We start from the raw sequence: 144,179 nt of genomic DNA on the forward strand, positions 1-144,179 counted from the left end.
AGTTAACAGTTAATGGACAGCACACACAAAAGACAATGTCTTGGTGTGTCCCCCAGTGCATGACAATCAAGCACGACAGACGTAACAAGAGAGAAACAACGTAACAAGATGAAAAATAACATAACAAGTGATGTAAACAGATACAGAGACAAAAAACAAGGTTAAAGATATAACAAGACAAAAAGGTGTAACAAGATGAAAAAAATGTAAAAGACTCAATCAGACAAAAAATACAAACAATATAAAAGAGGCAACAAGATATAAAACTAGACGAAAAAGATGGAACACTAAACACTTCATAAAAGATGTAACAAGACAAAAAACATAAAAAGACAAAGAAATTAACAAGATGAAAAACTACTTATGAGATATAACAAGAAAAATGAAACAACATATGAAAAAAGATGTTAAAAAAACGAAACGAAAGAGATGTAAAAAGATGTAAAGAGATTAAACAAGACAAGAAAGACTTAAGACAAAAATGCCAGATGACAAAAAATGCCTTAAAAGATGTGGTAAGACGAAAAATATGTAACAAAACCCAAAATGATTTAAGATGAAAAACAATGTAAAAGATTCAAGACAAAAAACACAACCTAAAAGATGCGACAACTCGAAAAACTAACTACGTGAAACAGAAGCAACACTAAAAAATACATAAAAGATGTAACAAGACGAAGACAAGATGAAACAGACGTCACAAGATGGAACAGACAAGAAAGTGAGGCTCAGTCAGAGAAAAGGTGAGGTTCAGTTGTCCTTGCACAGAAACAGCTGGTAGAAAACACCTTCAGAGGCTGACTTTTTATAGAATAGTTATTCTAGAGTTTTACACAAATATCTGTACTTCTTCATGAGTACAGAATGTGTCTGCATTTGCCACCTCTGCTAATCACATAAACCACTTTGAATCTGACAGTTTGAGTTTTATTTGCTCAAAGATGTAAGAATCTATGCAGGCAGAAACATTGCATATTCACATACTGATGAGGTCTGACATCGAGTCAGCTGCCAAACAGTTTTCATGTACTTTTACTTGTCAGGAAATCAAATCCAGGAAAACACTGATTCTGTAGAGCCTGCCAAGAAATTTTAAAGTTCCCCTCCACTTAACAGTGCGTTTCTCTTATCTTTATGTCCTCCAGAATGTCTGGCCGACTGTACTGACTTTTATCTGTGCAGATTTTGTCACTATAGAGGTGTTTTCACATTCCTCTTCTGAAGGAGGAGATGTCTGTGCATTTTTATTATGTGGTACATAATAAATCTGAAAGGTAATAGCTGTCAGTCTATAACAAGCTAACCAACAACATAAACAAATAAAATATCTCTGATCTCTGATTTTGGTGCACAATAGACTCTTCTTCTGAGTCTCAGTGTGACTGAGGCTCAAACATCAAATGCTGAATCTCCAATGTTTCCTCTAAAGATTCATTTTTGACCCCTTTATGTGTTTCACCATATTTGGTCCACTGGTAGGGCACTATAAAGGGCGCTTCACCACATTTTGTCCACTAGGGTCCTAGAGGGAACCTTATAACATTCTGTCCACTAGTAGGGCACTACAGAGGGCACTTCACCACAATATGTCCACTGGAAGGGCACTATTGAAGGCACGTCACCATACTTTGTCTACTAGTAGGGCATTTCACCATATTTTGTCCACCACTGGACACCATAGAGGGCAAGGACCAATGCTCAACCTACAACAGGCAGCTGTGGAGGGCAGGACATGAGGACAGACCTCAAATGTCGAAATGACGGGGAAAAAACAGATCTGCTTCCAGCCCCTTTTTCTTTAATTTTTTGTGGGGAAAACCATTTTAAAATAAAACATTAATCATAGCAGAGTGTTTTACATACTTTAAAATGTGTCTGGAGGGTACTTTAAATTCTTTGTGTTATTATTTTTTACGGCTTGTAAATTCCGCCTCCTTGAGCACCACAAGTCTTAACAAGTCAGCTGGTTATTAAATTCAGCATTTCAAGTCTAAAAGGAAAAATACACTTGTCCTCTGTGACATTTACCTTGTTCCTTAAATTTTCTACTAATAAGTGTCAAAAACAAGACAGAGGATGGCTGATTGCTGATTGCTGCTGTCACTTGTATCAAGAAGCCGTTCATATGTGGAATTGTCAAATAGCTCTTGGTTTAAAATTAAACTTAAATCCAGTATAAAAAAAAGATTTAATTGCTGAGTGGCTGTTCTTTTGTGCCAATATGAACATGATATGTGCATGTATTCTGTCGTATTGGATGTATCAGAGACGTATGGCTCCAATAATTTTTTTTTTTTTTTTTTTTCTGTTTGCTTGTGTGGCTCTTTGTCACCTTTCTCATTTGTTTTGCATGTGTGACAAAAGCATTTAGTTTTAGATAAATGAAGTTATCCATCCATAATTTTCTGTTGTAGTCAAATGAGGCCGCTGCACCTGCAAGCTGCTCACCACAAGTGTCTAATTTAAATACCAAGACAGAATAAACCTGACAGTTCTCTATTGAGCTTGTGTTCTGTCCCAACAGTGTTTTATTTCTGTTTATGCAAATAAACATATTTTCTCCTCTTTTGTGCTGCAGTCTGAGCCATTTGGCAGCTGAACGCCACATCGACCACACTGTAAAAACAATCTCTGGTGTCTTCAGGTTTCCACGAACCACACGCTCAAATTCAAAATCCAAAATGTGTTAAACATAATGTGTTAAACAGCTTGATTTTGCCTTTAATTACTCACCCAAGTGTTTGCATAGACTGACACTATTGGCTACACTCCCAGAAATAATAATAATTTTTTTTAAAAGTCTTTCCTTTAAACCTGTCAGTTCCCTCCAAACATTAACTAAGAAATGAACAAAGAGACAAATAATGTGAGGAGAAATATGCCCTTTTAAACTAGGGATGTGCACAAGTAGTAGACTACACAATTAAACACCCTCACTAGTCGGCACTAGAAATACTAGTTGTTTAAACTATTTATCATTTACGCATCTGGAGAACTGGTTCAGAGATGAGAATCTCAATCTTAAATTTTCTTGTATATCCGACTGCCACTAATAAATTGTTGGAGCAGCTTTGTTGGATTCTTTTGTTTAAATCTGTTCTGTAAGGCAAAGCCATCACGGTATGTCTTTTCATTCTGAGATTTAGAAAACTTAAGTTTCCATTTAATTTTAGTCAATTTAATGGACAGAGATTGTTTTCCTAAGCAATCTGTTACATAAGGATTGGGAATATTCAGACTGTTATCAGTCAATTAAAATTAAGTAAGTATTTGTTGACGTCCTTGTGATGATGACATGTCATGGTTTGGGATTCTGGTTGGTTGTTTCCTGTTTTATTTTGATAGTTTCTGTTCTTCCCTCATGTGTTTTGGTTTTACTTCCTGTCTTTGTCTGTGTTCCCTCCCTTTGTGATCTCTGATTGTTTTCACCTGTTCCTGATTGCCCTCACCTGTGTCTTGTTTTCCTTCCCCTTCCTAGTGTATTTAATCCTGTGTCTTGTCCTCTTCCTTTGTCGGTTCATTGTCTATCCCTGTCGCCTCGTCTCTGTGCTTGTTGGTTTCCTAGTGTTCGCCTGTTTGTGGATTTTTGGTTTTTTCCCTTCCTGGATTTTTGACCCTCACCTGCTGAATTTCTGTAGCCTTTTGTTCTTTTATTGTTAATTAAATATCCGTTGACCTGCTCCTCTGTGTGGTCTGCATTTGGGTCCTCCACCTTGTTTAAAACGCAACAATGACATAAATGAAAAAAATATTAACAACAAAAGTTACAAATTTGTTTATTCTGTTCAGACGGACAACCTAACTAGATCACAGTAATTAACCATCTCAAAGCACCAATAAATCTTATCTCCACCAGGGACCTTTCAAATGAAAAGAAAGAAAAGAGGAGAGACAACCTGTCTATATTCAAACCTAAAGTAAGACTTAGTGTATCATTCCCAACTAAGATGCTTTGTGGATAAAAGACGTGCACAAAAGACACCTGAAAACACGCCGTCCCACGGTGTCTGTCAAGATAAATATCAGTTACATGTTTGGATTCGGGGCGCGCTGCCCTGCTCTATTAACTCATTGTTAAATTTAACGGAGCAGAGCTCACAGTAAAACATCTCCTCCTACTAAAAGATAATTTCTTACAGCTCATTAACAGATGGAGAACATTTAACAAAAGTTGGTAGCCTATTAGTTTGAGCTCCATGTAGAGTGAATAAATGATGTTTCCCAGATAATGTTTGTTTGTCTTCAAGGCAAAGAGTTCTACTGTGTGAAACATGATGCCGAATTTAGCATTAGAGCTCACTAAGATAAAAATAAAATGTTTAAAAAGTCAGTTAATACACTTTATCAGTGTCTATTAATAATAATGACTTATGCATTCATTTTTATAGGGTAGGGGAGACCGGGGATGGTAGTAACAATTTTTATTTGAACAATAATTAAGTTGTTCGCACAGGATCTCTCAGACTTTGATACACAGTACCTATATTTGTCTACTACATGAGGTCAAATGATGACCAGTTAATGTCAAATACAAAGAGTTCTGTTGTTACAACTTACCCCATAGCTGGGGTGAGTTATAACACTGTGGACAGATGCAATATGAGACGAAATCTGCTGATTTATGATCCACACTGTCCAATTCATGAAAGAAGTTTATTGAAGAATAAACTGCTTTGAATGATTTAAAGTAACTAAAAAAAGATTACAACTAAATCAATGTTGTCAATGTTAATGTTGTGAATGAGTTCCACTGACTAAATCTTGACAAAACCAAACAAAACAAAAGACTAAAATGTGACTAAACCTCACTAAATGTGACTAAGAATAAAACTAAATTAAGAATTATTGTCAAAATACACTTTCCTGTGTGTTTGCTGCAGGGCACCTCAAGAAAGCCTGCAGAAGAAAGGTGCAAGTGAAATTTCAGAAACCTAAACACTCACCTACCTATGCACTCGCCTAAACTACTAAAGTACTACTGACCTGAGGGAGCTAATTATCAGTATCAACCCCATTCTTCAATCAAAAGCTATTTACCATTAAATCCTCCTCACACGTGCACTCTAGGACTGTGAGGATCGTGGGAGACCTCTCCTGTGAAGCATCAAAGCTCACTGGGGGAATCCAGGTATTGACAAAGAGGTTCTGACGTCTTTGATGAGTTTATTTACAGGTTGCCATGGATCAAACCTCGTAGGAGAGCCACAGAAAAACAGAAACTGGACATACAGCTGCTGCACAGTTTGAGTGAAGATCATTTTCTGCTTTTAAATTTCCCATGAAGCCAAAATCAATGCATCAAATCAAGCGGTGCTATAGGTCACCTATATGGAGTGTTTCTGGTGCTTGGCCTCAATGTTCAAAATTACAACACTGATTTTGGTGAAACGGGATCATATATTTAACTAAGAAAATACTTTTTGGTTTTCCCCCTGATGTCCTGCAGATTCTCAGATTTAACTCTGAGTGAGTTTCCCCGTAGACAGATAGCTTTAGCAGCTTACTTACCGTTACCAACAGTTACATTGCCATTAACAATTTTCTTTATATGTTGTTAAGTGTACAGGGAGCCTCTGACCTTCTGCAGAGGGACTGAAGCTCCCAGCGGTGCTGCTGGCGATGGCCTCTAAAAGCCGACTGATGAAATGCCTGCATTACCCACATATGCCAGTCTGTGGCTGAGAATAGTAGTTCAGTCTGTAAGGACTTGGCTTGGGGACCAGAGGGAAGCCGGTTAAGGTTCAGCTCAGTCCAAAAAAGTACGGAGTGGACTGGTAGCTGGAGAGGTGTCAGTTCACCTTCTGGGGACTGTTGAGATGTCCTCATACGAGGCAATGAACCCTCAGCTGCTTGGGGCACCTGTTTCTGGGCAGCATCCGTCACTCTACCACCTCTCCCACAAAAATCGCATGACGTGTGTATATACAAGCATGTTAAATAATTAACAGCGGAGTGAAAATGAATTTCCCCAAAGTGGGACTACTAAAGGATCTATCAATCCACTTCAATCCACTTTGATTGTTGTGGACTTCTTATGTTCTTATAATCAACTTTCAGTTTCTTGATCTTCTTCCTGCACTGCTTCGCTGTGTGGCAAATGTGTCATGTAACAAGTTGACATTCTGATTTGGTGAGTCAAAGATGTGTTGTGTTTCCTCCATCGCACTCACACTCAGTAATGCCTAGACGATTGGTGAACTTGAAGTAAACAGGTGCACAAATGTTATCCAAAATAGCTCTTGTACTGAGAGAGTACCTACTCTGAAGTGGGAGCTAAACATGTCCCTCAAAACTGTGTTCCAACAACTAAGATCGTTCATATTTCCTGTGGTGCGGAAACAATAAAATAGAGGGCTTCCAGCAGTACTTCGAACCATGGAAAGGTCTGAAAACACCTTATCGAACTGTTCTCCTTCATCAATGGACATGGCTTTATGCATGACACGGGGGCGTAACCCACATTCAGTGCTATTGGCTAGTAGCGCCAATCAAAGTCTGTGACAAGTTTCTCCCTAGCTGCCTGTTTTAGAGGAAACATGTAAGCAGTAAGCACTCCGCTGCCACTTGATGGAAACTTTAAAGGTCATTCCAGACTGTGGTCAGCAACCTGTCTGTGTCTGCGCCATACAGTAGGAGTGAGACTGAGTCATCTGCAATGGTTGCTGATGCATAGAATATGAAGTGCTAAATTTGGTTAAAGTCAATGTCAGTCAAAGTCTTTCAATTTCCCCTCACCCTCACACAAATCTTTCATCCTTGAATGTTGATGAACAGTCATGGATTGCTTCTATTTTTACCTTCAGAGGGCAGTACACTTTTCTTTACACATTTGAAGCTATAGGAGTAAACTTTTGCAACACCACGCGCCCTCAAAATATGACAGCGCTAACGCTCGACATATCACTGTGTCTGATCGCTGCTCTCTCCCGCAGCCAGTGAAGCTGACAGATCATCATCTGAGATGGAGGACGAGGAGGTGGAGGCAGGACGAAGGAGTGCGAAGGAGACAGAGAGACACAGCGGGTGGGGTGGCGGCGGAGGAGAGCGGGAGGGAGAGTGTTTTTTGAGCATTCAGTCAGTGTGTGGGTGTGTATATGCCTAACTTTGAAGCGTGTTCCCGCTGGGGACGGTGGTTTCTCACAGGCCGCTGCCTTGGATCGTGTCACACGCAATGCACAAGCACGGATAAACACAGAAAGTTATACATGCAGATGAAGACACAGACAGACTTATAAATGTGTATCCACACAAACACACACACACACATCTCATGGGATCAACATTCACCTACAGTATACAGCAAACACTGACCCATGCATGGTGTAAAATACAACTATGTCTTGGTGGAATTTTCTGTCATCATGTCATTTCTATACAAGATGCCTGCAGGAAACAACAATAAAATTGACTGTGGCACCATGGAGAGGCGGCGCACTGTGCAGGACTAAACACAGGCATACATGCACTTCTGTAAACTCAAACACATCCACAAAAAGTTCTCACTTTTTGTCTCACAAATGTAGTTCCAATCAGTTGTTGTATATTCATTCAAAAAGGCAACTGTGTTTAAGTACAATTTGCAAAGGTCTCTGGACTCAAAAAATAAAAAGCATGTTATTTGAAAAGTGCTACAAATTAATCAATTTCCCATCATTTTCTGACTTTCTTCACAGCATCCATTTTGACATGAAATAGCAGGGCAAACATACCAATGATACTAATTAAAAGACAAATTTGTAATATATTCACTTGACATGAACTCTACAGCTGCAGTGTCCCCCTTCAAAACTGTTATAAAAGTTTCATATATTCGTTTCACATTAATCAGAGTTCAAATTAATGATGGATTTTTGCTTATTAGTCTTTAAGAAAGACCAGATGTTTATTTAACTTTTAAACTGAGTAATATGTTAATGGAGTATGGCGGGCAGTCACTTAACTCATCATCCAGAGTGTGTATTTTCAGAGTGAGCTTTTGTTTTCAGGATAACAGGCTTAACTTTACATTGACAGACACTTGTAGATAAACAGCTGATCAACTTACAACGGAGGATTTGTCATCACTTGTTATTGCCAATTTATGAGGTTGAACAATCCTGCAGAGCTCCTGCAGAGCTCCTGCAGCCTATGTAATAAACAGTCTATGGTTCCAACTCTATTTGGACTGATGTACTCATTTTTGCAAGCGTACTTTGAGAGTCCAGTCCATTCAGGTCAGGGTGCTGCTATTGTGCACATTGGCTCACTGGAAAGGCTCTGCTACACTAATTGGAATGGGACCTTAATTAGTATGATTAGTTGCACCTGTGTTTACACCATTTCACGTCAACATAGCTGCTGCGAAAAAGCTCTATTCTCAGCAAATTGAACACAGCACAGTTTGACAGTATTCAATTAAGTTTCAGGGCTGAACCATGAAGAGTTAATGTTACATTACTAAGCACCGGTTGGAAAAAAAAAAAAAAAAAAAAAGATTATTTTAACTGAGTACAAAAATTATAAGGTGGTCAACAAAAAACAAATTGTGTTGTGTAAAATGTCTAGGTTGAAAATCACAGACAAAAACTTGTCAGTGTCTGCTAAAATTAACACAGTTTATCAGCTAAAGCTTAGCTAACATTAGCTTACCAGCCAAGTAACTTTGTAAATAAATGACGCTGGAAACTCACTGTTACATTATGACTTGTTTAGTACTGAGAAGTTTGGGTTTATTTTTCACAACTGAAATGACATTTTTGTTGTTACAGAGAGCAAAGTGCAAAAAAAAAGGGTACCGTTGGGTACTAGTGCTGAAATACAGGTACCGGTATGGGTACCATGATGGTTCAAACCATTCTAAAGATTAATACACAAGAACTAAGTCCATTTGTTTTTGAGAAAGTTTCATGAAAACATGTTGTTGTCATAGCATGGGTTGTTTGAAAGCTTGATTCTTTTTTTTTTTTTTTTTTTAGTTAACACTATCTTTCACTGTCTGTGGCCAGTGGAATCATTTTTATATTTATTCTAACACAAAATATTCCTCCATAATTGGCTGTAGAGTAATCAGATTAGAGAGATTAATCATGCAGTCGGTTTCTGGGGACAATTTATGACCCAGTTTTAATCATATTTTAGCTTGTCTGATTTTCCAATTTAAGGCATTGCTTAAAATTATAGAAGTCATAAATCCACCATATTGGTCCCATCTAAGTCCCTAGCTGAAACACTGGAACCTGATTATACACATTCTTGAGAAGTGTGACAAATCATGTTGTACCAAAAAAAGGAACCATTTATAAAATATTTTGGTCTGCTTTCATTTTTTTTTTTTTTTTTCATTTCTAAACTTGCTCTGTGCCAGAAAACACCCTCATCCCAGACAAGAATTCACAACTTCAAGCAATTAAAAAAATGTGTTAAATGTATTTTATGGATATGTTGGCTGTTTAAAATTGTGTCTGAGATTTAGGTCAACTCTGTCAGATTTGTACAAAAACATGATTTAATCAGGGATGAAAAGGGTTAGCTATACCCTAGAGGACCCCTGTCTCACTTCCTGGTTTTAAAAAATGCAGGAATACTGCTCAAGCACTGGTAAACTTTCTATTTTTAGACAAATTAATAAATAAATTAAAATTAGATAAATAAATACTGCTATCAGATGTGTCTCGGCCATAACATGTCAACTCTGTAGCCCTTCTAAATCAACTGGAAATTTGTGTTTGATCAATCATATCTCTGTTGTCACTGCATTGCATTGGAAAGCCTGTTCATTTCCCTTTACAATGATGTTCAGTTTGTAAGGATCCCATATTTTATGATTCTGATTATGTGTATGGGATCCAAATGAAACATGCCAAACTTCATTGCAAATGTCAAACAGGGTATTTTCCTGTTGGTACTGACTCGATTGTTTTGAGTTGTTTGGCTGATCAGTCACAAGGAAACAAACATATTGGTCATTTTTCACTTTATTCGTTGCACAAATAGTGGGGAGCCTCAGCAGGAGGTGGAAGAACCAAACACAGCCACAACAGGCTGGCACCTCCTCCTCCTCCTCCTGCTGGTCACTTGATGCTGTGGGATGGTATTCCATTTCTCAACCGGGATTTCTCGCAGGTTAGCCAGTGTGGTTGCGTTGATCACTGTGGCACGCCCAGCACGCCCAGGCTGATCCTACAGGTGTTTGGCTGGGTTGAGGTCTGGGCGGTTGGTGAGCCGTTCCACTCTCCAGCATTTGAACACTTGTGGGATCACCTTGAGCGTGCTGTATGTGCTAGAGTGACCAACGCAACCACACTGTGTTTGGTTCTTCCACCCACTCTTGAGGCTCCTGAATTTTTGTACAAAGAATGAAGCATAAAATTACCGATATGTCTTGTTTGCTTCTCGTTACCTGTAACCAGCATTTCACCTGAGACCCACAAACATAATCAGCCATGCTGCTCATCCCACATATCCAGGAATCTTACAAATCGGACATTGTTGTAAAGGGAAATTAACAGGCTTTCCAATTATATAAGATATAATGTGAATAATGCAGTGAGAACAGAGATATGATCGACCAAACACAAATTTCCAAACTTTTTTGGGACAAATTTATTTACAATGCAATCAAGAATGAAGGCAAAAAAAATATTTTGATTAAAAGATGTACTTTTTTTTACTTGAAAACATTTATTTGCTCATAAAATCATTAATGTTGCTTGTACAATGAGCTTAAAAAGGAGATGGGAGTGTGTGATATTGATGACATCACCTCAGCTCTTTTTTGACTTTAGTGTTACAAGACACCCAACTCTCCCCTACATTATGAAAGAATTCATGTTTATTCATGCATGAAGTCCTGTATGAATTCATGATAACTGCATCCTTACTATAAAGTGTTAGCATTGTAATTAGTCTGGAAATTTGGACTCAAGTATTCAAGACGTTGACTCATCAGGTTACAGTTGATGCTTTAATAATTCTCTATACACAAATGTATGTTTTTTTCCCATGCACAACTTTTATTCTATTCTATTCTATTCTATTCTATTATATTAGAACAACAGCCTTCACAATAACAGGGGTTAAGGATGAAATAACTGCACCGTGGAATAAGCAGCATGTGTCACAGTCATAGCAGCAACAGAAACAACACATCTGCATAAAGACAACATCTGTTATGGCACTATGTACAGGTGTTTCACATGAGCATGGAGCTGTCCAGGTGTGTCTGTAGGTCCATACAACATGTCGCTACCATTTAACAATCAGACTGCCCTTATAAATGCTTTATGAATGTTTCATAATTAGGTTATTAATTAGATTTTAGAAATCAATTGTAAACAAGTTATAACACAGTTATCATACATTGCTCACCATTTGGCAAGATCCAGGTACTGATTACTACTAATTGATTGTTCTAATGAGTTACTAACATTTATAACTGGCAAAAAGGAGCCTTATTGTCAAGTATACAACCAATCATTGTTTATTAATGACTTACTAATAGTTTTAACTGGCAAAGGCAGCCTCATTATAAAGTGTAAAATGTGCATACTGTAAATATAAAGAAAACTATGGTGGTTAAATGCTGTAACTTATTAACAGATATGTGATGACGCTGACAGGTATAACTGCTGCTGATGGAGAAGACAAAGTAAGCTCAGTAAACAATGAGATCTCACCCTTAGCAGTAGGGGAGACTGGAGCCACTTGTAACAGGGGACAGTTGTAACACACTCAATTACTCTAACCAGAATGATAACACTTACTCTGACATTGAGGTGAAAGTTACTTTTTGGACGTTAAGTATTTTTCTTTTATTGTCTAAAGTTTAGATGACTGATTTAAGCTTCCATCAATTTTAATTCCACATTATTGGTTAAAAAATAAACACAAACACATTCTGTCTGTCTTTTTTTCTGTCTGACTTCCTGCCCGCACAAACTGCTGTGCGCTGATTGATGTGGCGTCCATCAAAAATAGATTCGGCACGTATCTGAAGCACAACAGAGCGGAGAGTCGCTGAGGCACTCCTGGTGACATCACAAGCATTGTGTTGAACAGCAGCGATCAGCTCTGGCTGACGTGGCGCAGCCATAATGCAGCACAGCTGTGGTTGGTGGAATCACGCTGTTAAACATGGTCCAATGTATTCACCAATGTCTTTCTAGAAATACTTGTCTATTGAAAATTAGTATATTTCACTAAATTTAAATGCAAAATTACTTTTAACTCAATTTAAATAATTAAAATCTTGTTGCCACTACAACAGTTATCAAGTCCGCACATGTATGTCACTTTGAATTTAAGTGTCTGCTAAATAAAAATTGCAAATTGCCTTTTGATCTACATGAATTTCAACCACAAACAAAAAAAGTAACTTTATTCTTACAGCAGGAATGTGATTACTTTGAGGTGGGCTCAGTGGTTGTGACTTATTTTGTCAGTTACAATTCCCCCAAACTACAATGACTTTTTGCCTTAACAACATTATAGTATCATCCTTAACAGATTGTATTATTAATTAGTACACGTCTGTTTCTGATATCAAAAGATGACTGTTGTAAAAATGTTACAATTTCCCCCAGTCTCCCCTACAGATAAATGTAGGTTTGGCAAGCAACAGGTCTATGTTGCACTTTTTATTTATTTGTGTGTTCGGACAGCTTATTGAATATTTTTTAAGTCTTAACAACCTAATTAATAACCTAATCATTCATAAGGGTAGTCTTATTGTAAAATGGCACCAAAATCTCACTGTCTTAAGGTCAAGTCTTGCATTTTGAACATTCCCTTATTTAGACACTTGACTTTTAAATTTTGACATTTATTTCAAGAATAAGAATAAGAATAAAGAGTCTGACTGCAGAAAAATGTATGTAAATATGTATGTATGGAAAAGTCTTAACTTCGTCCACAGTCTTAATTCCTGCTTTTTCTGCGCCCTTCTCGGCCAGATTTGAGCTCCATCAGCTCCACTTCGTGCTTGGCCGCAGTCTCCAGCACTTTCTGCTTGTTGTAGAACACCACAAAGTTGTTGATGATGGGGTGGATGGGCAGCGCGATGGCTATGACCCCGCACAGAAAGCTCACGGCTGCGTTGCACTTGCCCAGTGTGGTTTTAGGGTAGATGTCTCCGTAGCCCACCGTGGTCATGGTGATGATGGCCCACCAGAAGGATTGTGGGATGCTCCTGAAGAGGGTCTCTGGGTGGCTTTGCTCCATGGTGTAAGCCAGTGCCGAGAACACAAAGATCCCCACGCCCATGTACATGAGGAGCAGCCCCAGCTCCTTGAGGCTCTTCTTGAGCGCGTAGGTGAGAGTCTGCAGGCCGGAGGAGTGGCGCGCCAGCTTGAAAATACGCGCGATACGCATGATGCGGAGCGCCTGGACGGCCTGCTGTACATTGGCCAGCTCCATCAAGGAGGTGGTGCCGAGGTAGGTGAGGGTCAGGACCACGTAGAATGGCATGATGGCCATGAAGTCTATGATGTTCATGAAGGAGAGCGCGAAGTGCAGCTTGTTCGGAGAGGACGCGAGGCGCAGCGCGTACTCCGCGGTGAACCACAGCATGCAGGTCGTCTCGATCGCCTCCAGGGTCGGGTGCTCCACCAGTTTCCCCTCGGCGTCCGTCACCTGAAGCTCCGGGATGGTCCCCACGCACATCACCACCGCAGAGACCAGGATGGAGAGGAAGGACGCGATGGCGATGACGCGCGCCGGCAGCGAGGACCCCGGCTTCTCCATCAGCTTCCACAGGACCCTCTGGCACCGCTGCGTGCGCGTAATGCACGGATCGACCTCCAGATCGTCCAGGATCACTTTCACTTTGCTCGCAATTTCTTTCAGCTCCTCTTCCTTTTCGCTTAAGTAACTTTTGCAGCATTCATCCAAAACACTTTGGTCTATTTTCCAGAACTCCATCTCCTTGATGAAGCACATCGGGCAGATGCCGCGTTTGATGTGGATTTCATCGAAGTAGTAAACGTCGATGATGCACTTGAAGGCGTCAGGATCTCGATCAAAGTAAAACTCCTTCCTGCCCGGATCGAAGTCATCACAAAGCGACGAGATCACTTCAGAATTCTGATTGGAGCAGTTCAACAACTCGGCCAGTCTGCTCTCCGGGTAGCGGTTCAAAACATCCCCGAAAAGCACCACCCGGACTCCGCCAATGTTCACAGCGATCTCCCCCTCAGCGCACAGACCAGTTCTGTAATTCGGCTTCGGGATTGTCCACATTTTAGGAAACGTTTAAGTGAATTCGATTTTATCCTGTAATGTGAAAGAAAAGCAGAAATACTAACCAGAATACATGTCCATTATTTCGGCGCGTAAATGTTTCCTCTCCAGACTGTCTCAGGCACTGAGTGGCACAGCTTGTGCTTCTCCTCACACTTCCCACCTCTCTCTCTCTCTCTCCCTCACTCTCTCTCTGTCACACACACACACACACACACACACACACACACACACACACACACACACACACACACTTGCAGATCTTTCTTATCATGGTATATCAATACAATATGTGACTCGTTTGGTTGTAAATTCAGTCTAAAATTAAAAGAGTGCCGTTAATCAACACTGCACTCCATAAAACAGTCAAACTCTGCTGTAACTGATTTCCAACAGCTCTTGTAGCCCTAATGACCATTTGAAAAGAAAAGCATCCTTCCAGTGTGAAACATATTAATTAATTAAATATCATTTATGCTGTCAGAGATCAATTCTGTGAAAATTGATCTCTGACAGCAAGGCCTACTTGAAATACATACAATACTAGACATCTTTTGTTACATGAAAAATATGTATGTAGGCCTACAATTGATATATTTTTAATAATAGGAACAGGAATGTTCCAGTTTTTCTTATTTCCTAAAACTAAAGCTCACTTTCTTAAAACTCTAAATACAAAACTGAATTGAGTTAATCATTAATCATCATTTAGTTAATCATCATCATCACAAGTGCCAGAAATATCTTGCAAAATGAAACACTGCCCTCAGCTGTCTCCTGTCAAATCGGATTATTTCCACCAAAATGATACACAGAGCTATCATATCAATATCTCACTTGGCATCAATTTAAACACTGTTGTGATCAATTTAAAGGGATAGTTCACCCTAAAATGAAACTTAAATCATTATCTACTCACCCTCATGCCAATTGAAGGATGTGTTTAGTTTCACAAGAAAACAGAACTGCAGAATCTTCCAAATGTTTAGTGAGACCAGTTAGTAATTAGGGTGTAGCATTTACAAAGCCAATGTTTTATTTATTTATTTTTTTACTAGTTTTTTATTATTTCTTCATTTTTCTCTCCAATTCTGTCGAGGCCAGTTCAAAGTACACCCATGTATTGTCCCAGTCACTGCCAACTCCCACTGTTTGTTACAGGGAAGCTTGTTAGTCGGGTTCAGCTGACATATGCTAATGAGGAACAGGTTTGGGTGGGGTTCCAACAGAATTTTGTCAGGCTTTAGGCCTTTTCGTGCTCAAATTTTCAGACCCGATTAAAGTTCTACACCATAGTGGTGCCATTTTTCTGTAGAGGTGCTTTTACTTCTAGTTAATAATATTTCTTTACTATTACTTAAAACCATTACATAGAGTTTTTTATGATTATGAAATTGGACCATCAGTGACTCACTGCTGGGTTGGATTGTCCTTGAAATTAGACAAAACAAATTTCAGCATTCGGAGCAGAAGAGCATGTTAACATTTTCTCAGGCAAAGTTACAGTGAGTAGTACGTTAGCCAGTAAGTTTTTTTTTATCATAATTTTTATTTTAGACATAGTATTTTGTGGTTGTGGCAGTGGAAACACTACCACTTTTGTCCACAGGGGTCTCCAAAATCAACACAATATGCAACTTAGTTGTACCTGCTTTAAAGTTATAATCCTTAATGGACCAGTGTGTAGGATTTGCAGCTTATGAGTGCTGCAACCAACTGAATAACCCTCAGTTCACCCTCTCCTTCCAAGCATGTGAGAGAAACTACAGTGGCTGTAAATAAAACATGAAAGATCTTCTCTAGGACCAGTGTTTGGTTTGGTTTGCCCGCTTTGAGCTACTAACATGGCGGAGCGACATGGAGGAGGAGCTGCACCCTCTGTAGATATAAAGGACTCATTCTAAGGAAGTGAAATCAGCAGTTATATTTTCTGGTGATTATACACTGATGACAACACAATTATGAATATTATATTCCACATATTCTGCCAATAAATCCCTGTAAATCTTACACACTGGACCTTTAAGATTTCAGTACTGGTTGATTTGGTGACACCTGTAGGTACTGGTGGTAACAGCAAGTGCAGGGATGGGCCACAACCCTTTATATTTAAAAACACTGTGATCAAATATAAGCTAAAAGTCATATATACAGAGTCATGATATGGTTTCATTACAGAATATACAGCAATGCAATCTGAAAATGTACTGGACACTCCAGTATCAGTAATACATATTTTCCATTTACCTGTAGTGCTATTTATCCATGTAGATTGTTTTACTACAGCTGATATCTCCCACACTCTGCGACTCACACTAAAACTATCTAGATGGATAAATAGTCTTACAGGTAAGATAATAAATTTTCTGTATTTTTGATTTTGGAGTGAATCATTCTTTTAAAATATGTGAAGCTGTACACTAGTACTAACATTTACAGAACATGTTCTCTGCAAGAAAACACTAAACATAATTTTTTCAGCTATTTAACATGTTTAAATGGTTCCACAGTTCAGTGTGCAGCACATCCCAAAGTGTAGTCCATGTGCAGCTGACACTGAGGTGAAGAGGACCCAAATCTGTCCACGGTCCACCTGACAAGATTATTTACACTGCTGCCCAGTGGAAGCTCGACCCAAGACCCAAGATATTCAGCGGTATATTCTTCACTATATGTGTTTTATTTTAGAGGTGAGGTTCCTGGCTCTGAGTGGTTTGGAAGCATCCTCCACCGGGCCCTCACTGCACGGTCACCGGGTGGGTCCTCTCCTGGCTGACCGCTAGCTGATCTCCAGGACACTGGTGTTGATATGGAAGCAGATGTAGGAGGAGTACTCCTGCTGACAGAGTCCTGGGATGTCAGCGCTTACCTGCTTGGCAGAGAGAGAAAGAAAAACACAGAAAACAGTGTGTCACACACACCTTGAACCAGTCAAATTGTGCTGCAGGAGTGCTTGTATTATTCAAAACAAGTTCTTTTCACAGGCAGTTCTGCGTTTTCAATTACTCAAGTAAGTGTAGTAATCTTGGCCTTATTTGTGTGTAAATACAGCACCGAACACACAGCAGGCCACAATTTCAATTTTCTCGCTGCAATCAGGCAAAGCGGATCGACGGATGAATTTGCACGCAACAGATGTCATTTCATGTAGGCTGGACAGCAGATGGTTGATGGTGCTCTCCTTCACTCAGACATCAAAATTAAATCTGATTGAACAAACACTCCACTTACTGGCTGTAATTGATCTTTTGAAACTCCAAAACATGGGTATAAAACACCAGTGTAGGGAATAAAACTGATTCAGCTGTTTTATTTTGCCTGAGTGTTGTGTTGCTAGGGAACGCTTCAATATATTTGAGCCTTTCAAACACTTAATGTTTTGAAAGTTTGTTTCTCAAAATCATCTTTTCTCTGTCTTATGAGAAATAAATGAGATTCTATTTTGAGCTTACTGAAGTCTCGTCTGTTTTTCCTAAACCACCATTAAAAGAAAAAATGAGGGAAAAAAGAAAAGGAGCTCTTTTGCTGAGCTCATAGGTGCTTCAGAGGTTTCTCCCTGATGACTATGTGGAGCAGCAAGGCTTTAATTTGACCAGAACCAAATTTAAGATCTCATTTGAGACAACTGAGTTTTCTTTTGGAACTTACTGTTATCTTAAGAAGATCAGCACAATAACACACTTAAGATCTTCAGTTAGGCTCAAATTAGTCCTGGGCTGAGATGAGACAAAGTCTATTATTTAGGAAGTGAATGTAAGAAGTATGAGAAAATGGTCTTATTTTGAATCTTATTTTGAACTTTTCCTTTCCTCTAAGTGTAAGCAACAGGCTAAGTAAAAAAAACTTAAATGAACTGACTATAGGAAGTTGTGTATTCATATCCTTGAAGTAGAAGTGGTAATACCATAATTTAAAAATGCTTTAGTACAAATAAATGTCTCTGATAGACATGTTATGTCGGCACCAAACAGCAGGAACACAGTGGAGCATTTAGCAGCTAAATAATCTGATATTTCTCTCGAGAGCTGGTGAAGACTAAAACAGAGTTAACAGGAAGGTGAATACTGGACTTACATTCACCAGTTTGTGAGGAAAAGACCTTCAGATGAAGGCTAATGTCTGCTTACACATTCACTCTAGCAACTTTAAAAGGTGATGGTGTCTCTTTACTGCTTACTGTGCTGCCCCATAGTGGCCATAATATCTAACCTGGTGCCAATTTAAAGGTGCCCCTTAGAGTTTTCTTGTAAACAAACAAAAGTTATTTTTTGTTTAAAAAAAAAAGTATCAAAAGTAAAAGTACTCATTATGCAGCTGAATGACCCCTGTCAGTTTTATTCTATTATATATCATATTATAAGAAATTGAAATTGTTTATTAACACAAAAAATGTATTAAATAATTGATGAGGATACTTATTAGCTGTGTGACCACTTTATGTACTCAGGTGGACATTTTACAGTTAAAAAATAACTTGTCAGTGCTCTCTGCTGGACAATATGTGTATTGGCATCAGTGTTTTGAAATTATCTCAATCACATCTTCAGCTCTTCTATACTGCAGCATCTTGCCACTTACTTATTGGCCAATATATGTAAAGAACAAATAAATCAAACTTGTACTTGAGTGCAGAACTTAAGACATTTCCTGCAATCAAATGAACTCTTCTTATTAGGATTATGTTTGCTGATGAAGACGAAGAGTGCGATGTGGTTGAAATCTAAGGAAAAACCTTGAGATTGTTTTATTACACATACTGATCCAAAGGTCAAGAGCAAACATCCATGCTCAAGAATGTGTATAATTGTGACTTTAAGCAATGCTTCAGATGAAATATGATGTAATAAAATGTGACATTTGCAGCAGTGGAAGTGGGTTTGTCCTCTTACGTCTGTCTTGCTGGCAGTGGCAGTGGGGTCCAGATGCATGAAGAGTGAGGAGAGTTCTTTTCTCAGTTTCTTTGAACGCTTCTTGTCCGTCTGCAGCAGAAGAGCCTGGTAGTTCACCGGTAATCCGTACCTAGCAGGAGACGTCACGATGAGTCTACTCATGCATACAGGATGCCCTGTCTACATCTGGTATTAACACACGTCTTGGTTGATTGGCTCACAAGTGGACAGTTCAAGTCACCCAGATTGAAAATTTGGTATTAAATGCAGTACATCAGAGGAACAGTTCACCCAAAACTAAAAATTTAGTCATTACCTCCTCAACCTCATGCCAATTGAAGGCCAGGTTTAGTTTTTTTAGTCCACAAAACACTGCTGGAGTTTCACAGGAAAACAGTGTTGCAGAATCTCCTAAACAATGGAAGTGAATGGTGACCAGTTTTCAAAAAGAAAGAAAGAAAACAAAAAATGCCTCCGCACTGCTCATCTGTAATCCAAGTCTCCTATAATCCCAATATACCAAGGTGTCTTATATAATAATAATAGTAATTTACACCATTTTTTACCCTAAATCTTCACTGTAGATTCTTAGCTTAAAGTCATGTTCACATGTACATGCACACCATCTGAACTGCATGTGTGAGGCGTGATGGCGTCTGCATGCATGTTGTAGTTCTAGAATTCTGTCACTACAAAGCCATGTTTTTCAAACACGTGCAGAATATGTCTTGGCATTGTCTTGCTGAAACGAGCACAGAAGTCTCGTGTGGATGGCAGCATATGTTTTCCAAAACCTGCATGTGCCTTTCATTATGAATGGGGCCTTCAAAGATGTGACAGTTACCCATGATGCCATGGGCACTAACACACCCACACACACACTTTTCTACTTTGCGTCAGTCCATCTCAGATGAGCTCCGGCCCAGAGAAGTCTGCAGTGTTTCTGGACGGCGTACACGGCTTTCACTTTTCACGGTAGTCTTGCATTTGTAGATGCACCAACACACTGTGTTTACCGACAAAGGTTTTCCAAAGTCTTCCCAAGCCCATGTAGTGTCCTTTATACAATCATGTTGGTTTTTACTGCAGTGCTGCCTGAGGGGTCAGAGGTCACAGGCATTCAAGTGGTGGATTTTGTGTTTGCCCTTTACATGCAGAGATTTCTCTGAATTCTCTGAATCTTTTAATGATATTATGGATTGTAGATGGTGAAATCCCTACATTTCTTGAAACTGCATATTGAGAAACGTTCTTAAACTGTTGGATTATTTGCACACACAGGTTTCCACAAAGTATTGAACTTCACTCCATCCTTGCTTGTGAACGACTGAACCTTTTGTGGATGCCCCTTTAATACCCAAACATGATACTGTCACCTGTTCCCTATGAGCCTGTTTACCTGAGGAATATTCCAGACACGTGTTTTTTGAGCATTCCGCAACTTTCCCAGTCTTTTGGTGCCATTGTCCTAACGTTTTTGGAACATGTTCCTGCCACTGAATCCAGGATGAGTACATATTTACAAAAAAACAATAAAGTTTATCAGTTTGAACACTGAATATATTGTAAGTTGAGAAAGATTTACATTTTACCCAGCTTCCAAACTTTTTTGGAATTTGGGTTGTGAATTAAACTATTTCTTTCTGTGTGTAAAAAAATGTGTTTGCCCCAGAATGTTGGCTACTACTGTTGGGCTGCCAGTTAAAAACAACGCCACATTTGGTCTCTGCAAATGGGAATGATGTAGAGGTATGTTCATTCCTATATATAACTGTGAAGGAAGATCTGATCTGAGGCCAGGCCAGGCACATAGAGATCACATGAAAATAAATCACATGCCATTTTTCATTAATGTGAAAGAGAAAAAGTGCACTGACCTGAGGACTGATTCCACAAACACCCTCAGTGCTTTCAAGTGAATCCAGGCAACAAACACCTGACTGAAATTCAGCTTCAGCCAGCGCACAAAGACTCCCTGTGGAGGAGACATGCACATTTATAATACACCACAACACACACACAAACCCATCTATTTAAAAAAAAAAAAGCTCTACAGAGAGCACGCACAATGTTTGACTCACATATTGTTCTTTCTTGTCAACACTAAGCTGCTTCATCTCCTGCTGCCTCTTCTCCTCCAGATCAAAGCTGTATTCGCGCACGCTGAACCTGTGTTGGATCAGAGGCTACACTATGGTAATTGACACAGACAACACAGCTTTGACTTGACGGGGTATTTTCTGCCAATCCGTCCTGCTTACTTGCTCTCCTGGGCTTTGGCTTTGAATTCGCACACGGCTCGTTTGAAAAGCGTGACCGAGAAAACGCCTCCCTCTCTGTCCTCGTACAGCTTCCTGATGGTCACACAAGAAAATTCAGACAGAAAATTAGGGCGACACATGACAGCGTGGAAACTTTTTAAATCAGTGTTTCACAAACTTTTACACATCATATCACCTGAGAAAATGTTGAGCTCTAGTGACCACAAGCAGTCTCACAAAAAACAGATTCAGTCAGGTTGGTTATATGACATCATAAACCTAAGGAACCAATCCCGTTAACCAAGAGGTGGCGCTATATGTATCATTAGCAGCAATGCCCTGAGCACAGGAGAAGCTGGGTGTAGGTAGTTAGTAGTAGGGGTGGGGGTTGGGGCATATGGGGTGTGTGGAGAGGACAGACACCATTTGTATAACTCATACTTTAATTTTTGAGAAACTTTCACTTGTATTTGAGTAATACTTGACCAGGAGTATCTATACTTTGACTCAAGTATTGAGTATTGAATCCACCACTGCTCATTCTACTCTGAAGTCTTTTTTTTTTTTTTTTTTTACTTTCAATTGTGTTTTTACCTGCTTGAAAATAAAATAATCCTTTTACAAATCATCCTTGACAAATCTGGATTTGACAGCACTTAGCATTTCGTTCTCAGTTGTCAGTCTATAAAGCATTTTTTTCTTGTGAGGTATGCTTACTCAGGCTTCAAGTTCAGGCATTAAAAACTTCAATGGATTTTTTTTTCTCCTTTGGAAAAAAACATTTCCTACCCTGGTAGTGATCTAGGTCGCATGGACTCTTACTTTCTGCCGGTAATGGAACACCCGTGGTTACTTAGCCTGACCTTTTGGATGCTAAGAGCAGGTACTCGGAGCTTTGCAGGTGCACTTGTAGTGGGATCAAGTGGAATGGCTTGTGTTACAGCCAGGAGCGCAGAGAGACAGCTCACCTGCTGGACCGTGGGACCACAAACTCTGACAAAGATTCATAGGTCTTCTCCCAGTGCAGGTAGCTCCCTCTGTGACCAAAAATACATACACAGAAAGAACAACACATGAATATGCACACTCAAACACATGTTATAGCATGAAATGACGGTTAATAATCTAAGCACTCGTGTCACAGACCTGGCAACTAATACAAGCAGAGTGGCGAGGTACTCTGAGAACACCAGGTCTTCCTTCTTCACTACATCATTCAGACAACAAGTTTGAAAAGTCCCACTAGAAGACAGACATTCCACTTCAACATTTCATAGTTAATATATTAATGATGTGTGTTTTTCTTAACGTGTAGCATAAAGTTCACTCACTCTAGTTTGTACGTGAGGCTTTGCAGGCTTGTTTTCACACTGTTGTATGCCGCCGCTCGGGATTTTAATTCCGTCTCCATCTGGGAAACTTCCTGACACACATGCAGGTGTTAACAGCACATGTAAGCATCAGGACTACATGTGATGATCACATAACTAAATACATTTAATAACATTTCCTAACTCTGTGTCTACGCTGCTTACATATACATGCAAAGATACTCAAGAAACTCAAAACCTCTTGGAATTTGTGTGTCAAACAGGGTTGGGAGGGTTATTTTAAAAATGCATTCTGATACAGTTACTAATTACTTGTCAAAAAAATGTAGTCAGTCATGTTATTCAAGTATCACAATATTAAAGTAATGTGACTTGATTACTTTTCATCACTATTGGATTACCTCAGTACCAAATATGGTGAAATTGTTTGGCCTATAAGTGTTTTTAGGGCTGCAACTACCAATTATTTACATCGTTGATTAACTGGATGCTTATTTTCTCAATTAATCAATTAGTTGTTTGGTCCAAAATGTCTGAACATGGTGGAAAATGTTGATCAAAGCTCAGGATGACGTCCTCAAATGCAACTCAAAGATATTCAGTTTACTATCAGTTGTTAGTTTTTTTTTTGTTTTTTGTTTTTTTTTTTGTATCTAGATTATGTAATCCCATTACGTATAAGATGTTACTCCCCACGTCTGGTTGCAAAGTTCATTTTCTTTTTATTTAAGTTGCTTGGGTATTAAAGGGGAATTCCATAGATTTTACACATTAAGGTCAGCCTGTGAAAAACAATTGTATAATGTCTTTTGTGGATCTGGAGGGAGCTTTTCCAAAGTCTGAAAAAACAACCCTAACAATGTCATCAGGGTCTCAATTTGGGCTTTTGAGATTAAAAATGCATAACAGAAATGCCATGTTACAAACTGGGGGTGTGGCACTTGATTTTTAAAACTAAGTGAGTTTTTAAAAATCAGGATATTTTGGTCCAAGCTGGTTTGATTGTACCCTTCTTCTTTTTTAGAGATAGTGAACGCAAACTAGTCTTCGCTTTAAAGGGATTCTTTGAAGTGAGGCTGTATAATAAATTACCTACAGACGATGATGGTCGGCACTCCTCCAGTTTGGAGAAGCAGCAGGAGTCAGCAGAAAACTCCCTAAAAAATCAATATCTGTTTAAGCGTATGCTTTATTTAGAATATTGTCACCATTTTACTCTGCCATTGTACTTTTCTGATGAGAAGCTGCCCTTATATGAGCCAAATATCGCTCTCTCCAAACCAACCAAACTCCGTTGGCAAAATCAGTCATTTTACCTCACAAAACATGGGAGTCGCTGCTCTACAACTGCCTCAATCAGTTAGTTTTTAAAGGCTTGTTCGAATTACCCAGATGTCACACAATAACATGAACAAACTAACAGATCACGGCAGTAGTATATCAGCAACTCCTGTGTTCTGCAGACTAAAAATTAATGTTTTTGCCAATGGAGTCTGGTTGAGCAAAAGGGAGGAATATAAGGGTGGTTTCCCCTCGGAAAAGGCTATTTGATAGCAAGGTAAAGCAGTAAAAATATAGTATACACTTAAACTGATACAGATTTTTTTAGGTGACTAATATATGTTTTGCTGCTGAGTCTGAACACAGTAGTATATTGCTTAGCTTCCTACACCTACAAACTGAGGGCATGTCGAACACATTTATTGTAAAAAAAATGCACTGATTTAGGATAAGTATGGTGATTTGTACTGTAATAACTATACATACATGTCACTTAGTTTGTACCTTGTTGATGAGGTCTGCCAGGCTGGACAGAGGCAGAGTTGTGGGATACTTCGCTTTGTCCCACTGAAACTTTGTCACAAAGTTCATCAGGTCCACTGAGAAACAAACACAAGAAGACATATAACTAAAAACACACATTTCATGATAGATCTTTTTCACAGCAGCAGGGATGTGTCCAGACTTTTTTGACTGGGGTGGCTCAGATGGGGCACTGACTTATGCCTGGGGTATCATGAAATTGCATAGATGCTAATAGTAATAACTTAATAATAGCATTAATTTACTATTTTGAATATCTACTCTAATAATGTGTATTTAAAATATAAAATTGTATATAAAGCATCCATACATTATTATTTAGGTCAAAGATGCTCAACTTGCTTTTCCTGGGGGCCACTTTTGTAAAATGACAGGAGTCAAGGAGACAGTTAATGAACATTAATATTATTTATAAGACAAAAGATTAAAATACCATTAACTCATCTTTCTTTCAAATTCTTTGTTTTCAAATTATCTGACTTATTAATTCAACTAAATTAACATGGTACAAGGATTTGCTGTAGGCCTTTATGAATGGCAGATAAGTCAATTTTACAACATCTAATAGCAACAATAACAACTGCATTTTTACTTGGAAATGGTTGGGTTACATTTGAAAGAATTAAGTAACATTTAAATCCCTGCCAATGCCAATTTTAGTGGTAGATGTCAATATTAGGCAGTAAAAAAAATTATGATATCAATATATTGCGCTATATTCTTTATTTATATAAAATCCAAAGTGAAATGAGAGCACTGAAACAGCAAACTTTCACTGGTAATTGTAATAATTGCAAATAACTAGAAATTTAAAAAACAATGAACAAAGAAAAGAAAGGACCAAATATAGATAAAATGCTGCCTATTAAAATAAAAAATAAGAGGAATCTGCATTATTTTCTGTAATAAAATAAATAGACGTAGAAAGAAATGGAATGACAAATACCAATACTGATATACACTGATATATCTGTGCCGATTACATGTAAGGGGATTACATAATCTGGATACAAAGGAAACTATATTCCATTAAAGTTACAAGTAAATATAATCAGATATAATCAGATTACAGTTACATTTAGTAAAAATGGAGATTATGTTCAACTTTCCAAGTAACAGCCACATAACATTATTGAACAATTGTAATGTAAAACAAAAAAATTCCCAGCATGAATCTATTTATTCAAAATGTAAATTAGAGAATAACTTGAGGGCCATCTAAGACACAACTGGGGCCTAGATTTGTCCCACAGGCCACAAGTTGAGTATCACTGCTTTAGGTCTTCCTACCTTAGGCTGTCAGACTCCACTATGAAAAATTGTTTTATTTTTGTGATTTATTATTTATTCACCCACTTATGTAAACTTTTTTGTGTATGTTTTCTGTTTTTGTGAGTAGCATAAAGGGAACTACAACCCTGGCCAATCAGATTTCAGGGGTGGCTACTACTCCTGCAGATACGAAGTAGAAGGGTAGTCACGGTTGTTACCAATGACACTAATTGAGGTGCGGTTCCATTTAGTGTGGCAGATTTTTTCTATTTCATGTCAGAATGGCTTCACACCACCACACAGTGGAAATGGGAGGGTCATTCAGAAAACGCGAGGCCAAAAGCACCGCAAAACAACACTTTACATTTTCACACAACACACAAAGAGCAGATAAATTACCCCTCAGAGATTTTAGGTAAGCTTGCAGGGGTGACAGGACAGCTCTCTGATTGGTGCCGTGGTCTGATGGTGGAGAGTGATGACAGACAGTGGTTAGCCTGGTTTGTGTTGGGTAGCTGCTGATCTGCCTCTGTGCAGGAGGCTGACATGAGGTACATAAGGTAAAGGGGATCGGTGTGGGCGGTGTTATCTCTCGACGTGTGTGTGGGAGAGGATGTTGTGTACATGCATATGGAGCTCAGTTTAAGTAGCTATTAGTCTCATTTACAATCTGCATGTAGCCTGAGGCTTCTATGCACTTACTTAATGAGTTTCTATACACTGTAAGTAACACCTTCAGCTCTCTCTGTGTGTGTGTGCATGTGTGTGTGTGTGTGTGTGTGTGTGTGTGTGTGACTCACCTCCATTGGCTAAAGCGTTTTCCAACACTTTGTCACTGGACTGCTCCATCACCTCCTTCATACTCTGATATGCTTTTTTAATCACACTGATCAAGCAACAGGAAAAATATCATTATCACAGAGGCTCTGTCTATTCATGTGTTTTTACATGTTATTTATTTAGTTGCAATTTTAATAAATTATCATCTCCTTTCCTGAAAATCAAATTCTTTCTTTACTGAATCCGAGGCCCACACTGAATTACTGCATTAATGTGGAACAGGGGATCTATTTATCCAAATAAAGGCCACCAGCTGAAGAGAGTTTCAGCAAACAGTGACTCAAACTGAATAACAAGTCTGGACTAAATTACGAGAAAAAAATCTGTCTAGGTCACATTTTGATGTTGCAAATAAGCTTTAATGGTCACACTTTATTTTACAGTACACTAAAAAGACGGAACAAGACATATGTTGTATCAAATTAGACAGAAAATAAAAATAAAATGTTATTAGACCTTTATAAGACAATTATTAGACTTTATTAGAGGCAAATAGCGACACATTACAGCAGAACTATCCTGCAAACTAAAGTGTATTATTTCCCACTCTTAGACAGTTATAAGACTTTATAGAAGGTAATTAGGGACACATTACAACAGGGCTTGCACTGTAAACCAATGTGTATTGTTTCTCACTGTTAGACTTTTATAAGACTTTATAGAGGGTAATTAGGGCAAACTAAAATGAAATCACATCTGCCCCTTTCCTATTTAAAAACAATACGTAAACCAGATCTACCAAGTAAAGGCCAAAATTATAGAGGTAAATGAATATCCCTCAGATTTATTGTAACACACCAGCCAAAGACAGTGTGTCTAAAGTAACAGACATGTTCTTTCACTTCAGTTTACAGTACAGGTCTATTCTAATGTGTCCCCAGTTACCCTCTAATAAAGTCTAATAAAGTTCTAACTGAGAAAAATAATACACTTTAGTTTACAGCACAGTGCTGCTGTAATATGTCCCTAATTACCTCTAATAAATTCTAATATGGCTCTAATAAAGGGTCTAATACTGTCTAATACAGAACATATTATTTCTAGTTTAAATCTACTTTGTGTGGCTTGCTATGTCTTACTCTAATTATGGAATAACTACTGTCTAATAAACAACATATTATTTCTTGTGAAGTATGTTTGTTAGATTTTATTAGTGTACCGTTAGGTGTATAGTGTCTAATTAAGGTAGAACAGTGTTTCTTTACTGACAAGTAAAGAACATATTATGTCTAATTTTTATCCAATTTAATGTAGAATACAGCTCTGTCTTACTAGTGAACCGTAAAATAAAGTGTGACCGCTTTAACATCCCCACTAATGCCACTTCAGTTCCAATACACCAACAATGAATTTAAAATCAGAAGGGAAAACTAACCATCAGCTGCCCCTGACCATCAATTAATCATGCAGCAGACTGTACACAAGCTCAGAGTTACAAGTCCTAATTAAAGACAAAGCTGCACAAAAAACCACAAACGTGCAGCAACAGGTTTTCATGTTCTTCAACAGATCATGGGGCAACATATTCAGTTTGGTTCATCATCATACTTGTATTTTTTCACCTTTCGGTCAGTGTGTCGAGTTTGGACAGATCATCCGACACGCTGAGCAGACTGTCCAATATTCCCACCTGAGGTCACAGCACAGACAACGAGGTTAGTGGCTGGTCTATCATCCAGCTGAGCTCAGATGATTATACACAACCAACACTTATGCTTGTATTATGATTTATAAAAGTGCTGTTTTTTACATTTCAAGTGTCCACCAAGGTTATTATGGTTATTATTGTTAACTAAAGTTAACTCTTGAGGAGGCACTGGTGCGTATGTCTCTTGAGACTAGGATGTAAACATGACTGTGAGTCAGTTTCCCTCAAAAGTGATGTGTTGTAATATATATTCTGAGCCTTTATGATCTTGCTCCTGACAAAATATCCCACCCCACCCCCTATTTTAATTTTCAGAAAAGTAAAACTAAAACTGAAACTAATAAAAACTAAAACTAGAATAAAAACTCAACTGCAATGAACAAACCCACTCACAGTAAAAAAAAAAAAAAAAAAAATTAATAGAAATTTAGTGGAGGTGACGAATCTTTTCTCATTAACATGACATAATTATATAAATTGTATCTATTCAAGTTAATTAAACTTAAAAATTCAAGTACATATTTTCAGAATACTTCAGAAAATATGAGTTTGTCTTGAACTTGAAATAATGAGAATGTGCTGTACAGAGTTCAGTCAACTCATTAAATTAAGTTTCTAAAGAATCATGATTAGTGTATTAGCAGACGTCTTTTTTATAGTTAAAGCAAACATATGATGAAAACTTGCTAATACACTTTATGATAAGGCATGCTTCACAAAAAAGAAACTGCTACGATGAAGGTTAGTTTTGAATTATATCTTTAAAGGTTAATAAATTGAATTGAATGTTAAATGTTATAATTGTTTGCCAGTGTGGACTAAAGAGCTGTTGGTTCAACTTAATATCTTCAGCTTCCTGAACATGTTTCCTTGAGTACAACTGAATTCATATCAAGTTTATTTGACTAGAAACTTTATTTGTTTTGAATAATTACAAAATTACTTCAACTTGTCTTTTCAAATTCAGTCAACTTAAAATTTTAAGGTAGCTCGGACTCTAACTGTTTCTTTAGTTAAAACAAATGATAAACTTTTAGCGTGCTCCTGAAACTAAACTGAACTGAAAACAAAAATTTAAAACAAGATTTTAAAGAGCACCCCATTAAAAGAGTTTTTGCATTTTAACTCTTTAAAAGACTTGGAAAAAGTGCTGTTTAAATGTGATTCCTGGCAGCTAAGGTGAACATTGATCACGTTGAGTGAAATGGGTCAGATGGAAATTTTGCCTCAAACTGTAGAGAGCAACCTGAGCCTTTATCCCTTCACCAGAGAAGGACACCAAACACCATCTCCCTCCTCAACTACACTCTACTGTACTAGTATAAACACATAGAATTCTTCTTGCTGTGTTCTTTACAGTGCTGTTCTACAGATCAAGGATAGAACCTCGTCCATATCTAGTTCTTCTATGTATATTTACTTTGTATACTTAACTCGTGTCCCCTTCCTTGGGGGCGGATTTTAAATAACCTCACCTTGAGATCTGGAATGGAGAACTTGCAGCAGGAGGCCTGGTTGGTTTTGGCAATGGTGTGCTTGAGTTTGTCTACACTGGTTAAACTGGTCTTGTCCAGAGGGACAGAAATCAACCACAGGTCTGTCATGACTCCCAGTGCTTCACATGGAGACCTCCAGTGAAAATCCTCCCCACAAGATCAGGCTTTGGCACCAAAGAGTCTGTGACCCCAGGCAAACAAACATACAGTAAGATGAACTCTATCATTGAAATATACAGGCTTTCATGTTAATCTGACTTTATAATATTGCATTTAATGATTTTACACCTGTTTATATTGGGTTTATATTTGTTTCAACCAAGCCATGAAGTGTCCTAGGAGCATATTAACATTTTTCCTTGGTTGTGGCTGCATAAAGTCAAATAAAAGAAACTAAGAAATGAAAAGCAATATCCTTTCAAAGCAATGTTCTTACCTTCAGGTTATCTTCATCACCTGTGCTGTGTCAGTCCCACTGTGAGTGCTGGGAAGGTCTGAGCAGCAGCTCCACCTGAGACTGACTGACTGACTGACTGACTGACTGACAGCCCACTATCTTCCAGGATCACACACTGCAGCTGTTACATCACTCCAGGTGGTTTGAGCAAGCAAACGCAGAGGTGGAAGAAATACTCAATAACCCTTTACTTAAATAAAAGTAAATACCATTGTCTGACTATACTCCATCGCAAGTACATTTCTGAATTCAAAATGTTACTTATGTGAAAGGAAATATTAATATGGAAATATTATTTGCAAAATGTCAAAAATCAAGTTACTAGTGAGGAATGGCTCCTTGTAGTTAGAGTAGTGTTATTGTGTGTAGAGTAACAGAAAATTATGTTGAGACAATTTTGAATACTTTATAAATTACTTGGCAGATTTGTATTATAGTACTGCATAATATCATATAAGCATATCATATGTTTTTTTCATGTAAAAATATCAGTAACTATCAGTGTTAAAAATGGAGTTGAGTAACCTGGTAAAAAAAGTACATTTCCCTCTGAAACATAGAGAAGTATAAAGGGGAAATGCTCAAGTAGGCAAAAGTACAAGTACCTCAAAACTGCACTTAGGTTCAAGTACTTTAGTAAATGTATCTATTTTCCACCACTGAGTATACCTTGCTAAAAATGACTAAATTAGTGAATTTTGCTGTCACTCTGTATATTCCTGTCAACTACAAAATAATTTTACATTTGTTTTAGATTTTTCTTTACTATTTAAGTGTGTATTTAACATGGGGACAATTTTAAGAACCTTAGCCTCTAGCCCAGGGCTCAGTAACCTTTATGATCAAAAGAGCCAACAAAAAAAAAAAAAAAGAAGAAGAAAATAAAATCATTCTGGAGCCAGTACTATGAAATTTTGTATTTTGGCATCCATAGCTAGCTTATGGAGATTCAAGCAGACTAGAGGAAAAGGCATTGAGTCATAGATGTAGGCTGTGATGCAGATTTTATGGTTGATGAACTATGAAAACGTATACATTTTGGTGTACAAGCTACATAATTTTACAGTTAGCAAATGTAAGATTCACTTTACACTGTGGAGAACAAAAAAATGGCTGAGATGACTCAAAATTTTAAGGTAATGTATTGCAATAGATTTGAGGTTTGAGCCCAACTCAAACTCCTAAGTTTTGAAAAGGTTTTACAAATCTTTTGTTGAGGTAATTTACTTTTATTTGACTTTAAATACATTTGGGGGGTTCTAAAACTCAACTAAAAGATTTAAGTTGATCTAAAGAAGAAAAGTAAATTACCTCAACAAAAGATTAGTGATTGGTAAAACTTTTTAAAGAGTTTGAGTTGGGCTCAAAACCAAAAAAGCTGGGCTCAAAAATCTATTTCAGTATGTTAAAATGTTAAAGAAATAACTGTTATTCATTTCCATATAATTTTTTGCCAAAGGGTGCCCCTTCAGTGACAGTGTCACCCTGTGATCATATTATTGCATATCTGTATTTTGTTAAAACCTGTATGAACGTTTTGGCCTTGAGGTGTCTCAGTATTATTCCGGCATTAGTTCCAGATGAATTTCTGATATTTAGTTTGAAATGTTTAAACAGGACAGAGGCATAGCTAACACGGCAGCCACAGGTGCTACATATAACAATTAAGGATAATTGAGGTCCAGTTCCATTTAGTGTAGCAGAGCTTTTGCAGTAAGCTAACATGCATAGTAGCAACAAACTCTGTTTGACCTGACTGTAAATGTAATCTTAATTAGTATCATTGATAACACCTGTGTTTACAAACATTACACTATAATATCTTAAATGGCTATTAACGTGTACACTAACATCGTGAATAAAACAACTCTACTATTTAACTTATGTATGCAAAATGAAGATTAATTTTTTGTCGTGCTGTATACATTTTATCATTAATTTTCATTAATTGAAACGTTATGAAGAGGAGGTGGAACGACTGTGTTCAGTCCATGGATTCTACCCGGACCTATTTCCGAAAACTCACGTCCACTTCCTGTTTTTGCTCCGAGGCAACAACGTGGATACAGTGCAGGTCGCCGGTATAGTAACCGTGTTATGTGTGAGCAGAGTCGTGTTCACTCTCTAAAATGCAGATATCCAGCGTGAATGATGTGAAGATTTACAATTTAAGTCATGGAAAGTCTCTGCCAGAGGTAAGAAGCACGACTCGCTGCAAACGTTACTGCTTAGCTTCAGCCTAGCTAGCTAGCTAACACAGCTAGCTAGTATTCCTGATATTGTGACTGTTCCATAACGCACCACCTGAATGCAACCTAATATAAATGTGTGTAAATGTGTTCCTGATTGAAAATATGGAACATGCTACACTTGCTACACGACAGAGCGTTATTTAAGACTCCTCAGTTCAGCTTTCATACCTTATTATACATCACTCATTTCAGTCAGTGCTCATATATGCCAGTAAACTAAGATAAACCACACAAAGTTTGGGAGCAAGTAGCTATAAGATTTGAAAGTGTTACTGTAACTAAATGCTGCTTTCCTGGTTATCTCATTTCTAAATCCTAATAACGTCTACCTCTCTAATGCAGTGGCTGTCAGATCGGAAGAAGAGACAGTTACAAAAGAAAGATGTTGGTGAGTTGACTGCTATAATTTCGGCATCGCAGGCTTGTTAATTGTCTTTGAAATGTGTTTCATAATTCTGACTTCTCTATTCATTGTTGTGCTTCCCAGACATCCAGCGCAGAATTGAGCTCATCCAGGACTTTGAGATGCCCACAGTGTGCACCTCTATCAAAGTGTCGAGGGATGGTCAGTTCGTCCTGGCAGCAGGTAAAGCAAGCCGTATTTCACCAGACCAGTCGGAACACACCTCTGAGAAGGCGGTCATTTCATTTTTTTGTTTGTGTTTTTATTTTCCGTTCATTTCAGGAACTTACAAACCCAGAATTCGCTGCTACGACACCTACCAGTTGTCCCTGAAGTTTGAGCGCTGTGTGGATTCAGACAGTAAGTCAGCAGACACACCCACTTGTTGTATGGCGCCCGTGTCATGTATGACTAAATGTGACAAATTTCTTTTCTCTCTCTCAAAGTTGTGGCTTTTGACATCCTGTCTGATGACTACTCTAAGGTAAGACATTACTGACCCCCTTGACACTTAAACAATGCTGTTGGAAAGTTTTTTGTGTGTGATCTGTGTTGTTATGTATTAACAGGGTTTGATATGTTTCTGGCATGTAAATGCATCCAATTCCTTGAAGGATCTGTGAGGTTATCTGAATCATTTTTTGTCAACTCACCTGTAAAAATGATAAGAACATGAACATCAAAATCATCCAAGTCTTCAGAGGGATCCTTAGATGTAGGAGTAGTTATTAAATGCTGAACAGAACTGTTTGTCTATAAAAGGTCATTAAACATTCTGTCATATGCCTTTTAACTGGAAATAAATTGGGGTAAATTTTCATTATTGAGATAACCATGAATATATTCACTTGAAAAAGCTGTACAGCTCACTAACATTCATTCCTGTATTGATTTCCTGATTTATTTTTTAAAATTCACCGTTTTGTTTTTCTGTGTACCTGTGCAGTTGGTGTTTTTACACTGCAACCGCTACATAGAGTTCCACTCTCAACATGGACACTACTACAAGACACGTATTCCAAAGTTTGGACGGGACTTTTCTTACCACTACCCTTCCTGTGACCTCTTTTTTGTGGGGACAAGGTGAGTTGATGATTGAATAATAGATGTGGAGCCACTCTGGGCCCATTTTTCCAAAAACCAATTCCCAAAAAGTTGTGATACAGTGTAAATAAAAACAGAATGCATTGATTTGTAAAGAATTTTTGACTTAATTAATTCAATTACATACTGTACAAAGACAGATATTTAATGTTAACACTGATAAACTCTTGTTTTTTTGGTAAATCTACACTCATTCTTAATTTGATTGCTGCAACATGTTGCAAATAAGTTGGAACAGGAGCAGTTGCACATCATGCAGTGTCATCAACACACCCACTCACTCGCTCCAGACACTGAGCTGCTCTGTTCACGCATGTGGTTCACCCGGACTTATGACTTATGAAGGAGCTGGCAGGGTTACGCGTGGGCCAAAAAATGCAGACTTTTGTGTTCACACATACAGCTCCTCCGTGTAGTGTCCTGATAACTGCAGACTTACAGTGCATGTGTGAAACAGGTTTTAGGTAAGACTCTGCCATGGAAAGCAAAAGCCACCAATCAACAACATCCAGAAATGCAGCAGCATCTGTGATGGTATGGGGGAGTGTGAGTGTCCATGGCAACATGGGTAACTCACATCTGTTAAGGCCCCATTAACACTGAAAGGTACATACAGGTTTTGGAGCAACACATGCTGGCATCCCTTGCAGAGACGTCCCTGCTTATTTCAGCGTGATGATGCCAAGACGCATTCTGCAAGTGTTCCAACAGCGTGGCTTCACAGTGAAAGAGTTCAGGTACTAGACTGACCTGCCTGCAATCCAGACTGCCCCCCATTGAAAATGTTTGGTGCATCATGAAGCAAAAAATTCAACAACGGTGACCCCGGACTGTTGAGCAGCTGACGTCATATGTGAGAAAGAATTTTACTTTCAACAATTAGTGTCTTCAGTTCCCAAACACTAACTGAGTGTTGTTAAAAGAACAGCTGATGCATCACAGTGGTAAACATGCTCCTGTCCCAATTCTTTTGGAACATGTTGCAGGCATCAAATTTGGAATGAGTCCACATTTACAAAAACAAGAGAGTTTATCAGTTTGAGCATTGAATATCTTGTGTTTGTGCTGTATTCAATTGAAGAAATGGGTTGAAAAGTATAAGCCAGTCATTGCATTCTCTTTTCTTTTAAGTTTTATGCAGTGTCTCAACTTTTTTGAAATTGAGGTTGTAGATTTATCCTGTGCATGCTGTAGGAATAAACTTTCTGGGCAAGACTGATGTTTTTGGTTTTATTTACAGTTCAGAGGTGTTCAGGCTGAATCTGGAACAAGGACGCTTCCTCAACTCACTTCAGACTGATGCTGTGTAAGTTAACTGTTGATAGTTTTTATGTTGCGTTGGTGTTTGTATGATCCGGTAACAGTTAAGTGCTTGATTCAGCCACGTGTACAATATTCAGACTGCTGCTCCGCTGAAGTCTTTGGTGTAATCTGACATTAACTGATGAGCTCTTTGCGTCATTTCTGTCAGCTGATGTTCATATATTTCTTTTTTTTTTTTTGACTTCTTGACCAGGGAGAACAATGTGTGTGACATCAATCCCGTCCATCATTTGTTTGCCACAGGAACCTCTGAGGTAAGTGCTGTAGCAGGCTGTGTGTGAGATGAGGCACCAGTTATTACAGACGCGTGAAAAGTGTGTGTGTGTGTGTGTGTGTGTGTGTGTGTGTCTCTGTCTGAATATACTACAACTTATACTAAATCTTAAATATATCTATAAAAAATAAAAGTCCCTGATAAAGATTAAAATGTCTTTGGTGAAAGTATTAGCAGACTTATTTTTGGACTGTATCAGGTTCCTTTGTACTACATGTGCTTAAAGTAAAACACATTCACAAAGGCTACATTAAGACTGCAGGTCAAAGAAGTCCAAATCTGATTTTTTTTCTCTCCTCTGTAACTCAGACCTTTTGTTTTTTTGATTTGATTTTATCTGTTCTGATTTGTGCCACTTTCATATGGGGGCCTAACTCAACCTAACAAGCTGTTATATGTTTGAATTAAAAATTCAGTCAACAAGTTCTCTGTTTGAAGAAGTTTGCCTTATGGTCCAAAAAATGAATCATTGACTTAACTAAGTGACTAATATTGTTGTCACAAAAACGGAGGACACTAGTGAGCAAAGACCTGAAGTATTTCTTATTCAAAATGATTCAAATAAATTCTGTCATTACACATTCGGTATAACTTTATAATTGGAAAAAATGACAGCCATACTGTTCAGTGTTCATTTTGACAAGAATTTTTTAATTTGATTTTAGTGTTGGCTGCTTATTGAAGATTGTATTAAGTTTAAGTAACATTTAGTTGTTTGTTTTTGTGTTGTTTTGGTCGGAGATTTCATCAGTGACACTGAGTCAGTGTTTCAGTCGTAATGTTTTTTTTTTGTTTTGGGTCTTTTTATGTTTTACACTTTATTTAGTCCTTATCCTAACATAAAGGTCTTTCATAAATTGAATAGTGTGGATCTCGAATCAGCAAATTAACTCTGACTGTTGCATCTGTCCTCAGATTAGTGTGTGATGGTGCAATAGACATCTAGCGGAGTTTTAATCGTAGTAGACAAATGCGAGTACTGAGTGTCATATTTTGAGAGACACAACACAAACAACTACTGAGTTACTGATGTTCAAACAAGAAGTATTACTACCATCCCTGATCTCCCCTATCATTTAAAAATTGATGCATAAGTCATTACAGATGTGTCATCTTTAATCCCCAAGGCGCTCGTTTTTATTGGGAGTGACACGAGTCTGTCTTCCGTTTTGAATGCGAGAGAAAAGCGTCCACAGACAAGTCGTTTCTCCTCTTTCTTTTCTTTCTTTTAAAAATACTGCTGGTGAAGATGAGGCCACATCCCACCAGATTCACTACTGCTTTGGATTGCAGACTATTGTGATTTAACTCAGGTCGTCCACCTGGACAGAGCCCGCTATTTTGTCTCATCTTTAGTCATCAGGGCATAATGAAAATTTCGTCGTCACTTCCGTTGTCTGTATTTTTCATTTACGTTGTCATCAAAATTTAGTCATGAAATTAAAGGAGGTCACTACTTATCGTCACAATTTTTTCTAATGAAATTAACACTGATGGTGCTCACAGAATTGCTGGCTCGTGAACTTAGAAAAAACATAAATGCTGACTTCAGTGGCCTCTCTTTACTTTCATATGACAGCATCCTGCTTGTGAAACCTTGTTCTCTTATTCTTTTGCACATGCAGGTCAGTTCATGACAGTGATCAGTTCACACTGAAAGCTGCTATTGGATGCATTGAAGAAATTATGTGAACAACAAAATCAGATCTGATCAATAAGTCTATTTAGTACCAAGGCTTGCAGTATGCGTTATTTCAGTTATACTACTCTTTTTAAACAGGTAATTTCATATGTATGTGTATTGTCTATATTTAGAAAAGGAAAAGGAATTTATTCATTTTCAGATTCCCAAAAAGTAGTTCTTTCTCTTTTCACAATTCAGTTTGATACTGTTCGTAAGCATCACACACCAGCTGGGCTGATAAAAATACGTCTTTTGCATGAGTTCTGAGTGTTAAAGTTCAATTTTTCCAAACCGTCACCTCTCACTTACATTAGGAGCTTTCAGCGTGAGCAGTTGCCCATTGCAGCACGTTATAGGTCAAAAAATCTATTTCAAAGCCATGAGTTGCAAGTCACCCTGCATCCATCTGACTGTTTGACATCTCTTCTTCTGTGTTGACAGGGAAGGGTCGAATGCTGGGATCCCCGCGTCCGGAACAGGGTGGGCATGCTGGACTGCGCCCTGAGCAGCCTCACCGAAGGAACAGAGTACGTACCAAGCTGTCAAATAATTTCAGCCTGACAATGTATATGTCGCCACATGGCAATGTTCTCCACTGTTTTAGGAGCAAGCTGCAAGCTGTGCATCATTATGGTACACTGCAGTTAGTTAATTATCCCGTCACCCAGCAACAGCAGTGTTATTTTTGTCTTCGTGTCTCACTTTGCCTTATAATGTTCTTATTTGTGTTTTTGTTGACAGAGTCCAAGGTTTGCCCTCAGTTACTGCGCTGAAGTTTAATGGCTCCCTCACCATGGCAGTAGGCACCAGCACAGGACAGGTGAATAAAAACACCAGGTCTTATTTTGGGCTAAAATGACAAAAAGTGTGACATGCAGTATTTTTATGATGTCTGTCTGCGGCAGCTGGACACCAGCACTGATGACGTGTCTATATAAAGCTGGTCTACGGCGTCATTCTCAAATTCCACTCTGTTTGTTGTTGTAAACTCTCAGCTGCCCACATGGTGTCAAATTCAGCGGTGACTCACAAAGATGCAGCTGATGTCATGAGCTCTCCTCTAAAAAGTTATACTGTTCTCACTGACTGAAAACGTCAAGTTTTCACCTCTTTTGGTTTAACGTAGCTGTCTGCTGTTTCCATGTATAAGTGAATATTGAAGCAAGATTATTTGAAGTGGGGTTGTATGAGGTTCTTATGAATGGTCAGTGTAGGAAACTAAGCAGGAGGGTCAACAGCCAAGCATCAAAAGGCCCATCTGACAAATCAAGATTGGTGTAAGTGTATACTATATTTGGAATATTTTCACCACTTGTCCTTGCTGTTTCCAAGGCAAAACTGCTGTCACATAAGCCAAATATCAGTCTTTCCAAAACCACCAGACTCCTTTGGCTAAAACAGTGACTTTACCTCACAGAATTCAGGAGTTGATGTTCCTCTGCTGCCTCAGTCCATTAGTCTGTTTGTATAGTTGTGTGATTTTGGTAAGTCTGAACTGACGGATGAAAAAAGCAATTACCCAATCAAACTTAACCAGTTAAAGCAGCACTGCACCAGCAGAGGTTTACTCAGGCATCTGCAGATGGACTCACAGCACAGTCAAAGAATGAACTGGGCAGAATGAATCCAGAACAGAGAATGTGTCAATGTTTCATACACAGATAAATGCAAGGTCAGGAAAGGGTGAGTTGCATATTGTTATCACATGATGGTACGGGACATTCAGAAAAACAATACAGCAGTTCTGGCTTGTTCTGTCTCATGTTGTCTCGTGAGTCATACAAGTATATCGAGCCTTCCTCCCTGTCCTGTATTTAGGTACTTCCAATATGCAGATACAGGATTACATGAGAAATAGGAATTTCTATCACAATTTTTAACAGTGGCTAAACTATATTTGGCTGCTGACCCTGTCCACAGCAGCACATTGCTTAGTTTCTCCAAAATGGAGGCGTGAAGGCAGCCATCAACCATAGGTAATAAACGGATAAGTACAGGGCGGTTAACTTTTTTTGCAGAGGTTGAAACTTAAAACTTAAAAACTGTAGCATGAGTATAAAATTTCTGTTAGCATGTCCAAGTAACACCACAAGTAGTTCATCACTTGAACAGCCATGTGACTGGGAAAGAACATTAATGTTGCGAACAGGGCACACAAACCCAGCAAATACTGTGTTTATTCGCCTGTAACAGCCTCACACACACACTCCTACACCTCTGATCTCTCAACCCCAGAGACCAGAAGAATTATCCCTTTAGCATTTGTTAGCATTTGGAAGCCTACCTGTCGCAGAATGAAATAGATTTCTAAATGTTAGTGGTGTTGTAAACCCTTTGCTTTGTCTTGAAGGTGCTGCTCTATGACCTGCGCTCCAGCCAGCCGCTGCTGGTTAAAGACCACTTCTACAACCTGCCAATCAAGTCACTCAACTTCCACGACCAACTGGACCTGGTTGTGTCTGCTGACTCCAAGATTATAAAAATCTGGAACAAAGACACTGTAAGACTCAGTAACAGCCTTCACAGGCCTGACTTACCAAATATCATTCACATACATGTGGATGACCATGTATCAAAGGTTGTTCTCAGTCAAAAACATCTTCTTATTCAGTGTTTTTTCTTTATTATTATTTTTCAACATTGTAGATTAATACTGGAGACATCAAAATGATTTAATAGAGAATTATGTACAATTATGTATTTTAAAAAAGCATGAAAACAAAGTAAAGTATTAGGGATGTCCCGATACAACTTTTTCACTTCCGATACGATACTGATATTGCAGCCAGTATTGGCCGATACCAATATCGATCCGATACGATATCAGCATGAATCATACATACTTTTATTACTTATTTTGTAGTGTGGAATGTTAGAAAAGGCTTGATCAAGTGATGTTACTCAAACAGAGAACAATAGTCAGCAACCAGAGTCTCCTATGGACAGAAGCGCTGGAGCGGAACATGGACGGCTTATCGGAGCGCTTATATCAGAGATTTTAGATGCAGTCCGATAAAATCCGATACTTGTTTTTTGGCTGATATCGGACCGATAGCCGATATCAATATCGGATCGGGACACCCCTATAAAGTATGTTATATGGTTTACTTTAGATTTTTAAAAAGCAAAAAAAAAAAAAACTCTTGCACACTGTCTTCTGCACTTGCAATCAGATATTTAATACTGTTGTTGTTATTAAATCCTTGATTGCACGTGCAGAGGGACAGTGTGTGAGAGTGTCTTTGCTCTTTTATATTTCACATTCTTCAGAGCAGCCACTTTTTGCTTTCATGACAGCTTTACATGCTGTTGGTATAATCTGAACCATTTTTATAAAAATAAAAGAGCATTGAATAAGAAGTGTGTCTTTTGTGACTGGTTGTGTACGTTAGTAGTTGCAGGCCGTCTAACACCATCGTTTGGCAGAAACTTCTGCATGTTCTTTGTGTGAATGTTAAGAAATCTTTGCTGAAAAACAAAGATGGGACTTGACTCTGTATTCTCTCTTAAGCCATTCATCTATTATGTGTTCTGTCTGTTCACCACAGGGCAAGGTGTTCTCCTCCATACAGCCTCAGAGCAACATCAATGATGTTTGCATCTACCCTAATTCAGGTGAGGACAACGTCTCCAACAACATTTCTAAGGTTCTTTATTGGTCCAATTTAGGGAAGCAGAAGTGTCACAGCAGCAGAAGCAGAAGAGGAGATGCAAAGAAAAGTAACTTTAAAAAAGTAGAATACTAAATATACATAGTGAACATCTACTATACATAATGAAGCCTGAAAGTAAACAACTTTTAAGTGTATTGGGACAAACATAGTCATAAATAAAGTGAAGAGAGGTCAGGAGGAGCGAAACTGAGAGTTAGTTGAATTGTTGTGACGACAGTGTTAAGGAGCTACAGATTGTCAGTGGTGAAAGTAGACCAGTGCGATGCAGTGCTCCATAAAGATTCAGTGCTGGTTCCTTGAAGTGGGGATCACAGCTGCCTGCCAAAACCCAACAAAATCAACATCAGCAACAGTTGGTTTTCTTAATTGTTCTGGTGTGTTTGTGCCCAGCACAGACCTGTGAGTTTTTAATCTGTGTTTCAGGGAATCCTGCTGCCTTTCCAAAATGGTTTAGTTACTGCTGACCAATGTCTGACATGGCGCCTGTTTGGCTTGTGCAGGCAGTCATTTCTTGCAAAAATCTCCTAAGGATATGACAAACAGAACATGTTGTGAAGTTTCATTTTGTTCAATTTTATTCCAACAACACTGACAGCAGGTCAAACATTTGTAACTGTAGTCACACTTAGGAGTCAGTCTGTCTGGATCGATTTATGAATTCAGTTTTCAACAATCCAATATAATCGATGCAAAGTGAAAATATTACTTTGTATCATAACCTTTAAGGTACGCCTTTATTTTGAAATCCTTATGGCAGGTCTGTGTCTCAAATGTCTGGAAGAGACAGTCATGAAATGGTTGATTGATACTGAATTGAATCGAAATTGTATCATGACAGACTGTGATATCCGCAAATGTCTTATTGTTGTCCAAAGAATGAATATAATATCATATCGTGATGAAACTTTACATCTTTAGTAATGGTGCAGGTGCATATCTTTACTTCTTAAACAGTGCCTGGATGGGTGCATTTGATTTATTGTTCTTAGTTTTGATTTTTTGATAACAAAATAACACTAAAGTATTTTACTTTGATAGAAAAAATCATACTTTAATGCACACATTGTAAGAAATCTTTTTATACATTATTACATATTCATCATCATCTCTTCTTTCATTTATGTGAATAAAGTTTTTAAAATTCATAGACAAACTTGTAAAAAGTCCAACTGTTGTCAATTAACTCAGTTGCAATTTAAAACAAAACAAATTGGTGACAAATTATTTTCATTTTGAAAGTTTTGTCAACGTTCACAAATTCTTCTGTGGCACCATTTAAATAAATCATTTTCTGTACACAATGTTTCTTTCTACCCCATAAAGGCTTTAAGAAAATTGAGGTGTGTGTTGAGGGATGGGGCGGTAGGAGAACAATAAGAAGCGATGAAGGTTGGAGTAGTAATGTGCTCTCACCTAATCTTCTTTCAACCCTGCAAAATTCCTAAATCTGCCTTCAGAGATGAGCAAAGAATGCTAAATTTAAAAAAAATTCAAAAGTGAACCCCAGTCACAACCTCTAGCATTCATGCAGCTGTCTTTCACCTCTGGGTGGCGCCAACTTACAGTAGAGTTCACACACTGTTTGACTTTAATCTTGACCGACATTGCATGTCAGTGAGTTTAAACAAGGAACAAAACTGAAGGTGAACTTCCGAATTGAGATCATGATTGAACTCATTATTTGGTCCTGAATTTCTCAGATTTCATTTTCACTTTTAAGCTTTTTTAATAAGGTTCCAACTATAAAACTGTTGCTGAAATAAAGACTCTTTCTTTCTTTATGCAGCTCACAGATTCTCATGTTTTTTTCTCTTTAATGACATTCAGCTGCCTAACATGTTTTATTTTCTGATTCCCTCCTCATAATTTGGACAGAAATGATTGTGCTCTTAGGATGTGCAAATTCAAATCGTACCCAGTCTTGTTCATTATTTCACTTAACAGTTTAGATTTTATGTGTAATAAGACCTTTAAATATAGACCACAGATAAGCTCTATTAATCTGCCCTTCTTCCATCCTGTGTCTACCTGTGACAGGTATGCTCTTCACTGCCAATGAAGATCCCAAGATGAACACATTCTACATCCCGGTGAGTGCACAGGCATTACTCTTCCTTACTGGCAGGTTGGTATACTGGTGCAGCGGCAGGTGGGTCACATTCACATGCTGGTCTGACGACACAGATCTGAGACAGATACTTTATGGTGCAGTGAAGGTGTTGTTATTTGTTAGAGAACAGCTGTGCATGCAAGCCTCAGTTAGTCAGGTGGGTTTTTAGGACGTGTGTCGAAGGAATTAAGCAATACTGTGTGTGTGTGAGTGTGTTGTTTTTTCTTTCATTGATCTGGTTCTCAAAGCAGCAGCATGATGAGGAAAGCTGCCGAGAGCTTGTCATCTACAGTCTGTCCTGTGACTGTACACTGTGTGTACATTAAACTTTGCTTTGTGTAAATGGGTAAATTCTAGTGACAGACAATTAAATCGGTTGGCCGATTAATTGGGCCAGGCCATATGTATAGAGAATGATGTTGCCCCTGACATACTGAACTCAGCTGTCCCTAACAGGGATAATATGCAACATCTTCCACAAAAAAAGATGTATAAACTAAATATAATCCCTCTAAACCATTTCTTTCTTGGCTTCAGCCTGTTTGGCAGGGGTGTGTAGTAGAGCTGCAGCTAACGAATGTTTTCGGCATCAGTTAATTTGATGATTATTTTCTCGATTATTCGGTTACAGTTGTTTTGGTCTATAATATATTCAATTCATTCATTAGAAACAATCATGAATATTTTACCACTACATACCAGCTGCCTAGAAATCTTTGTTTTTGTATTTCATTAATTATCAAAAATCAATCTAAACCAACAAGATAACAGTGTATATTAGATTGTAATATGCATGAAATAATGGAATCATACATGACTTTTCTTCCTTTTGATATCAGCATTATTTATCAGCCATTGGCTACCCTGCCTCTAAATATCAGCATCAGTCAACCACGAGTGACTTCCAGACACGATGGACGTGGACATGCTGACCTCAGACCCTCCTGTCCTCCATCACGTGAATACTTCACTTTGCTGCTGGAATCCATGTTGGATTTACAGCTGAAACAAAAATTTGACCAATCATTAATGTATTTCTGCAAGAAAAAATGGCAACATTTTCTAGCTCCACCTCCTCGATGACTGTTAATGACTGCCAATGATGGTAATAACTGGTAATAACTCTGAATCAGAGAATTCTGAACTTTTTTATTAAAACAGGACTCAAAACTATTAAGGTGAAGAGAGTTTTACTGCTTTGAGCTCTAAATTCAGCTTGATGCTTTTTGATAAAACACTGTAGTAATAGCTTTTGTATGTTGAATTTATAGTAAGTATGGACATAAAAATGTAAGCAATGTAAAAGCAAATGCAACATGAGGGACTGACGGTTTTGACACTTGTACCCACATCATTTGATGTCTTTCTGAGAGGTGTAGCTCCAGCGGCACATTTTGATAGTACCTCCTGTCCTGAGTGAGACGTTTGATGTGATTGTTTGTAGTCTCGGGAAGCAGACTTCTTGGAAAATCAGGAGGTGCGTTCAGACTTGTTTGAGCAACCTGCCATTTATGCTTCTGGGACGTTTCTGCGTCGAAAGAACTGCTCTCAGCTCCTCACACAGCTCTGATTATCTCTGTTACACAGCTGGAAGCTTTATCAGCACAGCAGTGATGAAACTAAAGAATGACCGGGCGCAGGATTCTGTCGACTTTGACCTCAGGCTTTCTCCACGTGACGTCATCACAGTGTGGACTGAACAGGCAGAAAGTTTAGCAGTCTAGCCTGTCCAGTCATCCATTGATTCCAACTCAGTGAGATGCCACAGCATGAGTGGATCTTTGACCTGCCTACATGACTGATCAGTGACAAGGGGTCGCACATTACAAGATCTTCCCCCTGAGGAATCCCATGCAAGTCTGTGTCTTTGTTTTGTCATGAAAACATTAGCAACATTAGATCCTAGATAGAAGACACGGAGAAGATTGAAGCTTCAGTGTTACTAGAGCTGCAACGATTCAACGGATAATCGATTATTAATCGTTTATTAAATTAATCACCAGCTATTTTGATTTTGAACTATTTTATTTCAGTTAATCAGTTTGAGTAATTTTTTTGAGGAAAAAGTCAAAGGTTTCTGATTTCAGCGCCTAAAATGTGAATATTTTATATAATAATATAATATTTATTTTTAATCCTCTCTGACAGTAAAGTGAATAAGACATTTGAGGACGTCCTCTTATGCTTTTGAAAACGCTTATCAACAATTTTCACAATTTTCTGATGTTTTGTAACAAACAACTATTAATCAACCAAAGCAAGAAAACTGAAAATAAAGCCCTGCATGTTACTGTTGTTGTGTTGCACAGCCAGACCTGTTACAGCGTTGCATCATCACTACTGGAGGTAGAGCTAGTTTGAACTTAATAACTATTTCTACTACTTTCAAACTACTTTTTGCATTTTTTTATATTTGGGCCAGATCTGCACAGTTAATTGCAATATAAATGAATCTGCAATATGGCCACGAGCAATATCCAAATTGCGGAACGCTGCACTTCTTTAATAAAGGAAAAATGTGTGACAAAACAGCATTATCATGAAGTGCTGTAGTGCCGCAGAGATGCCCTGGCCTATGAATCTTGTTCTCCAGCTGACTGTACAGCTCACTGTACCAGTAGGGCGCAACATAGTGACAGTGTACACTGTTGCACGTTGCCCAACGTGGTAACGCACGTTGCCCAGTGCGTTACCAGTCCTTGAGGAGTAAGCGGTTGCTTTGAGGTGCTTGTAAGCTGGCGGTCTGTGGCGGTGAAGGGGGGAGCCAGGCTAGAGAAAGGTGTAAATCCAAGGCGGAAGGGAAAGTCTGTCTTTGCTGTGTTTAGTCCAGTTACAGGAGGAGGGAGGCCGGCCGCTCTTTTCTTGGCGTTGCAGAGTCAGCAGTCCTGGTGCTGACTTGGTTGGTGCTCCTGTAAGGTTGTGGATCTAGTTTAGCTTTGTTAAGGCAGGCTGGTGCAGCCCTGCCTTGAAAAGTCACATTCGGTGGCTGACTTCAACGACTGAAATGATTAATTGATTTTCAAAATGATACATTGTCTGTTCAGCAATCAGTTATTTTAGTAATCAGTTCTTCCTGTTATTCCATCGATTATACAGTAATCAGATAAGGAATACTTCTGTTTTGTGAAACAACAATAGTAAATATACAAAAGATAAAATACGACATGTTTTTTGAAATGAATGACTGATTGGTTTCCTTTTCAGAACAATCTATGATCTATAAATGTATAATACTATACAGCATACTACTAATAATATACTCTACTTTATTGTAATATACTATAATACATATAATAAATAATTATACACTATACAGTTTAATAACTGTAATTCCTTTTCTAACACTTTGTAGGCTCGCTCATCATCATCATCTGATTGGCTGCACTAATCGAGTAATACTGAAGGCTGCGTCACAAACACGCAGACAGACCAAGCTGCTGAATAAGACGAGCTGTGTGTTGCAGGGAAAGCAGCGGCAGATTTCGCTGAAGCTCCGATGAACATCACAATCTTATGATCTATTTATGATGACAAGCGTGCCCAGACTCTGATGCCACACAGTGTTGGGCCTCAGAATAAAACACAGCAGCATCTGTCTTGTCTTTTCACTGCAGCTCTGCATTAAAATTTAGGGAAATAATACTTAAAAAGTAACCGAGGCAAAGAAACTTACATTATGATCAGTATGTAGCAATTTCGCATCCAAAAATGAGCCCTGCAGACCAATAAAGAGTTGGAGCCATAGACTGTATATTAAATAGGAGGCCCTATATAATATACAGTTATATATTCATATAATTATGTAAAATAAAATTATTACACCAATTTCATTTAATTTTTTAATCACAATTTTCACTAAGTCAGTACAAAGGTTGAACAACATTGGATCTGTGTCATTCAAGTGGTAATTTGTTGATGGTCCCTCAGTGAACTGAAGGAAGTTTTTGCAGCACTTGTTGCTTTGGATCAGGTAGAGACAGGACAAACTGGAGGCGTACTCCTGTGGGATCCAGTTTAATGGACTGAAATAGGGCTGCACAATTAATTGAACTTTTATTGAATTTGCAATATGGCTTTCTGCAATTTTCAAATTGTACGAGGTGCAATATTTTTCAAAGGCAAAATGTGGGTCAAAAAACGTTTAAATTAATGAATGTTGTGAGACAGAGGTGTCCTGTTGTACAAATCAAATTCTGCAGACTTAAAAAAATATCTTCATATGGTACAGATTCCTGCAATAAAAACCACAGTAGTCATTTTAACATGTTTTTCAATCAAAATAAGAATAATGGTGTAAAAATCTCTGATATTGCAAATCATTGGCAATTGCACTATCAATATATTTTTTCAAAATTGTACATGACAAAAAAGTACATGGAGTAGTATACAAGCATAGCACTTTTGACCTGTTAATCAGGGAAAATATCTGCACTGTGCATTTGTGTTTTTTAAAGGATCTGTGAATGATTCTGTGCTTAAAAAGTGGCTACTGGGGTTTGATATCGAGTCCTACTTACCTTACTTCTATAAGGTAAGCTAACTAAGCTGTCATTACAAACACCATGATCTTGCAGAAACGATGAATGGATCATCCTCCTGCTGCCTCCACACTCAACAGCTGTACCCGCGCGTTACATGCGTATGCTTGGTGTAAGCACACCAACACAGTTGCTGACAAAAGACACAATAGTTTTGGCGTTTTAAAAAAAATGCTTTTAGCCCTACTTTTTTATCAGAACTTTCAACACAAGTATCGGTCAGGAAAGCCCTGTATTATATTGCAGCGTTTCTCAACATGAGCATGTGTTAGAGTGAGAATTTTAATGCAGACAGTAAGCAGCGACAGTGTGAGGATAGCGAAATGAAACTTGCACACTGTCAGTCTGAGAAGCAGGGACGCTTTGCTGTGCCGACGCTTTTTCTGGGGGTCAACATGTCAGCAAATTCCACAATTCCTTGAAAAAAGGAAGAGCTCAGTGATGTCTAACTGGAATGGAAACATGACCTCGGACAGTTAATCTATTTTTGTTTCAACAAATACACGACAGGTTTCATACTTACCCAACAGTCTAAATGTGAACTGTGTGTGTGTGTTTAGGCTCTGGGCCCTGCACCTCGGTGGTGCTCCTTCCTTGACAACCTGACAGAGGAGCTAGAGGAGAGCCCGGAGAGCACGGTGTACGATGACTACAAGTTTGTCACCCGGAAGGACCTGGAAAATCTGGGTGAGACATTACAGCCTTAATGGAGGTTTTTTTTGTCACGGTCCTCCCTGCATATGGAGAGAGATGTCAGAGTTAAACAACTTGAAGTATTCCACAGAAAGGATTTCCCAAAACCAAGCATGCATTAATTATGTTCAAAAGTGCAGAGGATTTAAGCGATCACTGTTCAAAGAGGGAATATAATCCCAGCCCTGAGAGTTACACCCTAAACTAAGAGTCAATCTGAGCCACTTTGCCGCCTTGGGGGTTAGCACGGGTGGCTAGACTACTTAACTAGAGGCCAGGGCAACGACTGAGAGGCTTTAGGTAAGAAAAGTAGTATGTGGGGGTGGGTGGAAGGAGGGTTGGGGGGGGGGGGGGTGAACACTGGAAGGGTTGAATGAACATTGGAATGCAGGCTCAGCAGTAAAGAGATCAAATGACAAGAAGCAGAAAGGTGGTTGGCTGCTGTGGAATAAAAGACGAGGAGGGGGCAGGCAGGGGAACAGCGGTGTTGATTTACAGGAGCCGTCTCATGTGGCCCTGTTATGTAACCGTGAGGCAGAACACACTGACGGTGTTTCCTGGGAAGAGCACTTTTCTCCATATTCTCTCTATCTACACGTGCTCACTTGCCGGCCGACTTTTGACGCAACATGTAGGTTTTTAAACGGTCGGCACGGCCAGAGCACGCTGCTGCTCCCATCTGTACCCACTGAGCAATCTGAGGGCAGGAATTCTCTTAAGTTCTCTAAGAAAGGATGCTTTCATTTCATACATGGGGTAGTCACAGGAAGGAACAACAGAAAGAGGGGAAAAAAGAAGAGTTGAAAAGTTAAAAAGGAAAAAAAATAGAACTGAAATGTGGAAATTAGAGTCATTAAAAGCCATTAAAGTAATAAAAACAACCTTCTATATAGTATTTTTTTTATGATAATGATGATGATATTGTTAACAAGACATAAATAGATCACTCCTAACTAGATACATTTGAGAAGAAATATATATTTCACCTATTCCTGAGAATTTAAATATATCACGTCCTATGAGAAAACATCAAACACACACACATGCATACCACTCTATGTATATGGGTGTGTGTGTGTACATATATGTATATGTATATGTATATGTCTGTACAACTTAAGAGTCTACAGGCATGCTGGTGGTCTCAGAGGCTGTACGTAGGCACAGCATATGAGGTAGATGCTAATGCTCGTATGCTAACAGTGACAAAGGTACCATGCTAGTGTTCTGTTCTGTTATTTATTAATTAGTACAGAACACAGCCAGGGCTAATGGGAATGACGTTGTTTTGCAGGTATGTGGTCATAATTCAAAATATTTGACTTAATAACTTTTTTTTTTGGCCTGATCTGACCTGACAGGATCGCCACTGTCACGACAGTTTATCATGGTGTCTGTTCCAGCAAGAATTGAAAAAGTGAGCCTCATGGTGGCGACAAGGGGGAAAGGTCACTGAAATCCCCAAAGTCACTAGAATTCATCCTCTTAGGACCATGAACATCAGTGCACTCATTAATTCAGGAATTGATGATATATTTTAGTCTGCACCAAAGTGGTCAACTGACTGACCGACCAACCAACAGACTGACATCACTCGTCACATGTCCACTGTGCTAATATGGTTAAAAAACTCTGCTCATAATTGCAGATATAACCTGTTTTATCTCATAAGTGTCTGCCATTGTTTTTTTTAAATGGGTTTATTTAATAAATTCCTGACTTAATTGTGTGTTTTCCACAGGTTTGTCTCACCTGGTGGGATCATCTCTCCTGAGAGCCTACATGCACGGCTATTTCATGGACATCAGGCTTTATCACAAGGTGAGTGAGTGAGAACAACTGTAATGTAAACGTGTGTTAACACATCTTAATAATACAACAGACAAAACCTGCTTTAAACAGGTTTTTGAGCTGAAAGAAGTATGTTCCAGTGTGACAGTTTTGTTTGTTTGTCTGTTTGGTTTTGCCGCAGGTTAAGAGCATGGCAAATCCTTTTGCATACGAGGAGTACCGCAAGGATAAGATCCGCCAGAAGATCGAGGAGTCCAGGACTCAGAGGGTGCAGATTACGGTGAGACTTCCTGACATTATATTGAAAATGTCTGCCGTTAGCTTTCATGTATGTTTTTTTCACATTCTTTCATACATCAGTTTCCCTGACGTATTTCATGGAGTAAACTGTGTACCTGTTGATCAACACCTGAATGCAAATTTACTTCACAACCTCTCACACTCGCCTTAAAGGGTTAAAACAAATAATGCTTTAGCAACCCATTACAGAAAACTATGAAGTTGCTCAGGGGTTATTTGTCTGAAACAAATAACGCCATTGTGCAAAAACAAAAAAACAAGTTTTGTGTTTTTGCATTGATGATGACACTAGTGAAAATCCAGGGTTCTTACAGGTGCTGGAAGTCCTTGAAAGTACCTGAATCTTAATGTGGTGTTTTCAAGGTTTGACAAGTGCTCAGATTTTGGATAAAATGCTTGAAATTCTGATTATGATTGCAGTAGTTTCATAATAAACCGCTCTCTGACTGAATCGTTGGCCTCTTAGATGAAAAAACAAGTTGGCCGAGACAAGTTGTATAAGATACAGACAGGTGACACATTTTTATGAAAATATGAAACTTTTCTGTAATATATGATATATATATTTCATGATATGTCATGAAAGATTAAAGGAATTAATGCTGAATGACTAAGTGTCTGTTTATGAGTCGTAAGAAATTATTAACAAACTTTTAGAAGCATTAGATGTTTATAACAATCAAATCAAGCAATATGGTGTTATCTGGCAGACAGTAATTGAGGCCGGCACTGAACTCCAACTCAGTTTTCAACAGGAGAGCACAAATCTCCCGGTGAATAAGAAACCAGATATAAAGGCTAAAAGTCGTCAAGAACCCAGATACCAGCCAATCACAACACAGGTGGTTTTTATAACAGCCTGTTACACCACAGGAGGGTTTTTCCAACAGCCAATCACATAACAGCTTTGTGATTCTGTGATTCAGTGCTACGACTGGCTGTTGTAAACTGCCCTGTGCTGAGATTGGCTGTTGTAAAAGCCACCCATTCTCTGATTGGCTCTTGTAAAATGCCCCTGTGCTGTGATTGGCAGTGGTAAAAAAAACACCTATTCTGTAATTCGGTGTTGTAAAAATCCCCCTATGTCGTTATTTGCTTTCGTAAAACCCTCCTGTGCTGTGATGGGTTTTTGTAAAGAAATTTAAAAAAAAAATCTGATTGGCTGTTCTGAAACCAACTGTGCTGTAACTGACTGTTGTAAAATCCTGCTGTGTTGCGATTGTCTATTGTAAGACCCACCTGTCTTGTGATTGGCTGTTGAAAAAGAGTGTATGTTCAAGAGAACTCATTTATGTGATGAAGAATTGAAATAATCATTCTGAGTAGATGTATGTGTGATTCACCTCAGCTGTAAGGTGCTGGAAAAGATTAGAAGTGCATCTTGAAAAGTACTTGAATTTGGTAAAAGTGTAGGAAGCCTGAAAATGTGCAGGCTGCTTCACAATGTTGGTCAAAGATTCCTGTTTGTGAAATCAAATTGTACTGTGTGTTCTATGTTGTGACTGAGACAGAAGCTGCCCAAGGTGAACAAGGAGCTGGCTCTCAAGCTGATGGAGGAGGGTGACGACGAAGCAGAGCTGGCCTCGAGGAAGAAGAAGGGCAAGGTAGGAGGTGTTCCTCATGTCCCTGAATTCCTTCACTCTGAGGATACTCAGAACTCTTTATCTGCCATGACATTTTAAGACTGTGACACAGTACACTCACTATCATTAGCATGTCAATCAATGTTTTTTTAAGTAGTTCCACAATGGGGAAATTTGCAACAGCAAAGTGAATACAAAAATACAGTACATAAATATAACAATAAAAAACAATAAGTAAGTAAACAAGCAACATGAACAGTGATATGAACAAGCAAAAATATAACAACAGTGTATTCATTATAAACAATAAGCAGATACAGCAGTTGAATTTGCACCATTGCACAAAGAGAATATTGATATTACGCACAGAGCTGCAATGATTAATCAAATAATTGATTAACTTGGTCGGCAGCTATTTTGATAATCAATTAATCTGTATCGGTTTCAGTCTTTTTCAGAAAAGTCAGAATTCTCCAATTCTAGCTTCTTAAATGTGAATGTTTTCTGGATTCTTAGAACGTTATCTTGGACTTTGGGAAACGCTGGTTGATGTTTTTCACCATTTTCTGACGTTTTATCGACCAAACAACTAATCGATTAATTAAGAAAATGATCAACACTGATGATGAAAATAATCGCCAGAGGAAAGACTTGAAAAAAAGCTAACGTGGAGCACACGGACATACGTTTTTCAACTGACAAGATTGTGACGAATGAAAATTAATGTCTTGAAAGACATCATTTACACCATGTTTTTATCCTAAATCTTCACTGTAGTTCCTTAGCTTGAATTTTCATTTTTGGGTGAACTATCCCTTCAATAGTGCAGTCAGTCAGTTAGTTTTGGTGAGTGTGGTCTACTGGGAGCAGTGCTGGTTGTACAGTCTGACAGCTGCAGGAAGGAAGGACCTGTAGTATCGCGCCTTCACACACTTGGGGTGAAGCAGCCTGTCACTGAAGGAGCTCTTTTACTTTCGTTTCACAGCCAGTGACAAAATGTTGCTGCCGAAAATCTTTAGTCGATTAAATTTACACTGGTGGTTACGCTGGCACCCTCCTAGGACTGGGGACTTTATGAAATTGGACTCAGTTGAAACTTAAAATTAAACTAAAGGTTCAAAGTTTCTTTGTGCTTGAGCTGGATGTCTCTCCCACCACAGCATCAGTAAGCAAGAATCAGTGTTACTCTATGTGATCATCGCCCTAACCGTTCCCCCCGCTCTTCCAAACCGCAGGCCCTCCCCAGCATCCTGGGAGACGACCGCTTTAAGATGATGTTCGAAAACCCCGACTACCAGGTGGACGAGCAGAGCGAGGAGTTCCGCCTCCTCAACCCCATCGTCTCCAAGGTCGAACAGAAGAGGAAGAAGAAGCTGCGTCTGCTGGCTCAGCAGGAGGCTGCCTCCCAACAGGTAATGCTGATCTTAGCTGTTAGTTACAGTTCCTGCACAGGTAGGGAAACTGTGGAATGAGTTGTGGAAGTACAATCCCAATTCCAAAAAAGTTGGGATGTTGTGTAAAACATAAATAATAACAGAATGCAATGATTTGCTAAACATTTTCAACATATATTCAGTTGAATACAGTACAAAGACAAGATATTTATTGTTTTAACTGCTAAACTTTATTGGTCTGGAAGGCAGCATATGTTGCTCCAAAACCTGCATGTACCTTTCAACATTAATGGGGCCTCAACAGATGTGACAGTTACCCATGATTAATCAAGTTTATTTAAACAAATAATATCTTGTCTTTGGACTGTATTCAGTTGAACACAAGTTGTAAAGCATTTGCACATCATTGAAAGTTCCAACTTCTTTACAAGTGGACTGTTGGAAGTGTATGTGAGTGAAGGACATCAGACTTGAACTGTAAAATTTTGAACTGGCTGTGAGAGAAGGGAAACAAGCTGTAGGAGGCACTGATCTGAAACAAAATTGAGCAGCGTAACTAAATCGTGGCTTTCCACATTCAGTTCTTGTATTAAGTGTGATGTGAGCCTGCAGCGCTTAATAATCCCTCCTGACACAGTCATCAGTTTCCTGTGTTTATCTTGTTCACTGATTTCGGCAGGCGAGCTGTTTGCACATTCTGTATTTTCTCAATGTTGTTTAGGGTGAGGGATCAGGCCTTAATGAAAGAATATATCACATTAGTAACTCTGGCTCTGTCACGTCTCTGTCCAGGCGGCTGAAGACGACGAGGAGCCCGAGGGGCGAGCCAGCTCAGAGGAGGAGAGCTCGGACGACGACAAAAGCTGGGTGGAGGAGGTCAGGGAGCAGCGGAGGCTGCTGCGGCAGGAGGACAGGGACCGGCGGTGGCAGGAGAGGAAAGACGCGGACCGCAACACCGTCCTGCTGGAGAGGGAACGGAACGGAGGGGAGAAAACCCCAAACATGGCCGAGGGCAAGAAGACGAGTCAGCCCCGGTTTTATCAGATCAAAGCCGGGGAGGAGTTCAGAAGTTTTAACGACATGGCCCGCAAGCAGAAACTGCAGAAGTATGTCCTTGGAAATGTATTAAATAGAAATAATAGAGGAGTGCTGGCTGATTGTCAGGGACACTTTTTAAAAATTCTTCAGATAGCTGAAGGGTGTGCAGCTGTTTATGTTGAGGCAGCACCTGACCTGTCCATGAAACTTTGCAGTGCATGCTTTTTCTAACTGTACTTGTTTCCAGACATATATAAGAATATAAATTAGGGCTACCCAATTAATCACAATTTTATCTGAATTGCAATATGGTCAAGTGGTAATATCCAAATCACATAACCGGAACCTAATTGCAATTTTTTATGAAGGAAAACAGAAACCAGCATTATAATGAGGTGCTTAGTGGTGCAGAGACGCCATGGCCTACAAATCTTGTTCTCCAGATGCCGAGAACATGTATGAAACAGGCCCGAACAAATGTCCCATCATCACGATTTTAATTTTAGTTTTCAGTGAGAATGAAAATTGTAATGTGAAAATGATCATTCCCACTACTCATATCACAATTGCTGTTTCAGTCAAAATAATCTCAGTATGATTTTAGAAAACAAAACTACAGCGCTGGAGTTCACAGGCAAAAAAAAGTTTCTACTTTCTACATCCTGTGTAAACACTGTGGTTCTTTGTGTCTGAGGAAAGTGTGTGTTCTTCCAGGGCTTCTTTGGAGGAGCGGCTGAAATTAGAGGAGCACTCTGGAACCAGCAACATGGCTGACACCGCAGTGGGTAGCAAGCAGCTGACCTTCACTCTCAAGAAGGTAAAGTGTTGACGCAGTGCACCATCACAGCCTAATAGAATGACTTTGAAACCATCAAATGACTTACTTTAATGAATTTTGTTAGTTTATAAAATGAAGATTTGAAAAATATCTCTTCTATGAGGCTGTTCAGACAGATCACAAACAATAAATCTGACATTTCATCCTCGCAGCTCTAAATATTAATCCCTACTCCTCACGACATCACACCATCTAACATTACATAGGTTCACAGTTTTTGTTAAAATCAAGTAGGTTTCCATGGTAACCATTGTATTCCAACTGCTGCAGCCAGTTGCTCACGGTGGAGACGATGCACCGAGGTGGTCTGAGGATGGTTTCCAATCTAATCCAGTTAAAATTTATTTAAAGAGCACATTTAAAAACAGCAGTGGACCAGAGTGCTGTACAATCAAATATAGAAAAAAACACACAACACAGTAAAACAAAACAATAAAAACCATAAAGGCAAAGCAGTAGGAGCAACGCACCTCCCATAGTGAGTTAAAAGCCAAAGAATACAAATGTGTTTTAAGACAGGATTTAAAATCAGGCAGTGTAGAAGCCAGCCTTACATGCATAGGCAACTGGGGTCAGAGTTTGGGGGTCGACAACTGTGACCTAGATCATGGGACCACAACTGATCAGTAAATCACTTGTAAAAGGTCAAGACAGTTTAAAATTAGCCCGTGTAATGATTTCTAGGTAAACAATAATATCCTAAAATCAATCCTGTAACATACCAGGAGACAGTGAAGGGAGGTCAGGGCAGGAGGAATGTGCTCTCACCTGCGTTTACCTGTTCAAAGATGAGCTGCAGGATTCTGAACCAGCTGCAGGTGTGAGAGGGAGGCCTGGCTAACCCCAACATAAAGATGTGGTTTTGGTATGAAAAGAAAATAAAGTAGTTCCAGTAGATTCTACTGCAGACACTGGTTTTGAATTTTTCAAATGCATTTTTCTCTCCAGTTATATTGGAGAAAATGCAGACATCTCTGCGGACGGTAACTCCAAAACTCTGTAACTCACACCAAAAAAATCAAGATGGATAAACAGCACCACACATGAGGAGAAAAATAAGTACTTTTGATTTTCAGCTTAACTGTCTATAATCATAGAAGAATGCACCAGTGAATACTCACCATACAAGACACCCTTAAAACTTTTTGTCCTGCCCCTAACTGAAGGTGAATAATGATTAAAACTTCTTGTTAGTTCCTACAAGTATGACTGTACAGTTAGTTTATGCCGTGAATGCACATGTGGTGGAAACACACAGCACAACATAATTTAACATGATGTGATTCTGTCCTGGTTTGCAGTCGGAGCAGCAGAAGAAGCAGCAGCAGGCGGAGCGCGAACACCACGAGGAGAGGAAGAAGCTAAGGCGCTCGGCCGGACACCTGAGCAGCGGCCGCGGGAGAGGCCGGGGCGGCAGGGGGAGAGGAGGAGGAGGAGGGGGGGGGAGAGGCCGGTACTGAGGGGGTTGAGGGGGGCAGCTTAAGTCCTCACCCAGGGCCTTTTGTCCTCGATGGACAACAGAAGCATCACCAGCATCACAGGTCCTTCGCTCACGTCAAAGTTTTCTGGTGTCTTTGATGAACTCAGCTCTGCTGGATGTCTCTGAGGCTTGAAGAGACATACTGGAGACATTCTGCACAAGTGGCAGAGACAGGACAGTGATGAACAGACAGGTCTGCTCCCTGCTCCTGGGTGGTCTGGGCCATGTGTTTAACTGCTCTCTCCAAATTCAAAGCATATTAAAAAGATTAGCTTTGTCGCTGCCTGTGTGCATATAATGCTTATGTCATTATCCAGAAATTTGGATAATGACATACTGCATATTATTTCTTACAGCTTGTCCTGAGTGGAGCCTGCTATTTCAGATAATGAAAGGGAGAAAAACTGTAAAGGTGTAGTATTTTTCAATGCTTTGTTATTACTGTATATTGTTAAGCCTACAGTGGATTAACAACACTTGTACTATATATTATATTTGGTACAACACTTGCTTATCTGCATTGTTTTTATTGCTGAAAGTCAGAATATACCATTTTCAATATACCATGTGCAAACAGAGCACGCTTCCTTTGCAGCAGTTCGCTACATACGTCAGAACAAAGAGGAGGGGAGGAGAAAAAAACGGAGACAGGAGGAACGATTTTTTTTTTTTTTGCTTTCCCCCGCCAACAACTGCAGTTCTTGGAAAGAGGAGGACTTTCTGGGTGTCCCTCCCATCCCCCCAATGTGCTGATGGTGTGAACCCCCTCTGCTCCAGCATTGGCCCATTTCGAATGTGAGGGAGGTGCATTTAAGTGCTCAGCATGCCAACACTGGCCCCCAGGCTCATTTGAACTCATTTGATGTCACCATGCTTTTTCACCGTGACAAATCTGCATACGAAAAACCACAATGCATTGTTTTATGGACAGTTATGTGCCAGGCTTTTTTTGATTTTTTTTATATATATATTTTCAAGTTTTCAGTTTTTTAATCAGGACACATGTAAACAACCTATGACAAAAAATAGCCAGGCTGTGATTCACAATTTTACCTTGAAAAAACTTTTTGTACAGTCATTTTTATAGTATTATTCATCTATGGCCAGAAGTTTGTGAACACAATATCCCAACGACACATTGAGGAAATTCCAAAAACTTGACACAGATGATCAGTTGGACTCGAGGAAGAACTGATTAGCTTTTGGTGGTTAAAGATCACTGTAACCTCACGTCCGTCCCTCTCTCATGACTGTGATATCTCCAGAACACTAAAAGGGAATGTCTTCTAATTTGGCACAAATGTCCACGTAGACTCAAGAATGATCTACTAAGATTTTGGTGGTCAAAGGTCAAATTCATTGTGATCTGATGTCTACCCTGTTCTCGTGAACATGCCATCTCCTAAATACTTTGATGGAATGTTTTCTAATTTGGCACTTAATGTCCACTTGGATTCAAGGATGAACTGATTAGATTCTGGTGGTCAAAAGTCAAAGTCACTGTAGTCTTTCATCTGTCCCACCCTCATGAATGTGCTATCTCCAGAACACTTGGAGGGAATGTCCAATAATCTGGCCTAAATGTTTACTTGGACTTGAGCAAAGTGTCATGAGGTATAGTTCTTTATAATCTGGATTCCAGGCAAAGTGCGATGAGACCTTCAAAAAGTGGCCTTGAGACCAGTCTCAAGACCAAGACTGATCTCAAGTACCACAACACTACACTGGATTTCATACAGACTGAACAATCGAGATATAATGTTTTAAAAGTGAGCAGTGTAGGTGCTGGAAGGCAAATTTTCGTTGGTACAGAATAAGCTTCTTCCCTGTCTTCACATTAAGCTGAGCTAAAAGGTCCTGGCTCCGGCTACATATTTACTGTACACACGATTGTGGTATCAATCTTCTAATCTAATTCCCAGCCACAACAGCAATAAGAGTTTTTCCCAAAATGTCAAACTATGCTTCTGCACAGGGAATTTATTTTCCTTTTACTCTGTATACAGCTAACTAGATCAGGGTCAGGGTTTAACATACTTTACAACAGAAACTCAAGGAAGCTTTTTATCCATGTGTTTGTGGAAAGATTACCATCAGTAGGTTACTGAGGACGGACGACGAAGCTCCAGCCTAGGTCGCTCCTTTGTGTTAGGACACCAGCGACTGTGTCCCACTACACAACAAATAAACATCATTTAGCAAAGTGTCATCTTGAATAGTTCTTTAATCTGGGTTGCAGGCAAAGTGCCCCCTTTTCCTTTCACGATGCTTTGGCTTCACCATGACAACGGGCAATCAGGCCACAGGAAGTGGGTCAACTAAAGCTGGCACAAAGAACAAGGAAACTGAATTTCCACAAAGCAAGGAAGTGCTACTTGATATACTGAACTGCACACTATCTCTTAGTGCGAGATTTAAGACTTCTGTCAATTTTTCAAGGCATGTTTACACCGATACTGATCAAACATATTCCTTACTCCAATCAATGCAAATCTGAGCTTGGCTGCAGTAGGATGTTGGGTGTAATAGCAAATGCTGGTGTGTTTCAGATTTTATAACAAACACAAGAAGCAAAAACCAGGGATCATTTAATGTGACAGAATAAAACCATATCTGATAAAGGTTTATAAGATGATGAACATGCTAAACCTGCAAAAAATAGCATATTAGTGTTGTCATTAGAAGTGACTACAATATGCCGATGATAATATTTAACTCAAAGTACAGCTGTGCCTAAAAACAGCCTCACAGAGCTAGAAAATATAAGGATACATCTGTTTACTATCTGTTTAGCAATCTACTAGAGTAATAGTTTAGTCAAGTAGATTTCCACATGTTCCACAAAGTAACTCATGTCAAAACATCACATACTAGAAATGTAATTATGAAAGTAGTGATGAAAACCAGTCCTATGAGTCTGCAAGCTACAGCTACTCCGCTATATCCCTCATCCTTTCATTAAAGGGATACTTTGCCGTGAGAAACCAGTGTTATGCAAGTACACAGGTTTGGGGAGTAATGGATTACATGTAACAGAAATTAAGAAGACTACCGCCACATACTGCACAGTATGCTTCTCACAATACCTCTCTGGTCTTAAATGAAACCATGTAATCTTACAGTTGCCATTCAAACTAACTGCCAATGTCAGCTAGAAACACCAACTGCTAACGTTAGATACACAGAGCAAACACCAGTGTTAGCTACACAGAAATCCAGTTAGCTGGCAAACCTGTCGGTACTACTGCTACTACTACCAAATATTTTGGGACTATAGGTGGATGCCGGTGACCAAGACGGTGTGTGGGTGGAAGCAGAAAAAGTTTATGGCAGTTTACTTATGTTTGAGTATGTAGGAATACATTAAATGTGCATAATTAGCACTATTAAAGGAAGAAATGTGGTCAGAAAAAAATCTTAATGATCGTTACTGGAGATCACTTAAACGTTCGGTGAAATCAAATCTTAAAAAAATCAACAGTAGAGCTCACAGCTATGTTTAATAGTGAAAGTAAGAGCATTTCCACACACAGTGTGAAGAGAACTCAGGGGATTGGGACTAAACAGCTGTGTGGCCTTAAGAAAACCACTTATCATTGAGGCTAATTGGAAAAAAGTTATTCAGTTTGCTAGGGAGCATAAAGATTGGATTAGATAAAGGTCATGTGGTCTGATGAATCCAGATTTACCCTGTTTTAGAGTGATGGGGGCATCAGGGTGAGAAGAGAGGCGGGTGAAGTGATGCTCCCATCATGCCTAGTGCCTACTCAGCTCAGTCAGCTCACTACCTGAATACACTGAATGATCAGGTTTTTCCATCAATGGATTTTTTCTTCCCTGATGGCACAACCATATTCCAAGATGAAAATTCCAGGATTCATGGGGCTCAAATAGTGAAAGAGTGGTTCAGGGAGCATTAGACATAATTTTTAGACATGGATTGGCCACCACAGAGTCCAGACCTTATCCCCACTGAGAATCTTTGGGATGTGCTGGAAAAGACTTAACACAGCGGTCCGACTCTCCCATCGTCAATTCAAGATAAAAATCGGGGTAATGCAAAGGTATCCTGTCAGAAAAGGCTGTCTGATGCTACACTATACAAACATCACACCCCACAGCAGTACATTGCTTAGCTTCCTACACCAGTACTCCTGCTGCTTCTCCAAACTGGGGGCGTGTTGACCACCATCCACTATAGGTAAGACACTGACTACAAATAAGTATCTCCTACAACCCGACTTCAAAACATGTTCATACCATGAAGTGCACAGCAGCTCAGCTTGAAACATCAGAGGTCTTGGAGCTCTTGAACCTTCATTAAGTTATCTGAGGACACTTAACATTGCTGAGACTTTTCTTTTAACTTCATCATAGGTGGTCTGAGATATCTGCAGTTGGTTGCTCTTTTGCTCCTTTCATCCCACATTTCAATGTGCAAGTATAATTTTGTTAACAGTAGCACCACGACACCTAAAATGCGTGGCAGTGAGCCCTCTCTCTCCAGTCTGGGCTTTTTTTCCCCAAAAGGATCAAAGGAGTGAAATGTGCTGATGCAGCCTGTTCACCGAGATTCAGGCCAACCCGGGAAAGCCGAAAAGATGTTTTTTTTTTTTTTGCCTTGGTCTCCACATTGCCGAGCGAACCGACTCTGGGTAACTCAGCCTTGAAAGAAGAAGAAATGATGAGTCAGCAGAGAGGCAGATTAAACGACTCATCCTCTCATCCCTCCAGGGACAGAGCTGACAAGTGGGGCAGTTGTACGGTCAGGCTAAGGCTAATTAACAATCTTTTGATATTATTTAGACTGTAATGACGTTTGCTTTAAATCTTTTTTTAAATTTAATGTAAATGTCAGTGCAAATTGCATTATATTTGAACATTTTTGGCACTTTCAGTTACATAATTTATAAGGTTTTACCACTGAGATATTCCTTTTGATGTTACTGCTCTTACTCTGAAAACTTTGAGCATGATGATTTGTATTCACATTGATATTCGTTCTTTATTCTCTTCAAGTGTCTGTCTGACAGACAGATTGTACCTCCAAAGACACAAAGTAAATTTGGGGCACTGTCACAGGGAGCTTTCACGGGCTGTTGAAGATGTGACCCAGATGTGTCAGGAGCAGCAGAGCTCCACCAGAGAATAAAAAAACAGAGGGATGCCATCACAGAATAGATCAGATTTTCTCCGATACACCAGAGTGAGTGGGTGTATCTGTATCTGTGTGACAGCCATGCATGCACACTGAAAACAGGTTTTAGGATTAATATTAGATCATCTCTGCTCTCTGTAAAAGTAGTGAGTGTACCTTCAACATTGTTAGGATATTGGAAATTTGGGGTCATTCTGACCTTCAGGTTCAAGACACACAATGTTACAAGACACAATGCAGCCACACAGTATCTGAACATTATCACCATGACATTTTAAAAATAAACACGCCACATATTTGTCTTGATATGGTGATATTAAATCGACATTGTGCGCTGTATGATTGTATATGTGTAAGCTGACATTAAGTCTACACACAGTAATACTGGTGGCTCTGTGAGGGTGCACTTAGGGATAGTGGTGCTTTAGCTAAATGCTACAGTGTGCTAACATGCTCACAAATGACAACCGGCCTTTTTTCATAGGGCACATTTTGACTTGTTAAAGGAAACGCACAAGTGTTGCTGATAGAGAGGCGAAGTCCCTACGGACTACAGAAAAAAACATGAACGGTAGTCTATGATGAGAGACAAATAATTTTTTTTATCCTGTTTGAACGATACCATGAATCACACATATGATTTTTATTGATGTAAAAGATCATTTGTAATGTCAAGAAAGTCGCCACTTGTTGTAAAACTGTCTGCACTGTGAAGATACCTAACTATGAAGACTACACACCCTGAAAAAAAGCTAACATCAGCCATTGACGCTACAAGCAAAGGGTCTTTGGCTTTGTGGCTGATAAAAGGACCAGGAGTTGCTGGATAAAACACTTAAGGCAGGATGACATTACAGGGGCCACAATAGAGACAGACCATCACTAAAAACCATCAGTTTTCAGCATGTTAACAGATTATTTTAGCATCCTGTGTCTACTAGAGAGGAAAAGACTATATATTTCCAGTAAATCTCAGTGTCCCTTCTTCAGACTTTGCTTTTCCATGAGAAATGAAGTGAAATACTTTAATATGAACAATATGTCATATCACCAGGTAAGATCACCATTTAATCCAACAAAGATCAAAACCAGGCCTTTTATAGCCGACTTATCATAAATTTCTACAGTTTGTCCGGAAAGCAACTGTACTTCAGCATAATGTTACTAAGTGTCAGGATCCCACATTTTCCCCATTCGTCCTGCTGACACCTCATGTCTTCACCCCCTTTTGTCTTCTTAAAGACTCTTTCTTTTGGTTCAGCAGTTCATGAAGACTTAGTTCTGGGTTCTTTCACTTATGCAGCACACAGCTGCTTTTAGACATTTTTCTGTTGTTTGCTAGCAGACGGAAAATGACAAGAGGCACCATCACGCAACAAAAGTCAATGGAGAGGCATGGATTGTTTTCTCCTCCGGTGTGGGCAGGGCTTAAATGCGCTCTGTCCCTATGTTGGTGTTTATGATGTATATCGTGCGAGACGAGAGACAGAGTTCACTGAGCAGTTTCACAAAACCAAACTTTCTTGCCTCAAGGTTGAGATTACCGAAAAAGTAATGCATGGTGAAATGTCAGCAGTTAGTTGGGGCTATGAGATTTCTGTATTGGCATATAACTTTCAAACATAGCTGAATCCAATTCTAAAGTTAGCTTAGCTTAGTTTGTATGTCATGCAGACATTATGTGTCCTTTTCCTCTCTGTTACCTACTTTGCAGTGAACTGAGTGCAAATTTCTTATCATGTGAAGGCAGCTTGACAACGCATGTCTAGAACCACACCTAGTGTGGCGTGAATCAGATACATGACTTTTAAAATTTTAAAAAGAACAGAGAAACAGTTGGGAGATGGGTTAGCTTACTGAGTAGCTACCAAGCAGCAGGTCCCTAAGACCAGGCACCACCTGCACTGGTCTCTGCACCCGTGAGCGACGAGCTCCCTCTTGGTCATAGTCAGCTATGAGGATCAAGCTGATTAAGCTATGTGTGTCTCACATGTTGACTTTGTCTAATCTGAAATAACAAATGGATCAGAGCGAAAAGATCAAGGAAACTACAGAGGTACCATATGCTCAGGTGTGCCACGAGCCACGCGCTGAAACATTTAGCTTTCCGGTCGAATAAGTGGCCATCTGGACGAGCCAACAATGCTCAGGTAAATTGAGGTCAAGCCTTCATGGATTTTGCCTGTTAACCTCTTATAAAGTCTGAACACCTCCAATCCTTGACCTAGTTATTAGAATCAATGAGGCAGTCCAAATGAATGAAGGAGTTGCTCCTGTGGGTAACAAGTTTGTGTAGAGTAACTGGGTGAAACCATTCAGTTATTATCATCTTGTACAGACGGTGGAACAGTTCATAACCCTAAGAGTTTTCATGTACAGCTGTAGTTTTGTTCCATATTGTGAGCACCAAGGATATTTCACTCCAAAATAGGTTTTCTTCTCAAGAGGAATGCTCTATACTGTATATTGTATTTTCTAAAAAAGACAGAATAGATGGACTGTTTCTGGAGAATTCTTTTTAATGATCTCAAACAATATACATACATGCTCTTAGTACTCCATACAAAATTTAGTAACACTTTCTATTAAAATCATGTCTATAATGTATTATAAGCACATCCATATGATATGCATTTATAAGGCTTTTTAAAACACTTATGAATGTTTATAATCATACAACATGCATAAGACATCATAATGTATTTATTTACTTTTTAAAACTTTATTTTTTATAATCATACATAACAACTTATAACAAGGTTTATAGAGTATATATATATATAGAGTATTATAAGTGAAGGACATAATATATGATAAGTTTAACCTCCATGCCAAAGTCACAATCCTGTTTGGAGGGAGACTCTGAGTCCCAGGTTACACAGTACATTATAACTACCATAACTTTAGCCTGTTATAAAGACACATAGACATGAGCTTCTGGAATGGAATACTTTATGAACATCAATAATACACTATAGCATGACTTTGTGAGTTTTAAAGTGACAGCGCTGTATAAGCTTACAGATCTGATGTTGTTTTGTTTACCTAAACTGAGATGACCTTGTTAAGCCATAAGTGTGTGTGCAGTATGTGTACTAAGTCTGTATTTACTGAGGAGCAAGTATTTACTGTAACACTTTCTGTCATGGTTAGTCTATAATGCATCATAATGGCATTCATAAGACAGCATAATGCATTTGTGAAGCTTTATAAACCTATTTCTAAGTGGTTATAATCATGCATGACAACTTATAACACGCTTATAACAAGCTTTATGAAGTATTATAAGATGTGGACATAATGTATTTTAAGTTCAGTTCATTCATAATGCTTTATACCTCCATGCCAAAATGACAGCAGTGTTTGAAAGAAAAATCCTGGCGTCCAGGATTACACAGCACATTACAGTCATAGACAGTGCTGCCGTAAATTCTTTCTCTTCTCTGAATATATACTTGCTGCACATTCTGTACATACACTTCCAGCATTAGTTAAACTAAACTACATCACATCTTTGACTAATTCTCTGGATTTAAAACTGGGATTCAACTGGGATTCTGTTGTGCAACAAAAGAATTCTATGTTTTTACCCCACAGTGTCACAAGTTGATCTTTAGCGTTAGGACACATTATGCAGAAGATCTCACTTTGGTGTTGTTCTGTGCTCCAAGCATCAGCATTCTTCATCTTGTTTCAGATGAGGAGGAGTACAGTTTATTCTCTTGAGAAAAAGGGAAAATTGTTTCATCTCCTTGTCACAAGATGTATTATGTGCAACAAGCTGGATGGCACAGGGACACAAGTTGATACAAAGCAAAAGTGACTGTGGTGTTTCATTATGCAACTCTAGAGCAAACAAAGAAGTGAGGAGAGACTCAAACCCAAATGCAGCGACACACATGATACAGTCACCAAGACTCCGTACACTGTGCTGTATCTTGTGGGTGGCCAATAACAATCATCATCCTTGTCTTCTGCGAGGCCTTGTAAACGTGGGGGCGAGGCCACAATGGTCCACAGTAATGATAACAGAAAGTCCACACAGAGCGAGAGACAGACATTACAAGAGGAGGACAAGGAACAGGGTGAAGGAGAGGGTAGAAACACAGACATTTTAGTTGAAAAGAGACAAAAACAGAGACAAAAGGAAATGACGGGAAAGAGGAGAAACAATCTAACCCAGGGTTTGCTGTGTAATAAGTTGTGATCTTGTGACTTTGAAAAAGCTGATAAACATCTGTTGAAAAAGAATTAGCCCCCGAGTGTGGGCCCACTTCCTGCCCGGAGGTGAGGCCTGCTAGACCGAGTTCAGACTCAGGGCAGCACTTTAAGAAAAACTGCAATGTATGGAATTGATTGCGGATTATGTCATCATGCAAGTCTGCTGCCTAACCTCAAATTAACTTTTTGACCATTTCAGAAAGGGCTGTGCTTTTTACTTCCTGATAATTAAACCACTTGGAAAAAATGACTTAATTCACCGACCCTGCAGCAAATTGGGATGGAAACCGTGTTGTGCAAGGAGTAGAGTGCCATCTTGATTGTGGCCTCAAGACCTGGAAAAGATATTAAGTTAAGCCCACAGATATGTGGTCTTCATGAGGCCATAAAGTTTCCTGTTAGTGTCGTGGAACCGTTGCCTGTGCAAGATTTCCACATGTACTGTTGGGCCACACTAACCTAATTCTTCATTTTGCTCCATTTGGTAATGTCTGCTCACAAACCAAATGTCTATGAAAGCAACCTTTGGACTGATTAGACTGTGCAGTTAGGGGGAAATGTCTGGGGGACAGGAATTTGAGGGGTCTGGGTGAAAAGCCATAGCCACCGTAAGAGACTTTCTACAACTCCTGCACACCATTTTCAGTTAGTTACAGTGGCATACACTGTAAAAAAAAAAAAAAAAAAAAAAAAAAAATTGAGTTTTGAAGCAAACTCTTGCAAACTCTTATGTTTTGAAATAAACTAAAGTTTTGCTAACCTATAATTTTTGTTCAGATAATTTACTTTTCTTCTTTACATAAAATTGAATTTTTGAGTTTTAGAAACTCCCCAAAAACAGCATTTCAAAAAATTGCAAAAAACAAAGAAAGAAAAAGTCAGACTCAGACTCTTAAGTTTTGAAATTAACTACACAAAGTTTTGCTAACTTATACTCTTTTGTTAAGCTAATTTACTTTTCTTCTTTGGATGCTGATGCTGATGTAGATGTTTTAGACACCTCACAAAATTTGTATTTCAAAAATCATTGTGAACCATTTGTCATTATTTGCATGCATGAAAATTAAATGGTTGCAGTTGAAAATATAAAATTACTAAACATTGTTTACTTTCACTTCAATGACTTTACAAAACAATTTTTGAAATTCATTTTTGGGGGCTCTCTGAAACTCAAAGATTCAAGTTTTCTAAAGAAGACAAGTAAATTATCTCAACCAAACATTATTAGTTGTATCAGAATTTAAAGGGACAGTTCACCCCACAAAGTCAAAAAAAAATATTCTTCTTCTGGCCTGCATTGCTATTTATCCATCTATAATGTTGCACAGTTTTGGAGATTTCGGCCATAGAGATTTTTTCATTCTGATATAATAGAACAAAGTGGCACAAGTCCTGTGGTGCTCGAAGTACCAAAAAAATACATTTGAAAAACTCAACAGCAGTGTCTCTTTCCAGAATTATTTGGCTACTCAAAATAATCCACAGATCTTGTTGTGAGCAGTTTCATGTAGGAACTACTTTCTTTCTAATACAAAGAAAAATTAAACTGATCACAACAAGATCTGTGATTTATCTTAAGTAACTGGGTCATGACTTTAGGAAATTTTCAAATGCATTTCTATCTATTGCATGTAAGTATGTTGTCTTGAAATTTTGAGTTCTTTTTAACCTCTTTTGTTTTTACAGTGTATATAGACTATTTTTTATTTGTTTATTTGACAGATTTGGGCAAAGATGATCAATGCACCACTTCCTAAAATATTACTCACAAACTGCATTAAATGTATGTCAACACAGAGCTGCTGTGACATTTGTGCCTGTGCTGACACTTTGTCATCTTGTGATCTCCTTTAATCTCGTCAAGCAGGTCAGGAGCTCAGACTGAGCAGACGGCAGTCAAGCCAGGTCACATCACTGAGAGCGCGCTGCCAGTCAGAGCCGGCAGACTGCTGCTGGCTGTTGAAGCGTGAGTGAGTTCTGTGGGATTAACAGAAATGCAGTGCAGGTTTCTTCCATCACAGCTGGCCATGACAAAGCTGCACTGCTGATCATGTGTGTGCTGCATCACCATGATGTCAGGTACACCGAAGCATAAAATATGCTTATGAGGGCTTATGATTATTTTAATTATTGATTAGTTCATCTATAAATGAAAATGCCCAGTATAATGTATCCATGCTTATTTTATCATCAGTCCAAACCCAGAGATATTTGATTTACTATTATGTGACAAAATAAAGCATCAAATTATCATATTTGAGAGCATGAAACCACATACTGTCTGGCAAAAAAGACAACTACTGAAATTAAGATGATGTGACATTTGTTGGGGTTTGCACCAAACAAATATGTTTTCTTCCATCTGTAGATTTGTGGGTCGGGACATCTCTGCAGCACCACAGTAGTCCATTATAATGCTGTTTTGTGACACATTGTTCCTTTATCAAGAAATTGCAGCTTCTGCAATCTGGATTGCCCTTTGCCATATTCTGATTTAAATTTTTTTGTGGGACTAATTAAATGTGAATCCCTAATTCCAATCAGTGCCTAAATCACACCCCCTCCAGTGTGCCCCATGGGTCACTACATCCCAGTATGAAAACACACAGCTATTGTAGCTTCACTGGCTAACGTTAGCATTTGGAGGGTCACATAGACAACTTCTGGGTGTGTAGCCTTTCTAATTCCATTCAATCACAGTCTGACCCTTCAAAAGGTTTACAACAAACCACAACTTTCTTTACATGTGAAATTATCTTTTAACATATGCATGATTCATGGCACAATTCAAACAGGATAAAAAAAAATAAAAATTTGTTTTGCTCCATCGCCTACAGGTCATATTTTTTCTAAAGTTAAGTCCCATGTTGATCCAACAGAAGGGGTGTGATTAGACGCAGGAAAGCAGAACATATTTTGTCTGGCTGTCATAAATAACAGATTGTTGGTATCATTTGACCTGTTTAAACCATCTGACACACTGCAGCCACCACTATAGGAGGACTTGGTGATAAAAAAAAAAAAAAAAAGATCTAACATAAGCTTTTACAGCTTCAAAACAATCTTAGCTGGTCAAAGGGCATTTAAAATTACAGTAACACACGTCACCTGTGCCAGGACACTGTGCCTGATCTTCATAATATTAATGACAAATCATCAGAGTTGGAATCTGACGTTACTGTCATTTATCCTGTTTTAATCCTTCTGAAATGGACCACTCACCCCCAACTCTCCTGTCCCGAATTCAAACATTCAAACATTTTTCAGCATTTCAGAATCTCTTTTATTGTCTTTTACTGCATGCTTAGACTTCCAAAAAAAAAGAATGTTTGAATGCACATCAAAAATACTTCAAAATTCAAATCTACAACTATTTCTTGATTGAGGTGAGGAAACCTGGCAAAAGAGACAATATAGTTTTTACAGAAGTCCAAGCTGATTATAGACGTTCATGTTACTTTATGTTGCAACTAATTAAGTGGTTGGTCCAGTTTTCTTCAACAGTCTGTGTGTGGTTGCTGTCTAGCAGTCTCTGTCTGTCTTTCCCACCATGTGGATGAAATGACAAGGCCAAACCGGTTCATACGTGGACAGGGAGGCCGGTTTCAGCTGGCTGCGTTGCCATAGTAACGAGCTCTCTATAAATACTCTCGGAGTCATTTGCCGGCTTCCACTCGAATTTCAGCCTTCTTTCAGAGACGTCACCTTTAGCAGCGGACTTCACTGTGAAGGGAACTGCTTCTTTTTTATCCCAGCATCCGGGTCTAATGGACAAACTCTTTGTAAATGCTTTTTAAGGTAAGTAAGGACTCCTCCATGTCGTTATTAATAAAAACGTCACACATTTTAGCTTAGCGCAATGCTTGTTCACGTTAGCAAGTGTTAGCTAGCAGGCTTATTCGGTTATGGCGGCTCGAAACGGAAAAAGGTAAAGGGACTTATTAGTGTAGGGTAAGTTATTTTGTTATTTCACCATAGCCTAACACCAGTTTCATTGAAAACTGAATAGATATGGAGTGCTACCTAGCATTAACGTTACTACGTGGCTGGTTGGTTAACGTTAGCTAGAGCTAGCTCGAAATTATTCTCGTCTTTGTGTTAACACTCGCCAGTTAAACGCAATAACGTTTGCTCGTGATAACTTTTCAGGGCCATTGACTTGGGTGACTCTTCGTTACGCTGTGCAGATTTTTGAATTGGTTGTGTAAAAAGGGATAAACCACGTTAACGGCAGCTAACTTGAATGTTAAATTACCTCATGGCATGAAAGGCTCTAAGCGGAACCGGCATATTGACGCGTACGTCATTTGTGAGTCACTCATTGGTTCGTTTTCTTGCAAGATGAGGGCGGACCTCTTTTGTAACTGGATTAAAACCGAACTGGGAGGGCCTTAAACGCTCAACTCTTTGAATGACTTCTGCGCAGATGGTGTCAAGTTGTCGTCCCATACTTATAAAATGGAGCGCTATTAAAAACTGTCTGCGTAATTCTGGCGCATGCCTCAAGTCCTGTCACTTTTAAATTGATTACAAGGGTTTTAATAAAATAATCTTTCCTCCTAACTTCGTGTAAACGTTATAAGGTAAACAGTATCATTTATCATTATACAGCTCATCATTGCAGCTCACAAAACATAAAAAAACAGTAGATTGATTTAATAGTTAATAAGGATACACAATTAATCACAATAAAATCGCAAAATAGCAAAGTGTTATATATAAATTGCTAAACCACATTATTCTGATAAAGGAAAAATGTCGTGAAAAGTGTCGTCGTACTTAAGTGCTGCATAGATGACCTGGCCTAAAAATCTTTTTTCCAAATAAAAGATAACGTTTGCTTGTACAGATCTTGATAATTATTACATCATGATTTTAATTGGGGGTTTTTTTCAGTGAATATTAAAACTATAATGCAAAACTGATAATTTCCACTAATCGTATAACATGTTGCAATTTCAGTGAAAATAATTGCAATACGATTTTTTTCAACAAATCGTGCAGCACCAATAAATAATAAGTCTTATAAAAACAAACTATTTTGCATGGTGGAGTGCTGTGAATGAATTAAAGAGTCTTGCAGCCTGAGGGAAGAAACTGCTAAATATAAAATTCTGAATTCATAGTCATTAGGAAATTTGCGCTGTATTGTAGGCCTGCAATGAACCATTACTTTGATTGCCAATTAAAATTATGTAACCTGTCATTTTCTGAATTGATTGTTTGTTTGGTCCATAAAGTACTAGAAAATGTTGATCAATCTTTCCCAAAAACCCAAGATTATGTCCTCAAATGTCTTGTTTTGCCCACAGCCTGAAGATATTCAATTGACTGTCACAAAGGAGTAAAGAAACCATAAAATGTTCCCATTAAAGATGCTGGAATCAGGATTTCAGTGTTTTTCCTTTAAAAATGACTCAATGATTAATTATCAAAGTATTGGGATATTAATTTAGTCATAGTTTAATTGTTGCAGCTCTTGTATACTGTATTATATAATTATTATATATTTTTATTAACTGCAATTTATTTCCTGATTCATCCTTTTCCCTCTGAGGAAATGCAGTTTGTATATTGACATACTGTCAACTGCTCTTGTTTACAGAATCATCGCTCTAGGCAAACACACACTGGCTACTCAGCAGGCCCTGGCCTCGAGTCATATTTGAAGGGATTTAACTTCACTGGTGAGCCACCTTGGCTTCTCTGCACCTGAGTAACAGCAACTCTAAATTCCATCTCTTTCTTATTCAAGTAAGTGTCTCGCTGTCTGTTTCTTAGCAACTTGATTCAATAGTGTGTTGTAATCTTATACAAACAATACTGTAACAAAGATTATAATTCAGAGTAACCTCTTTTTGTGACTCACTCACACTTGCGCTTAGTCCTTCCCATGAATGGGGAATAATAGACTTTAGTAATCAAGGACAGAAAAGACACTGTTCTCAAAGCTGAACACTCCCCTCCCTCTTCCAGTTTGATAGTGACCAATTAAAAGGACTTCTTGTGACCATGAACACTGCCACTCCCACCGAGTTTGAATTCTCTTTCCTGGAGGAGGGTTTCTCTGCCCGAGACATTGTCGAGCAGAAGATCAATGAGTCATCCATGACGGTAAGTGTCCTGTTCTGGCATTGTTTAGGGACTACACAAATGGCCCCATTTGTTAACTGATGAATGTCAACAGGATGCAACTGGATAGCAAGCCATTTAACTGAAATCCTGCACTACATGATTGTCTGGTATTATTTGCAGTGTATCATGTCATGATCTATATTGAAACACGCTGTCACAGAACTGCTTTTGTTAAACACATGTCCTTTTTTCCATCCCCTCCATTGCAGGACGACAGGGATGCCTTCTATGTCTGTGACTTGGGAGATGTCCTAAAGAAGCACTTGCGCTGGGTGCGGGCCCTGCCTCGTATCACTCCTTTCTATGCCGTTAAATGCAACGACAGCCGGGCTGTGGTTATGACTCTGGCATCCCTGGGAACTGGCTTCGACTGTGCAAGCAAGGTGCGTGTTGGAAAATTTCCATGGCACTAGATGTTCTCAGGATACCACAATACAAAGCTCTTTTGACGATTAGGTGAAATTGCTTTGGCAGCTTGTGTTTTGAAATTAGCACTTTTTTTTGCTGACTGTTGGCATTGTCTCCCTCTAGACGGAGATTCAGCTGGTTCAGTCTCTGGGAGTGGATCCAAGCAGAATCATCTATGCCAACCCCTGCAAGCAAGTCTCTCAGATCAAGTATGCGTCTGCCCATGGGGTGCAGATGATGACCTTTGATAGCGAGGTGGAACTCATGAAAGTGGCCCGCTGTCATGACAATGCCAAGTGAGACATTTTACCATCCATAATATGAAGGCTTTTATTTATTTATCCGCTTCTTCTATATTTTTGTCCTTTCACTAACTTTTTCTGCTTCTTTGTGCTCAGGCTGGTCCTGCGTATTGCCACAGATGACTCGAAGTCAGTGTGTCGCTTGAGCGTGAAGTTCGGCGCCCCACTCAAAGCTTGTCGAGGTCTTCTGGAGAGGGCAAAGGAGTTGGGGCTGGATGTGATTGGCGTCAGTTTCCATGTTGGCAGCGGCTGCACTGATCCTGAGACCTACACCCAGGCTATCGCTGATGCCCGCTGTGTCTTTGATATGGGGGTGAGTAGTGATAGAATTGCATATGAAACTGATGTTTGGGCTACCTAGCGGAGTAAACTTAAACTCTGAACTTTGTGAACTATAGGATGAGCTGGGCTTCAACATGGATCTGTTGGACATTGGAGGTGGTTTCCCTGGTTCAGACGATGCTGAACTTCAGTTTGAAGAGGTATCTTGCATTTTTTGAGGTGTTACATGGGCTAAACTTACTTGACTGCTTTTGACTTGTTTTAAAAACAATGCCATACAGTTTGGTACTTTTCCCTGAAGCATCAGTAGAAGTAAAAATTTTAGTCTGATATTTACCTGTGGACACTTTCTTTGCTTCCTCATCAGATCACAGCAGTCATCAACCCAGCCTTGGACAAGTATTTCCCTGCAGACACTGGTATTAAGGTCATTGCTGAGCCAGGGCGTTTTTATGTGGCCTCTGCTTACACACTGGTTGTCAACATCATTGCCAAGAAGGTCATCATGGACGACGAGTCAGCCTCTGACGGTAACTGGTTTGATTTAGGAAAATGACCTAATTTCAGAAGTAATTTGTTCTGAAAGCAGATTTGTAAGATTCCTCAGTAGTAAAATGATTATTGCTTCCTTCACAGAGGAAGACGAAGGGACCAATGATAGGACTCTGATGTACTATGTCAACGATGGAGTGTACGGATCTTTCAACTGCATCCTCTATGACCATGCTCACTGTTTGCCAACACTACATAAGGTGAGAGAAAGTCAAGGATTCAAATGGCAACAAAGTTTGTCATACAGTTGGGTCCGAGAAAGATGAAACTTAATGGTCAACCTGTGTGTCTCAACCAATAGAAGCCAAAGCCAGATGAGGCCATGTACCCCTGCAGTATCTGGGGCCCGACATGTGACGGCCTCGATCGCATCGTTGAACAGTGCAGCTTGCCTGACCTGCAGGTGGGCGACTGGCTGGTCTTTGAGAACATGGGTGCCTACACTGTGGCCGCCTCCTCCACCTTCAACGGCTTCCAAAGACCTGACATCCACTATGTGATGTCCCGCCCTGCCTGGTGAGTGATGTCACAGCACCTGAAAATGACATGGGGTACATCTAATCATGAGGAAAATCTTGCGTTCCCAAACAGTCTAACTGTTGTCTGCATTGTCCTCTACAGGCAACACGTGCAGCAGATCTGTTCCCAGGGCATGCCGGCTCCCGTTGACGAGTCTTGCCTGTTTGAAATGCCAGCGTGCTGTGGCCGAGAGAGCAGCTTGGAGATTCCCACTAAGCCCTGTCAGGCGCGTGTGGTTTAAACACATGTACATCACAGCAGCATTTTAGCATCTGTTTATTATCTGAAAATGTGTTTTTTTGTTTTGTTTTTTTGTTTTTTTTTCCTTCTCCACAAATGTATGTGACATTTCAAGGCCAGTTACTTGACAGGGGAATGAGAGGGACATGTTGCACAAATTTCTGTGTTCTGTATGGAAGCTGGGGATCAACCCTTGATGAAATGAGGCTGAATCACACTCTGAGTGTCTCTGTGTGTGCCAGGGCAACTCTGTACTTGAACCTGTTGCTGTAGGCTGTGGTCTTCCTGCCTCAATTTTTGGAAAATGGCTGCAAGGATTACTGCAGTTCATGAAGAACCTATTTGCTCAACTGGAATGGTGTAGGGAGAGAGACTGTTGCTTTGCAAAATAAATCACAAAACTGCTTTGCAGAAGGATTCCCATCACCACAGGCTTTCCAACACTTGGACTACAGTACTTAGTCCAAGAAGTGAAAGGTTACCAGTGCTTTTGACTTAAAAACGTCAAAGTATAGTGGTGGATTGCTTACAGCTTAAAAGAGGGGATTTGTTTATTTCTTAAACTGCTGATCCTTGACCGCCCTGTTAGCAGCTGATGTCACATCCCAAGCTAGTAACTCGCAAAGAGGTGGTTGGAAGGGTGATTTAATTCCTCAACAATGGCTGCTATGTTTATATTTATATTTTCCATGATCTCCACCTCTGTACAGAACCTGTCAAGTGTTAGTCATCAAGATGTGTTTTTACTAGCATTCAGAATGATCCTGTTCAGTGTTTGTTCTGTAAATGCTTATTATATTTATAGTCACTCTCTCCCATACATAATATGTATATGTACTCAGAAAGTTATACTGGAAATGAATGCATCACATTCTGCATGTCAGAACCTCACATCATGCCTCTGGGCTGATATTGCTGCAGCAGTATAGATACCAGACAGATCAGCTGCTCATGTCAAGCATGTGATCCTTTGTTACACCACATGTGCCACCAAAAGAAAACACATCTTCAAGATTAACACTTAAAACACAGGGACTCAAGATGCAAACTGCACCTCTCCTCTTCTCCTCCTTATTTTATTTTATCTTTATTTTTTTGTAACTTGTAGACCGCAAGAAGTCTGTTCATGCTATTAATAAGAAGCTGTTTACCCAGACATTTGAAATGGATACGAAAGAGACGGGATTGCAAATTCATAATGCTTTCCTATGGAAACTTTTTGAAATTTTGTATTTTTTTAATAAAGAAAACATTAGGTGCAGAGCCAAATAAGGGAAGTTGTGTTTTGTTTTTGTTTTTTTTAATGCTGTCCCATACTGTATGTACAAAAAACATCGACTTAACTGTATAGCAGTGGTGGAAGAAGTATTTAGATGCTTTACTTAAGTAAAAGTAGCAATACTACATGTAAACATACTGTTGAAGTAAAACTGTCCTGCATCCAAAATCTTAAGTACTTAAGTAAAAGACAAAGTAAAACAAGTAAAAACAAAAAGTAAAAGTATTAGCATCAAAATATTTTCAAAATCATGTTTCTGTTGGTTTAGTGTTGTAGTAAATAAGGGTGGGGGTTATTTAAATACCTATATACTGCTGAGTATCTTAATCTTTCATGTGATTTATTAGTTGATTTACATTTTCTATTAATCAGCCTTGAGGAGTAACAGATTACATGTAATGGAATTATGTAATCTGGATACAAAAAAGGTAACTTCCATTACAGTAACAGTTAAGAAAAAAAAGACAATCAGATCACTGTTAGATTTAGTAAAAATGGGGATTATTTGTAGGATTACAGTTTACTACCATGCACACAGCTAATTTCACCACCTTTTCTCTTTAAATCAATCCATCATTAAATTGTTCACAGCATTAATTAATCTACTGTTGATCAACTTTTCAATTAATCTGCATCTATAATCCATTCATCATTTTGAGTTCTTTTTTAATATTATCTGTGTAATATTATCTGGTTTCTTTACTCCGCTCTGACAGTAAACTGAATATTTTTAGGTGGACGAAACAAGACATTTGAGGACATCATCTTTGGGAAACACTGCTAAACATTTTTCACCATTTTCTGTCATTTTATGGACCGAACAACTAATCAATGAATGGAAAAGGTAATACTGAAATTAATTGTTAGTTGCAGCCCTAAAAACACTGCATTAGACTTACATTAGAGTTACATAACTTTAATGTTGGATTACATTACTGACTACATTTTTTAAATAGGTAATTGGTAACTATATTGGAATAAATTTTTCAAGTAAACTTCCCAACCCTGTTAATTAACTAAAACTAACTAACCTGTAAGTAAAGCTTTAAAATTGAGTAAAAGGTACAATATTTGCTTTCAAAATGGAGTAGAATTAGACAGTATCATACCATTGAAATAGTAAAGTACAAGTACATCAAAATTGTACCTAAGTACTTGAGTAAATGTATTTGTTGCTTTCCATCACAGAATGTCTCAATACTCCCATCTAGTGTTTACAGAGGGAACTGGTCTGTTATATCTGTCTGCTAATATTTAGGGAAAGATTCATGATGTGTAAATTTATCTTCAAACCCCTGAATAAATCAGTGTGTTTGTCTCTTTTTGTTCCATTTTGGAGCAGATATAAAGTGAACATTTATTGGACAAATGTTTAAGGTATATATAAGTGCACTCCTGCGGTGTTCAAGTCAGTTTATTCACAGTATACATCTCTCAAAGAATGCCTTTTTACACACAGAAACAAAGCCTAAATCAAATATAACAACTAATAATAAAGTGGACTATACACCAGCAATACAGCAAACTTCATGTGACAGTTAATCAGTGTCTGACACATATGATACACAAATTTAAAATGATACACAAACACTACAGTGTCTTTTTCACATTTTTTCATCTTTTATCCACTATATACAATTGTTTTTAAACTGACACTTCAAGAGACAAAGATCCTAACTTCATTTCTCATTCTTCATTTCATCTCATGAATTATCAACAGCTGTACTAACAACAGTAAAGTAAAAAAAAAAAAAAAAAAGACAATAATTTTGCCGTAATTTTCTTGCATATGACAAGAGATAAGTAGCATAATGTATACAGTGTGCAGTTATGCTCATTCTGAAAACACTCATTTAGAGGATTGATACCATTTATATGTCTGTTAAAGCTGCAGTAGACAATCTAAACATACACTGTACAAAACCTTCCATCTCTGCTGCATTTTGCTGGGCTTCAAGCCGATGTCAAGGTTGTTAGCCCGTAGCTAGCTAGAAAAATAATGGCTGTGTCTCAATTTGTGTACTTCTGTACTTACACTTCCTGTTTTGAGCGCATGAGTGCGTTCATGTTGACATTCGTGGCAAAATAAAGCTGAGACTGCAACTACTGATTTTTTTCATAGTTATTTGTTTTAAAATGTCAGAAAATGGTGAAAAATGTCAATCCATATTTCCCAAAGTGTCAGACGACGGCTTCAGTTCCCCATTGGAAAATGCTGCCTGACAACAAAGCAAAGCAACGAACATGTTCTAATAAACCAATGTTGAGTTTTTTTCAGGTGTTCCTTTGTTTAGGTGCTAAAATACTGCTGTCTGCGTCCACAGCGGTCCACAGCAGGATATTACTTAGCGTCTGTGCTGGGCATCCTGAGGCAGCTGTCAATCAATCGTGAGCTGACACGCCCACATAATCTTGAAAAATGGTTTCCAGTCTTTATGTTATGCTAAGCTAATGGGCTGCTTGCTGTAGCTTCACATTTAACAGGCAGATATGACGGTGGAAAGTAAAGTAATTCCCAAAATGTCGAACACCTGCTTTAAAATGTAAAACCATATCAGGTTGGATTCACTTTAAGTCAGTCTTTCTGTGGGCACAAAGGCACGTGTTCAAGTAGCCGGAGAGAGAAACGGTAGCTAAGATTTCGCCAGAGCAAGACGCAGTTTTGTGCAGATGATTGCAACCCATGCACATGTGAGATTATGACTTCACCACAGTGATTTTCCTCTGCTCATAATGCTTGCGGATGTACTCAGTAATGGCGTTCTCATTGTTAATCTCTTTCCTGAACAACATGATGTAACACTTTGGGGCCAGGTGACAGCCGAGGATGCTGTAGGTCGAGATGAGAATGGCGGCACTTTCAATGGCTCTTTTGTATTTCCCAAACAAACTGATATAAATTGGAATGAAGAGGATCCAAATGATTAGAAACAGCAACATGCTGTTGCTGATCAAACTGGCATTTTTATACAAGTCTGGCAGCTGTTTACCTTTTATTGCAAATATGAAACAACTAATGGCAAGGAAAGCGTTGTAGGCTAACATGGATAGAAAGAACACATGGGAGCCTTTGTCACACTGCGTCAGGATGGTCTGGTTTAACATTTGTTCTCTGGGAAATGGGGGATGAATGCACAGCCATGGCACACACACGGCCAGCTGGATCCCAGTGACGATGGCCACCACAACCAGTGGCTGATTGAGCTTCTTTATCCAGGAGCCAATCTGCTGCTCGAAGTTGAAGCCCACCAAGATTTGGAGCAGGTTGGCCAGAATGCAGGAGATGCAGAGGGAGAGGGCTATGCCAAAGATAGGCATGCCTAGCATGCAGGAAGCCTTAGTGGGCAATCCTATAAAGCTAAATGGAAGGCAGAAGCAGACCAGCAAGGAAAAAAGCTCCAAGAAACTCAAGTAACCTCCAACGGCCTTCACAATGGGAGTGCGACGGTATATGGTAAATAAAATGGCAAACACAACGGTAACAATTATCCCTAAGACTTCCAAGCAACTCAAGATGATAATGAAGGGATCTGACCACTGCAGGAATTCAACTGTTTTGTTCAAACATCTATCCCTCTGTGGAGATGAATACTGCCTTTGTCTGCAGCGTCGACACACCTGACCTGTAGGAGTGAAAAAAGAAATGCAGATTAAACTGCACAGGCAATGTAAGACTATTTCTGTAGTCATCATGACGAACACTTTCATCAGAAACTGATTGCATGAGACGCACCTGCATGTACATAAATGAGGAAGTACCAAGTCACAGCATCTGATCACCCTTACAGTACAGCAGTGTGACAGTGAAGTTATGGAAAATTTGCAAATTAATGCAAAACTGTCTTTGAACAGTTGGGAAAACAAGATAGGCATTGATTGTAAACATTTTACAGTAACATTCCTGTACTGTATATATGCATGACTATTGCATATCACATGACTTTGTTAAATACTTTTTCTCAATTAAAGCATTCTACGGTCTGTTATTTCTGTACAACCGACCGTTGTTATGAAGAACAGACTGTTGCTATGGACATGGTTCTGATCATAGATCGTAGGGATCCTCTATGAAGGATTTTTACTGTTTGCGGTGGTGAATATTTCATATGAGAAGGAGACTGTTGAGCTGTCTGCAGACAGTATCATCTTGCTAGAGATTAATAATAAAACACTTACCATTCCCAGGAGAAAACTCTCCATCCGCACATGGCACACACTCATCGCAGCACTTTTTGTTCTGCTTTTTCAGCTCCTGGCCTGGTTTACATGTTTTAGAGCAGTTGTAAGCAGTTACCTTTGAAAGACAGAACAGAATCAGGACGTCATGGTGATGATTTCAGTCATTATTTTGGGAAATAAATCTAATAAAATAATTCGATCCTCACCATCACACTGAACTTGTTTTTGACATGATCATCCGGGACTTTGAGTTTTCCGTTTGGCCAGTATTCTCCAATGGTTTCTATGTGCACGCCCTGTTTGGATTCAGCCATGTTCCAATACACAATGTCATATCCTAAACTGGGGTCGCCGTTGGGGTCAAAGAATATTTGTGTGGCGTTCACAGTGAAGTTGACTTTCTTGATTTCCATAAGAAGCTGTGGAGACAAACAAACAAAATTATGCTGATGTAAAATCAGTAATACTTTTACTAATAGCCAAATGACAAATCCGGAAACACACATTATTAGAGTTTCACAATGAAATATTTGTACTCTTGCAGAGTTTTAGATGAGAAGATCCGTATCACAAGACATATTTTCCTACCCTTGGGGAAAGTCAGACTTGCAGTTCACCCTGTTTCAGTCTCAATGCTGCGCTAAGCTAATGCGCTGTTGTCTGTAGCCTTTTATATTCACCACACAGATAAGTGAGAGGTGTCCATCTTCTATTATACAGTACAAGGTACACATTAATGGAAACAAATAAGGAGGAGGAAGGTTTCTTTTTATTTTGCATTTCATAAATTAAGCTGAAAATATCAAGAATGAACCTGAACTTTTGGTATAAGTCCCAGGCAAGTTGAAATAACATTTTGATTAAATTGTTGAAATGGTATTTCATCTTTATCAACATTTCAACTTCATTCTCAAAACTTTATTCAGATTTATTTTGTCTTATACTTAGGACGAGGTTTAACTTTATTCAGGATATTCTGACTTTATTCTCTACATTTCAACTTTATTCTTGATATTTTTACTTTATTCTCTCTATTCTGACTTTATTCTCAACATTATGACTTTATTCTTGATATTCTGATTTTATTCTAGACAGTTTGATTTCATTCTCTAATTACAACTTTATTCTTGACATTTCAACTTTATTCTACATATTTTGACCTTATTCTCGTCATTTCGTCTTTATTATCTTCTTTTTTTATACCTGGGACAAATACTGAAAGTTCAACTTTATTCTCAATATTTCAAATTTATGCTCCTTTTTTCTTGTGCCTGGGATTCTCGCTATTTCAACTTTCTTATCAACATTTCAAAATTATTCTCAACATTTTGACTTTATTCTTGAAATGCAAACCAAAAAATTCTTTCTCCTCTCATTTTATGTTCATAAACTCTGTAATCTTCTCGTCAAACTCTGCAAGACAGTGATTAAGTGTATTTCCAAAACTTTCACACTATTTAAAGACACACATTTGCAATAAAAAATATGTCAGCAAGATTAACTTCACTGTACCTCAGAGGCTGTAAACTGTCTGCTACGTTTACACTGGCGGCTGTCACACTTAAGCAAGTGTCTGAGACCCTCAGCAATGACTTGAACAGCTAAGTAGATATTGTAAGAGCCGTACTGGTCAATTTGACTGGTCAAGCAGCTAATGTCCAGACATCGCTTGGACCCCTGATGGCTGTTTGCTGGGGAGCAGTTCATTTCTCTGTTCTTGTCAGACTGATTAGAACAAAGTGGATAATGAGTCAGGTGATGTTTGAGAAGGGAGTTGGTGGTTCCTCTGAACATCGAGGTGACGTAGTCTTTAAAACCAGGCACCTCATTCTTCTTAGAGATGAATCCGAACACCTCTCCGGCCCTCTCAATGTGCGGCATTGCAGAGACTCTTGTAGAGATGGACCAAGCATCACTTGCAATCCATGTTCTGTTGAGACTGTATTTTATAGCGTCTCGCATGACGACCTCAACATTGGAGTCCTTGGTGAACATGATGATGGCCTCGGCAGATGATTTATTGATTTTGCTCACCACCTCATTCTGACACTTCACAGCATCAGCGCCGTTATGCGAAAAGTAACCAGGCAGGATGTCAACAAATTCAATGCAGACGTTCGTCATTTCATTGAAAAGGTCCACAAGGCGATCGCTGCCGTACTTCCCGTACTCATCATCACTTCCTAATATGACCACTGTTTTCCAGTTGAACAGCTTCACCAACTCAGCAATGGCCTTTGTCTGATGTTCATCACTAGATATTGTTCGCAGAAAAGTGGGGAACTTCAACTTCCTGCTGAGCTGCTCACTAGTTGATAAATAGCTGATCTGTAACAAACAGAAACAAATCATGTTGAAATTACTCTGCATACAGTTTGCAACAGTGATGCATTTAAATCTAGGTGCAAAGAACTGTATTTATTACAGATTATATCATTACATTTTACTTGATTCAGAAAATTCCTAGCATAGCCTCAAACTATGCAAATGCATTCAAAATCTTTTACATTTCTAGCCTCTGTTATAGTCCAAAATGGACAGGAACACTGCAGATTCTGTTTCTACTGCTTTCTGGAGTCTGCTTAAAGGAACGCTCTCCACACAGGCACAGTAGATCAGTGTCTGCAGCTGCCACATGGAAAAGCCCGTAGACGAGTCTACGGGCAAATGGGCAGGGGTACAGATGTCTGCGCAGAGCCCAGTGGACACTCATGCACTCGAGGACATGAAAGCACAATATCAGCATTTGTTGTGACTGCACAGACTTGTCCACGGAACTTTCCACCGCGCCCACGACAGACGCCGTTCTACTGTGTCAGTATGCATGGACAGAAGTGATAGGCATCCAGCTGTCTCTGTATATGTCCATTCATGACTATAATAGACTGAACAAAATGCAAAGTTCAGTAATCAAAATCACTATCAGGAATAAATAAATGGTATGGGAACATCTCTATACTCAACCGTTGTTAATGGGACAGTATCAAGTAGAGAGAAGACAAACCTGGGCAACTGATGACAGAGCGAGAACTCGTGCAACAGCTATTGATATTTCAGAATGCTTTTCACCAATCACTGCCTTTGTTTTGGGTTCAGGTAAAGCAGATTGAAAGGTTTCAGGTACTAAACACCTCTGAGGGTCTGACTGGTTCTGCAGCAGCTGGAGCGTTGCTATGATGGCGATACTGACATCCGTACAAGTGTCATAGATGTCATATCCTATGGTAAAGTTGGGCAGAACCCTCCGCTGGTTTACTTCTCTGATGGCGTATATCATCACTTGACTCTGCAGGAACCCTCGGAAATCATACCTTCAAAAATTGACAGAGGACAAATGAAATACCTGAAATGATTCAAATATTCATCGAGCAAAATTATTGTTTTTTCTCCCATTTTCCATGAGTTTCAGGGAAAAAAAAACTAAGGTTTTTTCCACGCACACAAGAGCTTTATTTCTCTCTAAATTTGTTCACAAATTTGTTACTATCTCTGCTAGCGAGCACTTCTCCTTTGTCAAGATAAACCGCCCACCTGACGGGTGTGCCATATAGAGATGCTGATTAAACAGCAGGATTATGACACAGGTGAGCTTTGGACTGGTCTTAATCAAAAGCCACTCTAAAATGTGTAGTTTAATCTTGAAAAAAGACATTTATTAGGCACTGACCTATGGCTATTTCTCATAGGGCTGCACATAACAATACTCAGCCTGGCTGAACAGCTGATGAATTTCTTTGTTCTGGTCAACAAGTGATTCTGCTCCTCTGCTGTTTTCTAATCATATGTAGAGCTGATCCTTATAATAACCTCATGAATTTAGAGCTTTTGATGAGTTCCTGGATAAAAAGTGGATCAACACCTTGTATGATGATGTGTGAGGAAGGGCTTCTCTCCTGTCTGTTTGCTCTGCTCGCCTCTCTCCTGTTCTCTTGACACAACTGACAAATATGTGGAATAAGCATGCACTTTCAAAAAGAACAACCACAAATAGCAGTAATAGAATTTCTAATAAATATAGTGTATGTGCAGATTTTGATATTTCATCATTTGCGGGAATCAAAACTCCAGGGGAACTGCAGGGAGAGGGCAGAGAACGTTGGAAAACATGGGATGCATATTTCATCATTTAGTTTTTTAATCGGTCAGTCACTTTCTCTGGTTGTTCGGTCTAAAAAAAATGTCAGAAAATGGTGAAAAATGTTGATCAGTGTTTCCCAAAGCATTGCAAGAAAAAAAGTACTCCTGCAGTCTGGCCATTTCTTTTTCACATGTAGCTGTATCATTATCTCCAGGCCATGTTAATGAAGTAAACTGACAGCAGAGCAACGACACACACACACATATACGCATACACTGGCGTTGAGAGTCACACCTGCTTCCATATATAAACACAGCTCAGCACTAACGCGGCTCACACTGCAGTATAAACACAAAAAAATACAAAAGGTGAGATGGAAAAACAGTCACAGCATCCGTCCTACTGCTCTTCTTATTTAAAATGCAAAGGCTTAAAATTCACACAGTTTCTCTTGACTGTCCCTCAACATGATAACATTCGTCCAGCATTGCCCCAGTCTGTGGGAATATCCACAATAGCAACACGTTAGCACCAAATTTAACCTACATAATAAACACAGAAACAACAAAAAACATGCAATCTTGTAGCCGGTCACAGACGGAACAGCTACCAGCCTTCACTGATAAAGAAGTTTGACTAAAATCCACACACATGTTGTCATCAAAAATAACCTTTTTGTCCACTCAGCTTTTCTGTCCTCTGAGGCTGGAGCTGATGTAGATATTTGTGCTGGTACTTTGACATGGTGCCAATTAAAAGGTCAGTAAATAGCCTGTTACTTGGAAAAGCGCATCAAGTCTGCACATGTCCCAACCCCCGATTATAATGGATTCAGAAACACTTTTCTAATGAACATAACATCAGGGACCAAATTCTCAATGAGAGCATAATGACCAGCCAGCCAACCAACAGACCGCATGGTGTCAGCCCTATTTATTTTTCATCATTAAACTGCACAGAGAAAGCGGCCTTTCATTGTGATCAGTCCAAGGCACACCTACATGCCACGTCTGTCACATGGATGAACTATCTTGGCAAAGGAGAAGTCCTCACCAACGCGGCTTTTAACAAATTTTTGAACAAAATTTGAGATAAATAAACCTTGTGTGCAGAGAAGTCTAAGATATTTTACTTGGGGGCTTAATTTGGATTAATGGGTCAATTATTTTCTTAATTTTAATCGATTAGTTGTGTGTTGTAAAACGTCAGAAAATGGTGAAAAATGTCAATCAGTTGGCAATTCATTTAATAATTGTTTAATAATTGATTAACTGTTGCAGCTCTAATCTCATTGAGGTCATACTTACACACTACAGGAAAATGGTCCATGTGTTTTGTTCCTATCTGTTTGTCTGTGAATTTGGAAAAGTCCTCCAATGATGATGTCCCCAGGTGAGTATGCATGCAGAAGACCATCCTCTTCTGAACAAGGGCAAAATACACCCACGACAGCGACAAATAACCACGAGAGGAGCATTGTGGATCCGCCGGCGTATACACCTGTGAGTATTTGATCCTGTCACCGTAGTATGAACTGGTTCCAGGACAGCAGCTCTCATGTAACTTCCCCATGTGGAAAGGTTCATTTGCATTGTCAGACAGATCGTGTTATTTGATGCAAACACTCATTGTTAACATATCTTCAAAATATTCAGCAACTGCAAGGTGATTTGAATTGCTCACACAGGATGATTCATTCGCTGATGAGTCACACCCCTCTGGGACGAGGCTGCAGGGCAAAATCTCACAAAATGTTTTTGACCCAAACTGCAGCTGGTCTCATCAATGAGGCCAGAATCCCCCACTGACACTGACTCTCCACCCCATAGATACTACATGATAATGTGAAGTCTATGGCTGACACTTTATAACAGTGGTCTCAACCTGGGGTCCGGGCCCTCCACAGGGGGGCACCAGATATTACAGAGGGTCCCCAAGACTTTGTCTGCTCTGAGGTCCTCAGAATCAGATTTGCACATGTCAGCTAGATTCACAATTTCAGGGTTTGTGCACCTTTTCCGAAGTCAATTCAAGCACTTTTCCAGTATTTTCAAGGTGCATTTTCAAGCTTTTCCAGCACCTTACAGCTGGTAAATGACATATTCATATTCAAAATGATTATTTCACCTCTTCATTGCATTAAATCAAATGTTATCACGTATTTAGCAACCAAAATGATGTTTTGTGATAGAATTCTACTGACGGATGACAAATTAAAGGAAAACACAACAAAGTTTCATGTTTCAAAATGTGTAACCTGTATGAAAGTACAGTTCTTCTTCTTTTTTTATTATTTTATGTTTAATTTTAAGTTTCCTTATCCAGTGAATGGCTCCGCCAGACAAAACAATGTCAAATGTCATGTAATTAATGCCATTTGGAGATATTAATTAGCAATTAATACATTTTAATTGGTTGAATTTTTATTTGACAATTAATCAATTAATGATTATTCATTAACTTCCAATACAATTTAGCTCAGCAGACAGCAATTTATTTTGGAAGTAATGTGATTACAATTTCAAGACGTTTCAAGCACTTTATCTAAAATCCAAGTACTTTTCAAACCTTGAAAACATTTTACAAACTAATTATTAAGTATTAACAAAGTGTTACAAACATCTGGTCCATTTCTCTACATAATGATTTCTTTCAGCTTTACTAATATTTGGTAATCATTAAAAAAATACTTAATATAAATATATGAAATGTTTTAATTTAATCAGAATGTAACTGTGTCTCTCATCACCTCTGATATAATATATAATTTATAATTATTTATTACACAAACTAATGATAAAATCATAGCATTACTAATACTTAGTAAATATAATTAACTATCATTTCATTGTGTGTTAACAATGAAATGACTATTAACTTGAGTTTAATTAGCTATCAATTTATGATTTATTAATCATTTTAAATATTCTTACACTGCAGAGTGTGAACTTTTGCACCTTCACTGTTGAATACTTTGCACATTCCTGCACAAAACTGCCCAGCTGTACTGTACATACTGTATATGTATTGTAATATTTTATTGTCAACTATTTCCTATTTATGCTTCTTGACTTGCAGTTTTTTTTTTTTACCTTTCTTTATATTATTCTACCTACTATGGTTATTGTTATGGACCAAGGAAAATTGCTCATATAAGCAAACCTACTTGGCGATATTGATTACCTGATTCTGGTTATCTATCTATTGACAAGGCAGGAATCAGTTTTTTAAAGTAAGCAATGGCCCTTTTGCTGTGGCACAGTTTTCACTACAGTCCACTAGAGGGCAGCAGTCTACATGTTCAACACAGAGAAGAATTTATTTGAGTTCACATACCATCATGATAATTTATTCAGTTACTGTAGTCACTGTAATATGCAAGCATTATGTTTTGCAGTTCTGCTCATGCTCTCATGATAAGGACATTGTAGGACAAGAAATCTCTAAAAGTGCTTGGGATATAAATCCAAATATAAACCATGACTTTATTATTTCCATGATGTCAATCTGCTGATGAAGCTGTTGTTTCCCAAGTCAAGAATTAACTGTCAAGCTCAAAAGCCATTTCTTGTAAGTTTATTTCTTGTAATGTCAGCAGGAGTCAGATATGTAGAACTTGTTACAAAATATAACCTGGTATATGTGTGTGATGTATGTGGACATTCAATTCAAATAAAGCTCTTAATTATTTGTTTGTTTGATTTTTGTTTTTTCAAAACTCACTGAATGTATTCAACATTAACATGTGGAAGAAAAGAGAAAAGACAAGTAAAAGTAACACCACACTATAAAAATACTCCACTGTCCAAAAAAAGATCAAAAAGTACAAATATTAAGGCCTACTTAAAGTATCAAAAATAATTTGACGACAGAATGACCCCTCAGAACATTATGTCACATTATTTGTCAGATTATTATCACTGATGCATTTAGGTGTTTTTTTTACTGTTTCATCAGGCTGAGTTAGAAATCATTTTAACTGGGCTACTTGAGTATTTTGGTAGTTCAGTTTAGAACAATGCAGTGGTAGTAAGCAACTAAGTAAATTTACTCAAGTACTGTACTTAGGTAAAATTTTGAAGTACTTGTACTTTGAGTATGTCCATTTTCTGCTACTTTATACTTTTACCACTACATCAAAGTGGGAAATAGCTATTTTTACAGCAGTTCACTTATTTGATAACTTTACTAGTAGTACCAGTACTTCAAGAGTTACTTTGATAAAGAGATTCAGTTAATTAATACAAAGTAAATGATGGGTTGTTACTAGACTTGCACCGATTTCAACTTTCTTAGCCGATTCCGATTTCCGATTTTTGAGGGGTCTGACCTACCGATTCCGATTTTGGCCGGTTCCGATTGTCAGTCTTTCTAAAAACTGTAATTGACAGCATTCACAAACATTTTTGCAATTTTTCTTGACACACTGACTATTAAATATTAATTTAATACTTTCTCCAAAATCATCCAGATTACAACCAGGCCTTATTATAATTTTATATTAAGATTATGAATTGGGTGAACGTGATCTCGCGAGATCGCGGGATTTCGCGGGACGCGATTTCACGTGATCTTTTGTGGAAGCGGATGTAAACAAACCGGAGACTAATGCGGTGCAACAGTTTGAAGTAAAACTTTGCCGTGAGAAAAACAAACACAGAAGTTAAAGGAGTCTGGATGAGAAAATGTTTGAGGAAACACATCAACACAGGTTGTTTATTCTTCAGCCAGAACAGGAGGTGAGATTTTAACTGTCCCTCTGTGAACAGCAGTCTGCTGCTAGCTTGCTAGCATTAGCCTGAAGTGCGAGAGCGTTTACGGCTGTTTTGCGACACTGTCAGCTGCTCTGTCTCGTTGTAGACTGTCTGTCTTCTCTTTATCCAGTTCTTGTAATCTGTTGCTTACACCAGCTTCAAGCAAGCATGTGTCTTGAGTGTGTAGCTTTTATCAGCGCTGTGTTGACGTCACGGTCAGTTTGTCTACTGCGCGCATGACGTGACCATCCTGCAGAACATGTGTGTGACCATGACGGGCACAGAACCGGATTTGTGACGCTGACCGGCAGGTCACCGGTCAAAGCCAGTCACGTGAAAACCGGCCCGATTCCGAGCATTGCCGATTAATCGGTGCAAGTCTAGTTGTTACAGATAGAAAATACTTAATTTATACTCTGGGGAAATTCACAAGCTAATCCAGCAGTATACAAAATGTTTAAAAAAATTAGTGATGTATATAATGACATATTAATGATATTTATCTCTGATCTATAGCTTTCTACAGCTAGCTGCCCAATAAATCTTGTGAATGAAGTTAAGTATTAAGTAACATAAAACAATATTTAAGCTAAATACTTAAAATTCTTAAAAAAAAAATGTTTAAGCAAAATACTTAAAACTGTACCTAAGTAGTCTTCTTGAGTAATTCAAGACTGACTATAGTCATCAAATGTTTTTGATTTAGGCGCAGTCTACTAAGCCTATTTCTACTAGTTAAAGGGATAGTGTGAGTTTTTTTTTATGCGAGGTACTCGTCTATATACCATACCCACAGTTTGTAGAAGCAGCGGCATTTTAGTATTTATTTTTAACATCTAAAAAAGATCTACCTAAAAGAAAAAAATCAACATCAGTTTAAGTGTATGCTATATTTAGAATATTTTCACTTGCCCTCACACTGCCTTTTCCAGCAGGAAACCACCATTATATACACCAAATACTGCTCTCTTCAAAATCACCAGACTCCCTACAAAAACAGTAATTTTTTCCTGACAGAGTGCAGAAGTCGTGGACCTGCCGCTTCCTCGACGCTTCAGTCTGTTAGTGTTATTGTGTGATCTAAGTGAATCCAAAGTAATCCTTCAAAACACCAAATAAGACGAACAAAGTAACCGAGCTAGGCAGGATTAGAACAGCAAGTCCTATGTTCTGCAAGGGAAAATTACTGTTTTTGTCAAAGGAGGATGGTGGCTTTGGACATAGCAATATTTGCTTTACATAACTGTGGTCTTTTGTCAGAAAATGCTGTATGATGGCAAAGTGAAAATACTGATAAACTGATACTGATTTTTTTTTAGGTTTATCTGCTCATCCTGTCCACAGCAGTTTATTGCTTAACTTGTGAGCCCTGCTGCTACTAACTGGGCGTGTGGCTGCTATCTGCTGTAGATATTACACTGAATATGGAAGTACTTCAACCTGATTCAAAAAATCTGAAAGGCTCCATATCCCAATCTTAAATGAAAATTCATTGTTTATTAAATAAATAATACAACAATAAACATACATACGATATAATACAATAGAAAAAACACTAAGTATAGGTCAGACTTAGGGAAAAGCAACAACATCGCTGCTGCTGTTGTGAAGCCAGCCTCACTCCTTCCTCACCTCCTCCACATGTCTCTGGATTGGGCCTCTTGTTCCCCACGCCTTGTGGGCCGTGGACCGGTTCATATAAATAGGCCACAGTCAGCTGTGATAGTGGACCGAAGAGCGGACGGAATGTGCGCCGGCAACATGACCTCTTCATTAATGTGGGGGCTGCTGCTCTGCTTCATTGGCATCCTGGCACCGGGAACTCTGGGAGCTGTCCCACAGTTTGGGTCACACGACCGGAAGATTCACTCAATTAGTCCTTTAATCCCACGAGCGTCCCCGCAGGTCCCCCCGAGGGTCAACCAGCGCCTTGAAGGCGTCAGATCCATTGAACAGACCTCTGACGACGCACCGGGCGCTCAAAGTTTTCAGGAGGTCCAGCTGGGTGATTACGCAGCCCGGGGCTTCCGCCAGGGGCAGCGGGGGCAGCGGGGGCAGCAGCAGGGTGCCGGGGGAGCTGCCAACAACTACCTGACGCAGGACAGACGGAGGACTGACAGTGGAGGTTGGTTGGTAGAGGTTTTGTGTCCTATATATTCGCTAACAACAGCCATTCACCTGCTGTGTGTCTCACCTCAGCCGTGGCTTCCATGCGTTGGTCATGGCTTTGACAAATTTGTGAAATTTGGCGCAAAATAGAACCTTTTGTTTTTATTTTTTTTATTAATGTACATATTGACATGGAATAGTGAGATAAATCCGGGTGTTACTGGTGATATTAATGAAGGTTCTGGTTATCAAACAGAGTCAGCGTGCTGTTAAAGGCTCTGCCACATTAAATATAACGGAACCTTAAATAGCATAATTGGTAACACCTGTTTATTATCATCATGTCAATATGGCTGCTGTAAAAAGTTCTGTTAACAACTTAAACTTCTGCTTCATCATCCTTTTCTTCTTCTTCTTCTTCTTCTTCTTCTTAGACTATTATTATAGTTACAGTATTATTGTAATTAGGGGCAACATAGCTTATGAATAATATCCGTTATTTTACACTCCGTTGTGATTTACAATAGATATTACGATAAACGTTTCTTTAGAATAACATATCATAAATTCTCAAGTAGTGCAAACATATAATAACCTTATAGAATACAATGAATTGCTGTAGATTCCATCGCCCAGCAGAAGGGCTGGGCGATATGAGTGTAATCTATAACAATATTTTTGACCAAATACCTTGATAAAAATTAGATTTTTCCAGCAATATGGATAAATGTAGGTAAAGGCAAATAATAGAACAGCTATAACAGTTTGGTAAGTTCAGACAATGGCATCATTGTAAAGCGTCCTTCAAAAACCAGGAAAAGACAACACTTAGGCCTGTGCCATATCACCATAGAAAAAATCTTAGTTAGTATCAGTATTAGTATTTCATATCATGATATCGATATATTATCAATATATTGCCTAGCCCTAATTTATAATAGTAGCAAAAACTGACTAAGTTAAAATTGTGTTGTTATTTTTCACCGTCATAATTGAAATATTGATAGTAATTTTATAATTATATTATAGATATGATGATACACGCCATTCAGGTCCCCCAAAACTGAAACCACCTTGCTCTTACAAAACATCTGAATTATGCTATATAATTACATCAGTAAATGTGCATATGGTAACACTATCTATGATACCCATGTCTATAATGCATTATAGATACACTTATAATTCATTATAATCTGCTTATAGTGTATGATTATAGTTATAAGTCATAAATATTAAATATAAGGCAATTTATAATGACTTATGAGGTACAGTATAATAATACTTCATATTTGCTGGTCACTCAGTGACTCAGTAATTTCACCTTAAGCACCCAGTGACCACTTAGAGCAACTTCTAATCACAAACAGTGATTGTAATGCATTATGCATTACAACTATGAGAATTATAATTCACTATGATTCTTGTAAAAAACAAATGTCAGTGAATGATCAGAAATTATGTGGTATTATGATACTTATAAGTCATTATGAAATGCTTTAAATTGAGTATTGTTATAAGGCACTGATATAATGAGTGCCTATAATTGTACAGTGCTATAAACACATTACAACACAAGTGTGCTTATTATGCATTATTGACATGGGCATCATAGAAAGTTTTACTGTGCATACAGTAAAGTAAGTTACAGTATACTATATGTGATGTATGTATACTGTATGTCTTCATCAGCAGCTCATAAAGCATGCAGCGTACTCACTGTCTGTGATACTCACATTCAAAAAGTGATGAAGCTTATAATCATGTATGAATGCCTGTCATGTTGCATCTCATTTTGCTAAAGTTAAACCACAGTAACCGGCCGCTCTAATGCTTTCCCCCTCTGCCTTTTCCGTTTCCCTTGGCAAAGCTGGTGACACTAATTCCAGGTTTTATGGCTATCAGCCTTCCCATCAGCAGCCGCTCTCACAGCTGCAACACAAAGCTGCACTATTTGCATCTTGGCAGCCCGCTCGAGACTCGCGTGGCTCTCCTGCATCCATCAGAAATGTAGCAGGTATTTAACTGTACCCATAACCAATGTGTTATCATTTAACTTCCAAAAGACAGTCCTTTTTGGCAAACTTGAAAGTGTCATACACATTTAAAGCAAAGCAAAGCAAAGTCCACTAACATTTGTTGCATAAAGTTTGTGCAGGGATGTGATTGAGAAGACCAGGAGATTTCCATTCTTACAAGTTGTGAGAGTTGTAGGACTGTATCTTCTATCCAAAAACACACTTTTAAGTTATTCATTACATCCTCTTTTAAACAGGAACAAGGTCCAACTGCAGAAACCGTCCTATCGACCTAGTCTTCATCATCGACAGCTCCCGCAGTGTGCGTCCTGCTGAGTTTGAAAAGGCCAAGGAGTTCCTGCAAGACACGGTGGACAGCTTGGAGATCGGCTCAGACGCCACGCGAGTCGGCCTCGTCAACTATGCCAGCACAGTGCAGATTGAGTTTCTTCTGAAGACGTATTTTGAAAAGTCTGCCCTGAAGCAGGCGCTGGCTCGTGTTGAGCCCCTCGCTTCGGGCACCATGACAGGCATGGCCATCAAGACTGCCATGGAGAAAGCTTTCACGGCGGAGGCTGGGGCTCGAGCTAGCTCCATGAACATTGCCAAAGTAGCCATCATCGTGACGGATGGGAGGCCCCAGGACAAGGTGGAGGATGTATCAGCGGCGGCTCGGGCATCTGGGATCGAGATCTACGCAGTGGGAGTAGACAGAGCTGACATGATGTCTCTCCGCCTCATGGCCAGCCCCCCACATGATGACCATGTCTTCTATGTGGAGACCTATGGTGTCATAGAGAAGCTCACTTCCAAATTTAGGGAAACCTTGTGTGGTAAGGATGATGATGATGGGAGTGGCGCAGTTGATGATTACGGACTAGGCCTAGATGGCAGAAAAGACGGTAATGGAGTAAATAATGAAAATGATGATAAAGGAAACAACGGTACGTCAGATCCGTCCTTTAAATTTCACCTGTGATTGTATGGGCAGCACCATAGAGGGAGTCTTCATTCTAAAGTCACCAGTCCTTGTCTTTGGTCTTAAGAACAAGTGATTTACTGCACTTGTTGTGTTTGAATTTCCCATAAAATGTGTTCACTAACTGTTGTCATGCAAATGGTGATAAAAAGCTGATGCAGTCAACATTAGACATGTACAATAAGTTGTGTACTAACCAATGTCACCGATTGATCTGCTAACTCAGATCAAATTCTACTACCTGAACACTTTAAAATGGTTGAAACCTGTTATGATGCTGCCTTTACTTTTCCCAGGGAGTGTGCTACTCTTTGCACTCTGCGCTGCATCTTGTGCCTTACGCTGCGTGCCCTGCTCAGTTACTTAAAGACATGCTAAGCTGTCCACGTCCATAATCTGGACTTTGGCAATCTCTGGCAGAATAGCCACTCATTCTGCACGGCAACTAAATTAGCTTGCACTAAATTTTGAAGAGAGCATATATTTTTCTAAATTTAAAAAGTTTTAAATTGGCCCCTGAATGCACAAAGTCTCTCAAAAACATTATGTTAAATTTAAATATACCACTCATAATAAAAAGAAAAACAATAGACCTGTTTAAATGAATAGTTTAACATTTTGGGAAATACACTTGATAATTTTCTTGCAGATAGTTTGATGACAAGAGTCCACACATAAGCCAGTAGCTGGTTCACTTAGCTTATCATAAATAAAGGAAACAGGGAAAACAGCTAGCTAACTCTGTCAGAAGTCACTTAAATGGGTGAAGAATTTTTACGTTTGGATTTTGTTAAACGCAACTAATGATGTGATGCATTTACATATTTTCCGATAAATGTAATATTTATGTTTAAAGTGGTGCTTATGCTTGTAGGCTACAGGAATGCTTGATCCAGCCCACCTGCTCATTGCCTTGATAAATTTGGGTGATATCAGAACTTGGAAAATAAGAATTAGGAGGGTTTCAAAATAAAGTTCTCAGATTATTCTGTACAGAGCCCCTCAAAAAGTCACAGTGGCAATTTCTTCAGAATCTCTTTTGCATTCCCCCGCAATAAGTTCTGCACTTTCTTGAAAAAAGCTTTATGTTTGTTCCCTTTTCTTTTTTTTTTTTTAAAATCCCTTGCAATATGTTGCGTTACTGTGTCATTAGGAAAGCTGGTTGAATGTTAAAAAAATGAATCCCACCCTGACCTTTTGGCAGCTCTGTACTTTTGAATAAAAAAGTAAAAATGTCATCTTAAAATCTCTTTTCAACTTTTGGTATCACCCAAACTAGTAAGGTAACCAGAAAGGTTAACCATGCTATTCATGCAAGTTTATCCCTGGTGTTGAACCGAGCTAAAATCATCACTGACTTGCAGTCATGTTCAACAAAGCTCTGTGTTTCACTGAGACCAACTTCTGTCCATCCACAACAGTGACGTCACTACCAAAGACATGCAATAATTGTAACAAGTGTATAAATTATGTTTGCATGGTCGGAACTGCATGGAGTCTTCTGTTCTAAAATTCAGATGGATAGATGGGTGATTTCAATTCAGAGTCCAGTGTAACATTTGAAAGTGAGAAATGGCCACTTCTCTTCCTTCACAAACAACAGGATTCAAATCAACAAAATGAATTCACTATAACATGACTATAGTTGAAGTACAGAGATCAAGCAAATTACTCTGCATGTGGGTCTGTAGAATTACAAAATTGCACAATTAATCAATGCATACTTACATCTTACTAACAGTAGTGTAACACAAAATTGTTGATTTAAATAAGCTTAAGCCAATCAGACATTAAAGTGTTTCTTTTCAGGTTTGGATCCATGTGCTCAGGGACACAATTGCCAGCACATTTGTGTCAACAATGGCAACTCATACAACTGCAAGTGTCGTGCAGGCTATGTCTTAAACCCGGACAAGAAAACATGCTCACGTAAGAATCTTTATCTTTGTCTAAATGTTTTTGTCCACTGTCTATGTCACAGAATCTTGTGTGTTTTTGCATGTTTCACTATCTGAAAACTACTGCTGAAAATGGTTGAACATGGCTAAAAGTTTGATTATGCTGATTGAATCTTGCAGAAATGTCTAACTTTTAGAATATTCAGTGAAAGAACTTTGACAAAACCTTGGAATTCCAAGTTCATAATCTCTGGAGGCTCTCTTTGGACATCAGTTGGGTAGGCGTTTTGTGGTGTGGGGACCCTGCATACCATCCCTTGTTACTGATGTTTTGGGTTGCCATAAATAGATCAGGACAGAGACTGTTGAGCACAAATTAAAAGAGCAGAACACGCTGAAGGCCTGGTCTGAAGAGGGGCACAGATTCTAAAAGTAACGATGGCCAATCAGAGACACCTTGTTAGGTGAAAGGGACAGGTGGTACAGTTCTAGAAACAAAAGGAAACGTATTATAGTTTGTCTTTTCTGCAGCTCCAACTCTTGATTGTGCATGAATGGGCCAGACAGCTTATGGAAGGAATTAAAGGGACAGTTCACTCCAGAATCAAAATTATATATTTTGTTCCCTGGCCTGTTGTGCTGTTTATCCATCTACATAGTTTTGGTGTGGGTTGCAGAGTTACGGTTATCTCCAAAACTCTGCAACCCTCTGCAACCCTAATCCTTTTGTGGAGTCATAATTCATTCAGATCTAACCACCGATACATGATTTTTTTTTCAACATTTTTACAGTCAGTGTGGCTCACTTTCCCAAAGATATACTTTTTTTCTGAAATCACAGAAAAAAACATACCTTGCCCCGACTCTAGACTGAACCAGAGGCTATGTCAGTCAGATTGATCACAGTATCAGATGTGAGCGTCTCTCTTTGCAGTTTCAGATGCATGTGCCCAGAGACATGACTGCCAACACATTTGTATCAACAATGGCGACTCATACACCTGCAGTTGTCGAGTGGGATATGTGTTGAATGCAGACCAGAAAACATGCTCACGTAAGATCATACATTTTCTCAGCAGATACTATTTGTAGCTTCTGAAATGACTAACTTGGCTGTGGCCGATTAGACTACAGGTGGTGTCTGTGCCTGCAAAGTGTCTGGTAACATTTGTTTTCAGAAATTCAATCAGGGAACCACAAAGACAATCACAAAAGGACCAAATGTTGCAAAACAACTACAAGGAGCCACAGAATGACCATAGAGGCATGCAAGACATTACAAAGAGACAAAACAACCAAAAAGAGATGAATATAGACCTCTATTTATGACAAAAGTCTGTGTAACATAACAAAGTTACTATTTAGAGATATTTATTTACCATTTCATATTAGAATATTTAAAGTTGTTTATTTTAATTAAAAAAAATAACTATCAGTAATGTATAGTTTATTTTTGCCAAGAACCAGGGCTTGATATATTGTGTGATATATATGACACATTTTTACTAATTTCCCAAATGGTGCCGCATTTCTTTGAATCCGCCCCCCAGTTTGGTTGCCTCTGTTTAAATGTTTCTTATACCCGCCCCTGGTCCAGGCTGCCACCTCACAAGCAGACAGTGAAAGTGCAAGTAGATCTCCTCTCCAAGTCAGAGGCTTGACTGACTATTATTGTTCAGCAAGTCAGCTAGTTTTATTGTTGCATCCCAACTGCTCCTTGGTGTTTTGAACCTGGAATTAGTGGGTTTTTCCTGCTGCCAACTTTTGGTTACGCACTGAGCCAAACTAAGCCATGCAGTTTAACCAAATTAAGCTGTGTGCAAATATGTAAAGAATGTACCCACAAAGTAAACAACCGCATTTCTATTTCTTTGCCACCTGTCCTGACATGTAGAGGGGTCAGTAAAGATTAGGCTTTTATGGAGGACATTGGTCTTATAGCAACAGCCCTCATTTGTTCATCACAGATCTGCAAAGTTTAGTAGTCAAATCGTACTTAAAGCCCATTTAAAGGGTGATTTGCACATGTATGAAATAGAAGTGACTCGAGGCTTCTTGACTTAGATTTAGTCAGATTAGTCTCTTCTCTGGTTCACGTATGATAAAATAAATTAAGCAACAGAAAGGAAAAAAAGCTACATTAAAAACCAGCCAAATACAGTAAAAATATAAACAACTCTCCCAATTCTGTATACAACCTAACTGTATATACAGTACAAATATAAACAAAAACAACTATACCAGTTCTACATACATGTGCCTAAAGACATGACTGCTAGCATAGTTGTGCTAGCAGTATCAGTCATAAATATGCAAAGATCAGTAGCAATATTATATTGAATGAAGGCCAGAGAACATGCTCACTTAACTTTTTATAGATTTGTTTGGTCAGTTCCTGTGTTATGCATGAGTTTCAATGTATCGTCCATATACTGTACATTGCAAGATTTTGTTGTTGAATTTGAGGTTTTCAGTAAATTCCAAAATAAGGACTTCATGTCAGATATGGGAGTTTTTTCTTTGCAGGTTTGGATTCATGTTCCCAAGGAAATGACTGCCAACATATTTGTGTCAGCACTGATGATTCGTACATCTGCAAATGTCGAATGGGATATGTTTTGAATGCAGACCAGAAAACATGCTCACCTAAGAACCAGGAATTTTCAGGTAGACCTCATACTTGTATGTTTTTTTGATGAAACAACACTTGTAAATATACATTGACTTGTGAGTCGGTGGTTGGGGTTTCTCCAGTCTTTTCGTGTTGTTGAAGTGGACTTGGAGCCTTCACTGCAGCCTATATAGGAACTACACCTTGAGGCACTTTCATACTGGCTTCTGCTTCAATTATGGTGGTTGGTGCTTAAATTTGTACAGATTCAGACACAGATCAGCTCTTGTGACTATGGTTGTGAGGCTGCCCAGAGTAGTCCACCACAGCTGGTTGCTGTCAGTCACATGAAGAAATGTTTTTTTTGTATGGGTTAAGTATCCAGGGACATGACTGGCAGCATATTTGATTTAACAAAGATGATTCTTACATCTGCAAGTATCATTTGTTGAATGCTAACCAGATGACATACTGATAGTAAGCACATTCTTTTAGTAGATTAGTGCAGTGCCTATTTGGGGCAGAGCTCCTAAGAGTGTGCTCGTCCATTCGTAATGTCTGTTCATTCGGAATTGGCCGACTGCTTGGCTCCCAGTGTTGTTGCTTGCACTGTTGTCCAGTGACACACCCGTTTGGAGTGTTTGCTCGTTTGCAGCAGGCCAGTTGCTTGGCTTGTGGTAGTGCTGCTTGCAGAATTCTTGAGAACCTCTCATCAGGTCTGGCTTCACACTTGTCACTGCATTCTCTTGGGTCCCCAACGATACATTTGCCAAGTCGATTGGATGAGCAAGTCTCAAAATAGGTGACAGACAGTTATACACACATACATGCATAGTAAGATGATGCAGCTACAGCAGAAATGACACCAAGTTTGGCATGATCACTCAGACATAATATTTACATATGTCCACTGAATGTGGTTGCAATGGCACTAAGTGTTAAGGAGATATGACACAACCTGAGTAAACTCTGAGGGCCTGCTATAACAAAACTATACGGAATATCAAAAATCTGGATTTTTGGTCTGGAAATGTAATATAAATGTAATATTCTGTACCAGATTTGCTGATGGCTGCTCAGAATTTGTAGGACAGTCTTTGTGTCTGAGATTTACAGTTCAAAAGTTACAGGCTTGACACACACTGACCAGAGTAAGCATCAACTGTAAAAGGAACAGTGATCAGTTAGAGGCTTCAACAGTCCTAGCTCTCCTTGACTGATGTAATGAGATGTTAGTTACATGTGGACATGTCTCTTTTCAGGTTCTGATCCATGTGCCCATGGACATGATTGCCAACACATTTGTGAAAGCAGTGATGACTCGTACTTCTGCAAGTGTCGGGTGGGATATAAGTTAAATGCAGACCTAAAAACGTGTTCACGTAAGAACTTGGACCCTATGATATACATGTCTTAGTGCAGTGTCATTGGTTAAAAGGTTTAAATAATTTGCGAGGCCATCTTTTGTTGCAGGTTTTTTGGTCTGTTCTGTTGGTGTGAGTGTTAGCTGTGTAAGTTTTTTTTTTCAGGTTTGGATACATGTGACCACGGACATGACTGCCAGCATATTTGTGTCACAAATGGTGATTCATACATTTGTAAGTGCCATGAGGGATATGTGTTGAATGCAGACCAGAAAACATGCTCACGTAAGAACTTGAATCTTATCTATGATGTGCATGTTTTATCTATATATTTCATATATATGTCAGGGTGCAGCATCTTTGGTTTCCCACAAAGCCTGTTATTTACTCGAGTAAATGTCAGAGAACCCAGTCTCTGGAGCAGTAAAATAGTTGGAGTACTGGTGTTTGCCAGAGGTGTGGACAGTCACATGACTTGGACTTGAGTCAGACGCCAGTCAACATTTGTTGACTTCAGACTTTAACGTGAGAAAATCAAAAAAGACTTCAACTGTAACATCTCAGTGACTCCTGACTTCAGTTGGACTTGAGCCTCTTAACTTGAAAATGCTCCCTTCAAGCCTAAAGATTGAGTTATTTAGGAAGTGTGCCACAAATCAATTCATTGTCTGAATCAACTAATGTTGGAGGTATTAATTCACAGCAAGTTGACACTTAATTCCCACATTGCTGAAACAAATCTGACAGCATCAAGTTGGAGAAGAAAACCATGAGGAGCTTACATTATGTTATTGAGAGCCCATTGGAAAAATGTATATTTTGTTCATGTACAAAAACTATGCAGTGGTCAGCAAAAATGAATTGCAATACACAAAACATTCACTGAAAATGGCCAGGTTGCTCGGTTGGTAGAGCATTTGTCCTGTGTAACAAGCAGCTGCAGCAGCCGTGGGTTTGACTCCCACCTACAGCCTTTGCTGCATGTCTATTCCCTGCTCTCTCTCCTCCTTTCCTGCCTTCACTTCAGCTGTCCTGTGTAAAATAAAAGGCATAAAAAAACCCAAATAATGTGGGTCTGAAAATTACAGATGGAGACACAACAACTTCCAACTTTGTTCAATATTTAAAGGTGCACAAAGAACAATAAGTCAAGGCTCTGTTGTTTAAATGGCACAACCTTTAATGATGAGTGGATTATAATTTGTTTAGGACGCAAAAGTCAAGAGTTTTGGGCTTAGGGCTTGACTTCAGATTTGTCAGTCTTTACTTGGACTTGAGTGCAAAGACAGCTTAGTTGTGACTTGCAAAAGAATGACTTGGTCCCACCTCTGGTGTTTGCTGCTCTGAAAGTTTAATTTGGATGGCAGCAGCTGGTGAAGAACTCTGTTTGCTGTGGACACACATACAATTAGGATGTTAGATTTGGATTTGATTGAGCAGGAAGCTGGGAGACTGGGACTAGTGCATTTACAGGTATGGAGCACATGGTCATGACTTAAACTGTAACTTGGTTGGTGCTGTCAGTTACCAGAGTGCGTGTCTCTTTTCAGGTTCAGGTACATGTGCTCAGGGACATGACTGCCAGCATATTTGTGTCAGTAATGATGACTCATACATCTGCGAATGTCACGAGGGATATGTGTTGAATGCAGACCAGAAAACATGCTCACGTAAGAATTTGGGTGTTATGTTATATACTTGTTTAAATGTAGTAAGAGGCACTGAGTATTTTGACATGGACTTTATACATCTGTGATCAATTCTGGCAGATCATTAGCTTAACCAAGGAAGTTAGTTGTGGATTTTAGCTGTGGAAGTGTCTCTTTTCAGGATCAGATGCATGTGCCCCGGGACATGACTGTCAACATATTTGTGTCCAAAATGGTGATTCTTACCTTTGCATGTGTCATGAGGGATATGTGTTGAATGCAGACCAGAAAACATGCTCAAGTAAGAACTTTAATTTTTTTTGTTTTGTTTTAAGTTGAGCTATTTGATAAGCATTTTCTTGTACAGAGTCAGGTGTTCCACCAAATTCCAACATAAGATGTAATTGAACAAATGCTGCAAAAGTGTTGTCAAATGGTGCACAATTTGGGTGCACAGTAAGGCGCAATACGCAAAGTGGTTGTATTTAGTCTCTTAATACATCTTAGGAATGTTTTGGGTGTAACATGAATGAAACCAATTACAGCGTCATCTCCCATTCCCTTTAAGAGCCAGATGCATTGCTATGTAAATGATGGATTCAACGAGCTGAGAAGTGAACAGAGATGCTCAGTTGATCCATTGGTTGTGATACCAGATCATAAAAATTACAAAAATAACTCTCGTATTAATAGTAGATGGGCTGCTGGTGGATGAAATAGGATGGAGTGTCCTAACTGTGTGTGTGGACTTACTTACTTACACATGATATGAGTGACAAAAGAATGACCACTGTGACATTACAGCGCACATGGGGAGGTTACTACAGCAGGTTTATTATTGAAAGACGCCTTTCTTATCAATGAAATAAATTGACAAAGACGACACAACACACAATAAAGAAATCACATCAACATCATTTAGGTGATCATTTAATGATCTGAAGATTTAGGTGTCATTTCTATGCCCATAATGCCACTGTCGCAAATATTGCAAATAATTAAGCAGAAAAACTAAAATCTGCATTTATAATCCAACAGGACAGAGGGAGCCCTCCAGAGGAAATACTCTTTTTTAGGTAACTGTGATAAAAATCTGAATTTATACGGCTGCTTTACTCCATACAGTTTCACTATGTGAACTGCGACTTTGTGTGTGTTTGAGAGACATTTTGGATGTGTAGAGGAACACAGAACATTAAGTATCAGATCCTGACTTATGCTGTCAGATTTAAACAATTCATTGAAGTTACAGATCTGTGTGTAAATGGCATAGTGTCTCTCTCTTATTCACACACAGCTTCATCCTACTCCACCCACCTGCAATCATCTGCTATTGATCAGAATGTTTATTTTTATAACCCATGGATTAACTGCAGAAGCAGAGTATACTTGTGTTGTAAACTCAACTATGGAGGCTCATCTTACTAACTGTGACTGTTAGTAACTGTGACATTGCCTTTGGACCAGGTTTTTGTTGGTCAATGGTGCAGTTGCTTTCTACTGCCTCAAGATATCAATGCACCAGCAATATACCTGACCACACATTATTTTTAGACCAATGCACCTATGGGCACACAGATTGGCGCAAGTATATTTGCTACTCACATAATATGGGTGCTGGGTGAGAAAGTGACAATTGCGTTGAACAGAAAATAGCAATGTCAGCAAAGGCTGCCATTAATGGTTATTTTCATAGTTGATTAATCAGTCAGTTATTTTCTTGATTGATTGATTAATAGTTATTTGCCTATAAAATGTCAGAAAATTGTGAAAAATGTTGATCGCTGTTTCTCAAATTGACACCCTCTAGAACTTGAAACTCAAAGTTTAGGACTTGGGACTTGAGTGCAGATAATTGAGACTTCCTTGCAAACTGCAAAACAATGATTTGGTCCCACCTTTGGTATTTGCTGCTCCAAGCGTTTAATGTGCACAGCTACAGTTTGATAGTTGGGAGAAGTTGGGAGACTGGGACTGATGCACCTACAGGTAGCACATGGTCATGACTTTAACTGTAACTTGATCTGTGCTGTCTGTTACCAGTGTAAATGTCTCTTTTCAGGTTCAGATGCATGTGCCCAGGGACATGACTGCCAACATATTTGTGTTAAACATGGCAGTTCTTACCTTTGCATGTGTCGTGAGGGATATGTGTTGAATGCAGATCAGAAAACATGCTCACGTAAGAACTTCAGTTTTCATTTTAACAGTTTGATACAGATGTTGTGCACAAAGTGTCAGATATATTGCATCAAATTCCATTATTGGATGTACTTGACGAATACTCCAAAAGCAATTTTATACAGGATATAAAAAAATAATGATGCAATATTGTTTGCCAGGAGGAATGGTTGAGTGTAAAGTGTAGGTTAGAACAAATCTGGACCTTATGATAATGTTGTCTTATTATAAGTGTGTATGAGTAAACAAGGCAGAATAAGGCATCTGATTAATTTCCATAATTTTTTTATTAATGTTGACTCATCAGAAGCTTCATAACAGGCCAGAGATTAACTGATTGAATGTTAGGCTGCGTTAACTGTGAATTTTAGCTGTTGGAGTCTCTCTTTTCAGGTTCGAATATATGTGCCCAGGGACATGAGTGCCAGCATATATGTGTCAAAAATGACGATTCTCACCGTTGCCTGTGTCATGAGGGATATGTATTGAATGCAGACCGGAAAACATGTTCACGTAAGAACTTGGACCGTACAATATACATGTCTTAGTGCAGTGTTGTTGGTTAATGAAAAAAATGCTCGGTTAATGGCAGGAAGAGGTTGAAAGCATTTGGCGAGGCTATTGTTTTTTTCTGTTTTTTTTTTTTGCGTATCTGGAAGGTGTGAGTGTTAGCTGTGAAAGTGTCTCTTTTCAGGTTTGGATACATGTGAGCAGGGACATGACTGTCAGCATATTTGTGTCACAAATGCTGATTCATACCTTTGTAAGTGCCGTGAGGGATATATGTTGAATGCAGACCAGAGAACGTGCTCACATAAGAACTTGAATTTTATTGTACTTATATTTTATATGCATGTCAGGGGGCTGTGTCGTGGGTTTCCCTCAAAGTCTGAACCCATTCTCTGGAGCGTCAAAAATGCTTTAAGGATTGGTGTTTGTGACACGGGTGGACATGCATTCGAGTTCAACTCAAGTCACAAATTTGATGACTTGACTTGACAAAATTGGAAGACTTGCAAGTCAACTTGGACTTGAACATCTTCAGTTGGGGAAATGATACCAAAGATAAATTTTGTACGAAACTATGCAGTCTCAACAAAATAAAATTACAGTTTATAAAACGTGGGTCAAAAATGAAATTAGTTCAGAAATTGGCTCTCTTGACTTGGGACTTAACTTGTGATTGAATGCAAAGGCTTGAGACCGACTTGTGACTTGCAAAACAATGACTTGGTCCCACCTGTGGTGTTTGCTGCTCCAAACGTTTTATTTGGACAGCAACAGTTGGTGAAGCCCTGTACTCAGCTGTTTGTGTATGTGTATGTGACCGCTTTGAATGTCTCCTTTCAGGTTCAGAGACATGTGCTCAGGGACATGGCTGCCAACATATTTGTGTCAGCAATGATGACTCGTACATCTGCAGATGTCATGAGGGATATGTGTTGAATGCAGACCAGAAAACATGCTCACGTAAGAATTTGGGCTTTATCATTAGATTTGATATGCATACCAGAGGACACTGTCTGTTGTTATTATGGTTCCTACTTATACAGTTGTATATACGTCACCAAGGGAGTAAGCTATGGATTTTAGCTGTTCAAGTGTCTCTTTTCAGGGTCAGATGCATGTGCCCAGGGACATGACTGCCAACATATTTGTGTCAAAAATGGAGATTCCTACCTTTGCCTATGTTTTGAGGGATATATGTTGAATGCAGACCAGAAAACATGCTCACGTAAGAACTTGAATCTTATCTATGATGTGCATGTTGCGGTGCTTCAGGTTTCCCTTGTTATAAAGAGATTAGGTTGGACCGTAGTGAATTCATTTTGTACAGAGGATGGGACACCTTATCTCTATAAACAAATATCTGCAAATGAATACATATTCTTTTTAAAAAAAAGAACCGACGGGTTTTGACAATTCGGTCAATGCATTCTGCCTCTTTTAATCTCCACCAAGACTGTTTACCTGGATGCAACCAAAGCCCACTCAAACGTGATTGGTCAGTACTACTCGGACTTCACATGGACTACAAATGGAAACCAAGACATGTCAAATACCAAAATCTCACTCTCAAAATCAAATCTTGTCCCTTGCCTACAGATCCCGAAGATATCTGTTTATGGACATTAGGTTCCCACCAAATTAAGTTTTTCTTAGTAGGTGTGTGGTATTGATGTTTGTCAGCACAGCCCTAAGGTGCCAGTTGGACAGCTAGAATGGAAGAAACACATCTTTTGTGGTTTGTTGTAGATAGTTTAAAATTGGGACGTTATTTTAAATAGGTAGCAAGTTGTGTTTCAAGGGGCCAAAATGTGCAGATGGTATTCTGTAGCATGTTGTAGCAAAGTGACCTTGCGGACAAACCACTTAAAAGTCTGCACAGTTACAGCAAGTTGGAGGGATGTGGATGTCTGCATAGGGCCTTTGCGTACGCCATCTGATGATGAAATTTATGTCATGTGGACTCTAGCAACTCTCTCAGACTTACAGATGCAGCAAGCATCAAGTCTGATATTTGGGAGACATAGAGTGGCATCGACATTGAGAGGAACAATGGCTCCAAGAGTCTAAGTCCTGCTTGCATGATGTCATGAGATGTCATATTACATGTGGACATGTCTCTTTTCAGGTTCTGATCCATGTTCCCTTGGACATGATTGCCAGCACATTTGTATAAACAGTGATGACTCATACATCTGCAGGTGTCAAGTGGGATATATATTGAATCCAGACAAGAAAACATGCTCACGTAAGAACCTGAAAGTTCTTTGTATCTTAGGTTTGCTTCAGAGTCCATTAGTGTAAATGCTTGTCCATAATAACCCACCATAGGTTAGGGCCCTTTGATTGATGTAAGTTAAGACAGTCAGCTGTGGAAGTGTTTCTTTTCAGGTTCAGGTACATGTGCCCAGGGACATGACTGCCAACATATTTGTGTCAGCACTGACGACTCGTTTGTCTGCAAGTGTCGAATGGGATATGTGTTGAATGCAGACCAGAAAACATGCTCACGTAAGACCTTGGGCCTTTCTAAAAGATATAATGTCTCTTTTTGGTACAGTGTAGTAGACTTCCCTATAATCTCACTATGTTATTTTCTTTATTTTAAGTTATGTTATGGTTTGGGAACCATCTAGGTCTTTGAACTTTTGAGAGGCCAGTTGAAGGGTTCTCAATGGGTCAAGAGCTTCTTTGACTGATGTGTTTAGCTAAGTCAGATGTGGAAGTGCTTCTTTTCAGGATCGAATGTATGTGCCCAGGGACATGATTGCCAGCACATTTGTGTCAACAGTGATGACTCATATATCTGCAAGTGTCATGTGGGATACGTATTGAATGCAGACCAGAAAACATGCTCACGTAAGCACCTGATTTGTTTCAGTATACATATGATGTATTTAGAGGTGGGAACTCTAAGACTCAAGTCACAAATTTGATGACTTTAGACTTCTAGAAATCATAAAAGACTTGCAACTCAACTTGGACTTTCACAAATTAATTACTTCTGACTTCACTTGAGCCCGATGATCAAAAAACTTGTATTTAAAAAGCGCGCCATGAATTAATCAATATCCCTTCATTTCATGAATCAGTCAACATTAACATTACTCATTCCCATCAAGTCAAGACTTAATTCCCCAGTTTGACTTTGTTTGGACCAATCCAACAGCAGGAGAGAATCATGGGGAACTAATGTTATGTCACAGCTCCAGTTGGAAATAATGATAACAAAGATAATTTGGTTCAAAAACTATGCTGTGTTCAACAAAAAATGAATTGCAGTAAGCAAAACATGCAGGTTGAAAATTACAAAGACACAACAGCTTAGAACGTCGTTCGACTTTTGAAGTTGCACAAAGAACGGTGAATCAAGGGTTCTGTTGTTCGAATATTACATTTGTTGAGAAGTGCATTATGACTTGTTTAGGACTCAAAACTCAAAGTCGACTTGGAACTTGACTTTGGACTTGCCTGTATTGAAATGATTTGGGACTTGACTTGGGAATTGTGTGCAAAGTCACTTACTTGTGAGTTGCAAAACAATGACTTGGTCCCACCTCTGATATTTGTGTTTGGTGTTTGGGTGTGGCCCAGCATCAGATATTCCCCTAACACCACATTTGGAGCTTCAAACCATGGTTCATCAGAGCAACAAAAGCCTTAACGGAAGAGTAGGAGCTTGTGAGGAAGTTAGTCTTGTAGACACATTGCATTTTTTGTGAAAATTGTCTTCCATTTCTGAGGTCAGTATGAATAAGCAGGAGGTAAAGAGACTGGGAACGTTGAACTCTTTTGGCCACAGGGCTGAGGCAACCACTTCTTTTAAAGGGAACTGTGACCAAAGGCCCTTCAAGAAGCCAATTGATTGTCTTTGATATCACAAGACGGCATCACTGAGGTGTGAACTTTTCTTTTCAGGTTCAGGTTTGGATGCATGTGCTCAGGGACATGACTGCCAGCACATTTGTGTCAACAGTGGGAACTCTTACATCTGCAAGTGTCAAGTGGGATACATGTTGAACTTGGATCAGAAAACATGCTCACGTAAGAAACTTCTTCCTTTCACATAAACACTGGTGTAATCCCTCAAGATGTTTCGTGGTATTTCATAGTAGACTCAACAAGAGCTGCTTTTCCACTGGTATTGTCTCTTTTCAGGTTTAGATGCATGTGCTCAGGGACATGACTGCCAGCACATTTGTATCAACAATGGTGATTCATTCAACTGCAAGTGTCGAGCGGGATATGTGTTGAATGCAGACCAAAAAACGTGTTCACGTAAGGATACATTTTTCAACATATATAGTGGTATCTGTGTATTAAGACTATCAAGAATTCATATTTTGAATCAATTTTTGCCTCAGGAATTTGTCACCTAACCAAAGTGAACTGTCTTGTATAACTGTTGTTGAGCTTAGCCAGAATTGGCTCTAATTTAGCGAAAGGTGTGGCACACATGGACATGATTTTCATGAGTCCTCAAAGGAACTATGAGCAATGAAGTTTCAACAGCTGGCCAGTGGCTTCATGAATGGTGCTATGGTAATTGAAGGACTTTCTCAAAGAAGGGTTGGACCATGTGCTTGACTTGACAAGAACCATTCTCCAACCAAAACTATGCAAGACAATTTAAGGTGAGATGTTAGCTATTTTTTTTTGATTAGTAATGATACACAATCCAACATAGGATTCCTTGGTAGTAGGCTTGACCAAATTCCTTCCTTTATGCTCAGACATGTAAATTTCAGATCACTGCTGCAGGTCCAGCTCCAGGATTTTGGTCAAGCCTATGGCACTGATAGGGTGCTTTGCCTGTGTCTATAGATTAAGACAACTTTGATTTTAATTGTTATTACGTCTGTCTTTTTGCATTCTTCAGTTGTGGAGAGGTCTGCAGTTGAGAGCAACCAAAGCTACTGTGTCAACAAGCAATACTTCAACTGATCCATCCATTTACAGCACAGTTTATAGGACATAACCATGTGCTGCTGGATTATGTACCAAGAGGTTTGGTCCAAGTAAAGGACCCAGAAAATGGTTGTAATGGATTTACCTGTTATCTTGTGTTTGTTTGTTTTTAGTGAATTGGTATTGAATGTATTTTTGGGTTTATTGCTCAAATGATTATTAATGTGTCCTCTTTAAAGCAATCCACACCTGACCTTTAGACACTCTTTGTGATTAAATAATTGAAGTGATATTTTTAACATATTTTCAAATCTCATTTACCTAAAGAAAACTCGTGATTGTACCTGATCTCTGCTCTATTGTTCAATCAGTATCATTATGCTTATCTTCTCATTTAAAACAACGCCTAACCTTCATCTGATTCTGTCACCTCCAAAATGTTCTCATAGTGAACATCAAAACAACTCATTGGGGCTTTCAGAAAAGTTTGTGTCGGTCCATGAAGACGAACATAAGATGGGTTGTGTTGTAGTCAAATGTATTTGTATTACAAACAAGTATTATAAAAGGTTACACTAAACATTGTAAAAGATAATTCATATGATCTGACTCTCTCCATATTTTCTCATTCTTTCAGAGGAAATGAGAAGTGAAATAACTCAAGATGCCTGCATGTGTGAAGCTCAGATTGTGTTCCAGAAAAAAGTACAGTCCACCATTCAGGATCTGAGCAGAAAACATATCCTTTTTGATTAAAAGGCTTAGAAGGATCCAGTTTGAATTAGAGGTAACATTTAAAAATTATGATCATTATGTGAGCGAAATATCTACTTTATATTTTGTGCCTCTAAAATGTTTGTCTCTATGCTCAGCTTTGGCAGCTGATATAAACTTTGATTTATCTATTTTTAGACAGAAAGCCGAATCTGAATCTGAAGTTTCAGTCTGTCGAATTGCAAAGTGCATTTTATATATTTTATAACTTTTAAGCTCCATTTCCTTGACTGTCTGTTCACTTGATGAACTTTCAAACAAAGTGAACCTGATTGAGGGCCAACAGCAGTATTAAGAAGAGCGATGAAGAAAACGTACAGGAGTGTATCACATTTTTTTGATCAGCTGAAGTCATCAATGACCCTCAGCATCTCTTAATGTATCAGTAAAAATGTGTTTGATTTGGTTGAGGTCTGCATGGTATTGTTGTAATGGTAGCATTACTGTTTTGCATTGTAAACCTGTATTTGGCATTCACAACACTTTTATCAGTTGTTACAGTAAAGTCAGGTATAACTGGTGTAAATGTTTACATATACCTGTATATTTTTTAAAAAGCTCCTGACAGTGTTGAACAAGCTATTGAGTTGAGACTCAAACTTTGCAAGAAAACTGGGGAAGTTATAGAATAAAGGTGCAAACTTATAAAAAAAAATGTTAAACATGTTAAGAGTTTACTTTCAGAATGAATATTTTTTGTGGAGAAGGTGCTGTACCATGTCCTTGTTGTGTATTTACTTCTGTGAGAGCAATTCTTGCTCAGAGTTCTTATGTTCTTGGTAGAACACAAAGTCTCCATCCATGACCACAACACAACAACTAATCTCTTATACAACAAGTGTATTGTTGTTATCCTTTTGATTGCAGCACTATTACACAAAGTCTGATCCAATTAGCTCATGGCAATGATAAGTCACAGTGAATTATTATAATCCTTTCCTTTGATACCTGAAATATTCCAGCAGTAATTATTTTTGTTTGTAACAGCCAGATGCAATTGTTTTTGGGGGAGAAGGAAAACTGTTTAGGGATTTCAAAGCTTTTTTTTAATGCACTAAGCTTGAAACCATGGGATTTTGAATTAAGGTCCAGTCCATTTTTTTAACCAATTAAAACAGAATTTCACTGTACTTTCATCATACAGTACACACATGTATTGTGTTTTCTACTTTGCCCTTTGCCATGGAACGTGTGAAACAAAGTGAAATGAGTATTTGTGCTGTTGGGGTCTTTGTGTAAACTGACAGTGCTGTCCATGACATATTTGGGTGTTTTGTGATAGAAAAAAAAAACTTGCCTGTATATTTTCTATTGGGAGTAGAGTTGCACATGGAAAATAAATTCTGAAACAATGGATTATACATACCTTGTTTTGTGTATTTTTACACTTACTAACCAAGCCACTTTTAAAAGTATTAAAGGGCATGAACTTTCAGTATCTCAGAACAAATCATTCCATCTTGGGAGAGACGACGATGCATTTACTGAGCTCACGTTTTCATTTTGCATCCAACATAATTAAATACAAAACTGTTTTAAAGTGCAGTTTTATGCATTGTAATGCTCATTTCATTACACAGTGTGTCTGGTACATTTTTACAGTATGATGAAGTAAATGCAAGATGATCATGCAAAGCTAAATAAAGCTGTATTAGCTTTTTCTCAAAAACTAATGACTTAGTATCATAATAATGACTTAATAATGACTTATTTATCTCAAAATACTCAGATTTATCTTTAAATAGTGACTTGGTATCTCAAAAGAATGGGTTCGTATTTTAAAAAAGTAATGAAATAATATCTCAAAAGTATGGCTTACTTATCTCGAAATAATGATTCATTAGACAAGTCATTATTTTGATAAAGTTTGTCATTATAATGACTTCCAGGAAAAAACTACAATTACCATAGGCCCTAACCACAACTCTTCCGGTTACGGTTACCACGGGAGACCGAGGGAAGCTGCAGCCTCTGAGTGCTGGAGCCTTCCTACGAGCAACGAAACGTCGAATTTCAACAGTTCTCCATCACATTTGCTTACGATAATCAGTATTACAGTAGCGGGCTTTTTAATTTGTTAGGCTGCATTCAACGTTTAGTGTTTGTTACTCGATAACGGTGTCGCGTCAGGCAGGTAGCTAGTAAAGCTAACGGTACAAGCTAACATTACATTCACCAGACCTGGGCCGCGTCATGTAGCTAGCTAGGCGAAATAAGTTAGCTCACGCTAACTGTCCAGTTTGATAATTCACGTTATCTTATTATAAGTAGTAAATCAACGGTGTAAGCACTTATTGTAAGACTGATAGAGGTCTAAACGTTGTCTCCACCACCATGTTTATCTACCTCAGCAAGAAGGTGAGTGCTTAAAATCTCAACAAAGTAACTACTTAACAACGTATATACACCAGTTGAGACGGAGGGCGTTTTTTAACAGTGTGGCTTCAATTTTCCGTGTTTTATAGATCGCTATCCCCAACAATATCCATCTAAAATGTGTCTCCTGGAACAAAGACCAAGGCTTCATTGCCTGTGGGGGAGACGACGGTCTTCTCAGAGTACTCAAGCTTGAAACTCAGACAGGTGAGTTCAGTAATGGAACAGCCTGCACAGACATTCCTGCTACACTCATGAGTTTCAGAGCATTTCTAGCTATCCCATGATCCGAGGACCTTAGGTGGTAAATTCACAAGTGAACTGCTTTTTACTTGAAATTGAAAACCTGAATCATTATAAAGGAAATCTACTAAATATTAAACATATAAAACACACAATGCAGAGTTGTTTGACCTGTAAAGAGCTTTAAAGTATACAACTGTGGCATATGCTTGATTAAAAAAAGAAAGCCATATCCCACCTAAAATGACTGGTGTACTGTCCACCATGTCACTGGAGCATATTGAGTATATTACTGTCCTTTTCTAGTTTCTAACATTGGTAATGACAGTTACTTAATGGCAGAAAAAAATAAATAAATCATAGTATTTAGCTTTGATTTAGAGGGGCTACAGAGTGACATGTTATGGTTGAGACAAATCTAATGGCAATATTCTTTAATGAATTTGTCAAAAAAAAATAGAAAGTTTACCAGTGCTTCAGCAGTATCCACTCCGAATTTTAAACCAGGAAGTGAGACAAGGGTCCTTAGGGTATATCTAAACCTTTCTGTACCTGTTTTAAATCATCAATCATCAGAAATCTGGTTGGCTTTAAAGTATGAACATATGTTTAATAATTGATTTCAAAACAAATCTGATTATAATGTCACATTTCTATACCTATGTTATCAGTAGATACTGTTCATTTTAGATTTTGTGAAGGCTTGTAACACATTTTTAAATTGTTTAAAATTGTGATTTTTTTGTGATCCTTAAAGAGTACATTCTCACCAAAAACAAATGGAATTAGAATGTTGTATTAAAAGTTTGTAAAGTTTTATTCAGTAGAATATAATTTGTCTCCATTCTCAAGAATGAGTGATTTATTTAATTGTTCATTTATATATTCATTTATATATTAATTTATTATATATTATTTGTTTTACAGTTATTTTGCTCCCAAATCTAAAACAAAAACTGTCATTTGTGTGTGGGGGGGTGAGGTGGGGGGGTAATAGTGTAAAAGTGCTGCATGCTTTCAGCATCGTGTTGAAGTTTGTCTGTAACAGTCAAAGCTGTTGCATAATGCCCATGTGATTGAGATTTGAGGATTTTTGAAACGATTCTTCCTGTGTAAGAAATGTTCTGAAACTTTCATAAGCTCTGTTCTAGCGCCTCAGTGTCCAGTCCTGTAAGAAGAAATAGTACCAGCTTCCCCACTCCATGTGTTGGACAGACCCACAGTCACTTATTATGTTATTATGTGCCGGCTGTTTCAAAAAGTGCTTTAACAATTCCCTCACTGAGAGCTGCTTCAACTACACGAGGTCGAGTTTCTGAGCCTGATCTCTTTTGCTATTTTATTTCTGTCAACAGATGATGCCAAACTTAAAGGTCTTGCTGCACCAAGTAATCTGTCAATGAACCAGACTCTAGACGGACATAGTGGTAAGTTGTATTCACTAGTTGCCAAAAATGTTATCATTATGCTATGTTTGTAATAGGCACTGTCCATAAACTATGTCTGCACTGTGTCTGAGACATAGGAACATGATCTAACGTGATTACAACTCTCGTAGGTGCAGTACAAGTTGTCACGTGGAATGAACAGTATGAGAAGCTGACAACCAGTGACCAGAATGGGCTAATCATTGTGTGGATGCTGTACAAAGGTGATTATTGTGGCCAAACTAAAAATACAAATGGTCTTGTAATAGATTTGGCTTTTATAGTTGTCTTTGCCCCTTCCGAAGGTGCGTGGTACGAGGAGATGATCAACAACCGGAACAAGTCGGTGGTGAGGAGCATGAGTTGGAACGCCGACGGTCAGAAGATCTGCATTGTGTATGAAGATGGAGCGGTCATTGTGGGATCTGTAGATGGTAAAAACACATTTATAGTAAGGTTGCTGAAAGTCAAATGTTTACAAATTTCAGTATGTTTCCAAGCAGATTTGACAAGGAAAGCTTTGTTCACATACTGAAGGAATGAGTACGAACATGTGCAGTGGGATAAATGCCTCTTTTTTTTTTTTTTTGTAGGAAACCGGATTTGGGGAAAGGAGCTAAAGGGAAATCAGCTTGCTCATGTGGCGTGGTCGCCAGACAGCAAGATCCTCCTTTTCGGCATGGCCAATGGGGAAGTACAGATCTATGACAATCAAGGGAACTTCATAGTGAGTGCACAATAACTAATAATAATAGAGATGTCAGTTTATCGTAGTATGCACATGAGTATATATAAAGTATAAATCAGCATTATGATATGTATTATGACATATGTATTTTGATTAGTATTTTGGATAATTTTGTCAACTTTGTAAGACATCAACTCTGGCTAAATATGACGTCTACATAAATAATAATTTAATAAAAAATTAAAATTGAAATCAGAACTCCCTTAAAATATGGTTCGGTCCCAATTCTCAAGAATGAGTGTATATAATTATATATATGTTGACAGATGCAGACTCAGAAAAATCACAATCACACTTTTTCTCTGAAATCAGAAATAAACAAAAGACACCCTGCTTTCAAAATCTATCATCTGCACATATATCTCTTGGCACCAAACAGGAAGCAGCAAACTAGATAGTAACTTTACTAACAGCCAAAAAACCTCCTCAAATACCATCACACACACAATATATGGTGAGATAATAGTGTTTTGAGTCTGTGTTTAATTTGACGTACATCTGATCCACCAACTAGCACATATTTCAATGATCTCTCATTCCCATGTTTTTCTCCCAGTAAAAAAAGCACAGCTAACCAAAGGAGGCTGGTATATAAAAAGTAATACATATAATATGTGATATATATAATATTTTATACAAATAATTATGAATTTGTAGATACTGTACCTGAAAGAGATTCTCCCCTTTTTTCAAGCATATTAGAGCCAATCATATGCTTGCTTTCACTGATTATATATTATAACATGCTGACTTTATGGTCTGTGTTATGTTTCAGATGAAAATGACCATCAGCTGTCTCACCAATGTGACCGGAGCTGTCAATATAGCAGGTATCCACTGGTACGCTGGAACTGGGGGTTACGTGGAGCCGGACTGTCCTTGCCTCGCTATCTGTTTTGACAATGGAAGATGCCAGATCATGCGCTATGAGAATGATGAAAGTAAGGAAAAGAAGAAACTTGAAAGGCTGTAGTATATCCTGAACTTACACTTCACTGAAATGTTTACCGATGTCCTGTTCTTCAGACCCAGTGTGCATTGACACTCTGATGAACGTGGTCAGTATCCAGTGGAATCATTGTGGCAGCGTTCTGGCGGTGGCGGGTTCTCTCAGAGCCTCAAACCTGGAGAAGGAATTCAATGTGGTGCAGTTCTACACACCATTTGGAGAGGTGAGGGTGAAGGACTTTGTCCCCTTGCTTACACAGGTTTACATGAAGATCAGGTTAGACAGTTTTCCTATGATCCTGTGATATGTGACCGAACAGAAGAATTTACATTGCATGGATTGAGTTAATAAAGAATACAGTGTCTTATGTGTTTTGTGCTCTGAGACTGGAATAATTTTAATTTTTGCACTTAAAATGCTCTTTGGTGTTAAATCAGCATCTGAGAACTCTAAAAGTTCCTGGGAAGCAGATGACAGGAGTTGCCTGGGAGGGAGGAGGGCTGCGTATTGGCCTTGCTGTGGACTCCTACATCTACTTTGCCAACATAAGACCAGACTACAAGGTAATGCCAACACTTGTGACTTGTTTTAATTAAAGAAACAATTCTTGACACTCAGCGTAAGTATATTTAAAATACTGGCCAGCTGTAAACTCATTGTCATTTATCAGGGCAGAGTTAATAAAAACATATTGATTCAAAGTCAGACCTGGTCCCATATAGTGACAGTGATCACAAATCCAAATATATATATAAGACCCATGTATCTGTAAGGACTTGTGTCCATATAATGTTTTTCTCTGGTAGAAAAGAACTTAATGCTACCTGTTGTTGTTTTTGTTTTTGTTTTTTTTTCAACTAGTTTTATTTCTTATCAAGGTCGTACCCTGATCACATACAATCTTGAACATTCCTTGATAACAAAGCTCCCCCAGCATTTCCGAATTAAATTACGACAAACGTGTTGTTTGATGACACGTCTTTTAGGTGACCATATTTCTTTATTCTACACAACGGGTGAATCTCACCAGCTCTTTTCTGTCTCTTAACAGTGGGGTTACTGCTGCAGCACAGTGGTGTATGCCTACACGAAGCCAGAGCGGCAGGAGTACTGTGTGGTCTTCTGGGACACCAAAAACAACGAGAAGTTTGTCAAATATGTCAAGAGCTTGATGTCCATCACTACCTCAGGGGACTTCTGCATCTTAGCCAGCAAGGCAGATGACACCCAGCCTCAGGTACAAGCTTTTCAGGATTATAAGTCCTAACATGGCAACAGTGAGAGCAAAGCAACAAAGCAGGAATTTTAATGATCTCTCAAACATTACAGATGTCTGATATGCAGTGGGGAAGATACAGTATGTTCGGTAGAAGGTACAGGGTGACCTGTAATAGTAAGGATCACAAATGTTTCTGTGTTGTCTTGCCTCCTGTTTTTCTAATTCATTGCCACGCAGGAGGATGCTGAGTTAGAGTCTGGGAGTCATGCGAGGGTAATGTACAAATGAAAACCACACACTCAAAATGAGGACTGTTTGTTTTTGATAAAGATTCATAAATTGACCTGTAGAATAATATGGAACCACTATGTCTTTTTCAGTATGTCCTGATTCTGTGCAACTCCATCGGGACGCCACTGGACTCAAAATACATCGACATTGGTGAGTTCAAGCAGTAAAGATAGACATATCAATCTAAATCGCATTTTGTGAACACACCCTTAAAGGGATAGTTTGGGTGGCCTGGTAGCTCAATTGGTGGAGTGTTTGCCCCATGTACTGAGGCTGAGTCCTCTGCAGTGCCCATGGTTTCATCTCCCGCATGTAGCCCCCCTAATGTTTTTTTTTTTTAAATAATAATTATAATAAAATGAAAAAAGGGATATTTCAGATTTTTTTTTAAGTTGAGGTGCAGTGTTTACCCTCGGTTGAAGTTGTAGCTGCAGAGGTGAAGCACTGTGGGTAATACACTTACTATGGATAAGTGCCTCGTACAACTTCACTTCAAATAATCCGAACTCTTCCTTTAAATTTAATTTCCCTACATAATGCCATCTATTAAACAAGCCATGTGCCCTGCATGCCTGCATGTAGTGTTCATACAGAAGTGAACTAATGATCTTCCAAAGTCCTAATTTACCATAAGGTTGATGTATTTCTTCAAGCCAAAGTGAGAGATCACACCCTGTGTACAGAGAAATGGTGGCTGGCGTTCTGCCACCTGCCGCCCACAGTTACATCTTTCATGGGCTCATAGCATATAGACAGCGAGCACTGGCCGTCCTCATATCTCACAGATATTCAGCAATCTGTCTCTGCTTGACATGGCTGTGTGTTTGCTGAGAATTCAGGCCGAGACACTTGAAAGTCTGTAGATTTCAAAGGTCGGTGGACTGAATGGGTTTTAGATGTTCCACCTGGGTAAATAATAAGAGTTCAAGTGAGAGCCTTTTGGACGTGTCTCCTCTTGTGGCATAATGGCTCTTTTGCAAGGCTAGTCAAAGTATATCTGTTTGAGAACAGAGTGTATTGTCTTCTTGCATTTATATGCACAAAAAAGTTACAGAAAAGAATTACAAACATTTACCTTTTTTCAGCTGGGTTCTAGTATAGTTCCCTCTAAGAGAATGAGTTGTGTTTTATGTAACTTTGCAACAACCAAATAAAATGTGAATACCTATTTACTATTTATGCATACATGCTGAAACCATATGGTTTGAGATCAAACAAAAAACAAAAATAAAATACTCTTCAGCTGGTGAAACTGGTAACACAGTTCTGTAAATCTGAAATTTGATGCCAGAAGCTCAGCACTAATAGATAGAATTGATTTAGTTGCTCCTAAATGACATGAAATTATACACACTCTACACTGATCTTCATCCTCGATCTATTTACTCTGTCACTTGTCTGCTTGTTCAGATCCACTGTTCGTCACCATGACCAAGACGCATGTGATCGCTGCATCCAAAGAGGCGTTCTACTTGTGGCAGTACAGAGTGGCGAAAAAATTAACTGCTCTGGAGATCAACCAAGTGACAAGAACTAAGAAGGAGGGAAGAGAGAGGTGAGTTTATTTGGACATTACCACAACATTTACAGCGCTGCTCAACTCTTGTGGTCCACTGGACAGACATAGGCCCCGGTAGGGTGCTTGGTGGCCCTCCAACCATTTTCTAGTCCTTAATGAAATAAATTGATACATGCTGTTTTTACCAGGAACCAGGACAGATGTACCAGTTCTGCACATATAAATGTGTTTTTCCTTCTAAGAGCTTAAATATGCTTCCTGTCTCTGGTAAGAGCAGTTTATGTTTACAGCTTATGTTATGAATCTTCCCAACATTTCAGTGCATGATGGAAGTTCACAGTTCAAACCATGATTAATGTTGTATTAACACTTTCAAATGTTACCAAAGCGGCAACAACAATGCAATTGTTGACTGCAGTAAACAATGTATATAAAAATGTATTATTTATTTATTTATTTATTTATTAATTCTTGCACCAAGTTTGTTTACTTATTAAGTTAGTAAGTCAAATCATTTGAAAACAAAGAATTTTAAAGAAAATTGCAGAGGCGGCCTTTTAATGTGTATTAATTTTATCTGATAGTGTTATTATTTGTTTATTAAATGGCTCTTGGACTCTTGACATTTTGCAAGAGGCAAGTTTAGTACCCCTGATTGGCAGTGATGTTTTTGCCATTATTCTAAAGAAGACGACATTCCTACTAAGCTGTTTTTGTGGCTAAAGAAAAGTAACATTCCACTAATATTTCCATTTACATGCAGCCATGTGTACTTCCATTAACATAATGATGTACATCCCATGGCTGTGCTTTATGGAGGAATATAATAATCTTCCATAATGTTTAAAAGTAGGTGTGTTTCTCCTTCTGACCAGAAATGTGGGATTTTTTGTGCTTGGCTCTCTACCCCAGCCTTGCAAACTTGCAAACTGCAGCAAAATTTGAGAGGCATTCTTCAAATGTGTTGTACGAATGTCCAAAAACCTGAATAATAATGACGTCTTAATTGGAAAATGCCACATTCTGAATGAAGCCTAAATCAGGATGCCCAAGCAGAATATGCTGTTTACATGATCTGTATCAAAGTCAGAATATTATCATATTCTAAATAGTAGTGTGAAATTAGTGTGCTTGTAAATGTAGCCACTGTAATGGAGCTGTGTCTCATGAGAATGGATGGATGTCACGGGAACTGTATTTAAGAAAGCCAGGTAGTGGATTGGGACAAAATAGAACACCCATGTCAGAAGTTACAGTACACATCAAGCAGATCATGGAAAGTTACAGGGAGGCAAGATAACCACGAGGCTGGATTGTGTGAGTCAGTGGGTGAAACCTTGGGTTTACTGGCTCACTGTTTCAGCATAGGGTGTTGGTACTGCCAGTGCCATGAAAAGGATTCATTCATCTGAATCAAATGCCATTGAGGTTCCAGACAGGCTGGGCCTGACCTAATGTTCTGCCAGGGCTATCCTAGCACCTGGACCACAGTTCACCTCGGCGGAAAGGACAACCGTTTGTCTGTCTGGCCGTCTCTCTGGCTCTGTCTCATTTGTTCTCACTTCCTGTCTTTCTAGGGTCTATCACATTGACAGCAATCCATCTGGACCCAATGACAGTGCGCCAGATTTTGCAAAAGCCTTCACGGTAAGAGACATTTTTTCCCTTTCAAGTTGTAACACAAAATCAAATATGAGCCTTTTTTAGTAAAAGTGCAAAACGAGAGTTAAATTTTCATTTTATCTCTCCATCTAGTGTACATTATGGCGTTCTTTGTCTTCTTGTCATAAAATTTTCACTGGATTCAATTCACTGGAACTGTCTCAAACCTTACTTCTGAAATATTAAAATTTCTGTATAAAATTGATTAACTAAGCAAATATATAAATGACTGCTAGTGGAAATTTAATTTAAAATAAGCTATTAGTTCAAAAAAATTAATTCATTGAGAATAAAGTATTATTTACTACAGTTCAAATCGAATACTCACATTAGAGCTGCAACCATTGGTCAATTAATTAATTGGTTGATTGAAAGAAAATTAGCTGCAAACTATTTTGATAACTGATCAATTGTTTTAGCCATTTTTGTCAAAAGTTCAATATTTTTGCTAGTTCCAACTTTTTAAATGTGAAAATTATTACTTTTCTTTGTCATTCATGATGAATCTGTTTGGTTGGACTAAAGAAGCAATTTAAAGACGTCACTATGAACATTTCCTAAAGCTTTTGACATGACATTGTATAGATAAATGGCATCCTTCTGTTCCATTTCAGGCAACTCGAGATCCCATTTGTTGTATTACAGCAACAGATAAGACCCTGATTGTGGTATGCATATCCCTTTTATAATTTGAGATTTTGAACGATGCCATAAAATGAGAAGTGAAATAAAAGTAAAACTTTGATTTGAGTGTTTGGGTGTATGTGTGCTTACAGGGCCGTGAGTCTGGCACCATCCATAAGTACAGCCTCCCAAATGTTGTTCTCATCCAGAAATACACTTTGAACAACAGAGCCTACTACCTGTCGCTGAACTGCAACTCCAGGCAAGCACTGATTGGTGTTCTGCAGATTAAAGTTGCTGTACAGATATCTATTGTTGTTTGTTGTTTGTGACATTTGAACACTGTTGGATTTTGCAATTTCATATTTGCAGCACTGGTACATAAAATGTAATTGTTATTTTCCTCAGTCGTCTGGCTATAATCGACATCGCAGGCGTGCTGACTTTGTTGGACCTGGAAGTTCGTGCCTCTGCAGAAGACAGCGCAGGAAACCAGGCGTCCGCAGGAGATCCATCCAAGTTTGAGCGCAAGGATGTGTGGGACATGAAGTGGGCCAATGACAATCCTGATCTGTTTGCCATGATGGAGAAGACCAGGATGTATGTCTTTAGGAACCTGGACCCAGAGGTGAGTGCTCAGGGGTTTGTATGACAGTCAGCTGCTTTGTCTTATCACTACTGAATGAACATTTAGCAACTGTTGCAATAATATATTTTATCTTTAAAATAAAGGAACCAATCCAAACATCTGGATACATCTGCAACTTTGAAGACCTGGAAATCAAATCTGTCCTACTTGATGAAATCATGAAGGTGAACCTTTGTCAGTGTCATGATAATTATTTTATCAAAGTATCAACTGAAAGTTTTATTTTGTATCTTAAATATTAAGCAGATGTGATTACAGTTGTTCATACCTATTGCTGACTTGTCTTGATGTTACCTATCTGTTGATAGAGCTGCAATGATTAGTTGACTAATTGATTAAACTATTTTGATAACTGATCCATGGTTAATAGAATTTTTCATGCAAAAATGACAGAAAATCCTGTTTTCAGCCTCTCAAGTATGGATTTTTCCTACATTTCTCTGGTTTATACTATAATAAATTGAATATCTTTAGATGTAGGACTGATAAAAACAAGACATTTTAATGAAGTTTCATCCATGAATGTAGAGAGTATTCGAAAGGTTAATTGATAATGTAAATAATTGGTAGTTGCAACCCTATCTGTTGACTATGTGGTGATACAACAGCTGATTGCAAAATGAGAACAGGTTTTCCCTTTGTACTGTTAACAGACATGAAGAGAAGCTTTTCTCACATCTAGAACTTTGTTGTACCTTGGACGTGCTCAAATGTGCTTTTTAGTTATTATTTTAATCAAACAGGATATTATGGGATATTGCTTGACAGGATCCAGAGAGGCCTAACAAAGACAACCTCATCAACTTTGAAATCCGCTCCCTGAGAGACAGTCGTGCACTGATCGAAAAAGTGGGGATTGAAGACGCTTCACAGTTCATTGAAGACAACCCACACCCAAGACTCTGGTAAATGCAACATTTTGATTTCTTTACTTTGTGTTCAGCATAAAACATGGCTTTGAGTTTAAGCGCAGTAGTCTAATCGTTTAAGCGCAGTGACAAAGTGGTAGGTCTTGGCTGCATGAATTGTGTGGGTGTTTCCAAACACACCTGCTGTTTCAGGTATGCTGCAGTACAAAGTGCAAAAGGGCACCCAAATACCACACAGAAGGGCAAAGTGATTTTCAAGGTCAGCCGTCGGAATACTGCTGCTTACTAGAGCCTGACCAATACTGGATTTTTGAGGCAGATACAGATTAAAATATTCTGATATTAATATGTCAGGTGATACTGACTGTACTGACAAACTTTAGTTGGTTAGCTACCTTGCTAATATAGCAAACAGTTGTGATAAGCGTGAGTGACATGACGGTTGTATTTAGAGATATGTGAAAAGGGGAAAAAAGAGATGATTGTTAATTAACTTTCCTGCAGTGTGTTTCACAAACTAGTTTGCAACTTCACTATGAAGACAACAGAGTTGGAGCGCACTCTGCTGGACAAACTTTTATGACACCATTTCTAAATTGCCCAAAGCATCTTTCTTTGCAACATGTTCTATGAGATGTTAAGTTATAAGTTGGGGTTCTTCTTTTTGAAAATCAGACAAAATATATGCCAGTTTGATAAATCGTTGATTGGCCAATCTCGGCCCATAAAATTGGCCAACCAATATATCAGTCGAGCTCTGCTGCTTATACTTGTTGTTGCGCCACTAAGAAAATAAGGCCCTAAATCTGTTAATTTTTTGATTGAAAGTACTTTTTTTTTTAAGAACCTTTTTTTGTTTTTGCTAGTGTCTGTTGTCATTTATTGAAACAATGTATTGTGTCATTGTAGGTTTAGGTTATGTTGAAGTCTCCTGCCACTTCATCTTTCATGTGAAAGAATCACTGCTATTTTATTTTATGCAGTGATACAAAGCAGCAATATCAACTCGCAAAAGCAAAGAAAAAAAGACATTTGACGTTTGTTGTCAGGTTAGCACCAATTAATGCTGCTGTGACCACAGTTTTTCATCTGAGCGTATACTGTATGCTGGTGTTCGAGGAGGATATCAGTGTATACAGTATGAGATTTACGGTAAGTCTTTTGAAGCAGCAGTGTGATCACTGTGCCTCATGTGTGTTCTTTGGCTGATGTGTCAGTTTTTGCAGCATCCCTCAAAATTCTTGTTCCTTGCTTCCTATTCTCAGAGTCAGTTCCCGTCTGTGACATAAGGGTTACAATGATGAATCATAGAGTGTGTCACAGATAGATTGATTACAGATAAATTATTTTCTAAAGACCCCTTACATATTGATTTACTGTTACATGTAACATGGATTGATAAGTGAGTTCATATGGTGCAATAGCTTTATTCCACGTTAAATCTAAATGAATCATATTACAGTTGGGATAAGGGTTTATGCAAACACATCATGTCATGCAGCCCCTCTGGTGATAGAAGCTAACATACCCCTTTCTCCATTATGAACCTGTCAGGCGTCTGCTGGCTGAGGCAGCCCTCCAGAAACTGGATCTGAAGATGGCTGAACAGGCCTTTGTCCGTTGCAAAGACTACCAGGGCATTGAGTTTGTCAAGCGCCTCGGCAACCTGCAGAGCGAGCCCATGAAGCAGGCAGAGGTGGCAGCTTACTTTGGCAGCTTTGAAGAAGCTGAGAGGATGTACCTGGATATGGATCGCAGGTACATCGAGCCTCATTTGTTAATGGTGACATCAGAACTTCCAGTGATTGAATCAGTTCTTTTTTTGTTTTTGCTTAGTCTGTTAGGCCTGATGACAAGCGGATGTTTTCTTTCTTCTAGGGATCTTGCCATCGGCCTCAGGATCAAGCTGGGAGACTGGTTCAGGGTGCTCCAGCTGCTAAAAACTGGCTCTGGTGACTGTGATGATGCTCTGCTGGAACAGGCATACAATGCGGTTGGAGACTACTTTGCAGACAGACAGAAGTGGTACTGAAACTTTGTTTACCTTTTCTTTTTCATGTCATTTTGTTTATTACTGTATTTACTACAGAAATAATGTATGTTTGAAGTTTATTTGTAGTATTCTCTAAATAGTAGGGACACCAAAAATTAAGTACTCAATACTAATACTGGTGAAATTCCATGATTCTTGATACCTAAATCAGTATCACAGTAAAAAACAAAAATAATAATAAAAACAACCTGTTGCTGTTTTTCTTTGTCACCTGAAAGAAAAACTCCCCTGACATTCTAGGACAAAATATAATACTTGTCCTGACACATGTAGCTGTCAATGGAGCATGTTGCAACACCTGGAAAGTGATTTCTCCTGTTTAACTTTGAATATACCTTGAACTCAGAGTGCAAGCATTAGTTTAAATGCACTGACATGGTGACAGACCATTAGTCAGGAAATATTTATTTAAAACACCAATAACGGATGGCATAGATTCAACAAATAGATAAGGTAAGATGGAACTTTGTTAATCCCGAAGGAAATTCCTGTGCCAGAGATCGCTCAAAATTACAGTAAACATGAGAATAACAATTCTAAAGCATCAAACAAGTGAAATACAAGTACAAAAGTGAGCTAAATAGAAAAAGTAGTAATGGCAGTTACATTGAAAATAATATTGGGAGTGATACTGAAAGTAATATTTTACAATGTATTAAAACATGACATTAAACATAATTGAAAAAAATCATACTGTACTTATGCCCATGATATTGAATATTGCACATGATAAAGAACATAAGATAGCCCATGATATTGAAAAGTAAATTTGTATATTAATCATAATATAAAAGTAATGTTGCACATGATGATGAAAGTAATCGCGTTTTATTATTATGTAATAAAAAATGACAGTAAACATAGGAGAACCTGATGTTGCACACGACAATGAACATAATTTTGCCTATAATATTGAAAAATGATGTTGATGTTGAAAGTAATACTGAACACAGTATTGTTATTATTGTTCTCAGTCTGATGTGTCAGTTTTTCAAGCAGGAAATATATTGTGTCAGTTTTACACCGTGGTATTGAAAATGGTATTGAATATGAATATTTTTCAAGGTGTTGTATCAAAGTTAGAAATTACAGTATTGTGAAAACACTTATACTCTTCAAGATCAAAGTAGACATTACCTCGCTATTATCTACTGTTCTGTTTCAAGGGTCACTGCGGTGCAGTACTACCTTCAGGGTCGTAACCAGGAGAGGCTGGCAGAATGCTACTACATGTTAGAGGACTACGATGGTCTGGAAAGGCTGACCACTGTGCTGCCAGAGAATCATAAACTTTTACCGGTGAGACAAATGTTCCAGTTCGACCAAAGGTGACTCTTTGATGTTCTCTTTGGGCTTTCTGATGTTTTAGACATCGTCTCCGCTCTGTGTTACAGGAGATTGGGCAGATGTTTGCCACTGTGGGCATGTGTGAACAGGCTGTGAACGCCTACCTTAAGTGCAACCAGCCCAAAGCTGCTGTTGACACCTGTGTCCATCTGAACCAGGTGAGAGACGGACAGAGAACCTGTGGCGCCAGAGTTACGCTCTGAAGACATACACACTCTTTACAGTCACTGCAGTACCTGCTGTCCTCCTTTTACTGAGAGATATTTAGCCCCAGAGTGTGAACGCTGCTTTTCCAATGTGAATTTTAACATTTGGCTCAAGAAAAAAATGCTTTTTAATAAGTCTTTGTTTAAGTTTGGACTCAGTGAGATTAAAAAAAAAACTTCTGAGGCAATGTAAGTTGCAACTGTTGTACTTAAAACCATTAGTCCACAGCTGGCTTTGGTTTAAAGGACGTCAAATTAGTGCTGTAATTGACCCTGTGTTCCAAAAAGAGAAGTCATTAGTCCCAACTTCCTCCCTTCTCAGCAGCACACTGTGTTAATTCTGTGTTTTTGACAATGAAATGAACAGGCTGCCACTTCCACTGTTTCCTCTTGACCTTCCTGTCAGCTCATCCCCGGAGTGTCGTGTGTACTGTTGCGCTCTGACTGGAAGTGAGAAATGCAATCTGTGGGATAAGGAGTTAGATATAGATTTTCACTCAAATTCTAAAGGCATAGTTTTCCACAGAATCAAATATACACTTTTTGATTTGGGGGTGAAGCGTCCCTTTATGCTTTGAGTGAAAATCTATATTTAACTAGAAACACTCTCAAACCCTCCTGAAAAAAAAAACACTACAGACTTTTATTATTATTGCTTTTTCCTATAGCTTTTTAAATATGTTATTGGTCAAATGAATCTGAAGTAATAATGTTGTAATTGTGTTTTTGAATGTCATTTTCCTACAGTGGAACAAAGCAGTGGAACTCACCAGGACCCACAACATGAAGGAGATAAAATCTCTTCTTTCCAAATATGCTTCACATCTACTTGAGAAAAATAAGACATTAGAGGCGGTGGAACTTTATCGGAAAGCCCATCATTTTCTTGATGCAGCCAAACTCATGTTTAAGGTGGGTTTGTTTTCATGCTCATTACTTTAGTGCCTTCATGAAAAAAGTTTTGTGTGGCCTCTGCGTTTAGATAAAAGGGTCTGTTCCTACAGAATAAAAGTGGAATTTTATATTTTTATATTTTCAGCTTCCATCAGCATTAGTAGAGCAATATTTTAACAGGTTTAATAATTTGAATAAAAGTGAATCACACCTGTACGGAATCCCATTTCCACCACTGTGATGAAAAAGAAAAAGATTCTTGAAGTCATTATAATATGAAAATGTCTCAAAATAATACTTTTTTCATCACATTGGTGGAAATGGGCAACATTTTTTATGTTATGGAATGAATCAAGACAATGACAAGTTCTTGAAAAGGAAACTAGAAAAAGAAATGTATGTATAAATAAATATATATATTCTATTCTGATCTGTAGCTAATCAATTGCTGGGATGTTGTGTTTGTGGAATTTGTGTCTGTGGTTACAGATAGCAGATGAGGAGGCGGAGAAAAGGACCCGACCGCTGCGGGTGAAGAAGCTCTATGTGCTGGCAGCATGTCTTGTTGAAGATTATCACAAGCAGGTGAAGACGTCACAGCAGAGTAAAGCCAAAGGGAAGAAGTCTGAGGTAATCTATTACACTGTACTTAATACATAAATACAGCATATATACCACAAATATATTTTCTCTCTTTTTTAAAAAAAATATTGCTTATGGTCTGTTCGAGCGCCAGTCAAAGTCAAGAATTTAACTGTATAGATAGACTTCATATACTGTGTGTACCATTCAGTAGTATAAAGTATAATGTATTTATGTTACATTTGCTGTCATTAGGCAACACTGGCACTTGCTGGGCTGCTTGAGGAAGATGCCACCTCTTCAGACAGTCGTATTGTGGATAACGCCTGGCGTGGAGCGGAGGCGTATCACTTCTTTCTTCTCGCTCAGCGGCAGCTGTATGCAGGCTACATGGAGAACGCCATGCGCACAGGTACAGTACCACATCACAAAGCACATACACTTTACCATAGACAGTGGTTTAGTGCATGAGCTACTCTTTAGTTAAATGATTTCCAACCTTTTTCTAACATTTATGAATTGATGACCTCTGACTAGGTGACATATTTTATGGATATTTCATATTATATTCAATGCATTGCGATAACCGCACAGAACAACTGATGAATTGTACAGAAAGTGAACACAATAACTGCATGTTGTGTTAAACAAGCAATCTGGATGAATTTTGAGCAGATTATTTCCTGTGAATATTGCCTCAGAGTTGAGTTTTCCTGATATTTTTAGGAACATTTCATACACTTTGCTTCTTTTTTAACAAATTCAGTTTTTTCTCCACTCTGACACTTGGCCATTGCTTTGTTAGCTCTTTGGTTGTTTTACCTGCATATTTTTCTAGTGGACTGTTAAACAGAGTCTCAAGGCTCTGAAAATATAGCTTGTTTTAGGTCTTTACTGTGCTCTTGTGAGACGTTTTCTTACAGCTATTAAAACTGTCAGTAGCCCTCCCTCCCCTCCCATGAAGCTTCGGTGCCCCCTAGTGGGGCATATACTGTACTTACTAGCTATACAAACAAGTGTAAGTAGAGAACTTGATTAAAGTCAGAATGAGCGGTTATTGCTCATGCTGTCATCTCAACTTTCAGAACAGTGCTTCCTTCTTAATGTTTTTAGTCATTCAAGTAAAGTCTCCTAACTGTCTGTAAATTTAGATCTAAGTGGGCTGAGTTTGTGCTTTTTTCTATATCATTAAATATAATTTTAAATATAATTTAAACCCAACTTGCAAAGCTAACTTCCTTTGTCTTAAGCTTATTTTATTGCCAGATTAACAAGTCCCTTAGGAGAGAAGTAGATGTTGCACAACATGCCGTAAAAACATCAAATAAGACCCTAAATTGGATCCAAATCACCTCAAAAACACTAAAATTATGTTCTTGGTCACTTGTGTTGATCTTTAGAAAGCCTATTTTGGAGCTGATCTGGGTATCTGATTCCATGTAAACAGTGTTTTGACTGGTATCAGAGTGCATACAACAACTGTATTTCAATTAGCCCCATGCAAAACACAGTCTATGCAAAACCGAGTTCATCTTACATTTGATAACATCTGAATGCAAACCTTTCAACTCAAACATGGCAGGAAATTACCTCAGAAAAACATTCATAGGCTGTAATAAACCAAGGTAGTTTCCTATAATACAACCAGAGTGGAAGTCTAACTCCTCACTGTTTCTCTCCATTTTTAAAGCCCTTCACCTGCGTGAGTATGAGGACATCATCCCAGTGGTGGAGATCTACTCTCTGCTTGCCATTTGCGCTGCAGCCAACCGGGCCTTTGGCACATGCTCACAGGCCTTCATCAAGCTGGAGTCCTTAGAGAGTCTGGACCCGGAGCAGCGGCAGCTTTACGAGGATCTGGCCCTGGAAATCTTCACCAAGTACACGCCCAAGGACAGCCGCCCGATGGAGCTGGATGGATCATCAGAGGGGTGAGTTCACACTGAATTCTGGCTTCAGACACTGTTAGGGGAGAGATTTTAAAGGTACAGTATGTACGTTCTGCTGCTAGAGGCCTCCCTTGCAGTTGTTATCTTCACTTTTATACAGTCAACATATGAAAATCTATTTGACATATGTTCTTGGATGAGTTCATATGAAAGTTTTAACCATGTTCTGTTCAGTCACATTGGCCAACTTCCTTCCTCACTTTCCCATGCTTTCCCAGAAACTGTAGCAACTACCAACATGCAGATCTCCATCTACTGTATGTAGGTAATAGACTGACAATCGATACGTACCTCATACAATCCCACTTTAAATAATCACTACAAATAGTTTAATATTTCTCTGCTTTTGGTAAAAGACAAAAACTAGCTGTGACTCAACCAGACAGTTAATTATGACAGCAAAATCTGAAATGAGTTATACTTATTACCCATTATCAAAATCAGAAATGTAGAAATGTAGTTCTGAAATGTGTGTTTTGGATGATATGTATACAGTGACACAACAGAGAGCTAAAGACATATGTCCCTACATGTTATGCATGTGCTTTAATCACTAAAATGGAAATTTTGACCAACTGTCCAATATTCTCTAAAAATGTATTCTTCCTTTAACGCCTTTACTGTTTTCTATGATCTAACTACATCACAATATTTGATTTCTTTTCCCCTTTTAGGGCTGAAGGGAAATTACCCACGTGCATTGTGACAGGTCTACCGATCCAGGAGTACCAGTTCTGGATGTGCAGTGTGTGTAAACACTGCGCTCAGGAGCAGGAGATCCACGTATATAACTGCTGCCCGCTCTGTCACAGTCCTTTGGCGTGAAGCTCAGTCCCATAAGAAAACTTCATGTCTGGAGGGAACAAACACATTCCAAAGTGTACTTTAACCTACAGACATGTTTCTTTTTTGAGTTTGTGGAACATAAATTATTTACAGTTGTTCTTGTGGAAATAGCTGCATTTGGTTTCAGCTTCATGCTTAAATGGATAGAATGGATTTTTTAAGTGGGATTTTATGAGCACTGTGGTCGGCACCCCCCCAGTTTGGAGAAGCAGCAGGAGTACTGGTGTAGGAAGCTAAGCAGTGTGCTGCTGTGGACAGGGTCAGCAGCAAAACTTATTTTAGCCACCTATAAAAATCTATATTTGGTATTTTTTAACCTCTTTGTCTTGTCGTCAGACAGCATTTTCTGCCATTATGTGAGCTGCTCTTCAAAGCTACCAGACTCATTTGACAAAATCTGTCATTTCATCTCGCAGAACACAGGAGTTGCTGGTCTACTGCTGCCTCGATCTGTTTGTTAGTTTATTTGTTTGTCATTATGTGACTGAGGAAGTACAATAACACAAACTAATGAATTGAGGCAGAGAAAGCAAATGAGCAACTCCTGTTGTCTGTGAGGTAAAATCACTGTTTTTTCGATGGCAGGGTAAACCGATGAAAATATTCTAAATATAGCATACACTTAAATCAATACTGGTATTTTGAATTGCTAAGTTAGTTACATTAGGCTTTGCTTTCATGCTGGTACTAATATTTGCTTCTCCAAACTGGGCTGACCATGGATAGTACCTCATACAGTCCTGCGTCAAAAAACCCAAACTATCCCTTTACAGTTCTTGTTTCTAGTGGTTAATGTTCAAATAGGCTAACAGAACAAGCACCTAAACTGCAACTGTCATATGTGGTGTCAACAGCTGACAAGTCAAATTAGTAATTTAGTCAAATTCTCCTTTTTTTTTCACAGTTTTTTAAGTGTTGTAAAATATATGGATTAATATAACAGCTTTGTTTACTATTTTTTATATGGAAGTAATCCGTGAGTAAACTATCACATAAGTAACAATTTAAAATGCATTCTGACTGATTCATTTTGCTGACCTGTTGATGTTACACTGCATTTTTAATCCCCTCTACATGATGTGGAAAACACCGTTCCACAGAGGACATTATCGCCAATTAGTCCATTTTGGAAACAAAAAATCAGGACCTGCACAATATTTAATGAGAACACCACTGCACTTGGGAATAGTTCTTAACAAATGAGTGCCTGTGCTGGAACTCTTAACACCGGACCAGATGAAATACCTCTTTAAGGGGGGTATCCCCCTCCTCTCTGTGCTCTCCAGGGGTCAGTTGGGTAGATAATGAGGGCATGGCTCAGAGGGAAACACTGCTGCTGTTGTAGTTGTAATTCTTGGTAAATGAATGGGTGGAATTCGCTTGAGTGCACCTTTTAGCCTTTTAAATTGCTGTGTCAAGACAAGATGTTTACCTGGATCGTCACTGAACAGCATTGGTTGCATGGTGAATAATTCACACAGGACTTATGGTAGCAGAAAAGATGATCCTGGCTCACGGCTCTACCACTGCAGTCGGTAGTTAAGTTGCTTTCACTGTTTTGTTGCATATCACTCACTGTATTTATATGCACACAGTATTGTTATATTCTGAATAATCGTGGAAAATGTGTGTATGTAAATATAGCCAGTGATCCACACTGAGCTGCCTCTGATACAGTCGTCTCCTGCCACCTGCTGTCAGTAAGTGGCATCAGTGGTCAGACTGCAGCACCATAAACTGTCATATAATAGTTATTTTTGTTTCATGTGACATCTGACTTCTGTCATTTGTTACACACTGCAGACGTAGACCATTTTATGCTGATTTTCATTTTGGTGTGCTACTGCAGTTTAATTACTTACATCGACTAATGATAACTCAGTTTTGACTGAGCCATGGAGATTTTTTAAAAATGACTCTGAAATAAGGAGTTAGTGTTTTATCAGCAGGATTTTCAATATTACAGCATCACACTGCAGTTCTGCAATTAATTTACTCACATTATATTCAGTATTATCAGCCTTAATTCTGTTTTTAGGTTTTCAAATTAATTGTCAGAATTATTCTGCATGTCCACATGCAGATTCTTTCCTGGATGTCTGTTACCCCCAACAGCTACTCATGTTTACTGAGAACATTACTAAGTCTCAGCTTTAATGTCACTGTTGGCCACTACTACTACTATTACTACTACAACTACTACTACTACTACTACTACTCACTACTCTTGGTGCTGCTAGATTTTAATGTGGTATGTTTAAATGCTCATGTCATAAATCACGCAATTTGACACCGCCACCCTTATTAGCCATATTCAACAAATAATCTTTCACCTGTTTTCTAGCACATTTTTTACACGTCCCTCTGCTGCCAGGTCATCAAATTCTGCTTCAAAATCATGTGCCTCATTTCAAACAGTGTGTTAGAATGAACCACTCATTAAGGTTAGTATATTGTACCACAGGCCTATTCTATTCTATTTCTTTGCAACCAGTTCTATTTTTAGTACTTCTGATGCTTTATATTTCCCTGTGCTGTATTCAGTTAGTTTTGCTTTAGTTTTAGAAAAGTCTAAATTATGGAAAAAGTCATAATTATGAAATAAAAAGTTAAAATTGTGAGAAAAAGTCATGATCATCAGATAAAAAGTTAATGGGATATAAAGTCACAATTATAAGATAAAAAGTCCAAATTATTAGAGAAGAAGTCATAATTACAAGATAAAAAGTAAAGATAAAAAGTTTTCAGAGCTTTTACTCAAGTAATATCAGAGCGTAAAAATTACAGTTACAAGTAAAAGTCCTGCATTCAAAAGTAAAAGTACAAAATTATTAGCGTCAAAATAAACTTAGTAAAAGTACTCATTATGCAAAGGAGCCCATTTCAGAATAATATATATTTTGTTATTTTATAATAATTAGTTATGCATTAATGTGTTTAATGTGTGTCATTTTAATCGTGCAGCTGTTACGGTAGAGATAATTTTAATTACTTTATACTGATGGATAGTTTAATAGTTTCCAAACAGTTTCTAACGACAACTTACCAGATGGTTTTGTGTAACAAACCTTCTGGCATTTGGCTCATCAAAAAATAAATAAATAAATAAAATAAAATAAATCAGGCTGGAGCAGCAATTATTTTCATCAGACTTTTTTATTTTGGCGGGGGATTTGGCATCCATAGATAGTCTAAGGTGACTTTAGAATAGCCACCACTATTATTAGGGGAAAAGTGCGCTGAGCCTTTAGAAGCAAAGTAAGCAAAGTATACATACAACACACATTTTAGTTGAGGAAATATCGACAGTTACAAAAGGCCCTAGTCTCCCCTACTAACGTTTCACCACTGATTGTGACCAAAAACATCAATAAAGCAAACCCAAAAGTCCACAATAGGAGAAAAATAAATGAGAAACAGAAAGCAAGGTATACTCACAAAAATAAAACTTCTCAACATAAAGAAACAAAAATATTTACAGTAAAACATTTGGCGCTCTTTAAACGAACTGGCGCACTTTGGGCACCGTCTGCACGTTTTATACGAATGTTTGATTGTAATAAACAGGCTGTTATTGTGCAGTGATGCTCCTGTTGTGTGATCCGTTGTCCTGTTTGAAGATGCTGTTCCGCCCCGCGCTGCTGTCAGAAACACCACACCACCACTGCAACGGACACTGAACACACTGAGCTGGAGCAGCCACAGGACACCAACACATGGACAGGTACGCTCATCACCATGTATTTCCCTTTTAAAAGTTTATCTAGACATGCTTAAATATCACGCTCATGCTGCGCTTGTTGACATTACTTGGAAAAGTAGTATATTTTCTGCACGATTTTCGGTTAATTTGGTGCATGATCCTCGTGTCCTTGTAATTGTCGCACAAAGTCCTGTTGTTTTAGTTCACTTTCTACTTTAAATGTCTCGCCATCGCTTCGTCTCAGAGTCTAAAAAAAAAACACTGAGAACTTTTATTGCTGTAGAAACGTGTCAAATCTGACCTTGGTTTGTCGTGTCACTGCAATTTGAAACGCGGAATTACTGGTAACACAATCCAAGTGAGACAGAGCTGTTTGTTGTAGAGCTACAAACAGGGGTGACTGTTGACAGTATGTATCACATAGAGGTCTAGTATAAAGACATTAATGCACCTATATGTGTATCTTCCGAGTTTATTGATCAATACATTCAATTTAATGAGACAGTTGCACTTGTGTTATGAAACGTTATATTAATTTCTGCTGCACTTTTACACACCTAACTGATAAAGTTTAATAATGTTGTTCATTGCATGCAAATGCATACCGAGTGCTGTCATGATATCTAACATATGTGACGCAAATAGAAATGAAACTATATATTTTCAGTGTGCAACATAAACCTTTTATCTGTAGATTTAAAATAAAAACTGCACTGCAAGTTATGCTGTCAATTAACTATTCCAGTACAGAGTCACAGACACCCACATGCAACATGATACTTAAGAGCTGATGTAACGCACTTCAGTGTGATCAGATGACATACAAGACTGTAGAGCTGCAATGATTGGTCAATTAATTGATCAGAGAAATTTAGTTGCCAACAATTTTGACAATCGATGAATCGTTTCAGTCATTTTTCTAGCAAAAATGTCAAACGTGCTGGTTCCACTTTCTTAAATGTGAAGATTTTCTGCTTTTCTCTGTTATTTATGGTTATGAATTAGGAGTCCAGTGTTATTCTAAAGACTTATATATGTTTAACCATTTGAATAATAAATATTGAACATAGTTTTTAAAAGACATCTTGGTGACAGCTGCAAAATAATTTTTCCAGAGATCAACCAAAATTTTAATATTGAGACTTTCAGGGGGTCTCGTGTTAATCAAGGTGTCTCTAACTCAACTCAACCCTGATCAATTAATGGTGAAAATAACTGACAGATAAATCAAGTACGAAAATAATCATTAGTTGCAGCCCTACAATAAATTGTGAAGTGATTAATGTCGGTGTCTTTGGGTGCAGGCGGAGAAGCCTCTGAGATTTTCACCAAAGGCAGCTGAACAGCATCCAGCAGCTGCTCCATCATGGTGTATGGACAAATCCTTCACCAGCACAGAGCTAATGACTGCTTCATTAATGTCAATGTTGGTGGTTTCAAACAACGGATGGAGCATGACGTTCTGAAACGGTTCCCACAGACACGTCTGGGTCGCCTTCTCTGTTGTAGCTCCAAAGAAGCCATCCTGGAGCTCTGCGATGACTTCAGTCCTTCTGAAATGGAGTACTACTTCGACCGCAATCCACGTTTTTTCTGCTACGTCCTCAACTTTTACCTCACAGGCAAAATGCACCTGATAGATGGGTTGTGCGTGGTCTCATTTGTTCAGGAGATCGAGTACTGGGGCATCAAGGAGCGCCACCTGGACTTATGCTGCAGCAACAAGTTCCTTGAGCTGATGGAGCTGGCTGAGGAAGGGTGCTGGGATCAGAGGAGCGATGAACTGCAGCTCCACAGCTTGGACTCGTCTATTGAGGAGCTGTGGGCTTCCGAGGACAACTTAGAAATGTTCGAAGGTTCCTGGTGCGCTGACGTCCGCAGGAATATCTGGATTCGACTTGAGAATCCAGGTTACTCCACTTCAGCCAAAGCAATGGCTGTGGTGTCCCTGAGTGTGGTCATCATCTCAATTGTTGCCATGTGCATCAACAGCATGCCAGACTTTCATCAGGTGGATCACAATGAGAAGGAGATTGAAAACCCAGCTCTGGCTTTCTTTGAGGGCTTCTGTATTCTGTACTTCTCCGTGGAGTTTATTCTTCGTTTGGCTGTTGCACCTTCACCTGGGAAGTTCTTGTGCAGCACTCTCAACATTATCGACTTGATGTCAATTATACCCTTCTATATCACAATAGCTTGTGATATAACGGACAAAGATGACAACACAGAACTGGAGAACGTTGGCAAAGTGGTGCAGATCTTGAGGTTGATGCGAGTGTTTCGCATCCTAAAACTGGCTCGCCACTCAGTCGGCCTTCGCTCTCTTGGTGCCACTCTGCAGCACAGCTCCCGTGAGGTCGGGCAGCTGGTGCTTTTCCTGTCTGTGGGTGTTTCCATGTTTGCTGTTCTCATTTACTTTGTAGAGAAAGAAGATAAAGAGTCTGAGCTGCACACTATCCCCATGGGCTGGTGGTGGGCCACCATCAGCATGACTACAGTGGGCTACGGGGACACCTTTCCCATAACACCTGGTGGGAAGGTGATAGGATCTGTCTGCATCATCTGTGGGCTGCTGATTGTGGCTCTGCCTATCACTAACATTTTCAATAAGTTCTCCAAGTTCTATCAGAGGCAAAAAGACATAGATATGAGACAAAGGAATGACTGAACCTGCACCAGCAAGTTCAAGAGTTTTCTAAAGAGTACTAGGATGCATGATCAAAACTTACAACTAGGGTTGTTCCAATACCAATATGGCAAAATGCCTCTGATACAGCCCAGAATGCTAGTATCAGTATTGACGAGCATGCGAGTCTATGCACTTATCTGATACCATGTAAATTATTAACCATAAAATGCTGCCTCTTCTTCCCAGCAGTGTCCTGTATATCTTTTTTTCTGGGATGGTGAAGTCATGATCTATGGCATTCATCCTCTATATGTATTTGTTCAATTTATCAAAGTGTTTAACCTGAGTCAGGCCATATAAAATGATGCAAAGTTCAAGTATCAGAATCAGAAGGAAGAAATAGTAGTGGAACATCTCTGCTTACAACTCATTAGACATTGTAAAAGAAGCCGTGACCATGACACATGAGCAGGGAAAAGGTGTTAGGCACACACTGTAGATGGAGGGCAGAGACCTCACCAAAGCCAATTGACCAATCTCACAATGTTAATGAAAGTAAAACTGATTTGGAACAACTTAATAGATTTAATAGGTTCTTCCTTGCCCCATGCTACACCTTCATACCAAGTTTTATGAAAATTGGACCCATAGTTTTTCCATAATCCTGCTGACAAACAGACATATGAACAACGTTCAAACATAACCTCCTTGACTGAGGTAATAAATGAGGGCTTATTATTCAAAGATTAAGCAAATCTTTGACAAGTTGTGACATGTTCATAGCTTTAGAAATCAATTCAACATTTTGGGAAATTTTCTCATTTGCTGTTGTGCCAAGAGTTGCATGAAAAGATTGATACCTTATGTCTGTATGCTAAATAGCATATGTAGTTAATCTTGTTGTTTAATTCCAACTCTTACTGTACAAGTAAATAGTCTGCGATGTAAAGCCAAAGCTCATGATATAAGTGCCCTCACTGTATGGTCTAATCATCAAGCAGTGAGTGAGTACTCACACTCCATCCATCCATCCATCTTCAACCACTTATCCGAAATCAGGTCGCGGAGGTAACAGTTCCAGTAGGGGACCCCAGATATCCTTTTCCCCAGCTACATTAGCCAGCTCTGACTGGGGATCCCAAGTTTTTTCCTGGCCAGGGTGGAGATAAAAATCCCTCCAGCTAATCCTCGGTCTGCCCTGTGGCCTCCTCCCAGCTGGACCTGCCTGGAACACCTCCCTAGGGCAGTGACCAGGCGGCATCCTTACAAGATGTCTGAACTACCTCAACTGGTTCCTTTCTATGCACAGGAGCAGCAGCTCTACTCCATGTTCCTCACAGATGACTGAGCTTCTCAACCTACTTCTAAGGGAGATGCCAGCCACCCTCCTGAGAAAACCCATTTTGACTGCTTGTATCTGCGATCTCGTTCTTTTGGTCATGACCCACCCTTCATAATCATAGTTGAGAGTAGGAATGAAGATTGACCGGCAGATTGAGAGCTTTACCTTCTGGCTCAGCTCTCTTTTCGTCACAACAGTGCAGTAAAGTACTCACACTGTACACATAAAATCTAAATTAACGGTCCATTGGCCCCTGCGGGCTGTTTGGGTTGCCATAGCAGTTTCAGACTCTGTTTGCCATTTCACGCAGGTGCAGTGTAAAAAAAAAAAAGGGGACTGACCTCACATAATCAGCTTGTGGCTCTGCTTCAACTGACATGTCAGAAATTCATCCAAATGGCAGTCCTGGAGCAGTTGATTGGTCCTCACTCCCCCTGTACACTGCACGGCAAACAATGCCCAGCAAAGCATAAATTGAGTCTGCCTCTAAATTGAGTTGTGCTGCTGAAAAACTGTATCAGAAATGGGCTCAAATCATACAGTGTATGCCCATTCAAACGTAACAAAAATCACCTGCCAGCACAGACAAACTACAATAGTTAACCTGGCACATAGCCCCTCAACAAAGACGATAAATTGTTGTTCAGATAAGTAGAATCCGTGCAGATTAAACAAAGAAGTTGATTAGCAAGTTTTAGAGGATCTAGTAGGTGGATTTAGTTACCTATGGACAGAGCCTGGATAGTTGTTTTACCCTCTACCAGTTTCTATGCTAAGCTAAGCTAACCAGCTGCTGGCTTCAGCTACTGTACATAGTTAGCGCACAGGTCCAAGAGAGGTATCAATCTTCTCGTCTAGCTTTGGCAAAAACTGAACAATTTGCCAAAATGTCACAGTGTTAAAGTCAACACAAGTGTAATAATCCTCTTTTTAAGCCACTGAATGCAGTATAAAAACAATTTGACAGTATAAGGCACTAAGTCATGTTCATTGTTCTTCACTTATAGCAAGTTTTTAAAAGTCATTGGTGGCCACTGAAAAAAGATATGACAAAGAATTCTGTAGTTAGAATTAAAGGGACAATTCACCCCAGTATTAAAAATACATATTCATTCCCTGGTCTGTAGTGGTGTTTATCCATCTAGATTTTCTGATGTTATAAATTTTTTTTGGTGCTGAAAGCACAAATAATACATTTGAAAAACTCAAATCCAGTGTCTCTTGACCTGGTTACTCAAGGTAATCCACAGACTTTGTTGTGAGCAGATTAATGTAGGAACCACTTTCTCTTTATCTACAAAGCAGTTCTGGTTGCCTCTAAAGTAGTTCCAGTAGACTCTACTGCAAAAACAAAGTGCTGCTATTGAGTTTTTCATTTTTTAGATGCTTTGAGCACCACAGGACTAATGCCATCTGGTTTCATTATATTAGAGAGAAGCCAGACATCTCTAGAACTAATATTTCCAAAATCAGGGACCTCACTGCAAACAATATACATAAACAAACAGTACTACAGGCCAGAGAAAAATGTGTTTTTGATTTTGGAGTGAACTGTCCTTTAAAGTTAACGTCCTTGTCTCCTTTCCTGCCATGCTGTTGCAGTCCTTATCTGCTATTGATCCATGTGTCTTGTTGTCCTCGTGTCTCTGTTGTATTTTGTGTCAAAAGGCTTTTAAACGCTCAATCCAATGAGAGGCTTGTTGCTGTTTGTTTGGTCATCAGTGTAATAAGCTCTTAATCGATGTGCCTGGGCCAAGTCAATAAACATCTTTAAAACGTGCTGAACTCAAAATTCGTCCCATGATAGGTACTGAGATCTGTAGATGTAGTAGTATTGACCGTATGTCTTCCATGCAGCTGTGTATTTCACATTAAGTCTATATGCTCTGCTTTTTGCCGCAGTTACTTTCATCATCAGTATCTGTGTTTTATCTGTTATCTCCTCCACAGATAAGAACGTGCCGATCAATAAAAGCCGACCAAATATCCGAGCTGCCCTCTAAATACTGCCAATACTGTAGATAACAGAAATGTCTGTCTCAGCCCAATTGATATTTAATATAAATCATGGCCTCTACAATACGGCCTGAGCTGAGGTTGTGATCTTTCGTCTTACTGGCAGCTGATGACTACATCGTTTATGTATTTTGCAGTCGTCAGGTGTTGGGGAATTGCTAAGTAGCCCGTGGCTTCAGCTCTTAAATAAAAGTCTACGTCAGCACTCAGGGGTATGGTCACCTCCTGTGCTCGGGTCCCTTGTCCCGCCACCCCCTGCATTCACGCTCAAAGTCACACAGTACTGCGCTCTGATTTAGTTCATTGCTTTAGTCTTCATACAAGTCACTGTCAGCAATATCTGCGGTCATCTGAAGGGCAGCCAGGTGGTTTTTACACAGGCATTAAGAGATAGTGATTGTGCGGTTTAGGTATTTAATCTTTAAAAGAGCGAGGCTGAAGCCTAAACCTGAAAGTGGCCATCATGAGACCCAACAAAAAGAGCAGTGAAGGCACCTTGCTAGTAAAAACAAAAATATGCCCTAGAGTTAGGGTTATTCCCTTAGTCATTCTCGTATTCACAACATTCCTATTACACACTGTCTTATGTTTGTTAAAGGCAAACTCAGCATTTTCTGACCACATACTACAAATTATAGATGTGTGCACATGAATAATTAAAGAGTAAGATAAGCATTTACTGTGCTTTCCCATGATTATAATTGACTCGTCACCAAGACCTTCCTATTCTCACACTGCACATATGCAGTTTACAGTGCTAATGGTGGCAGATTTAACATCTAAATGTCCAGTAGTTTTTGAAACACCAGGCCTGCAATTCCACAGACAAGTTAAGAAAAGCACCTTTCCATATTTAGCTGACGGTCGTGCAAAGGGAAGCCTGGAGGAAAACGGCACAGTCATGGTACACAGTCCAAGACATTCAGAGTCTCCTAATCTCAATTAGAATGCAGGACAGGAATCACTGGACTCCATCAAAAATGTCAAGGTTGTGACTTGGGGAAGATGATAGGTGTTGGAGATGTAACAAAGAAAAGGGCACTCTGGCCCACATGCTACAGTGTATGAATATGAAATGACAGTGGTGGACTCAGGCTGTTGGAGGGGCAAAAAAATGAAATAAAAAGGGCACCACCTGTACTTATGCACTTAAAGTGAAAATGTTCTGATTTATATTAAGATTGTTTTAGTGGAGAACAACTATTACAGCTCTATGAAAAAACAACATATTTACATATTTAACCACTGTAGGGGTATTCAAGAGGGCACTTTTGCATTTTTTCAAACATGGGGGCACCAGGGTGGGGTGGGGTGGGGTTGGTGATCTCCCCCACTGCATTATACGTATGGGCGTGTTAGTATTGTTTTTAAACTGTGAACCTATCCTTTGAAGGGAAAAGTTCACCCTCAAATTGAAAATTCCTATTTTTTTCATCTTAACTGTAGTGTTTATATCCATCTAGATAGTTTTGGTGTGTTTCAGAATTTTGGAGCTATGCAGTCTTTTGAATATAATGGAACTGCACCCAAAAGAATGCTTTTGAAATTCAGCAGCAGCGTCTCTTTCCAGAAATCATGACCCGTTTACTCAGGATTATTGTGAGCAGTTTCGTGTAGGAACTATTTTCTTTTGAGCAGAAAGAAAGTAGTTCTGGTAAATTCTACCGTAGCGAGAAAATAGTCCCTCCAGTTTTGTTTTCTAAAAGTAGGATATGAAATGGCATCTAAGAATAACTTTTACAGCCTCACCTTGAACACTGTAGTTTTGTTACTCCAGCAGCAGAATAAATATTTAACAGCCTCCAGTAAGACCTGAGCCACGTCTCAATATCTCCATGTTTAAATTAATGTTTGTTTTGCCTTGTTGCTTTTTACTGCCTGGCTAGTTTCACAGCGGCTTCACAAGACTGAAATCAATTTCCCTTAATTACCCTTGTGGGGGTTATCAGCCATTCTGCTGACTCAGCACATGCACATTCACTCACATTAAACATGTTGCGTTCAAATGAAGACGAAGGGCGTGTTCTTGAAATGCTGCTTTTACAGTGGAGGGAGAACGGCTGCACCTGGAACAGAAAAGAAAGAGAAAAGAAAGCCCAAAGAAAGAGAAATTAAAGGTCACCAGTATGCTGTGTGTGTCTTTAATTTAGTCTGAGTTGTAATCAGATCTCAGGGTGGAAATCGATTTAATCCGAGCGCATATGACAGTGACAGGAAAGGGAGAGAACAGGGAAATCTGAACGTGCAGGTTGCTGCATGTGCTTATGTAGGGGAGACTGGGAGCAGTTGTAACATTTTTTTTAAATATTTACATTCATAGCACACAGACTACTTGAAATACAAGAGCCATATTTTGATATAGGAAACATATATGACTACTAATTAATAATAAACGTGTATTTTCATTAAGGACAAGACTATAATATTTAATTTAATGCAAGAAATCAGAGTGTTACAATTGACCCCTTGGTGGGGGCAGTTGTGCCATGTGTTGAGGGCAATTGTTACACTTAAAAAAATAAGTCGTGTCAACCTAGTGTGTCTCAAATTAAAAACCTCACATTAATAATGAAATATAAAATTATTGTAGGTATAGTTCTGTATGGTTCAAACTCTTTTAGATGTCAAGCATTGTTTACATTCAAAGAAAAAATCTGTTTCTATTTTTAACTAGATTTCAATTAGTTTAAGTTGAGTTTACAGTAAATTTACATTTAAATTTAGTGAAATTGCTCCTTTTCTAACTGAAAAGTTTGTCAACACAGATAAATAATGTAATTACATTGAACAATGTGGCTAACAGTGTTAAAATTGCCCCCGATCTTGCAGCCACGCTAAAATCCTGTATGCTAGCCAGGGCTGGGTAATAATACTCAATACATTTAAGGTATCACTTGAAATAACCCAGTACCAAGCAAGCGTTCTTCATAAAGAAGAACCTTCGAATAAACGTACTGAATGAAGTACTCTATTGATATTGGTGTCACTTTAAGGGTACTGGTATTGGCAATGGTAGTGGATTTTTTTAAACGATACCCAGCCCTAATGCTAGCTAGCAGTGCCTATATTATCATAGTTTGTTCATGTTCATTTTAACCAGTGACCTCAAGATGAAAATGGATGTAATTTTAAATTCACCACCATCTAAATATTAGACAGCAGAAGAAAAATACTGTCCATCCAAAAATTAACTTTCATGCTTACTACTGAGCATGTGCAGAGCAACTATCATCATTCTAGCTTGTTTCTGATTGGAGGAATTGAGTGTTACAATGGTCCCCTGTTACAGTTACACCCGGTCTCCCCCTACACACAATATAGATCAGAGGAGTGTGTGTAATATTGTTTGGCTTAAATCTTTTAGCTGTAAGTTTGAGTATACTATTATAGACTATGTGTGTGTTGTAATGAATAATGACTAGTTAAACTGTTCATATCTATGAATGCTGTCACAGCTGTCTGTGCAAACCAAGCAAATTCATCAAATGATTAAATTACATGACGTCTCTGTGCCAACAGCCTGACTCAGCCTGAACAGGCTCAAAGATCCCAGAAACTCAGTGTTTGATTTCAAATAAAGTGCCCGTGGTAGTATTTCAGCTATTGATGTCTGAAGGACGCTGGTCCACAGACACAGTCATATTACACTCTTCTGACATATTAAAATGATTCCACACTGTCACTGACAACTGAGCACAGCTGCACTGTGGAGTCTGAGTTTAAAAAAGACAAGATTAAAAAGACTGATGAGAATAATTGGGCTAATCAATATACAGTTCCAACTGAAAATTAAAATGGCACAAAAGTTAGAAGGGATTAAAGGGACAGTTTGCCCCAAAATCAAGACTACATACAGTATGTTGTAAGTTTTGGAGCTATCGCTCTTTAGCCTTGACCAACTTAATCTCTGTCAGCATAATGTAAATATCCTGGCTGTAAAATCAACTTGAAGTGCTTGAACAGTAATAAAGAAGAAGCTAAAGAAGGGATCAAACAAATATCATACATGTGCTTCATTCAAAGAAATGATCTCACAAAAGATTATTAGATCAACTTAAAAAAAAAAAATACTTCAACTGGTAACATAAAAATATTTTTTTCCAGATCAAGTTAGATGAGAATAATTGCTATAAGTCAGATGTACTTAAAAATCTGATTGCTTCAAATCAACAGTTTGCATAAATGTAACTTAAAGATCGTAGATCCTTCGCTTGGAGCCA

General features: G+C 38.7%; 8 protein-coding genes across 11 annotated transcripts; 5 read left to right on the forward strand and 3 right to left on the reverse strand.

The window, feature by feature from the left end:
• Positions 1-12,832: 12,832 nt before the first annotated feature.
• On the reverse strand, positions 12,833-14,344 carry kcnf1b (potassium voltage-gated channel, subfamily F, member 1b). The gene has a single exon (XM_084742678.1). It carries the CDS (start codon positions 14,212-14,214, stop codon positions 12,895-12,897), a length of 1,320 nt encoding a protein of 439 aa, XP_084598804.1. The 5' UTR covers positions 14,215-14,344; the 3' UTR covers positions 12,833-12,894.
• A 1,593-nt stretch (positions 14,345-15,937) lies between these two features.
• LOC146310411 (V-type proton ATPase subunit C 1-B-like) lies at positions 15,938-30,297 on the reverse strand. The gene is made up of 13 exons (XM_084742403.1): positions 30,212-30,297; positions 29,755-29,956; positions 28,194-28,261; positions 26,592-26,677; positions 24,481-24,575; positions 22,696-22,787; positions 22,511-22,606; positions 22,333-22,401; positions 21,365-21,457; positions 21,185-21,272; positions 20,981-21,078; positions 19,104-19,233; positions 15,938-17,083 (listed from the first exon to the last, which is right to left on the reverse strand). Exons 2-13 carry the CDS (start codon positions 29,881-29,883, stop codon positions 16,994-16,996), a joined length of 1,134 nt encoding a protein of 377 aa, XP_084598529.1. The 5' UTR covers positions 29,884-29,956; positions 30,212-30,297; the 3' UTR covers positions 15,938-16,993.
• Positions 30,298-32,268: 1,971 nt separating this feature from the next.
• On the forward strand, positions 32,269-57,217 carry nol10 (nucleolar protein 10). Its single transcript, XM_084742720.1, has 21 exons — positions 32,269-32,427; positions 32,827-32,872; positions 32,972-33,070; positions 33,170-33,247; positions 33,334-33,371; positions 33,834-33,970; positions 35,232-35,297; positions 35,508-35,568; positions 37,714-37,799; positions 38,014-38,092; positions 39,623-39,772; positions 40,821-40,887; positions 42,984-43,036; positions 48,155-48,281; positions 50,029-50,108; positions 50,260-50,358; positions 51,890-51,982; positions 53,197-53,373; positions 54,148-54,461; positions 55,108-55,210; positions 56,533-57,217. The coding sequence occupies exons 1-21, from the start codon at positions 32,362-32,364 to the stop codon at positions 56,689-56,691; spliced, it is 2,178 nt and encodes a 725-aa protein (XP_084598846.1). The 5' UTR covers positions 32,269-32,361; the 3' UTR covers positions 56,692-57,217.
• Positions 57,218-69,729: 12,512 nt separating this feature from the next.
• On the forward strand, positions 69,730-75,274 carry odc1 (ornithine decarboxylase 1). The gene is made up of 11 exons (XM_084742343.1): positions 69,730-69,888; positions 71,696-71,844; positions 72,067-72,204; positions 72,435-72,608; positions 72,757-72,929; positions 73,032-73,248; positions 73,334-73,417; positions 73,585-73,747; positions 73,854-73,969; positions 74,071-74,285; positions 74,391-75,274. Exons 3-11 carry the CDS (start codon positions 72,103-72,105, stop codon positions 74,527-74,529), a joined length of 1,383 nt encoding a protein of 460 aa, XP_084598469.1. The 5' UTR covers positions 69,730-69,888; positions 71,696-71,844; positions 72,067-72,102; the 3' UTR covers positions 74,530-75,274.
• A 3,190-nt stretch (positions 75,275-78,464) lies between these two features.
• Positions 78,465-85,541, reverse strand: LOC146310414 (G-protein coupled receptor family C group 6 member A-like). Its single transcript, XM_084742877.1, has 6 exons — positions 85,372-85,541; positions 82,991-83,297; positions 81,499-82,314; positions 80,193-80,405; positions 79,984-80,101; positions 78,465-79,430 (listed from the first exon to the last, which is right to left on the reverse strand). The coding sequence occupies exons 1-6, from the start codon at positions 85,539-85,541 to the stop codon at positions 78,505-78,507; spliced, it is 2,550 nt and encodes an 849-aa protein (XP_084599003.1). The 3' UTR covers positions 78,465-78,504.
• Positions 85,542-90,459: 4,918 nt separating this feature from the next.
• On the forward strand, positions 90,460-110,851 carry LOC146310415 (uncharacterized). 2 transcript variants are annotated; one of them, XM_084742830.1, is made up of 22 exons: positions 90,460-90,943; positions 92,798-92,944; positions 93,203-93,889; positions 95,734-95,853; positions 96,757-96,876; positions 98,349-98,489; positions 99,696-99,815; positions 99,963-100,082; positions 101,348-101,481; positions 101,615-101,747; positions 103,509-103,628; positions 104,021-104,140; positions 104,322-104,441; positions 104,978-105,097; positions 105,243-105,362; positions 106,263-106,382; positions 106,526-106,645; positions 106,874-106,993; positions 108,059-108,178; positions 108,293-108,412; positions 109,680-109,781; positions 110,059-110,851. In XM_084742830.1, the coding sequence occupies exons 1-22, from the start codon at positions 90,460-90,462 to the stop codon at positions 110,109-110,111; spliced, it is 3,561 nt and encodes a 1,186-aa protein (XP_084598956.1). In that variant the 3' UTR covers positions 110,112-110,851. The 2 variants fall into 2 exon arrangements, with proteins under 2 accessions (XP_084598956.1, XP_084598955.1); XM_084742829.1 differs by having other exon boundaries at positions 101,348-101,467; positions 101,628-101,747; positions 104,978-105,098; positions 105,238-105,362; positions 108,053-108,178.
• A 915-nt stretch (positions 110,852-111,766) lies between these two features.
• On the forward strand, positions 111,767-130,436 carry wdr35 (WD repeat domain 35). Of its 3 annotated transcripts, XM_084742767.1 has the most exons (28): positions 111,767-112,174; positions 112,282-112,399; positions 113,791-113,862; positions 113,994-114,086; positions 114,168-114,296; positions 114,456-114,589; positions 115,386-115,551; positions 115,637-115,782; positions 115,997-116,122; positions 116,611-116,796; positions 117,016-117,051; positions 117,159-117,219; positions 118,480-118,624; positions 120,166-120,235; positions 120,865-120,918; positions 121,027-121,136; positions 121,283-121,502; positions 121,607-121,687; positions 122,292-122,428; positions 123,947-124,150; positions 124,271-124,417; positions 125,612-125,744; positions 125,840-125,950; positions 126,746-126,910; positions 127,382-127,522; positions 127,730-127,886; positions 129,165-129,405; positions 130,098-130,436. In XM_084742767.1, exons 1-28 carry the CDS (start codon positions 112,151-112,153, stop codon positions 130,246-130,248), a joined length of 3,558 nt encoding a protein of 1,185 aa, XP_084598893.1. In that variant the 5' UTR covers positions 111,767-112,150; the 3' UTR covers positions 130,249-130,436. The 3 variants fall into 3 exon arrangements, with proteins under 3 accessions (XP_084598893.1, XP_084598895.1, XP_084598894.1); XM_084742769.1 differs by lacking the exon at positions 125,840-125,950; XM_084742768.1 differs by lacking the exon at positions 117,016-117,051.
• A 4,843-nt stretch (positions 130,437-135,279) lies between these two features.
• On the forward strand, positions 135,280-136,684 carry kcns3a (potassium voltage-gated channel, delayed-rectifier, subfamily S, member 3a). Its single transcript, XM_084742624.1, has one exon. The coding sequence runs from the start codon at positions 135,339-135,341 to the stop codon at positions 136,638-136,640; it is 1,302 nt and encodes a 433-aa protein (XP_084598750.1). The 5' UTR covers positions 135,280-135,338; the 3' UTR covers positions 136,641-136,684.
• Positions 136,685-144,179: the final 7,495 nt, after the last annotated feature.

This window comes from Lutjanus erythropterus, chromosome 18 (assembly GCF_056507025.1).
Source record: "Lutjanus erythropterus isolate fLutEry1 chromosome 18, fLutEry1.hap2, whole genome shotgun sequence".
Taxonomy (NCBI): domain Eukaryota; kingdom Metazoa; phylum Chordata; class Actinopteri; order Lutjaniformes; family Lutjanidae; genus Lutjanus; species Lutjanus erythropterus.

What these genes read in the sequence shown, in the direction of transcription:
- LOC146310415 (XM_084742830.1), top strand. Translation starts at nt 90,460, where the DNA reads ATGTCTCTGGATTGGGCCTCTTGTTCCCCACGCCTTGTGGGCCGTGGA. An exon ending in AGACCAGAGAACGTGCTCAC is followed by an intron (nt 104,442 to 104,977) that starts ATAAGAACTTGA and finishes GTCTCCTTTCAG; the next exon opens with GTTCAGAGACATGTGCTCAG. An exon ending in AGACCAAAAAACGTGTTCAC is followed by an intron (nt 108,413 to 109,679) that starts GTAAGGATACAT and finishes TCATTCTTTCAG; the next exon opens with AGGAAATGAGAAGTGAAATA.
- LOC146310414 (XM_084742877.1), bottom strand. Translation starts at nt 85,541, where the DNA reads ATGCTCCTCTCGTGGTTATTTGTCGCTGTCGTGGGTGTATTTTGCCCT. An exon ending in CTCTGTCATCAGTTGCCCAG is followed by an intron (nt 82,315 to 82,990) that starts GTTTGTCTTCTC and finishes TGTTTGTTACAG; the next exon opens with ATCAGCTATTTATCAACTAG. An exon ending in GACAGTTTACAGCCTCTGAG is followed by an intron (nt 80,406 to 81,498) that starts GTACAGTGAAGT and finishes TTGTCTCCACAG; the next exon opens with CTTCTTATGGAAATCAAGAA.
- kcnf1b (XM_084742678.1), bottom strand. Translation starts at nt 14,214, where the DNA reads ATGTGGACAATCCCGAAGCCGAATTACAGAACTGGTCTGTGCGCTGAG.
- nol10 (XM_084742720.1), top strand. Translation starts at nt 32,362, where the DNA reads ATGCAGATATCCAGCGTGAATGATGTGAAGATTTACAATTTAAGTCAT. An exon ending in AAATCTGGAACAAAGACACT is followed by an intron (nt 39,773 to 40,820) that starts GTAAGACTCAGT and finishes TGTTCACCACAG; the next exon opens with GGCAAGGTGTTCTCCTCCAT. An exon ending in ACATCAGGCTTTATCACAAG is followed by an intron (nt 50,109 to 50,259) that starts GTGAGTGAGTGA and finishes GTTTTGCCGCAG; the next exon opens with GTTAAGAGCATGGCAAATCC.
- wdr35 (XM_084742767.1), top strand. Translation starts at nt 112,151, where the DNA reads ATGTTTATCTACCTCAGCAAGAAG. An exon ending in CATTGTGGGATCTGTAGATG is followed by an intron (nt 114,297 to 114,455) that starts GTAAAAACACAT and finishes TTTTTTTTGTAG; the next exon opens with GAAACCGGATTTGGGGAAAG. An exon ending in CAGCCAAACTCATGTTTAAG is followed by an intron (nt 126,911 to 127,381) that starts GTGGGTTTGTTT and finishes CTGTGGTTACAG; the next exon opens with ATAGCAGATGAGGAGGCGGA.
- kcns3a (XM_084742624.1), top strand. Translation starts at nt 135,339, where the DNA reads ATGGTGTATGGACAAATCCTTCACCAGCACAGAGCTAATGACTGCTTC.
- odc1 (XM_084742343.1), top strand. Translation starts at nt 72,103, where the DNA reads ATGAACACTGCCACTCCCACCGAGTTTGAATTCTCTTTCCTGGAGGAG. An exon ending in GCTTCGACTGTGCAAGCAAG is followed by an intron (nt 72,609 to 72,756) that starts GTGCGTGTTGGA and finishes GTCTCCCTCTAG; the next exon opens with ACGGAGATTCAGCTGGTTCA. An exon ending in GTGATGTCCCGCCCTGCCTG is followed by an intron (nt 74,286 to 74,390) that starts GTGAGTGATGTC and finishes TGTCCTCTACAG; the next exon opens with GCAACACGTGCAGCAGATCT.
- LOC146310411 (XM_084742403.1), bottom strand. Translation starts at nt 29,883, where the DNA reads ATGACAGACCTGTGGTTGATTTCTGTCCCTCTGGACAAGACCAGTTTA. An exon ending in GCCAAAGCCCAGGAGAGCAA is followed by an intron (nt 21,273 to 21,364) that starts GTAAGCAGGACG and finishes GATCCAACACAG; the next exon opens with GTTCAGCGTGCGCGAATACA. An exon ending in TTTGTGGAATCAGTCCTCAG is followed by an intron (nt 19,234 to 20,980) that starts GTCAGTGCACTT and finishes GTCTCCTGCTAG; the next exon opens with GTACGGATTACCGGTGAACT.